This window comes from Microcaecilia unicolor, chromosome 3 (assembly GCF_901765095.1).
Source record: "Microcaecilia unicolor chromosome 3, aMicUni1.1, whole genome shotgun sequence".
NCBI lineage: Eukaryota > Metazoa > Chordata > Amphibia > Gymnophiona > Siphonopidae > Microcaecilia > Microcaecilia unicolor.
In genome coordinates this window covers 498,130,324-498,274,502 of record NC_044033.1, presented here as the reverse complement: position 1 = coordinate 498,274,502, position 144,179 = coordinate 498,130,324, and positions in this window count along the sequence as shown.

Sequence of the window (144,179 nt, the reverse complement as noted above, 5' to 3'; positions counted from 1 at the left end):
ACTCAAGACTGGGAAAGAGGGTTAACTGGATAAGGGACCAGTCAGCCCAAGAAGGAATACAAGTACAAAAAGGGCTCACACAGAGAAGTTTCTCACCCAGTTTAAAGATTCATCTACTTTTAGAGCTCTCAAGAAACGGCATAGAACTAAAATCCCCATAATCTCACAGTAGCCACCACCACCACCACCACTAGCCTATGCACACAGCAAAGTTTTTTCTTTTTCTTCCAGATTAGCGTTTTTTACTACCAGTTTTTTTGGGTAGAGTAATATGGTGGCTGGGGACTGCACTTCAGCCATATATTAGCAGTACAAGGTCAGGGTTTTCTTAGGACTGAAACTAATTTGAATGCTTGAAATGAATGTCTGCTTATATTGATCAACCTGTTATTTATTTTCCTGTAAATACTATTATATCATTTATTGGTTATTTTTGTATAGGGTGCTTAATATTTCGCTTTACGAGGGGATGCTCAAGGCGGTTTACAAACTACAGACTGACCATTTGGGCAGTCGATCTGTGCCTGAGGGCCCAGAGGCTCTGCCCGGATGACCAGATGCATGGCGAGCCACTGATGATCTAGTGGCCTCAGTGGGGTGGTGGTTTGGGGGGGGGGAACATGTTTTTTCCTACCCAGCCCACTGGGATGCTGCTATTCCCCCTGCCCAGCACCACCGTATTTTAAAAATGGTGGCCGAGACTCCCTAGACCCACGAGACTACTGTGGGAAGTCTCGGCCGCCATTTTGACAACACGGTGGCGCCAGCAGGCGGGAGAATAGCAGCAGCGCAGTGAGCAGGAAAGAATATCCTCCCCCCCCCCCACGGAGGCCACCATACCACCAGGACCCCTCAGGTAGGACCGGGGTAGTAGGGGCATTGACTGCGGCAGCAGAGGGGGTGTTGGGTAGCGGCTGGGCGGGGGCCCAGACCACCTTCATTCTACCCTTGGATCCTGCTGCAGAAATACAGCCAGGAATTAGGATGTAAGGCAAGAAATGAAGAAGAAAGGCAGAAAGTAAAGAAATAAATGGAAAGGAAGCCCTGGAACCGGAGTTAAGAGGACAGATAGCAGCAGAATCGGATACTTGGCCAGTATGATCAGAAAAACAAAGTCACCAGACAACAAAGGTAGAAAAGATTATTTTATTTTCATTATAGCGTTTGGAATATGACCACTTTGAGAATCAGGTGCTCAACATTAAAAGTTTATATGTATTTATTAACTTATTTATGGCATTTTATCCCACATTAAACATGAATTAGGGTGTTTTGTGGCTCTACATGAGAATTGTGATATTATGATCCCTTGTTTCATATTGTTGACGGTCTGCATTTTCCGTATGGGTGGTATATTGGTGTATTAGGTTCTGCCCAGTGTAATATTTATGGTACAGTAAGGTTCTGAGTGTGTTTTTGCACAAAGATGTGCATAGTGTTTTGCAGTTGAGCGATTGTGGTTAGTATATGCTTTGAGCAACCACTTTATTTATTTATTTATTTTTTCTGTGTGTTATCAGACAATTATGGATTTAAGCTCCACCCCTGGCCCCACCCATAACCCCGCCCCCTTTAGCCTCCCCAAACAGTTGGGCCACCGACCGCCTATGCATGCTGAATATTGATCCCCCCCCCAATAAATTCTTATTCTTGATCTGAAAAGTTAAAAGTACCCCAACTGGTATCTGTCACACCTCGCAAACCAACATGTTAAGGGCTCTCCTACATTTTGAGGTATACTTTCAAAGTACTTAGACTTACCTAGGAGCCCTTCTACTAAGGCGCACCCAAAGGTGGCCTGCGCTGGAGTAGGCGTGTGTTTTGAATGTGCGCTGGTACATTTCCTGAGCGCACCTGGAAAAAAGGGGATTTTTTAATGTGCCGGAAAATGGACGTGCGGCAAAATGAAAACCAGCGCTCGCCCATTTTCGGCCTGAGACCTTAATGCCACCCATTGACTTAGCGGTAAGGTCTCACACGCTAACCGGGCGGTAAGCATACAGCGAGTGCCAACTGCAGATTACCGCTGGGCAAAGGCCCTGCGGTAGAAAATAGAAAATATTTTCTACCGCGTGTTTTGTGTGCACGCCAAAAATGGAATTACCGCCTGGGGCACACAGTAATTAGGCAGTAGTGCCAATCTGACGCACATTGGATGTGCATAGGGACCTATGTGCCTTTGTAATAGGGCCCCTTAGTAACCTATGGAACTTTGTAAGTCTAAGGGTGTCTTTTACTAAGGTGTGCTCACATTTTTAGCGCGCGCTAAAATTGTGGGTGCGCTATGCATTCCTATGGGCATCTCTAATGTTTAGCACACCCACAATTTTAACGCGTTCTAAAAACGTGAGCACGCCTTAGTAAAAGACGCCCTAAGAGCTTTGAAAATGAGTCCCATTATTGTCATTTAGCTGCAATTATTATTCTGGCTTCCATTAAACAAAATTGACCTACAAGTGAATCCACTCTGCAGCTCCTCAGTACCTCTCCGCTCTCATCTCTCCCTACACTCCTCACCGTGAACTCCGTTCGCTGGGTAAATATCTCCTGTCGTCCCCCTTCTCCCCCACTGCTAACTCCCGGCTCCGTTCCTTCTATCTCGCTGCTCCCTATGCCTGGAATAGACTCCCTGAGCCTGAACGTCAGGCTCAGTCTCTGGCTGTCTTCAAATCTAGGCTTAAAGCCCACCTCTTTGCTACTGCTTTCGACTCCTAACCATGACTCTCTTACTCAGTACCCTCACTTATTGCCCTATCCTTTATCCTCACCTCTTTATTTCCCTACCCTTAATTGTTCTGTCCGTCTTATCTAGATTGTAAGCTCTTTGAGCAGGGACTGACTTTTTTTGTGTATGGTGTGCAGCACTGCGTATGCCTTGTAGCACTATAGAAATGATAGTAGTAGTAGTAGTAGTAGTAGTAGTAGTAGTAGTTTGTTTGCTTTGCCCTGATCAGCAAGGAATTTCATTCTGAGAGGAATTCCATCAAACCAGGAGCTAAAATGACAGCTCATTCCTGTTATACTCCGATATCTAAAACCTCCAAATGCACAGCAGAAGGCAGGAAGAAAGAAGAAAAAGCCTATGACATATCCAAGGAACCAAGGGAGAAGTAGAGGATTACACAATGACTTCCGGTGGGCAGACTTGATGTCAAAACAATCTTTATTAAGCAAACACCAATACAGGACCCGGCACAGGGCCATGTTTTGGCTGATAAAACTGCCTGCCTCAGGGGTCAAGCACTTTAGATGACAACTACACAGTCAATGGTGCGGGACACTGAGAAAGCAGTAACATCAAGTTGGCTGGTGCAGAATCAATAATAATAATAATGTAAAGTGACTGAAAAAGCCAAGGAACACTCCCAGCATTCTATGAGGACAAACAAATCACGGTGCCGACAACTGTATGGCAGCTCATTTCTTCTACACCTGACTAATTCTACCATTTAAATCATAGCTTCCCCAACAACTCTTATGTCAGGCCAACTTCAACATTATTTATCAGTTTATATTTCTCTGTATATTTATATTTGTATATACGATAATGATTTCCCCTTTTTATGAGGATAGAAAACATCTTTTGGTACAAAATTTGTAAGAGCTGGAGAAGAATTTTCATTTTTCCTTAGAGATAAAGCAGACAGTTCTTTGTTCCATGATCTGGGTTCAGACCTGACGTTCTGACTCCAGTTTATTGGTGTTTCACTGGTTGGTGTTTAATCTTGATGCTGTCACTGTAGCTTGGTGAAGTTAATTGTTTTTAAATTATGCCTGCTGTAGTGATAGTTTGCTTTCATAAATCTTGATTGAGTATACTTCTTATCTTTGAAGGGACTTTATCAGAATATTTATTATTTATTTATTTTGTTACATTTGTACCCCGCGCTTTCCCACTCATGGCAGGCTCAATGCAGCAGGCAATGGAGGGTTAAGTGACTTGCCCACAGTCACAAGGAGCTGCCTGTGCTGGGAATTGAACTCAGTTCCTCAGTTCCCCAGGACCAAAGCCCACCACCCTAACCACTAGGCCACTCCTCCTCCACTCCTCCTCCACTATCGGGATAGTTATTTTTGCTGCAGACTGATGAATGGATTCACTTTTGTTAGTGAGGTATTTCCATGGAAATTCAATTTCAAAGGTTCAAACAAACAAACAAAAAAAAAACAACAAAAAAAACTAACAAAACAAAATGTGAAAAACCCTAAATTGAAAAGTGAAACCTTCACCTAAACATATTTATTTTTATTAAAACTAGACTGACTGAGTTTTCAGTTTTGTTTTTAAAATTTCGCTGAGTAAAAGAGTCAATACTGTTGATAATTACTTGCAAATTCAACTTAATTGGACCAACATTCAAAAAACTTTACAATTCAATTGGACACATTGAGAATAATTTTATAACAGCCTGTATAAATTCAGGATGTGTAGAGGGGCACTTTTGATAAAGCATCTAAGTCCGATTTTGGACGTTTTGCTAAAATCATCCAAAAAAACAGAATGGTGAACGTAGCCATTTTCAAACCTGAAAAAATGTCTTATTTTGGTTTGAAAAATCACCTTTCTTTAGATGTTTTGTGCTTAGTGCATTTTTCTATTGAGACCATTTTTCTGGGGGTAAAAGGTCCAACAGAAATGTGCACAAAAACCAGGCGTTGGGATGTCTAGGGGTAATCATTCTTAGTAGACTGGCCACACAAACATCCCAGCAGAACAGTGGGGCAGGCTATACATAAAAGGTCCTAAGAACACATCTCACCATATCCCAGTTATATATATATATTTTTTTTTGTTACATTTGTACCCCGCACTTTCCCACTCATGGCAGGCTCTATGCGGCAGGCAATGGAGGGTTAAGTGACTTGCCCAGAGTTCACAAGAAGCTGCCTGTGCCGGGAATCAAACTCAGTTCCTCAGTTCCAAAGTCCACCACCCTAACCACTAGGCCACTCCTCCAGAAACAGATACAAAATCTATGGTACCTCACTGTATACCACTACAATAGTCCTCAAGCTTGCAGGTGTCCCCTAGATGTGAGTATAGGTATTTAGTGGTTTTTGGAGGGCTCACACGTTCCACCAGAAGTGTACCAGGAAATGGGCCTGAGTTCCCTTCTTTACAGTCCACTGCACCGACCCAAGGCTATTCCTGAGATCTGCCTGCTGTTGTAGAAGAATAGCCATCATATCGGAACCTGTCATGGAGCCTGGTATGTACCGTCACTGTCACATCTTACTGGGGTGGGAGGGGGGGGGGGTCTGAAACCGCTGGAGGAGTAAAGGGGTTATGCCTTAATCCCTCCAGTGATCATTTGGTCATTTAGGGCACCTTTTGGTTACTTTTTCATGATTACATAAAAACGTAATAATAGCCATACTGGGTCAGACCAATGATCCATCTAGCCCAGCATCCTGTTTCCAACCGAAATCATGGAAACATTCGGTGTTACCAATCTCAGGGCAAGCAGTTGCTTCCCCATCTCTGTGTCAATAGCAGACTATGGACTTTTCCTCCAGGAACGTGTCCAAACCTTTTTTTAAACCCAGATACACTAACCACTGTTATTATATCCTCTGGCAAAGAGTTCCAGAGTTTAACTATTCGTTGAGTGAAAAAATATTTCCTCCTATTTGTTTTAAAAGTATTTCCATGTAACTTCCTTGTTTGTCCCCTAGTCTTTGTACTTTTAGAACGAATAAAAAATCGATTCACTTCTACTCGTTGTACACCATTCAGGATTTTGTAGACCTCAATCATATCTCCCCTCATCCGTCTCTTTTCTAAGCTAAAGAGCATTTATATGTTCTGTAATTTTATTCTTTATAATATTTTCCACTATTTTGCCCAGCACTGAAGTCAGGCATACCGGTTTGTAATTTCCCAGATACACCCTGGAACCCTGTTAAAAAATCGGTGTTACATTGGCCACCCTCCAACCTTCAGGTACTACAGATGATTTTAATGACTGAAACTGGTCTAGCCAAAAACATCTTTATTTTGGCCCTAAACATTTCTGGGTTTTTTTCCATTATTGCAGAAAAGCGTCCCATCCAGGTCTCTCCCAAAACATGGCCCTCAACATGCCCCCTTGATATTTAGATGAACCAAGTGTCAAAAATCACAACCTGGACGTTTTTGAGAGCAAATGAAATTTTGAAAATGAACCCCTATGTGTCTAAATTATACCAATTTTCAAACCAAATTTAGCATATAAGCTTGCTTTGAAAATGACCCTAACAAAACTACCCACTAGCTATACACATTTGCAGCTGTGAAAATATGCTGGTGGGTTTTTTTTTGTTTTGGATAAATGTACACACATACTTTTTAACAGAAAAATTATTCATGTCAATGAAAATCTGCATCGACCCTCATCCTCAGGAATGTTTCCATTGACTGCAGGTGAAAGTATATAGACAAGGATTATGCACGTGCATTCTACTGCACATTGGGAGATGAATTTTATAAAAATAAAAATAAAAGCTATTTCTCTGCATAGAATACTGTTTTGTCTGTGGAAATGCCTTCTTTAAAACTGTCCTCTTTGAGACAGGATGAGTCATCCATTTATGCTACCAATGTGAAGGATGTGAGAGCAATGAATATTTCTTGACAGCTGAGAATATTTTATTTCTCAGGAAAGGATTTATTGAGCTTGCACGGCATAGATGTGCAAGTTACATGGTTACTTTGAAACTTTTATAATGGCAGCAACATAGAAAAGGACTATTTCACGGGATGCCACATTTCATCTTTTCACCCACTGACAGCATCAATGCATGCAGCAGAGACTTCTAAATCACCGTGACAGCACCTCCTGCAGGTGGAGAGAAATTTATACACTATGCATTGGCTTGTATGTTTAATTTAAATGGAACGACTGTTTTAAAATATAGGGAAGATTCTATATATGACGCCTAAAAAATCCACGCGGAAAACATTTCCGACAGCGTATTCAATAAGCAACTCCTAGATTTAGGTGCGCTATATAGAATAGGTGTAGTCAATATCCCAGCGCCTAAAACTACATACCTCCATTTACACCAATGAAAACGTGGCGTAAATCTCGGTGCTTAGATTTAGGCTCAGAAGGCCATATTCTATAACTACGCATGTAAATTTCAGAATGCCAATGAAACGCCCAATTCCCTGTCCATAACCACGCACCTTTCTGCCTGCGCACATTAGAAGTTAGGAACAATGCGTTGCAGAATACGCTTAGTGAATTGTGCATATAAATTTTAATGATTGCCAATTAGTGCTCGTTATTACTTAAGTGCTATTATCAATGCTAATTAGCTTGTTAAACCAATTAAGCTATGCATGTTGTTATAGAATATACCTGGGTTTTGGCGCAGATCTCAAGGCGCACTGTATAGAATCTGGGGAATAGCTTACAACTCAGTAGCTTCAGAAGCATCTTTAATTCTATACACAAGCAGTTTTAGGGTATTCTTGGGCCTAATATTTGGTCTGCAAGAGACAACAGTTTTTAAGACGCTGGCAGCCATGAGCTGAATTAATCCCGGATATTCAATGCCGGGCCATTTCCGAGCACAGTCTGATATTCAGACTGGTGCACTTTTAGCTTGGTGGATGGTTAGGGCAGCCTTTTTGCTGTCCTAACTTCATGTGCTGACTTAATTGGTTAGCAGATTGAATATTTGTGCTAACTGGTTAAGTGTTGGCTCCATCCAATCTCCAATCCCCCACCAGGAACTCAGACCCCAACCTGACTCAAATCTGCTCCTGCGGGCTTTTATTGTAAAACTGCTTCACTTGCAAGACGCAGAATATGTCTTCTGGGAAGCTAGACAAGAACAAGTGTCCCATTATGATAATATGGAAGTCTGGATTTTCCCTGATTTAAATTTAAAGACTATGCGTAAGAACAAAGAACTATGGGGTTTTAAAAAAGACCTCCAGGCCATGGGCTTATGGTATCCAGCTCTCTTGATGGTGTTGGTGGATGGTAAAAGGCGCTTCTTATCCACGCCTAAGGAAGTTAAAATCTTTTTGAATACTCTTCCTAAACATGGTTCAATGGTGAACTTGGAGAAAGTCCCCTCGTGAAGGTCTTTCAATTCTGCTAAGGGATGCAGCATGGGAATGCGTCGAGGATCACCTTCCCATCACTCATGGAGTGCACAGGGGTCTGGGCTTTCTGCTGTGGATCCTCAAACATGCAATGTGACTGCTTCACCAGCTTAGAAGTTTGCGCCTGCGGAAATACCGGTGCGCTGCTTATCCTCTAATGAGGAGGAGGTGGATGAACATATGGAGGCAAGTTTGGTTCTTCCAGTGGTGGGGGTATAATCAGTTGACTCTTCTGCTCTGGCTGCACCCTGAGATTCTTTTGTGCAGCCAAGGTGGCTGTTATATGTGTTGGAGTCTCTGCTTACCTGGTGGAACATCTGCTTTGACCCTAATATTAGTGCACCAACCAGGTTTCGAATGACCACAAGGGTCTTCCACTTGTGCGAAGACGGTGATTTCGGAGTGGGACATTTGGCTCCTATTAGCACCTTGCTATCATTGCGTGCAGTATTGTGGATTGTGCTGCAGTTCTTCTAAGCCACAGTTTATTAAAGAATTACTTGTATAATGTACATTAAAGGGAAAATACTACAGTTCTATTATGTGGGTGTTGAATGGGTGGGGGAGGATGGGAGAGTCAGGTTAACGTAGTCAATCTGATTAGTTTGTTTAGGGGGTTGGGAGGTGAGCATGGGGGGTTTGGGGAGGATCTGGTGGAATGGGTGGAGGGCAGGGTTCAGCTGAGTTGGGGGATTTAATGCAGGATGGTTCACAAGAGGGCGATTTCTAATCACATTAGTGCCATTGAGGGGTGTCAAGAGTACAGATTGGTATAGTTCTCAGTTTCAGTGGGTGCCTTGGTGTTCCTTCTCTTTAATTTGGCCTTTTGTCTGTGCAGCCCAGATTTCTTGGGGTTTAAGTATGCCTGTTGACCGCATTAAGTGGAGGAGTGGCCTAGTGGTTAGGGTGGTGGACTTTGATCCCGGGGAACTGGGGAATTGAGTTCAATTCCCACTTCAGGCACAGGCAGCTCCTTGTGACTCTGGGCAAGTCACTTAACCCTCCATTGCCCCAGGTACAAATAAGTACCTGTATATAATATGTAAGCCACATTGAGCCTGCCATGAGTGGGAAAGCGCGGGGTACAAAATGTAACAAAATAAATTAAGTTTGCCTCCTGGAATGTCAGGGGGCTGAACAGTCCTATTAAAATGGAAAAGGATTTTTGCCTGTCTTAGAAAGGAAAACATAGGTGTGGCTTTACTGCAGGAAACAAAACTTACCCCAGTGGAATCACTTAAATTGCAGAGAGGATGGGGGGGGGGGGGGGGAAAGTTTATTAGTTATCCAGGGGGTTGAAGAGGGGGGAGGGGAACCAAGTTTAATTAAATAGATTCTGCCTTTTGTTCTCTATGTTAGTAAATCGGGGAGGGGGAGGTTTATTACTCATCCAGGGGATTGAAGAAGAAGAAGGAGGGAACCAAGTTTGATTAAAAAGATTCTGCCTTCTGTGCTCTATGTTAGTAATTCAGCTGAGGAAGGTCGCATGGTTTGGGTTAAAGGGAGAGTAGATGACTTAGATTTAAATATTTTGGTTTTGTACACCACGGCTGGGACTAAAAAGAAGTTCTTTTAAATTGCCCTTGGACAGATCTCTCCACCAGATCAAAGTGTGCTGTTATTGGCTGGGGATCTCAGCTGTACGCTTGGACCGCTGCACTCCTCAGCGAAGGGTTCTAGAGCATACCCTCAGGATAGTAGGAACTTAAAGTCTATGCTTGATAAGTGGCATCTAGTGGACCTGTGGCAGGAAAAGAATAAAACTTGTAGGGAGTACACATATTTTCCTGCTCGTCATAATTCTTACTCTTGATTGGACTATATGCTGGGTACAGCATCTCAGTTGGCGAACTGGCAAGAATTGGAGGTTGCCCTTATACCTGATTTCTGGAGAAGAGATAGGGGGCGTGGGCCTAACTCCTCTTGGAAAGCCAATGTGCAGTTGTTGGTACAGCCAGAGACTCAGCGCTGGCTTCGGGAGTAACGGGAGACCTATGTAGCGCTAAATGATACTGGGGATGCTTCTCTAAATGCGGTATGGGAGGCAGGTAAAGCTTACATGCGAGGTTTGTTTATCTGAAAAGGGGGCTAGACTGAAGAGAGAGAAAGAGCAGCAGCAAGACTCCTTGTGTAATGAAATAGCCTCACTACAAGCCACTCATATGAGAACAGGAGACCCTGCCACAGATGCCTTACTGACGGGGGGAAACATCAGTTAGACTTGTTGGAGATGCAGCACAAGGAGTTCCTGCTGGCCTGCATCAAACACTCCATGACAATAAACCAGGAAAACTTTTAGCCTGGGAATTAAAAAAACAGAGGGACTTCAAGTGGGTGCGCACTCTGAAAGGGCCTGCCGGTAGTAATATGAGTGGAGGAGTGGCCTAGTGGTTAGGGTGGTGGACTTTGGTCCTGAGGAACTGAGTTCGATTCCCACTTCAGGCACAGGCAGCTCCTTGTGACTCTGGGCAAGTCACTTAACCCTCCATTGCCCCAGGTACAAATGAGTACCTGTATATAATATGTAAACCCCACAGAAAGGCAGCATATCAAGTCCCATTCCCTTTTCCCTATGTCAGATTCTACATGGAATGTTACTACTATTGGAGATTCTACATGGAATGTTGCTACTATTGGAGATTCTAGATGGAATTGGAATGTTGCTACTATTGAGATTCTGGTGCTACTATTTGAGATTCTACATGGAATGTTAATGTTGCTACTCCACTAGCAACATTCCATGTAGAAGCCTGCCCTTGCAGCCGCACAGGCTTCTATTTCTGTGAGTCTGACGTCCTTGCAGGACGTCAGACTCACAGAAACAGAAGCCTGTGCGGCTGCAAGGGTAGACTTCTACATGGAATGTTGCTAGTGGAGGAGTCGCCTAGTGGTTAGTGTGGTGGACTTTGGTCCTGGGGAACTGGGTTCGATTCCCACTGCAGGCATAGGCAGCTCCTTGTGACTCTGGGCAAGTCACTTAACCCTCCATTGCCCCAGGTACAAATAAGTACCTGTATACAATATGTAAGCCGCATTGAGCCTGCCACGAGTGGGAAAGCGCAGGGTACAAATGTAACAAAAAAAAATATTGTAGCTAATCAGGACATCATGGCAGAATTTAGAAACTTTTATGAACGGCTGTATAGGCCTGAAAGTAAGACATTTCAGGCAGATATTACTGTTTATTTGTTGAAACTCTCTTTACCAAGGCTGTCAGAGCAAGATCAGCTCTGGCTCACAGGGATATACAGGCTCAGGAAGTTGAATCGGCCATTACAGGACTTAAATGCGGCAAGTGATGATGATGGATTTCTGGCAGAATATTATAAAGCTCTAGGAGTCCAACTTGTTCTTTTTTTAATAGCCTGATTATTTAATTCTATTCAACAAGGTGGTTCTCTACCCAGTAGTATGTATAAGGCAAAACTGGTGGTTCTACCACAGTCACATCAATTGAAGATGGAAACAAATCTTTATTGGTAAAAACACAAACCAGAATGATGCCCGACACAGGCCGTGTTTCGCCCACATAGGGACTGCGTCAGGGGCTATGTGGTGTGTGCAAAACTCTTGCACCACCATAAATGTACAAAACACCTCTTGAAAGAGGCACCGTTTCAAATAAAGTAACAGCAAAATGGCACAAACTTACACAGGAAGTTTTTTGCCGGGAGAAGGTTTAAGAGACTATTTGCCTCTGACCACTGCTTTATTTGACCCCTCTGAGGAAGAGGTTGGAGGCTTTGGGCTTGCCCAACTGTAAAGACTTGTGTCCGAAGGAGGTGCTTCTGTCACTACAGCACTTGCAAGACTTGAAAGAGCTGAGGTTCCCCTTCTTCTAGTACTTCCAGGTTTGGAACCTCAATCAGGAACAGGATTCTACTCCTCATTTGCACTGGAAGCCAAAGGAGCTTAAGGTTGTCTTGTTTATGGCCAAGAGAAATGCGAAGCTCCTCTCACACATTTACTGAGCATTGTGGGACCTGTGCCCCTTCCATGACTCGCCGCATGAAGCAGCTTGGGAGCGCTGGCTGGGGATTACTCTGGACACGGAGGATTGCTTTCATATTTATGGGTCTATTTGGTGCTGTGTGGTAGTGTCTACTATCAACAAATGCAACTTTATTGGTACCCTGCCAGGATTAAATTCCCAGGAAATGACCTGCTCTGTTGGAGAAACTGTTGAATGGTCAGTACTTTTAAACACTTGTGGTGGGATTGTCCACATAGTCAACGGTTTTGGCACAGTGTTTGGTTGCAGATCCGCAGGTGGCATGGAACAATGTGGAACTTTAAGCCAGAAATCTGTTGGCATTTGTTCCTGCCGCTTTCCCTTGGGCTTCACAGGAAAAATTAGCATTGTCTTTATTTTTGGTTTAAAAACTGACTGTTGCCCATGCTTGGAAGGATCCTAAGGCCCGTCTCTCGTAATTTGGGGCACTATTTATGCTGAGCTGTGAAAGTATGAGAAAATCACAGCTGCATTACAAGGGAAGATGAAGCAGTCCAAGGAAAAATGGCATAATGTACCTTTGCATTATTGCATTATTCTGAGGCTTCCATGTTGGGGACGTTGGTCTTCACTGGCAACTGCCTTTGAGGTTTTTTTTTTGTTTGTTTTTTTATATTTTTGCTACTTTCTTGCTTGTTCACCCACCTATCTATCTATCTACACACACTGTGCCAGTCACACTTTTATGATTTGTATTCTATTTTTCTTGGGACAAGAAGCTCAGTGAAAGCAATACAGTGCTCCATGTCTATGTGTGCACACATCCATCTGTGCTGCTATTTCAACTTGCCCCTAGCTTGCACAGAATGTGAAAAACAGGCTACCACAAAACACATTAAAGTGCTTTGCAGTATTTTGCCTTTGCCTGTTAGCATGTGCTAAGTGTGCAATAACTATTTTAAAACAATTTTGGTAGAAGGAGCCAGTCATGGATAGAGGATGGGCATAGAAGCATTAACCAGCTATCGCTTTTGCATTAGCACACGCTAAGGGGCTAATGCTGAGTTAATACTGGAGCACTTTTAGGGCCCTTTTACCAAGTTGCGGCAAAAGAGGGCCGCAGCTGGTGAAAGGGAAGTCTCGCTTTCCTACAGGAAATGGCCGTGCGGCAAGTAAAGTACTTGCCGCAGGTCCATTTTGGGGGGTGGGGTGGGGTGGGAGAGCCCTTACTGCCACCCATGGAGGTGGCGGTAAGGAATCCTGCATTAACCTGGTGGTAACCGGGCAGCATGCGGCAGTGCCCAATTACTGCCGGGTACACTCCGGCGCTACAAAAATGAATACATTTTTGTAGCGCTGGAAATGATGGCACACTAGGGGTGGGAAGTACCGCTGGGCTGTTGCAGTAGCCCGGCGTTACTTCCTGTGTAGCGCTTACCGCTGCTTAGTAAAAGGAGTGCTGAGTTTCCTAAATTGGAGGTGGTAAGTACTCCCATGTTACTTTTTTGCAAGTCCCACACACTAATGGAAAAATTAGCTCAGGAGCTACAAAATTAAAGAAAAAAGAGACTTAAATACTGCTATGTTGAATCTGGAGTACTCCCCTGACTCTATAAAGGTCTCCAAAAATTGCATGCGGAAATTTAGGCACATTCCCAATGAAATAACATGCCAATTAGTGCTAATAATTGTCTTTTTCACAAGCAATTATTGGCACTAATTAGAGTTAATTGGGACCAACGCATGTAAAGTTAGGCACGGGATCCATACCTAAAATGTATGCATGGTCCAAAAAAGGGGGCACAGAAATGGAAGGGTCATGGGTGTTTCAGGATGGAACAGGGAAGTGGCTTCAAGTTACATGCGCAATTATAGAATAATGGTGCTCCGTGTGTAAATTTACATGCAGGCATTTGTGCCACATTTTCATTGGTGCAAATGACCATGCCTAAATTTACATGCAACTCTCCGCTTAAGTGTGTATTAAATAAACTGCGCCAAGCTTTAGGTTCGACTTATAGAACACCGTTTACATGGGTAGTTTTCAGCACTGATTTTTTAGGGGCTTCTGATGGGGTTTATAGAATACTACCCCTCACCCTTAAGAAAGATCCCTCTTTTATCTTAAGAGCACAGGTCTTGTCGTGGGAGGAAGTGATGTGGGCGGAGCTGAGACTGGGGAGATTAAAAGGGAAGGGCCAGGCAGCGGTTAGGGAGTGCCCAGAGGGGGGAGAGAGAGGAGAGGCCCCAGTGTATGCCTTGACTGAAGACATTCCAATGTTGTGATCGGGCTGAGGTAAGCCCTTACTGCTAATTGTTTGAACTTTACAAGTTTGATGGAGATCTGGCCAGAGCCAGACCTGACAAGTAAAATATAATGGAAAGGCTGTGTTTGGGGCAAAGCAACCCCACATACGAGAACTGTGTTTGAGAATACCGCCAGAGGCGGCTTACTGGGGTTTTCCCGTTCTATGCCTCAGGCTCTGTGAAGAAACAGTCCCAGGAATTTCTGTTCTTGTAAATATATATTTATTTTTGCATTCTACCTTTTTGTCCGGTTGTAATATTTCCTCCGGCCACGCCGAACCCCTGCTCGGGGTCTCACAGGGCCATATATGCAATCTAATCCTTAGCATGTGGGAAAGTCCTGCGTTAAGACACGCTAGGCCCAGATTCTAATGCCCTTTTAGGAAAGGGGACCCTTAATGTGCCATTAATTTTTTGTTACTTGCTTATACTTTCTGTACATTTAATTTCCGTAGATTCTTTTTATAGCCTACTTTCTGAAGAAAGAAAAGTAGACTTATAAGATTACCCTATGTGTGTAGGTGTGTTTTTGTGTCTGACCCACAGAAAATTTTGAGTACATTTCAGAGCATCCAAGAGGGTCATATTTTTTTGATCAACTTACAGTACATGCATGCACATTCCAGAGAACAAGATTCATGAGTCCTGCATGGAACTTCTTGCCTCGCATTTGAAATGTTGATCTGCGAGTGAGAAATGTCTTTTAAAAGAAGGTTTAACAGAGAAGCCTTGTGCTTTCCTGAATTATAAAAGCATGAACTTCAGTTTTCTGTGTTTAATTCGAGCAATGCAACAGACGTTTCATCCTCCTGGTATTCCATTTGCTCCTCTAAATACTGTTACACTTTGTAATTTCGATATAGAAAAATTATTTTCTTGATTAAACAATTGATATGATCATGTACTACTTAATTGTTTTAACTATTTGGGTATACATATAACACTTATTGCATGTTACTAAGCAATATAATAGATTTTCTATCTGGCAGTGTATCTCCATTTTATCTACTAATACATTAATAATATTTAATCAACCAATAATTACCTCAAGGGGAATAGCCTGGTCCTGAACTAGTTATCCCAATAAATGAACTAGATTATGGCCAAGAATAACAGCATTCTGCTCCAAGTGCTGCTATTTTCCCAGTAAAACCAGCCAAGGACATTTGCAGTGTATTAAATAATTGTAAATATTCATACATTTCCAGCCTGTAATGGTCACACAGCTGGGATCGCTCTGCAGTTCTCACCGGTATGTTTGATGGACCAGTTTGTTCCTGATTTCACGGTTAGATGTCCAAATGAAGCATAATGCATCATAAGAACAATATTTCATACTGTGACAATGCTTAGGCTGGTGATTAACTAGTAATGTTTATTTGCTATGGCTTTGGCTTGCTCTGCTGAATTTTTAGCTGTCTGCAAAATATCAGACAATTATATTGATGGGATATCTTTCTGATTTGGATTAGCAGCTAGAGTTACTAATGTGCACTGATGCTATTAATGTGCATTATTAATAATTAGGTCCCGCTGCATAAAATAGGAACTTCAGTGAAATAACGAGTGTTAATGGTATAGGGCAGGATTCAGGAAATGGCACTGAAAATAGGCACCAGGAAAAATCTTCTATCCTATGAAGAACGCTTTGGGCTGAGTGCTCTTTTTGTAAAACAGCACATAGTGCAGATTCCTGTGCCTACCTTTGGGCCTGAGGACTTCCATCATCTGACACCTGGTGTAAATCCTGGCAGAAAACCTGGGCACAGATCCCCGAAATTCTGTAGCATTGCGTGTCAGCAAACGGTTAAAAAAGCCTTCACTGTACTCAAAAAAACTCAGGAGAATACCTCATTGTTTCAGCTGAGACAGTTTTAGACTATTGGTACAATATCTCATTCTTGCACAAATTGATTATTATTGCAACGTATTATATGTAGGCTGTGCAACATCAGTAAGAAAAAAGATACAGACTGATCTTTTCTAAATCAAAATGCGAGAGAGTAACTCCTTTGTACATCACATTACACTGGCTACAGTTTGATGCAAGAGGGATTTTTAAACTCTACACCATGATACGCTCATTTCTACATAGCAAAATGTCAGAATATCTAAACCACTGGATAATACTACCTGAAAGAGACAAAGAAGAATGAAAGTAAATCTTCTGGACCTAGCTTTTCCATCAACAAAAGGTGTTAGATTCAAGACAGTACACTCAACAACCTTATCCTATCTATCGGCAAAATGGTGGAAAGATATACCAGTGACAATAAGATCAATCTCAGAGTATGGAATTTTCCGTAAACAGTTGAAGACTCATTTATTCAGAAAATACGTGTTAGGGAATGAGGGATAATATGTATAGCACCACAATACCCCCCCCCCCCAAAAAAAAAAATATAACTATTATGACCCTAAAATATGTTTTTCTTCTTGGATTGCCAAGGTCACAAAGAACATCAATGGGGAAAAGCATGATTTGAACCCTGATTTCCCTATTTCTCGATCTCCTTCTCTAACCACCAGACTGCAAATGATAAATGCATCTCAGATAGAGGTAATAGAGAACATTCTACACAGGGGCCAAGCAACAGAAAGGGATTGCTAGAGGGACCTTATGAGACTGGGAGTCTAAATGGCAGATGACTTTTAATGTGAACAAGTGCAAAGTGATGCATGTGGGAAAGAAGAAGCCGAACTACAGCTACGTAATGCAAGGTTCCATGTTAGGAGTCATCGACCAAGAATGGAAAACAAAAATCAGGATGTTATAATGCCTTTATATCGGTCCATGGTGCAACTGCACCTCGAATATTGTGTTAATTCTGGTCACTGCATCTCAAAAAAGATATAGTGGAATTAGAAAAGGTACAGAGAAGGGGGACGAAAATGATAAAGGGGATGGGATGACTTTCCTATGAGGAAAGGCTAAAGTAGCTAGGGCTCTTCAGCTTGGAGAAAAGACGGCTGATGGGAGATATAATATAGGTCTTTAAAACAGTGGAGTGGAACGAGTAGATGTGAATCGTTTATTTACTCTTTCCAAAAATGCTAGGACTAGGGGGCATGCGATAGAGCTACGAAGCAGTAAATTTAATACGAATCAGAGAAAAATCTTTCTTCACTCAACGTGTAATTAAACTCTGGAATTTGTTGCCAGAGAATGCAGTAAAGGTGGTTAGCTTAGCGGAGTTTTAAAAAGGCCCGGATGGCTTCCTAAAGGAAAAGTCCGTAGACCATTATTAAATTGACTTGGGGAAAAATCCACTGCTTATTTCTGGGATAAGCAGCATAAAATGCATTGAACTTTCTCAGGATCTTGCCAGGTATTTATGACCTGGATTGGCCACTGTTGGAAACAGGGTACTGGGCTTGATGGACCTTTGGTCTGTCCTAGTGTGGCAATACTTATGTACTTATGATTTCTACTTTTGACTGATGTTGACTGTGCATAAGTACACTGGTTAAATTGCCCCACCTGAAATAAATTAAAAAGACCATAGATACAGGCAATGGAGAAAGTTGACAAGAATAGGAAGTATGTGTGTGTGAGACACTTTGAACACGGAAACAGTTTAAGATGCATTCTCTGTCACAGCAACTTGAGCTCCCATTGGACTCGCAGCTCTCCTTTTTAATTATGTGTTGCCATCACTGCTGTGTGCCCTAATAACATTGTAGTTTTATTACCAAGCTTAGGGGATCAGCACATTGCATGACAAAGGATCAATGCAATAATATGATTAACTACTCTAGGTCTCATCTTTTGTTTCATAAAGAAAAGACCGTGGAGGAGCTGCATGGCTTTGAATAGTCAAAACAACCAGTTGACATGTAGACTGAAAAGTTTCCCCAAGTTCGCTTTATTGTTTTCCCAGGGATTTCATTGTGCAGTTAGTGCTTTTATTTCGGGCCTCTGATCTTCAAGCATATTTGCACAAGAGCCTTTTCATATTTTTGCAGTAGATTTACTTCTCCAGTATATATTGCTGACAAAAGGGGAAACTGGCGATCCATAGAGCCCTGAACTGCGGGATCCTCATTAATCTTCTGATCGTTTTCTTTTCTGTCATCCTTCTTCAAAGTCTCTTCTCTTGTCGAGCGGTTGTAGAAAAAGCAAGGGTGCTCTGGGCCTTCACTTAGTGGTGGCATCCAGTCGGATCTCAACAAAGGCTGGCATTTTTCTTTTACATTGCTTTCTCCTCAGCTGTGCAACCGGCCAGCATTCTCATGCATGTAAAGGAAAGCAGTATTTGTTTAACTGGCCTTTACACACTAGGGCAGGGGGCAGGGGAAACACAACCCACCGAGCATGTTTTTTGTCTTATGTGAAAGAAATGTGTGTTTAGATCATGAAGTTGGTAGAATACATTTGAGTTGTCTCCAGTAAGTTTGTCTGAAATCATTGAGATTTAGCCCTTGAAAGTTGTGATTTTTACACTATGATGTGTGCACTGAAATAATAATAATCTTGCAGAGTTACCTCCATGATTCTTAGGTCCTTAATTAGGACTTGAATCACAGCAGAAAATCTAGTCTGACCGTGCCATTCAAAAGACTGATCTGAATAATAATAACACAACACTAATATTAATAATAATAATGATAAGCTCAAATTCTCCCTGTAATTCGTGCTCTTGGATCAATATTACAAGACCTGAAACAACATCTTAACACGCTGAACGTCGACAAAATCAGCATCTGTCAACTACAGAAGGCTTCGGTGCTTGGAAATGCGCTCATCCTTTGCCAATACTACTACTACTTAACACTTCTATAGCGCTACAAGGCATACGCAGCGCTGAACACCACACACTTAAAGTCTGTCCCTGCTCAAAGAGCTTACAATCTAAATAGGACGGACAAACAGACAGAACAATTAAGAGGTAAGGGAATTAAAGAGGTGGGGATAAAAGGTACAGACAAGTGAGCAGTGATTAGGAGTCAAAAGCAGCGTTAAAGAGGTGCGCTTTTAGCTTGGATTTGAAAATGGGCAAGGACGGGGCTAGACGTACATGTTTGGGAAGTCTATTCCAGGTGTGAGGTGCAGCGAGGTAAAAGGAACGGAGTCTGGAATTAGCAGTAGTGGAGAAGGGGACAGACAAGAGGGATTTATCTACAGAACGGAGTGCCCGAGGGGGGGGAGCGTAGGGAGAGACAAGAGTGGAGAGGTACTGGGGAGTGGAGGAGTGAATGCATTTATAGGTCAGTAAGAGAAGTTTGAATTGAATGCGGAAATGGATAGGGAGCCAGTGAAGTGACTTGAGGAGAGGGCTAATGTGAGCATAGTCACTCTGGCAGAAAATGAGTCACGCAGCAGAGTTTTGGAGCGATTAACGAGGAGAGAGGTGGCTAAGTGGGAGGCCGGTGAGAAGCAGGTTGCAGTATTCTAGGCGAGAGGTGATAAGAGTGTGGATAAGGGTTTTGGTGGCTCGCTCAGAGAGGAATACCTCTGAATATCCTAGTTTCTTGGGAAGGACTGTGACAAGCCATTATAAAAATACAAGAAGTGGAAAGAAGTGCGACTTCAGAGTCAACAAATACCGGTATCACCACCATATAGAAAAAGTAGGAGAAACATCAAGATTTTATGGTACTTTTAAATTCGAACATGCCAATATTTGGAACATACTACATCTGATATAATGGTGATCAAAAATAATAATAATAATGTGACTTTTATCAGCATTGCAATACCAGCATACTCAAGAATTAAAGACAAAGAATTGGAAAAACTAAAGAAATACTGAGACCTGACAATTGAAATGCAAAGAATCTGGAGAAAACCAGGTTGGGTTTATACCTACCACTATAGTAGCCTTGAGCGGAATCACACCAAGGCTGGTCAAATTTTTACAAAACCTTGAAATTTTAGATTGACAATAGCAGACTTCCGCTATATGTTGCGGCAAAACCTAGATAATTCCTAGGCTTCTAGTTGAAGCTCGAATTCTCTGGTGACACCAAAATATCCCAAAAAAGGTCTTGTCCTCCCCCCCCCCCCCTCCGTTTTACTTTACTGGTTATTTTTTTTCTTTCATTTGCATCTTTGTTTTCCTGACTACTTTACCAGCTTCTCTTAGCTTTTCCAGATATTATTACCTGCCTTATTCTTTCTGTGGTCTCTTGTAGTTTTAGAAGGCTAATCTCTTTTTCCTTAATTTTTCAGCTACTACTTTTGAGAACCAAAGCGGCCTTTTTTTTTTCTCTTATTGGTTGCTCTTAAAATAGCTTTTTTTCAGTTTTGTTCACTACTTTTCTACATCCCCCAGCTGTTCTCATCCATATGAGTAAGGTTAGTTTTTTTTTTAATATCCAGAACCTTCATTGTTGAATAAACCTTCTCCACATGTGTCATAATACTGAACCACTGCGCTCAGTGATCACTGGATGCCAACTGATCAACCACTATAACAGAAACATTTTCCTCATTCATAATCACCAAGTCCAGTACAGCCCATTCCATGTGAATTCTGTTACCAACTGCTGAAACAGTACTTGTTGTAGAGTATACAGGGTCTCCCTACTTTTGGATGACTCCACAATAGGGATGCTCCAATCAACATCCAGGATATTGAAATGACCTATTATCTGTACTTCTCTTTTTATTGCTGTATAGTACTACTACTACTACTACTACTACTTATCATTTCTATAGCGCTACTAGACGTACGCAGTGCTGTACACTTGAACATGAAGAGACAGTCCCTGCTCGACAGAGCTTACAATCTAATTAGGACAGACAAACAGGACAAACAAGAGATAAGAAAATATTAAAGTGAGGATGATAAAATAAGGGTTCTGAACAAATGAACAAGGGTTAGGAGTTAAAAGCAGCATCAAAAAAGGTGGGCTTTTAGCTTAGATTTGAAGACGGTCAGAGGTGGAGCTTGACGTACCGGCTCAGGAAGTCTATTCCAGGCATATGGTGCAGCAAGATAAAAGGAATGGAGTCTGGAGTTAGCAGTGTAGGAGAAGGGTGCAGATAAGAGAGATTTACCCAGTGAATGGAGTTCCCGGGGAGGAATGTAGGGAGAGATGAGAGTGGAGAGGTACTGAGAAGCTGCAGAGTGAATGCACTTATAGGTCAATAAGAGGAGTTTGAACTGTATGTGGAAACGAATAGGAAGCCAGTGAAGTGACTTGAGGAGAGGGCTAATATGAGCATAACGACCCTGGCACAATATTAGTCGTGCAGCAGAATTTTGAACAGATTGAAGAGGAGAGAGATGGCTAAGTGGGAGACCTGTGAGAAGCAAGTTGCAATAGTCTAAGCGAGAGGTGATAAGAGCGTGGATGAGGGGTTCTGGTAGTGTGCTCAGAAAGGAAAGGGCGAATTTTGCTGATATTGGAGAGAAAGAATCGACAGGTTTTATCAGTCTGTTGAATATGTGCAGAGAAGGAGAGGGAGGAGTCGAAGATGACCCCAAGGTTGAGACAGGAAGGATGAGAGTATTATCCACAGAAATAGAGAATGGGGGAGGAGGAGAGGTTGGTTTAGGGGGAAAGATAAGAAGCTCAGTCTTGGTCATGTTTAGTTTCAGATGGCGCTGAGACATCCAGGCAGCAATGTCAGACAGGCAGGCTGATACTTTGGCCTGGATTTCGGCTGAGATTTCTGGTGTGGAGAGGTAGATCTGGGAGTCATCACCAACTGACAGTGGGATAGAAGTAGAAGAGGATCCACTAGAGTATACACTAAAGGTACGCTGGGAGAGATAAGAAGAAAACCAGGAAAGAACAGAGCCCTGAAATCCAAGTGAGGACAGCGTATCAAGGAGTAGGCTGTGATCAACAGTGTTAAAAGCAGCAGATAGATCAAGAAGGATGAGGATAGAATAGAGACCTTTGGATCTGGCTAGGAACAGATCATTGGAGACTTTAGCAAGCGCTGTTTCAGTTGAATGAAGGGAGCGAAAGCCAGATTGAAGTGGATCAAGAATAGTTTGAGATGAAAGAAAGTCAAGGCAATGTCTTCAATTAAATCTTTGTCCCCTTCTGCTTGTTAAAGAGGCTTATATATCACACCAATTTAAGCAGATTTTCCATTCTCTGTTTCCAGATTAATCCACAGTGCCTCTGCCTTACCCCATAAGTCCTGAAATTCTGTCATTTTAGTTTTGTCCTTAACATATAATGCCACTCCTCCCTTTCTTCCTTCCTCTCTTTCTAAATAGATTATAGCACTGTATAACTATTTCTTGATCATGGTTCTCCATGAACCACATCTCTGTAATTACTATTAAATCCAAGTCATCATATTCCTTTATAGCATCTAGATCCAGAATTTTATTTCCCATATGATAGAGGTCTATAAAATCCTGAGTGGAGTACAATAGGCAAAAGTGAAAAAAGATATAGTGGAATTAGAAAAGGTTCAAAGAAGAGTAACCAAAATGATAAAAGGAATGGAGCTCCTCCCATATGAGGAAAGAGCACTTCAACTTGGAAAAGAGATGGCTGGGGGCGGGGGGGGGGGGGGGGATATGATTGAGGTCTATAAAAAGCCACACAGGAGCAGAGGGCAGCAAACTGACTTCCAGCCTGGGAATGTTCAAAAGTTCTTTATTAAAAGGCACCAGAGAAATGACCCGACACAGGTCGTGTTTTGGCGGATGCTGTCACCTGCCTCAGAAACACTGTCCCCCTGATATTCAGCCGGGGCGGTAGTCAGTGTTTTTTTAAATGCTAGTTGTTGCCGGCTAAAGTATCCCCTGATATTTAATGCTGGACCATGTCCAGGTACCGGCACTGAATATCGGGGGATAATTTTTGGTGGGCTGGGCGCTGGCACTTATGCGAGTTCAGCCCACCAAATATTCCCACACAAATCCACTCAGTGGATCCTACTGTTTATAGTAAACTTTTTTGCATAGACTCAAAAGGGTAATTCTAAAGGAAGTGCCCATTTTTAGACATCAAAAAAGCACCTATTTGGAGGCCTGTCCTATAAAGGAAAATAAGCACCTACTTTCCTTTATAAAATACTAGCATAGGAGGAATAATACGCATGCATCTATCAGGTGTGACTAAGTCATGAATGGATCCTCAGAAGCTTAGCTGAGATTGGGAGGCGGGGCTGGTGTTTGGGTGGTGGGGCTAGTTCTGGGCAAGACTTCTACGGTCTGTGTCCTGAAAATGGCAGATACAAATCAAGGTAAGGTATAGACAAAAAGTAGCACATATGAGTTTATCTTGTTGGGCAGACTAGATGGACTGTGCAGGTCTTTTTCTGCCGTCATCTACTATGTTACTATCCAGCTTATAATCGAACGAGAATAACGCCCAAGTTCCGACCTAAATCGGGAGATGGGCGTTCTTCTCACAAAAACAAATAAAGCGGCATAATCGAAAGCCGAACTTTGGACGCTTTCAACTGCACTCCGTCGCGGATGCGGACAAAGTTGACGGGGGAGTGTCGGAGGCGTGGTGAAGGCGGAACTGGGGCGTGGTTATCACCCGAACAGAAATGGGCGCCCTTCGCCGATAATGGATGCGTTTGTAGCTAGAATTTGGGGCACTTTTCCTGGACCCTGTTTTTTGACGAATAAGGCCCCAAAAAGTGTCCTAAATGACCAGATGACCCCCAGAGGGAGTCGGGGATGACCTCCCCTGACTCCCCCAGTGGTCACTAACCCCCTCCCACCACAACAAATGATGTTTCACAACTTTTTACTTTCACCCTCAAATGTCATATCCTCCTCCCAAGCAGCAGTATGCAGGTCCCTGGAGCAGTTGTTAGGGGGTGCAGTGGACGTCAGGCAGGTGGACCCAGGCCCATCCCCCCCCCGTACCTGTTACAATTGTGCTGCTTAATGCTACTAGTCGTCCAACCCCCCCAAACCCACTGTACCCACATGTAGGTGCCCCCCTTCACCTCTTAGGGCTATAGTAATGGTGTAGACTTGTGGGCAGTGGGTTTTGAGGGGGATTTGGGGGGCTCAACACCCAAGGGAAGGGTGATATGCACCTGGGAGCTCTTTTACCTTTTTTTTTGTTTTTGTAAAAGTGCCCCCTAGGGTGCCCGGTTGGTGTCCTGGCATGTGAGGGGGACCAGTGCACTATGAATCCTGGCCCCTCCCACGAACAAATGCCTTGCATTTATTCGTTTTTGAGCTGGGCGATTTCATTTTCCATTATCGGTGAAAAGCAAAAACGCCCAGCTCACACCTTGGCGAATAAAACATGGGCGTCTATTTTTTTTAAAAAATACGGTACACTCCGCCCCTTCACGGACCCGTTCTCGGAGATTAACGCCCATGGAGATAGGCGTTTCTGGTCGATTATGCCCCTCCAAGTATGATATTTTTTTTCTTTTTATATGGTTTAGATATAATCTTATCAGTTGATATTCAACATTCAGAGGTCAGCCTTTTTAAAAAAAAAATGCTGACTGCAATGGGCAGAATTAGCCCCAGATCGTTAATGCTGGGCCATGTCTGGGCACCAGCATTGAGTACCTGGGGCTAATATGTACTAGCTGCTGGAGCTTATGTAGGTCCTGGTCAATATTCAACCGGGACCTGCATAAGACATCTAAGGTGGCTGAATATTGGCCGGGACCTACGTAAGTATTTCTGACCACTCCAGCCCCCCCCCCCCCGATTCTGATCCCCTCAGAACATCTTGAACCCTCCATCCTAAAACCCTTCCTTCCTTCCCATCCCCTTGAAAAACATCATGACCCACCCCTCAGGATCTCCCCTCTTTTCCACCCCCCCCTGGAAGAACATCAAGCCCTAACCATAGGATCCTCTCCATCCCTCCCATCTAGTGGGGAAATGGGTAGAAGCAATGCCCACTCACTCCTGCCTGGTGCAGCTGCCTCCTTAAAATGTCTGTTGCGACCTCTAGTGGCAACCTCATGGTACTTCAAGGTATTTGAGTATGGCCCCAGGCTGAATATATGGGTACTAGTAAAAAAGCCCCATTTCTGATGCAAATGAAACGGGGGCTAGCAATGTTTTCTTCTGTGTGCATGTGGGAGTGTGTGTGTCCCTGCCCTCTGGCCTCTCTCCCCTCCCCCCTCTGAGTCCTTCACTGTTACAGAGCCAGCGATTTGATTTCGTGCTCTGCTGTTTTCCTTCACTGACTGTGTTACAGAGAGGGCGGGGCAGACACTCATAGGGAAACCGGATATCTCGCCCCCTTCACACTTCCGGCTGGAGGCTTCATAGAACGTTGGTGTTGCCTTTTATATAGAGAGATAAGTTTATGTTTAAATCATTTTGTATTGATGGGACAAACACAATAAATTACAAATGTAAAGCTTGAACAAACAAAACTTTAAACCATCAGTCATTTTCCATTAAACCCCAACTTTATCCCCCATCCCCTTATGCCTCCCCCCCCCTCTTATGTTGCAGACTTTTAGACGATGATGCCAACAGAGCTTAATACCTATACCATGTTAGAATATTCAATAAATCATAGTATCCAACAACTCACAGCAGCAACTCACAGCAGTCACCATTTACAAAAAACAACCCCCTCTTTTAACTCCACAACCTCCCACCCTAACCCCCTACCCTACCCCTTTTAGAACTATTATGTAAACCTACCCCCCCTCCCAGCCACACCCCCCCCTGCCCCCTACAATTAGCATTTCAAAGGAACGCTGACCGTGGAGTTTAAAAATCAGGGCAAATAATTCCCTCACGTCTATTACAATGGGAAGCTCTGAGGCATCAAGTTCAACAAATTTTCACAGTAAATTAGAATTAAAAAAAAAAAAATCCAACACTGGGGAAAAGAAGTTGTATTTGCTTGTTTGAGTTTGACCTCTCTTTGTATATCTTTACAATTTAGTATTTTGAGTGTTATAGACATCCAGTTCACTTTTGAAATATTACCGCTAATGCCTGGGCAAGCATGGGGTAGAGCAGAGTAAGAGAAAGAAATTGTAGACACGTAAAAATTGAATATACCAACAGATAAAGGGCCCTTTTACTAAGGCACAGTAGGCCTAACAGACCTACCACCCACTAAATGGGCACTGATATGGAACGCGTTGAGGCTCCCCTTGGTAGTTTTCCATTCAGAACGTGCTAATCCCGCACTAGAAAATATTTTAACATTTCCAGCGTGGGAGGCGTGCCCATGGGCAGGGACTAGGCATGTCTGTGTTAATCGTGTAGTACTGGTACACAGTGGCGTAGCTATGCGGGGCCACGGGGGCCTGGGCCCCCGTAGATTTGGCCCTGGACTCCCCTACCGACGACCCTCTTGACCCCCCCTGCTGCTGCCAACCCGCCGTCGCCTACCTTTGCTGGCGGGGGACCCCAACCCTCGCCAGCCGAGGTCCTCTTCTTCCTTCGTTTTGTTTCTGAGTCTGACGTCCTGCACATTTTACGTGCAGGATGTCAGACTCACAGAAACAGAACGAAGCCTTGCAGATCACCCAGCACGTACACCGTGTTCTGTTTCTGAGTCAGACTCACAGAAACAGAATGAAGCCTTGCAGATCAGCCAGCAACCGCTGGCTGATCTGCAAGGCTTCGTTCTGTTTCTGTGAGTCTGACGTCCTGCACGTACAACGTGCAGGACGTCAGAGTCAGAAACAGAATGAAGGAAGAAGAGTACCTCGGCTGACGGGGTTCGGGGTTCCCCGCCAGCAAAGGTAGGCGATGGCGGCGGTGGGGGAGGGTTGGTGGCGGGAGGGGTGCTGAGAGAGTCGTCGTCGGGGGGGGGGGGCTAAAATGTGCCCCCTCACCTCGGGCTCTGGACCCCCCTCCTGCCGAAGTCTGGCTACGCCCCTGCTGGTACATTACCACATGCTACCTGATTAGCACAGGAGTAGCGCAGAAGCCTTTACCACCTCCTAAATAGGTGGCAGTAAGGGCTCCCGTGGTAATGGCCATTCTCTAATGGGGAAATTAGTGCACTAAAAGTGGCCACAGCATGCAGAAAACCCATGTGCAGACACCACTTTTTAGCGCGGCTTGGTAAAAGGACCCCCAAGAGCAGAAGGCCTGGTTAACCTGTTTGTGTACTCTCCAGTTGCAATCCAGCTGACACTCTGAGTCTCCAACTTTTCTTTCATCTCTCTGCTGATTCTGTCTGCTTAGCCCAAGTTTTCTTAAATTCTGATTGACTGGTAGAACTGAATGCAAAGTTTCAAGTTAATGTTAAATTAGTTTTATTGAACTTCTGGCTGAAAATTAATTGCTCCTCTCTCCTTTTCTTGGAACATAGAATATGATGGCAGAAAGTGACCCCAAGGCTCATCAGCTTTGCCCAATTAATTTACTGGTATATTGCCCTAAACCCAAACTGATTTCCAGCTTTTCCTCCACTTCTTGGCAAGTAAATTCCACTGTGTGTATTCCAGGCTTTCTTTATGTTTGCTACTGTTTTTTCTTCATTGCCTCCCTTGCAAGGTCATTGAAGCATCCACAACCCTTTCTATGAAATAAATATTTTCTTCTGTTACTCCTCATTGTACTCTTTCATTAATTCATATTTATTTTTTTTATTTTTATTTACTTATTATGACATTTCTACCCTGCATTTTCCCAAGAATGCTCAGGTTCAATGCGGTTTACATAACAAATTAAGAAGAAGCATTATAAGACAATTAATACAAGAACACAACTATTTAAAAAACAATTCTTTCTATGTTAGCTAAACACAGATCTACTACTACTGGTACTACTACTACTGGTATTACTACTACTGGTACTACTACAATAGTCAGTGCTGTACACATTATATACAGGTACTTTCTCTGTCCCTAGAGGGCTCATAATCTAAGTTTTTGTACTTGGGGCAATGGAGGGTTAAGAGGCCATTTTAATAAGCTGCATAGGTGCCTACGCATGTCCAACGTGGGCCAATTTTGAACTACACTCTGGCTACCTCGTGGCCCGGGCGGTAATTTAATTTTTTATGCGCATCTGATATGCGCGCCGGAAAATATTTTTCTTTTTCCAATGCACTGCGCTAACTAGGCGGTAATTAGCATTGTACGTGCGCTGATGATCACCGCATGGTAAACGCATGGGACCGTACTGCTAAGTCAATGGGTGGTGGTAAGGTCTCAGACCCAAAATGGATGCATGCCAATTTTTATTTTGCCACACATCCATTTTCAACCAAAAAAAGGCATTTTTTTTACAGGGGCACTAAAAAATGGATCTGTGCGTGTCCAATACACGCGCTTACACTAGTGCAGGCCATTTTTCAGCACAACTTAGTAAAAAGATCCCTCAGTGACTTGCCTAAGGTCCAACAGTGGGAGTTAAACCTAGGTTGCCAGCATCAAAGCCTACTGCACTAACCATTAGGCCACTCCCCCACTAAAGAAGTGGTTTGCTTTCGTAGATTAATGTTTCCACTGAAGATGGTTTGCCTTCACATAGTAGATGATGGCAGAGTAAGACCTGTACGGTCAATCCAGTCTGCCCAACAAGATAAAGTCATATGTGCTACTTTATAAGTATACCTGACCTTGATTTGTAACTGCCATTTTCAGGTCACAGATCGTAGAAGTCTGCCCAGCACTAGCCCCGCCTCCCAACTACCAGTTCTGCCACCCAATCTCTGCTAAGCTTCTGAGGATCCATTCCATCTGAACAGGATTCTTTGTAAGCTCTTTGAGCAGGGACTGTCTTTCTTCTATGTTTGTGCAGCGCTGCGTACGCCTTGCAGCGCTATAGAAATGCTAAATAGTAGTAGTAGTAGTTATGTTTATCCCACGCATTTTTGAATTCTCTTACCGTTTTTATCTCCACCACCTCCCGCGGGATGGCATTCCAAGTATCCATCACTCTCTCCGTGAAAAAATACTTCCTGACATTTTTCTTGAGTCTGCCCCCCTTCAACCTCATTTTATATCCTCTAGTTATACCTTTGAGACACATCTCTATCATATCAGTTCTCCCTTTCTTCTCTGTTAGGGCAGGGATTCTTAACCAGGGGTGCAGAAATAGGTCAAACAACACACTTACCAGACGTTTCAGGGCGGATTACAATAAAAACATTTAGGGGAAAAATTTAACCCCAAATTCATAATATTATACTCATTATAGAATAACAAATAAAACATGTTCTAAATAAAAATGCTTTCAACAGCTTTCAAAATCTAAGGTATGACGTTTCCAATCTTACATCTAAAGGCGAGGGGGTTCCACAGTTTTACAGCTTGCTAAAAAAAGGAAACAGTAAAGTATCTTTTGTAACATAATTTTGTTACTGGAGAAAATGAAGTCTCAAACTGTTTCTAACACGAGAACATCTGAAAGAAACTGGAGGAAGAGACAGATGAGATACATAACAGGCAACCAGTGTAATTTTACTAATTGCAGTATTACCAACAGTAGCATTTTGCAGTATTTGTAATCGGGGAAAAGTTTTTCTATGCAACTTATATATAATGTGTTGCAATAATCCAGAGAAGAAAGCATAATGGCTTGAGGAACTAGGACAAAATGATCTACTACTACTACTACTACTATTTAGCATTTCTATAGCGCTACAAAGCGTACGCAGCGCTGCACAAACATATAAGAAAGACAGTCCCTGCTCAAAGAGCTTACAATCTAATAGACAAAATAAAGCAAGCAAAGCAATTAATTTGTAGAGGAAAGAAGAGAGGAGGGTAGGTGGAGGCAAGTGGTTACAAGTCAAAATGATCACATAAAAAACTGCTTTTAACCTACTTTATCATATCAATTTATTCAACTGATCCTTCATAGTTAAGTGGGAATCTAGAATTATCCCTAACACACGTGGAGGGGCATAATCGAATGGGGCGCCCAAGTTTTCCTGAGGGCATCCTCGCAGGACGCCCTCGCGAAGGGGCGGGGAAATCTGTATTATCGAAACAAGATGGGCGTCCATCTTTATTTTCGATAATATGGTCGGGGACGCCCAAATCTCATCATTTAGGTCGACCTTAGAGATGGTCATCCTTGGAGATGGTCATCCCCGGTTTTCAGCGATAATGGAAACCTAGGACGCCCATCTCAGAAACGACCAAATCTAAGCCCTTTGGTCATGGGAGGAGCCTGCATTTGTACTGCACTGGTCCCCCTGTCATGCCAGGACACCAACCGGGCACCCTAGGGGCGCCACTGCAGTGGACTTCAGAAATTGCTCCCAGGTGCATAGCTCCCTTACCTTGGGTACTGAGCCCCCCCCCCCCCAACCCACTCCCCACAACTGTGCAACAGTACCATAGCCCTAAGGGGTGAAGGGGGCACCTAGATGTGGGTACAGTGGGTTTGTGGTGGGTTTTGAAGGGCTCCCATTTACCACCACAAGTGTAACAGGTAGGGGGGGATGGGCCTGGGTCCGCTTGTCTGAAGTGCACTGCACCCATTAAAACTGCTCCAGGGACCTACATACTGCTGTCAAGGAGCTGGGTATGACATTTGAGGCAGGCAAAAAATATTCTAAAAGTTTTTTTTGAGGGTGGGAGGGGGGTTAATGACCACTGGGGGAGTAAGGGGAGGTCATCCCCGATTCCCTCTGGTGGTCATCTGGTCAGTTTGGGCAACTTTTTGAGGCTTGGTCGCAAGAAAAAATGGACCAAGTAAAGTCGGCTAAGTGCTCGTCAGGGACGCCTTTCTTTTTTCCATTATAGACCGAGGACGCCCATGTGTTAAGCACGCCCCAGTCCCGCCTTCGCTATGCTTCCGACACGCCCCCCGTGAACTTTGGTCATCCCTGCGACGGAAAGCAGTTGAGGACGCCCAAAATCGGCTTTCAATTATGCCGATTTGGGCGACCCTGTGAGAAGGGTGCCCATCTTGCGATTTTTGTAAATAAAGGAATGTTTGCCATAGGTCTATAGATGGTTCAGGTTAATTTAGAGTTAAATTCTTTGGAATGGGTGTCAAGACTATCTCCCCTATAGAACCTGGAAATTGCCCTAATCTAAACAATTCTTCTAATGTTGTATACAGCCAAACATTAAATTCAGGAGGAGCAGAGTTGTAGAGATATGAAGAACATACATCCAGAGCACATTGAGATTGAGAGAAATGTTTCAACAATATCAGGACATCTGAGACAAAAAAAGCAGAAAACGTTTCCCAATAATGATCAGCAGAAATAGACTGAGAGTCAGAATTAAGAGGTAATCTGGGAACTCTACCAAGGTTAATTCAAATTTGGGTATGCAATTTAATAATAAAAAAAATCAGTCAGAGTTTGACAGGATAAAGTATCCAGTTACTGTATAATTTGAATCTAAAAGAGAATGAGTTTGGGAAAGCTCCGAAAATTTTTTTTAATTTTTTTTGGTTTAAGTGTTTTTGAACCAATTAAGTCCGAATAGTAAGATTTTTTTGGTTGTTTTGATTAATTGTTTATAGTTATCTGATGACTCATTCCAGGCAAGTTGGATATCTAAATCATTAGTTTTTCTCCAAATTCATTCTGGATGTCTACATTCACATTTTTGACATGAAAGTGCTTCAGTAAACCAAGGACTACAAGATAAGTACATAAGAACATAAGTATTGCCATACTGGGAAAGACCAAAGGTCCATCGAGCCCAGCATCCTGTTTCCAACAGTGGCCAATCCAGGTCACAGATACCCGGCAAGATCCCAAAAATGTACAAAACATTTTATACTGCTTATGCCAGAAATAGTGGATTTTCCCCAAGTCCATTTAATAACGGCCTATGGACTTTTCTTTTAGGAAGCCGTCCAAACCTTTTTTAAACTCCGCTATGTTAACCGCCTTTACCACATTCTCTGGCAACGAATTCCAGAGTTTAATTACATGTTGAGTGAAGAAATATTTATCTGATTCGTTTTAAATTTACTACATTGTAGCTCCATCGCATGCCCCCTAGTCCTAGTATTTTTGGAAAGCATGAACAGACGGTTCACATCTACTCGTTCAACTCCACTCATTATTTTATAGATGTCTTAGAAATGGGCCGTCTAGTCAAAGGAGCTATGTTTTCTAAATGTATATAAACTAAAATTATTCCATCTCAAAAAGAACCAGTATTTTCAAAGGAGAAGGTAGAAAGGTTCAATTCAGACCAAAATAAATCTGGGGATATCGTCCCTCTAGATGTAATAAAGGATTTTTGTCTCTTTGGGGCTCTTTTACAATGCCGCTGTTAGAGGTACCGCAGCAATGTCGCGTGCCAATCTGGCACTAATGCTGGCCTACTGCAGCAGCTGGCAGTAGTGCCGCCTCCAGTGCACGCCGTTTCTGGTGTGCTCATTCATTTTCTAATACTCTAACAGCCAAGGTTCAATGTAGCTGACAAGTACTACTACTACTACTACTACTACTACTTGACATTTCTAAAGGGCTACTAGGGTTACGCAGCGCTGTACAATTTAACATAGAAGGACAGTCCCTGCTCAAAAGAGCTTACAATCTAAAGGAAGATGTTACATTCTTTTGTGATTATCATTACATCACAATCAGTGTTCAACAATAGTATCACGAGTAGTTAGCCATAAAATTTTCTTGAGGAGATAGGGTTTTAGGCCTTTCCTGAACATTAGATACTCATTAATGCTTCTTAAGGCTTTGGGGATCGAGCTCCACCTTTTAGAGGCCAGGTAGCTAAATCCAACCGTGTAGATTGATTTGTAGATTATGTCTTTGCAGTTGGGCAGGTGAAGTAGTAGATAACCTCTAACTTCTGGATGCGCATTTCTCGGTGATAATTCAATCAAGTCTAGCATATAATCACGAGATATTTCAAATAGTATCTTGAAGATGATAGTGCTGGTTAAGCAGTGGTGTAGCGCTTTCATATTTTGATTTTTGAGTATCAGTCTTGCTGCTGTGTTCTGTATGGTCTGCAGTGATCCTAGTAGGTTTTCTGTGCATCCTACATATGCTGTGTTGCAGTAGTCTAGTTGACACAGAATCATTGATTGTACTATTAGACAGAAGGATTGTGTAGGGAAGTATTCTATGATCCTTCTTAATTTCCATAGGGTTTTAAAGCTTTTTGCTGTGACTGCTGAGACTTGATTTCAAGAGATTTTTGTCAAGAATTATTTCTAGTATTTTAAGTTGTGATTCTATTGAGTATATCTTTTGGTCACATGTGAAGTTTAGGTCGGACATGGAATTGTGTTGGCTACATAGAGCTAGGAATTTGGGTTTGTCTCTGTTTAGTTTAAGTTTCAAAGTCATGACTCAGTTTTCAATGAGGTCCAGGACTATTTTAACCTTGTCCGAAATCTCTGTGATGTGTTTGTTGAACGATATGTAGTTACCCCTGAGATGAAGGTTTACTTGTTTTCGCATCTGAAAGAATATAGGGCTGTGCAGGGTCGAGATGGCTTTGAGGGTAGACGTATGATCAGATCCGCTCTTCGTTAGCATTCGCTATCCTACCACTACCACGCCCTTGTGGTGTCTATCATGGACAGGGCTTTTTTGAGAGGGGAATTGGGGGTACTGAGTACCAGCACCTTTTCCATTGTCTGCTAAATGTGACCCATGGACCCCAAGTTTTAATGAAAGAGCTCAGGCTCTACACACCAATTCTGCCTTGTCATAGATTCTGTGACTGGTTGCAGGAAGCCTGGTTATTGTGGAGTGGGTCCCTCACTGATCACCCCACCCCTGAAGGGTGGCCTGGCATTTGAGTACCAGCACCTTTTTTGCTAGAAAAAACACACTGATCATGGGGAAGAGGAAAGGGGTTTCTCAGGCTCAAATTCTGGCTCCAGCTGCTCTGAAAGAAGTGATTCTACATCATGAAGGATTTCTACTGCCAACATTGAGAGGGAAGCCTGATGATTCGGCCGACCTCAGAGCAGATCGGGCTTTGTTGAGCCCAGGTCAAAGACCAATGCCTCCACAACCCAGAAGTAGAATAGAGCAAGGGAAGGCTTAAAGTCTGCTATCCTGAGTGGAGTTCACAGCAGTCAGCCTAGGAGGGATGCCTGGTCAGGACACCCTTGAGGAGGACCTAGAGGTGAATGGAAAATCTGTTACCTGCTCTAAGTGGTGAGAGCTTCCGGACATACTAACTTTGTGTTTGGGGAGATGCAAAAGCCAGCGGTTGTCAATATGGATGCCTTATGGCAGGCTATTTTGTGATCGATAACAACCTCAGATCAGCTTCTTCTATATTGAAAACTGACTGTAAAGCTATTGCTGATAAGGTACAAGAACATTGGGAGTTGCTACAGGTCCATGAAGCTAGAATTGGAAAGCAAGAAGAACAATTGAAGGAGATTAAACAACTTGAATGAGAGTTTATTAAAGAGAGGAATGTTGTTTCTAGGATGTTGGAGCATGTGTGCATGTGGATAGTTAAGAATGATGAATGAATATCCTTAAACTGTTGAACTTTCCAAGATCCCTTATTGTGTCAGCAGTTGAAATGGCACAGAAATATTTATGTGAGATTTTGTTGATGCCATCAGAGACAATGCCCCTATTGTGAGACCCCAATACCTCAATCTAAGAAGAGGCCCGGGAAGTTCTACCCCTAAGGTTATGGGAAGATCATCAGGAGATATGAACTTTGGAAAGCTCTCAAGAGGTCATCAGTGACAGAACAACTCTGCTATTGACTTTTGCCTTAGAACATAATATTTTATATTGTGTGTTTACATTAAAAATATTAATGAGCAGTTCTTGGGCTCTAATGTTTGCTTATTTTCTGATATATCTCAGGCTTCACAGAGGCTTAGAGAGGACTTCTTGACTCTTAAACCAAGAGTCCTTGCCCTAGGAGACACTTTTATTTTGAAATTTCCTGCTAAGTGTTGTATTTCATATTGTTTTAGGAATTTTTTGTTTTTTGAGCCCAAGAAAACCATTGAATTTCTAGTGGCTAGAGATGAAGTTGTTGTTACAATTCATTCTGAGGAACCTGTTTTAAGTTAGCATGTTCTGGAAGTCAGGCAGTTAGAGATATGTTTCTGCTCTGTGGTTTTGTTTATTATTTCCTGAGTTATTTCTTTCTATGACCCCTAAATATTGTGGACTAAATAACGTTCAATTAATTTCTTGAGGGGAATACCCCAGGATGTTTGTTTCCATCTGAGGGCCCTGTTTACTAAATTGTGCTGTAGGTACACTAGAGTTTTTAGCTTGCGATTAAAATTAGCATGTGCTAACCCTAGTGACACCCATATAGTCCTATGGGTGTCTCTAGCGTTAGCACATGCTAATTTTTTGCATGCGCTAAAACCGCTAGCGCACCTTAGTAAAAAGGGCCTTTATTATTTTGGATCTGTTGTCAAGTGACCTTTTACTGGATTTATTATGATAATCTCTTAATTAAAAAAAATGAATGAATATAGGGCTGCAGCTCTTAAAGACAAAACAAGATTATTTCATGGATCATCTAAGGGCCCTTTAGAAAGGCGCATTAGGCTCTACGTGCATGCAGCATGCACCAAAATCAGACTACCACCAGGCTACCGCGCCCCCTGTTGGTAATTTCAGATTTGCTACACGCCCATAATGCCTGGATGATTTATTTATTTCCTCCCATGCTGACCAGTCAACGCCCGTGTAGCGTGTGAGACCTTTCCACTAGATCAATGGGTAGCATAAAAGGCTCAGGCCAGTTTTAGGCATGTGTTGGTTTCAGTTTTACCGCATGCTCTTTTCCCATCCCATTAAAAAAAGCCCTTTTTTGCAGACGCAGTAAAAACAGGCCCAGTGTGCACCCAGAACACATGCCTATACTACTGCAGGCCAATTTGTACCGTGGCTTAGTAAAAGGACCCCCTAGGGTGCTAGTGACTTGACTCATTTGGGGAGGCTGAAGCAGAGAAGTGGGGCACAAGGACAGAGGGTATAGGTAAATAGTCCCTTCCAAGAATGGAAGTTGACAATCCTGAAGGGAAAATATCCTATCACATATACATTTTCTTATTATCACGAAACCACTGGCTCTCATCAACTTTATTATTTCACAAAATTTACATAACAGGAATAAACAAAGTTATATTACTCAAAATCATCTAAGGCGTAGAACCAGGTTACATGATAGACCTAATAGATCTACCAACCAGAAACAGAATCAAATCATCAAGATCATACCTAAACCTACATTACCCAATCTGCAAAAGACTAAAATACAAAACAATCCACGCATCCAACTTCTCCCAACTATGGAACGGACTCCCAAGTACAGTGAGAACAATCCAGGACCACCTAAATTTCAGAAAATCACTCAAGACTCACCTATTCAAAAAAGCCTATTCCAACGATCCAACATAAAACCCCAGCACCCAGCGACACAGCATAACTAATGATCGTACTGGACAATTTAATCTTCACCTCTTTTGACCCCATGATACTTGATCCAAACCCACCTCATCTGTTCACAACATAACTTTGTATCTGTTACCAACCAAACTGGCAACAGCCTATACGGTACTATGTAAGCCACATTGAGCCTGCAAATAGGTGGGAAAATGTAGGGTACAAATGTAACAAATTAATTAATTAATATGGAATTAAAAAATGGTGGATTTCATGCATCACCTAGAAAGGATTTTAGACAATGCAGGAGAGGAGCTGGCTGACTTGCAACATGTGGGTATCAGTGACTTAAGAAAATGCAGGTGGGGGAGGGACTGGTATCTATGAAATCTCATAATGTAAATGAGATGGTGGTGCAAAGAGGAGTGATTTAGATTTCATAGGAGCTGGGAGCCTATTCTGAAAGAATGTGCTTTACCTTAACTAGAGTGGAACTCTGCCCCTGATGCTAACCTTCAAAAAGTACATAAACCAGCTTTTAGACTAGAACCTGGGAGGAAGCCAACAGTCAGGAGGGTTTGATATAGAGTAAAGCATCTTCAGGAGATACTTACAGACCCCTGAATTCTATCAATGGTGCTAAAAATTGCACATTCAAATTTGGGTGCATGTCCAATTTGCGTGCGCAATTTATTTGAATATCGAGCCCAATTGATTATCCAATAGTACAATATAGATATTGGTCATTAAACAAGAGTAGGTAGGATGGTCTTTAAAAATACCTTTAGTAAGATATATTGGTAATATTTTCTAGTGGCTGACTCCCACCTGAAACAAGTCCCCAATCAATAAACTTGTGTTGAGAAGCTTTACATCGTTGTCCTGGTCTCTTGAGTTTATGGTCTGCTTCCCACTGTCCGATACCTTTGTGTCATTTCTTGGGATTCAGTGTTCTTCCACCCTGGTGGATCTTGTCCTTACATTTGAAACTTACCATGGGACACCTCAGCACACTCCATGGTAAGCTTTTTTAAGCTGTGGTAAACACACGTTAGTGATTACTGTAGCTTAGTAAAAGTACCCCTTAGGCTGGTGCCAACCAAAAACTGTTGGGAGAGTGATGGTTGGAACTGAAAGAGTAAGGAGGTGCTGCAGAGAGCTGTGTGTGAAGAGTGTGACAGATTGATAGAAAGGGTGAATATTAATAATCTTAATAGTAAAACAATAAAATAATATGGCTTAATAGTAGTCGCCATTGATAACTTCACTCAGGGGCCCTTTTACTAAGCCGCATAAGTGCCTATGCATGCCCAACACGGGCCAAAATGGAGTTACTGCCCGGTTTCCGCTTGGCTCTTGCGGTAATTTCATTTTTGGAGCACGTACACAAAATAATTTTTATTTTCAGACGTGCGTATCAGACATGCACCAAATGGTATTTGATGCACATAGGTCATTACCGTCCAGTTACCGCATTAGTCTTTACCGCTAGGTCGAAGGCTGGCAGTAAGGTCTCAGACCTAAAATGGACGCGTGGCAATTTTGATTTTGCCGCACGTCCTTTTTCGGCAAAAATTTTAAAAAGGCCTTTTTTACAGGCACGCTGAAAAAAAGATCAGCGCATGCCCAAAACCAGTGCCTACACTACTGCAAGCCATTTTTCAGCGCACCTTAGTAAAAGGACCCCTCAGTATGGTGACTGCATTATCTGTATATTAAGTACCTCTACCCATGCACATAAATCAAAGAAATTCCAAAATTAAAATATGTTTAATTTAAGCACTGGTGTTTAAATTAATGTGGTCATCATGCAATCTCACATTGGTCACGGAGAAGTTAATTAATGTATCTCACCTTATTAAAAATGAAAAGAAACCTACTTAGCAACCTCTGACCCAAAAAGCTTGAGGAGGGAGGGAGAGAAAGAGAAGGGGAAATACAGCAGAGATAGAAACATCCCAATCAAATTATTCAAACAACAGAATAATTAGGACAGGATTAAGGCACAGGGCAGCAAACTAGGCGTATGCCTAGGACCAGGATAATGAGGAGGCACCCTGTCAAATGAGCTAGCTCAATGCTCCCAAAGAAGATTGTTGCCCTGGTAAAAAAGTTGATGGCAGAAAAGAGTGAGGGGACCTGAGGCACCCCTGCTGAGATCTGTCTATTCACCCCACCCTTGTTGGCAGCAGAAATCAGGACGCCCTGGTTCTTACCTGCTGCTTTCCCCCCCCTGCAGTCAGAACCATTCAGGGCCCCATTTGTGAGACTTTTAAAATGTGCCTATGATGGTGTTCAGATCTCAGTGTGTTTGTTTGCCTAATGTCTACCAAAGGGTTAATCCTGCCCTGTGAATAATATTATGTTTCTATTATGCTAACCTTCAAATTATACCGTATATTGTTACAGTATGTATGGCAATAAATAGTCGTAAGAGCTTTACTCAACTGCATGGGAACCAGGGACGCTAATAGAATGAAAACCAGCTCAAAGTGCATCCAAAAGAAATTCACTCAGGATTAAAAATAAGGAAATGTTCCGGCAGCGATCATCAAGAGGAAAAATGTTTCTCGCATTATTTTTATATCTGCTATGCAGGATCTGTGAACGTCTACGGCAATCATAGAGTGTCTATGAAACCTGTGAACATTTCTAAGGCTCGGTGGATTCCTGAATCTGTAGACATTGTTCAGTAATGAATGTCAAGTAAGTGGGCTCAAACATCTTACTTTTTCCAAAACATTGCAGCTATCTGAAGGCGGCTTTGATTAGTAATATAAAAGCTATTCAGCTTGCAGTAGACCTTGACAGCCCAACAAGGCAAGTCTTTACTTCAGGATGAACACTTGAATTTCTGTGATTATATGAGGCAGAACAGGTCTTTGTTCAATATCAAGCATGCATATATTTCAGCAGAGTCAGTGCAAAGGTGTTAGAGCCCTAATCAAACTTTAAGCTTTGCCCCCTCCCATTAACTGTCAGGTCCCTAGCCTCTCCCTCCCCCTAGAGTTTGATAATTACCCCAACATCTGCTTTCCAGATCAATATTGGGCAAAGTGGGCATCATTTATATAAAGAGGGCAATTTCCAAGGTAAATGGCCTATTTGAAAACTGCTCACTCTCCACGCAGGTATATGTACAGTGGTGGAAATAAGTATTTGATCCCTTGCTGATTTTGTAAGTTTGCCCACTGACAAAGACATGAGCAGCCCATAATTGAAGGGTAGGTTATTGGTAACAGTGAGAGATAGCACATCACAAATTAAATCCGGAAAATCACATTGTGGAAAGTATATGAATTTATTTGCATTCTGCAGAGGGAAATAAGTATTTGATCCCCCACCAACCAGTAAGAGATCTGGCCCCTACAGACCAGGTAGATGCTCCAAATCAACTCGTTACCTGCATGACAGACAGCTGTCGGCAATGGTCACCTGTATGAAAGACACCTGTCCACAGACTCAGTGAATCAGTCAGACTCTAACCTCTACAAAATGGCCAACAGCAAGGAGCTGTCTAAGGATGTCAGGGACAAGATCATACACCTGCACAAGGCTGGAATGGGCTACAAAACCATCAGTAAGACGCTGGGCGAGAAGGAGACAACTGTTGGTGCCATAGTAAGAAAATGGAAGAAGTACAAAATGACTGTCAATCGACAAAGATCTGGAGCTCCACGCAAAATCTCACCTCGTGGGGTATCCTTGATCATGAGGAAGGTTAGAAATCAGCCTACAACTACAAGGGGGGAACTTGTCAATGATCTCAAGGCAGCTGGGACCACTGTCACCACGAAAACCATTGGTAACACATTACGACATAACGGATTGCAATCCTGCAGTGCCCGCAAGGTCCCCCTGCTCCGGAAGGCACATGTGACGGCCCGTCTGAAGTTTGCCAGTGAACACCTGGATGATGCCGAGAGTGATTGGGAGAAGGTGCTGTGGTCAGATGAGACAAAAATTGAGCTCTTTGGCATGAACTCAACTCGCCGTGTTTGGAGGAAGAGAAATGCTGCCTATGACCCAAAGAACACCGTCCCCACTGTCAAGCATGGAGGTGGAAATGTTATGTTTTGGGGGTGTTTCTCTGCTAAGGGCACAGGACTACTTCATCGCATCAATGGGAGAATGGATGGGGCCATGTACCGTACAATTCTGAGTGACAACCTCCTTCCCTCCGCCAGGGCCTTAAAAATGGGTCGTGGCTGGGTCTTCTAGCACGACAATGACCCAAAACATACAGCCAAGGCAACAAAGGAGTGGCTCAGGAAGAAGCACATTAGGGTCATGGAGTGGCCTAGCCAGTCACCAGACCTTAATCCCATTGAAAACTTATGGAGGGAGCTGAAGCTGCGAGTTGCCAAGCGACAGCCCAGAACTCTTAATGATTTAGAGATGATCTGCAAAGAGGAGTGGACCAAAATTCCTCCTGACATGTGTGCAAACCTCATCATCAACTACAGAAGACGTCTGACCGCTGTGCTTGCCAACAAGGGTTTTGCCACCAAGTATTAGGTCTTGTTTGCCAGAGGGATTAAATACTTATTTCCCTCTGCAGAATGCAAATAAATTCATATACTTTCCACAATGTGATTTTCCGGATTTAATTTGTGATGTGCTATCTCTCACTGTTACCAATAACCTACCCTTCAATTATGGGCTGCTCATGTCTTTGTCAGTGGGCAAACTTACAAAATCAGCAAGGGATCAAATACTTATTTCCACCACTGTATGTGCTGATAGTTTTTTTTGTCTTTGTGTGACTGTCTTGAATGTACTTGTTCCTTGTGGCCCCCTTCCTCCCCAGAAGCTGCTGCCCTAGGTAACTGCCTAGTTCATGCAAAGGGCAATTCTATAAAGGGACACAGAATTTTAGGTGACAAGAAGGTGCTTATTTGGAGTTGATTTATATCTATATTTGTAGAATACTATCTTAGTAGTGTGAATATCCTATATAATAAAAAGCACCTCCAACATTCTGAAGCTGACTCTGTGGCACTGTGGCAGTGTAGGCTTCGTAAGTCTGTAGTTCAGTGTTTCATTGGCTCTCACTGTCAACGAAGAACCAATCAGACAGAACGGAACTTGGAGGAGGGAAGTGGAGTGGATTGAATCTCTAACAAACAATCATATACAGGGAGGTACGAACATCAGTGGAGGCAAGTGCACAAAATGGAAGGGAAGACAAACATTTAATCACTTTGTCACTCACACACATCACACACACACACACACACAATCACTCTGTGTATCTCTCTCTTACACTGTCTGTAAAACACACTGTCACTCTCAGTCTCTCACATGGGCAACTGTATGTTGCATTCTCATGAGTAAGGAGCTCTTCTGATGTGATTGTTAAACTGATTGAAGGGCCTGAACAAGGAAAACTTCTACCACATTGTAACACAGTTTACACAAAAAATATTGTATATAAAGAAATCTTACACATGTAAACAACAATTATATTCAGAATACAACCGTGGAAACATTAATGGCAGGAACTCATTACATTGCTAGCGCCCGTTTCATTGCGTTAAGAAACGGGCCTTTTTACTAGTATGTATATAAGTTAGGCATGACCATTTACAACATCCATAGAACTGTTGAAAATGCACCTAGAATGTGAACCCCCCCCCCCCCCCCCCACACACACACATTTATTTATTTTTTTATATCAGCATTTATATCCCACATTTTCTAAATAGGTTTGGTTCAATGTGGCTAACAATTAAAGTTTGAAAGGAACGAGGTTACATTACAAGGATTTGATGTTACGTACGATTTGGCTTGGTGAATATACAGCGAGAGGGGGTTGGCATTGGAGACCGATAATAAAATGAGAGGATTAGATCAGAGGGCTTGCAGAGCCATGATATGATGATAAGGTAAGAAACAATATGAGGGCATAAAGGTCAAAGGTGAGACAGTCAATTCTTCAAAGTAGGGTTGGTTGTTGGATCATTGTGGGTGTGTTTTGTTAGCCTTTATCATCTTTGGGGTGGAATTTCTTATACAAGCAGGTACAAACAGGGAGTTATAGAGGTCTATAAAGTATTTGCATAACGGTATGCCCTGCCCACACTCTGCCAATATATACAGCTACGTTCAAACTGCACGTCATCACAATTAGGACCTCTGATCTAATCCTCTCATTATATTACCTGTCTCCAATGCCGTCCCCCTCTCGCTGTATATCCACCAAGCCAAATTGTTTGTAGCGTCAAATCCTTGCAATGTAACCTCGTTCCTTTCAAACTTTAATTATTAGACACATTGAACCAAACCCATTGTTAACCACTATTTTATGAAGAATTGCCCATAACTGGAATATTGGCATTTATGCATGTGCATACCGATATTCTGCTCATTTATTTTTGTAACAATAGGTTAAAAATATTATTTCTAGTTACCTGGGCTCCCTGGGGGTTTAGAGAAGATTCTGGGGGGTGGGGAGGGGTCCCAGGTGTGACCCTGATATGCTGGTGCACTTGATGTAGGGATTGTTTGGCTGGCAGGTGCGATGACACATACATGTGCTGATATGCACATACGTGGAAGGGGAAGAAGTAGGCAAATGGCTCCAGGAAGGTCCCAGAGCTAAAATAAAGCCCAGGAGCTAGTGAAAATTAATTTAAATAAAAGCAGCCACTTTTGGTTGGACCCTAGAGGGGTCCCTTGGTATTTTGGGGTCAAATAAATTGTAAACCATGCAATTTTGCAATTGTGGATGTGCAATCACATTCAGGCAGGTCCTAGAGAATGCTGGGAAGCAAGGAGGGACTATGGAGAGACCAATATGTTGTGAAAATTCACGCGGGCATTTTTAAATGAAGGAGACTGACTTGTTTGGGAATGATGTATAGGGCTTATACAGGTGTCCAGATGTTCCTAAAATGGGTTAAGTTGGTGCTGCAGAAAAAAAAATGCTGTTGAGCATGCATTGAATAAGAATAGTATGTGGTCAAAAGAAAACAAAAAATCAAAACTTTTATCTCCACAGGAAAACAAACTGACTTGTTAAAAATCATTCTTTTGTTTTGTTGTATCCTGACAACTACATAAATTCTGCAACATTACTGAAACAGGAAGACTCCAGGAATCAGCCTGATATTCATCAAATTACATCATTCCATATACCACATGTACAAAAAGGAATTTAGGAGGATTGTGAAAAATTACAAGAGGACCTTCAGAGACTGGGAGACTGGACATCTAAATGGCAGGTGACATTTAATGTGAGCAAGTTCAAAGTGATGCATGTGGGAAAGAGGAACCCGAATTATAGCTACGTTATGCAAAGTACCACGTTAGGAGTCACCGACCAAGAAAGGGAACTAGGTGTCGTCATTGATGATACGTTGAAACCTTCTGCTCAGTGTGCTGCGGCGGCTAAGAAAGCAAATAGAATGTTAGGTATTATTAGGAAAGGAATGGAAAACAAAAATGAGGACATTATAATGCCTTTGTATTGGTTCATGGTGTGACCGCACCTCAAATATTGTGTTCAATTCTGATCACCACATCTCAAAAAAGATATAGTGGAATTAGAAAAGGAGCATTGAAGGGCGACGAAAATGAAAAAGGGGATGGAATGACTTCTTTATGAGGAAAAGCTAAAGAAGCTAGGGTTCTTCAGCTTGGAGAAAAGATGGTTGAGGGGAGATATGATAGAGGTCTATAAAATAATGAGTGGAACGAGTAGATGTGAAGTGTCTATTTACTCTTTCCAAAAATACTAGGACTAGGGGGCATGCAATGAAGCTACAAAGTAGTAAATTTAAAATGAATCGGAGAAAATGTTTATTCACTCAACGTGTAATTAAACTCTAGAATTTGTTGCCAGAGAATGTGATAAAGGCGGTTAGCTTAGCCGGGGTTTTAAAAAGGTTTGGACGGCTTCCTAAAGGAAAAGCCCATAGACTATCATTAAATTGGACTTGGGGAAAATCCACTATTTCTGGAATAAGCAGTATAAAATGTTTTGTACTTTTTGGGGGATCTTACCAGGTATTTGTGATCTGGATTGGCCACTGTTGGAAACAGGATGCTGGGCTTGATGGACCTTTGGTCTGTCCCAGTATGGCAATACTTGTGTACTATGGCGCCCTAGCATTTTTAGAATGCACTAATGATTAGGACGTGCTAAACACTAGAATATATGGGTGTCTCTAGCATTTAGCATGTTTAATTATTAGTGTGCGCTAAAAACTCTAGTGCACCTTAGTAAAAGACCCCTTGGTGAGCTTTTCTTAACAAACCCTTACTTATACATAAGTACATAAGTATTGCCATACTGGGAAAGACCAAAGGTCCATCGAGCCCAGCATCCTGTTTCCAACAGTGGCCAATCCAGGTCACAAATACTCGGCATGATCCCAAAAATGTTCAAAACATTTTATACTGCTTATCCCAGAAATAGTGGATTTTCCCCAAGTCCATTTAATAACGGTCTATGGACTTTTCCTTTAGGAAGCCGTCCAAACCTTTTTAAAACTCTGCTAAGCTAACCGCCTTTTCCACATTCTCTGGCAATGAATTCCAGAGTTTAATTACACGTTGAGTGAAGAAAAATTTTCTCTAATTCGTTTTAGATAAGATCTTCATCTGCTTTTCCCTCCTTCTTCTGAAAAAGAAGGGATATCCCAAGTAAACAGAACTGCAGTGTGCAGATCTCATTTCTACGGTGATGTGGTCACACATAGAAAATTACAAAAAGAGTTTATATTATAATGATATGTCACATCTTTTAGGTATTCATTTATGTTCCCAGGCATGAGAGGTGGCAACATAGCGTTCTCAAAATTGGACTGTAATAAAGTCATGTCAATTCCCAGGTCCATTGTGGTAGTGAGGGGCTAACCACAGACCAATGGTTTGGCTGTTACTAAAAGTTGACCAACAATACAAAAGAAGGTGTGTCAAAAATCAAGTAGGTGTCCACCAATGTGCCAGAATTTATTGCTGGACTGTTATCAAAATATCCTTCTCTCCTCATGTGTTAGTCCTCTAAAAAAAAAAAAATGGAAGAAAGGACTGTTCACTGTCTTAAATTCTGAGGCATGTGTCACCACGTGTGAGAGATTTATTTATTTATCCAAATTTCTATTCCGCACAATCCTACGTTCTTGGTGGATTACAAGAATCACATACACAGGGGTCCTTTTACTAAGGTGTGCCGAAAAGTGGCCTGCACTAGTGTAGACATGTGTATTGGATGCGCGCAGGCTTATTTTTCAGTGCACCTGCAAAAATGGTCTTTTTGTTTTTGGCTGAAAATGGACGTGCGGCAAAATGAAAATTGGCCTGAGACCTTACCGCCACCTATTAACTTAGTGGTAAGGTCCCACACGTTAACTGGGCGTTAATCGTTAGCGTGTGTACAATGCTGATTACCGCCTTGTTAGCGCTGCACACTGTAAATTTTCCAGCACGCGTAGTGGGCACACGTAAAAGATTAAATTACTGCCCGGGCCACGTGGTAGCCAGGTGGCAGTTCCAAATTGGCTTGCATTGGGCTCGCGTAGGCGCCTACACATCTTTGTAAAAGGGACCCATAATCATTAAAACACATCTCCAAGACAACAAAACAACATTTCTAATCAAAGATTCATTGATAACAGTGATTGATCCAAGGTAGCCATGTATCAACCCTTCAACCTTATTTTCCCTTAGAGCCTCCTGCTTCACTAAATGCTTTTAACAATAAAAAGAAAACAGTATTTAAATTTTACGCATTTCAAGACCTAACAAACTCACCAATTGAAATCTTGGAACATCCAACAAATGCTAGTTCTCAGACCTTAAAGAACGTGTAGATTTGTACATTTTAAGAGTAAACGCAAGCAGAGATGGACCTGCATTACTCAATACTTTGAAAATCAATATAAGAACCTTGAATTCAGTCTGTTAAACAATTGGCAGCCAGTCCAAAGGTGCCAATGCAGATGTAGTATGTTCCTTACTCAATTTTCCTGTTCACAATCGTGGCACTGAAGTTTGGGCAACCTGGAGTGCTCGTAGCATATAGCTCAGCAATCCAAACAATAAAACAATTGAATAATCAAAGAGGGGGAAAATAATAGCTTGAAAAATTGCCTGAAAATTCTCCAAAGAAAGCAAATCCTATGCAGCAATCTTAATTTAAAAACAAGTTTTGATTACATATCCAATGTGACTTCATAGACAATATTATTTATTTAGATTTTGCTCACACCTTTTTTAGTAGTAGCTCAAGGTGAGTTACATTTGGGTACTGTGGATATTTCTGTGTTCAAGGAGGGCTCACAATCTAAGTTTGTACCTGAGACAATGGAGGATTAAGTGACTTGCCCAAGATCACAAGGAGCAGCAGTGGGATTTGAACTGGTCATTTCTGGATTGGAAGACCAGAGCTCTAACCACTAGGCCACTCCTCTACTCCATATCCAGCCATACTCCGAGATACCTAATTTCTTGCACAATTGAAATGGCATGTCCATCTGCCTGAAAATCTAAAGGACAATTTGTCCATCCCATTCTTGACAAAAACAAAACTGAAAATTGCTGCACGTCCATTTTGGGTCTGAGACCTTTCCACCAGTCATTGACCTAGCGGTAAAGTCTCACTCGGAAACCGGGCAGTAATGACCTACGCATGTCAAATACCACTTGGCACACGTCCAATACGCACGTCCGAAAATAAAAATTATTTTTCAGACACGCGTATCGGATGTGCGCGAAAAAGGAAATTACCGCAAGATCCACGCAGTAGCCAGGCGGTAACTCCATTTTGGCACACGTTGGGCGCGCATAAACACGTGGCTTAGTAAAAGGGCCCCTAAGTGCTTTAAAAATGAACCCAATATCAACTTTATTAAGCCATTTGTAAAGACTTACCTCCAACATCTCATTAGTGGGAAAAGTCTCTGAGTTAGAGATATCCCTAAACCACATTTTATTCCTCTTTACCCTTCACCATGTATCCACATTTCAAACAATCAGAGTCAATTATGGAGGAGGCAGTTCGAATGCAAGGCTGCCAAAATAGTCACTTTCTACCATTTCTCTTGAGGACTGTGGAATTCTCTAACAGATCAAATTTACTCTCCAACTATAGAGCTGCAGATGTCATCAGCAGTAAGTAATAACAAGGAAATAATACACTTACAGTGACTGAGCCATGCAGCATTAGTTCTTACCATTTTTGTGGAATTGGGAGGTCAGTAAGATATTCAAGTAAGCGCTGGTGTTTTATTCAGGAACAGTAGAAGTTCTTTTCTCCCAGATGGGCTCTGCAGTATTTTGCTGGTTACTAAAGATGCCTGGTGTTATAGCACAGATGAGACACAGATTCCATTCTGCTTCTCCTTCTAGTATCAGCCCAAAGGTAATGAGGAGGATCCCAAATTTCCGGCCTCACACCATAGGCGGGTCAGAGGTCTGTGTGACACTTCTGAGTCCTGTCTGTAAAAGGAAACAGCCTAAATATGTTGACTGGGTTTGTACCACAAGTAACACAGCAAAGATGATACAAAGATAAAGTCTTCAGACTATGTAGAGTAAATTCCAATTTATTGATGGGTCCATATAAATCATGGAATTTACTCTACATCAGAGGCGTAGTCAGACAACAGATTTTGGGTGGGCCTAGGCAAGAAGTGGGTGGGCACCAAGTGTTCTCCCCCCCCCCCTCCACCACCACCAAAAAATATCTCAGATGGCGGGAAAATGTTTCTTTCCGCCTTGGCAGTCTGCAGCAGGGATGCGCTGAAAACTGAGCATGCACAGGTGCCAGTATCGTGGAGAATAGCATTTTCATTACCATCAGGGGGAAGTCTTCAGCTGGTGGAACTTGGGATCCCCACCAGCTACCACTACATGTGTGCTACTGTTGGGTGGGCCTGAGCCCTAAGTGGGTGGGCCCTGGCCCACCCAGGCCCACCTGTGGCTACGCCACTGCTCTACATCATCTGAAGACTATATCTTTGTATCATATTCGCTGTGCTCCTTGTGATTTCAAGTTTGCAAAGACTGTGTTCTTTTGTGTCTACAACGACTGGGGTAGTCCAACACTGCTGTAAGTATTTCTTCTGTGTCTAAAAGGCTGAAGAGATCTTGCTGGAAGGCTCTCCCTATCACATATGTCAGGTTTCAGGAGTAGAGAATGACATGGGGATGGGGACCCACAGTAACTGTGGGGATGGGGACGTGGACAGAGCCCACAGGGACAGGGACAGATCTCATGGGGATAGGGTGGGGATGGGGGTCAGAGCCTGTGGGGACGGGGACAAAGCTTGTCGCCGTGTCATTTTCTACTTTGAAGCCTGTTAATGAACTGGACTGTTGTTTATGTTTGAGTGATACAGACGATGATATTTTGATTTTTTGGAAAAACAAGCAAACATGCTGGCCACAACTACCAGATTTGCATGGGGGATCCCGTACATCCTGCTACCAGCACATCTTCTAAGAAGACATCTTCTGTTGCAGGAAGGACTGTGGAGATTGTCGATGACTTCTTATTCATCAACAGATTAAAAAATCATAACAGGGCATATTTCTCCCCCCGCTAGGACATACAGAGCGGGTTGTGTTTTGCACCCCTGGACATTTTAACAAGGTGGATTAGGATTCCTTGTGGTACTAGAAATCAGCTATTGTTGGGGTTGGAAGGGTAGAGGGTGGTGGTGGAAGGGTTATTATAGTTGCTCCTTGCTATTATTTTCTATTTGTGATTTATAAACAGCAGTTGCACAGCGTATTGTTCCTTTTTATACTTTAATAGAAAGATTTAAATATAAAATTATAAGTGTTGAGGCTTCTGCAGATGAGGACAGAGCCCATGGGGATGGGACGGGGACGAAGACAGGGATGGGGCGGGGAAGGAAACAGGGCCTGTGGGGATGGGATAGGGACAGAGACAAAATATGTGCAGCACTTCACTTCACTTCAAATCACCCTTTTCCTCCTGTGCTACTAGCATAAATGGAATGGAAGATATAAAGGGGGGGGGGGGGGGAGTCTAGGAAGAAATGAACAAACTTCGAGAAAGGCTTCAAATCAGATCCTATAAGTGACTGCCATGGGAGTCACAGCCACCATTTTGAGATTGGAAATGGCATGAGCAGAAGTGACTGGGGATAACTCCTGCCCATGTCAGTTCCAATCCCAAAATAACAGCTGTGAACTCCTGTGGGGATGGGATAGGGACAGAGACAAAATATGTGCAGCACTTCACATCAGGTCATTCAATATTCCTGGTAACCCAAGTGAGTCCCGGACTCCTTATATTCCCTTCCAACTAATCCTACAAAAAGCCCCTTCTGGCCCAAATGGGCCTTCAGACCTCTCACCCCTACCTCCATAGAGCTCTCTGGTGGCCTAAGTGATTTCCTTGCACCTCCTGCCCCTCTGAACCCCACAAAACCCCTGGCAACCCTCAGACCCCCTGACCCTCTCATGCACATCTAAAGTTGGTGCGGCAGGAGCAATGCCACTTGCTCCTGCCTACAGTCCTGCCATTTTCCAGAATAGTGGTAGCTGATGCCAAGCAGTGAGTCAGGATGACCTACTAGACGTCAGTCTGCTAAATAATACAGTGCTTTCCAAATAAGAGAAACACTCTCTTATTTGTCAGACTGACCTCTACCAGTTTGTCCCAATATACTGACCGAGGGATTGAAATTGACCAGCCATGTTTCTCCCATGCTAAAACATGGCTACTGATTTCCAGTGGAACAGCAAGGAATTTTAAAAATTCTGATTATAGTGTTTTTCAGATGGCATGGTACAGGCCCAAGCAAAAAAACAAAAAAACAAAACAGCACAAAGGGCCTTTAAAAACGAAAGGGACACAAAACTTATATTGAAAAACCTTTTAATGATCAAATTTGATCATATGAAAAGTTATTCCATTACTATACTTCCTCTGACCTCTGTGTACATCTTATACGGTCTGTGCCAGAGCCGGTGGTGGGAGGCGGGGCTGGTGGTTGGGAGGCGGGGATAGTGCTGGGCAGACTTTATACGGTCTGTGCCAGAGCTGGTGGTGGGAGACGGGACTGGTGGTTGGGAGGCGGGAATAGTGCTGGGCAGACTTTATACGGTCTGTGCCAGAGCTGGTGGTGGGAGGCAGGGATAGTGCTGGGCAGACTTATATGGTCTGTGCCAGAGCCGGTGTTTGGGAGGCGGGGCTGGTAGTTGAGAGGTGGGGATAGTGCTGGGCAGACTTATACGGTCTGTGCCAGAGCCGGTGGTGGGAGGTGGGACTGGTGGTTGGGAGACGGGGATAGTACTGGGCAGACTTATATGGTCTGTGCCAGAGCCGGTGGTTGGGAGGCGGGGCTGGTAGTTGAGAGGTGGGGATAGTGCTGGGCAGACTTATACAGTCTGTGCCCTGAAGAGCACAGGTACAAATCAAAGTACGGTATAAACAAAAAGTAGCACATATGAGTTTATCTTGTTGGGCAGACTGGATGGACCGTGCAGGTCTTTTTCTGCCGTCATCTACTATGTTACTATGAAAAGGTTTTTCAATATAAGTTTTGTGTCCCTTTCGTTTTTAAAGGCCCTTTGAGCTGTTTTTTTGCTTGGACTTTGTTTTGTGCTTAGTTCCCTCTCTTTGTTACACTATGGTACAGGCCCAAGACATATTTCTGAGTGTTTGGATCCTACTGTTAAGAAGGCCTGGCTACAGGTACCCTTTATTTGAACCAGTTGCCGCAATAGCTTCAGGGGAAAGCCGATGATTTATGTTTTTGCAAGGGAGTTAAAGCTTGGTTATGGAGTTCGGCATATGGTTCTGACTGAGCCAGGAAGTTTGTTTTATTGATGTCCTGTGTTGTTTTATTGCAGTTTAATTGCTTTGTTGTAAATCGCTTCAAAGGTTTTCCTGGAAGCGCTTAATAAATGTATAAATAAAAAAAATAATAAACACATTATGCTTTGAGATTTTGGTATGACTGTTTCTACTGTCTCATTAAGCTACTCCCAAATTAAATGAAGTCAGTGTTTATTTGTGCTTAAGGCCTCTAAACAGTGGCATTTGGGATGGATGTTTTATCAATTGGCTTAAAAAATTACTTTCACTTTAGAGCTAGAAACTTTGATGCATTAAACTGCACGACTTGACAATAAGAGCAGGTGGATGCTGCATTATAATACTGAGGGGTCCTTTTACTAAGTCGTGGGGTCCTTTTCCTAAGCCGTGTAAGTGTCTACACACGCCCAACGCTCGCCAAAATGGAGCTACCGCCCGACCACCGCACGGCTCTTGTGGTAATTTCATTTTTGGTGCGCGTCCGATACGCGAGTCTGAAAAACATTTCTTATTTTTGGGCACGTGTAATGGACGCACGCCAAGTGGCATTCGACACGTGTAGGTCATTACTGCATGGATTCTTTACCGCTAGGTCAATGGCTGGCAGTAAGGTCTCAGACCCAAAATGGAGACACGGCAATTTTGGTTGTGCCGCACGTCCATTTTCAGCAAAAAAAAAAAAAAAAAAAAAGGCCTTTTTTTACAGCATGCTAAAAAATTGATTGGTGCGCGCCCAAAACCTGTGCCTACACTGCCGCAAGCCATTTTTTAGCGCGCCTTTGTAAAAGGAACCCTGTGTTAAAACATTAGCGTGCCTACAGCTCGGCTTAGTAAACAGGGCCCTTGTACTCCCCTACATATACTATGATTTTCTCACAATGACCTCCTATATCTTCCGCCTCTCTCCAGCTTTCATCTGGATATTACCTGAAAAACAGCATTTTGTTTTGTGATGAATAATGTGAATGTTTTCTCGTAAGCCACCTAGGTATAGGCGGTATAGAAATTTCTTAAAACAAATAAATTTGTTACTTGTACAGACCTCCTATATTTCCATTGCAAATAAAAATGTTATTCTTCTGACAGTGCACAGTTGAGTCGTTTAGAAGTTCTCTGCGCACCTGCCTTTCTTTCATCCATATACTGGGTCTGTCATGAAGAAAATATTATGACAATGATACACAGATATGCCGGAAGTTTGTGAAGGGACTTTGCACATCATAACATGTCTCCAAGAAGCATGACACATTTGTATTTACAGAAAGAATATTCTCAAGGCAGGCCACTGTATACACAATTAATAGCCTCAGCTTGGTACACTCTATACCAGGGGTCTTCAACCTTGATTTTAGACAGCTGTGAACAGAGCAAACTGAATATTCGTAATATATGATTTAGGGGCCTAGGCACTTTACATGAGCAAACAATTGTTTTTTAATTTATTGAAATTTTAAATGGAGAAAAGTACATCAAGCACTTCTCAAAGTACACAAACTAGTCCATATCAAGAGAGAAAGAGGAAGTATTAAACAGGTATTTATTAGGATTTATTTACCGCCTTTTTGAAGGAATTCACTCAAGGCAGTGTACAGTAAGAATAGATCAAACATGAACAATAGGCAATTACAGCAGTAAAAATATTCAAATAACAATACAAAGCAATGTCAACACAATACGTAATAGAACATTATAATTGATAGTAAAGGGTAAAGCAAAGATGTAACATATGAAAAGGTAAGAAAGTATGAAGAGTTAGAAAGTAAGGTTACATTTAAAAAGAGTTGCACATGAGGTCAGAGAGATGGTTAAATATTATCTCAGCTAGGGTATGAGTGGATAAACATGTCCCGCTGAAGTATGTGCAGCCTGAGTCAATCCTTGTATGTGTGAGCGAGACTAACAAGTTAGTTGCTTCTTCCTTTAAAGGCCTGGTTGAAGAGCCAAGCTTTCACCTGCTTTCTGAAGTAGAGACAGTCTTGTGTTAAGCAAACATAAGAAATCAGAACCTAAGTCATAAACAACTTGGTTACATTTAAGGTGATCTAACAGAAATCCTTCCAAAGACAACATCTCTTTTTCCCTGTCTAATAGCAGCCTCCCCAACTGGTCTGGTTCAAAGAAAACATGGTTAATATTAGCATCTGGAAAAGTAATGAAACACTTGACAATAAATCGAAGTAGTACCAAGTGCTAAAACTCTTGGGGCCCTGTTTACTAAGACGCGCTAACGTTTTTAGCGTGTCCTACAATTAACGCACGCTAAATGCTAGAAACACCCATAGGCATATATGGGTGTCATTGGGTGCTATATGATTCTTATAGTCCGCTAAGTTCAAAAGAGATTCTAAGTGGATTACAAACAATAAGTCCTTCTTCAGGAGAATTTACAATTGCATATCTAATACATTAAAACTAAAAAAAGAAAAATTCTCATCAATTGCGCATCTAAAACATTAATTACAGTTGTACATCTAATACATTGAAACTAAAAATCATCTTTCTCATCATACAAAAAAGACTTTAATGCTTTCCTAAAGGAATAATATTGTGTTATTGTCCGAATTTCTAAAGGCAGTCTTGTTCCAAAGCCTAATTCTCTGGTGTAAAAAGGAGCGCTCTAACATGGTTTTTTTCCGAACACTCTTCAAAGATGGATAGTTTAATTTCAAACAGTGTTCTGATCTACCTGAAGAAAAAGATGATGGGAAATCCAAATAATTAATCAGTCTACCAGATCCATCACCACACAGCATTTTTGTACATCATACATGCTTGCTTAAACTTCAGTCTTGAAGATACTGGAAGCCAATGTAGCTCCTTCAACAATGGGGATGCACTTTCATACTTTCCTAGGCTGTAAATCAATCTTGCCATTGTATTCTGCAGAAATTGAAGTTTTTGTAACAGTTTTTTTAGTAAGACCCCCAAATAGTGAGTTAAAATAATCTAAGTATGGAATCAGGATTGCCTGTGCCACTGTTCTAAAGTTATTCATGTGTAATTTATATCAAATTGCTCTCAGCTGCCATAATCGGCAACATTTTTTAGATAAAACCTTCACATGTAATTCAAAAGTTAAGCCTGCATCAATTATGACTCCCAACACTTTTGAGTCATCCTCAGTCATTAGTTTCTCACATGTACCCAATTCTAAACACTTAGTTGTCAGCTTCTCATAATCTCCAGACCAAACAACCTTAGGGGTCCTTTTAGAAAGGCGTGCTGAAAAATGGCCTGGGGTACTGTAGGCACAGGTTTTGGGTGCGAGCAGAAACATTTTTCAGTGCACCTGTAAAAAAGGCCCTTTTTTGCCAAAAATGGACACGCAGCAAAATCAAAATTGGCGCTCGTCCATTTTGGGTTTGAGACCTTACCACCAGCTATAGACCTAGCGGTAAAGAATTTGGGCAGTAAGGACCTACGTGCATCAGATGCAACTTGGCACATGTCTGCTATGCGTGTCTGAAAATTAAAAATAGTTTTCAGACCCACGTATCGGACACGCGCCAAAAATGAAATTACTGCAAGAGCCACATGGTAGTCAGGCAGTAACTTTCTTTTGGTGTGTGTTGGGTGCACATAGATGATTATGCGGCTTAGTAAAAGGTTTCCATAATTTTTAGTCTATTCAATTTCAGAAAATTAGCTTTAGCTCAATTATCAGTTTTGATGACAATCTCCCTCAAGAAAGTCATAGTATCTTCACACTTTTCTCGAGCTTCACACAGAAGAAAAATATTGTCTGTATATGAGTAGACCAATACTCCCAAGGTGGACAGCACTGTTCCCATTGTACTTAAATAGATGTTGAACAAGGAAGGTGACAACGGTGACCCATCTGCATTCCACTGCAAAGATACCTTAGAATCCTTTCTTACACTATATATTCTCCTCTGTAAAAACTCACTAAACCATTTCAAAACAGTACCACTCACGCCAATCTGACTAAGCCTATTCAACAGTTGTTCATGGTTCACCGCATCAAATGTGGCTGATATATTGAATTGTGGCAAAATTATTTGCTTTCTGTTACTAAGACCCAGTCTGATTTTAGTTACCATTTCCAGCAACAAAGCGGGCCGAAACCATATTGTGAAATATGAAGAATGTCAAATTTGCTCAAGTAGCCACATAATTGAGTATTCACAACAGATTCAATAAGTTTAGCAAGCCATGGTATGCTTGCCACTAGTCTATAATTTTCAGGCATAGACAAATCAGCTCCCAATGATTTGGGAATAGGAGTCAGCATAATAAATGCCAAATTAAGGGGGTAACTCCCAGTACTCAGATTAGAATTAGCAAACATTGTTGACAACCAGACCACTATGTCAGAGGGAGCTGTCTTAAGTAAATAGGAATGACAAACATCTAAGTAACTAGCTTTCTTGGACATCCTTTTCAGGTAGATATTAATAGTATTTATATCAAGTTCTAAAAATTAATTCCATAGCATGTCTCCTTTCACAGAGTTATCTCCTCTCTCCTCCTGTTGCTCCCACCATTGGCAATCCTGTCTGGTTTCAACAAGACTTTGCCTAATAATATCTATTTTTAGTGCGGAAATAATTTGCCAACTTATCTGCCATAACTTGTATATAATGTGTGAAATCATCTGCACCTTATCAGTTGTTATCAATGAGTTCGAAATTTTGGAAAAGCAGTTTTGATGACTCAACTGTCATTTTTTCATAATATTCCCTTTTTGACAAAACAACATAATTTTTTAAATATATTTTAATCTCTTCTTTCCACTGTCTATAAATACCAGAATCCTTAGCTTTATTCCAAGATCTCTCCAGCCTCCTACAGCCCCTCTTAAGATTTGCCAACTCTTGCGTATACCATCAATTCTGTTTTAAGCAACCATTCCTAAATTTCAGAGATGCTAATTTGTCTAAGGATAAAGACACTGCATTATTCCAAACCTGTAGCTGTTGTTCTGGTTGTTGTGCCTCTGACTTTAGTTCTCCCCCCACTTTCTGCCCAAAAAGTTCTGCATCAATTTTTCCCCGACCAAGACATGGATTAATCTTAGACTTGGATTGAAAGCTCTTAAATGGTCTTTGGAAGAAAATTCAAAACAAAATGGTCGCCCAAGTGTAACCCATGGTTGTTTAAGAACATGATAGAGTGGGCACCCGGGTAGCAGGTCACTGGGGAGTGGCTGGAGGACCCGGGAGGAGCTCAGAGAATATATAAGGGAAGCCCTGAGGAAAGGATCCTGTCTCTGGTTCTGCCTCTTGATAAAGGAACCAGTGCTGGATGTGGGAGTTAGGTGTTACTGTCAGTTCCCCTGCCAGTTGACCCATTAGCAAGAGAAGTCCTGTAGCATTGTAACCAGTGGATTGATTACCTGGAAAGTAAGTTGTTATATTGCACCAGCCATTATAGGAGCCAGAAACTCAGTGGATTGGGGCGTTTGGCCATAACCGGGGCTCGGGTGGAATTGTAGTCTACCCCTGGCTGACAGCGAGACTTTCGGAGTGGCAGCCCAAAAGGGACTATGCAGTTACTGGAAGTCCAGCCCAGTTGGTATTGAAGTACATCTGGAGTGTGAAATCCGCTCTGGGTTCTGACTGAGCTTCAGAACAGGCATGAGGGTTATGCACATGTGTAAACCCAGGAATGTACTATTGCTGTGATCATCTTGAAAGCAATTGTTAATGACAGCTGAACTGTATGAAGATCTATGCAGTGAAAACATCAGTGAAGAAGTTAATAAATGTTCCAGTTCTTTTAATCCTCTGAGTGTTGTGTGGTTCCTGAGTGGATAAGCTGACAGTTCTATTAGTATCCCTGAGCCATTGCTTTTCGTGAAAGCCAAAAAAGTCAAGCGTATGACCATCTTTATGTGCAGGGCCGCCGAGAGGGGGGGACAGTCCCACCCGCCACCGCCACTGCCACCGGGCCCCTTCCACCTGAACCCCCGCCAGCAGAAGTGCTGTCTTCTGACTCTGTCGTGCGCGGCCCACACAGATGCGCTCCTCTCAGCTGATCTTCGCTGTACTCTGCAGGGCTTCTGTGCGTCTGATATCCTGCACGTGCAGGACGTCAGATGCACAGAAGCCCTGCAGAGTACAGTGAAGATCAGCTGAGAGGAGTGCGTCTGTGGGCCGCACATGGTGGAGTCAGAAGACAGCACTTCTGCTGGCGGGGGTTCGGGTGGAAGGAGCCCGGACCGGTGGCGGAGGTGGGTGGGACTATGGCGTCGGGCCCCCCTCGGGGGGGCGGCGACAACCTGGGGGTGGCAGTGGGTGGCGGGGCCCAGGGGGCAGCCTTGACCCGGGCCCGGCACAGTTTCTCGGCGGGCCTGTTTATGTGTCACTTGATCAGTACCAATGCTAAGATCCAAATGCAACAAAAAGTCTAAACACTGCTGTACTGAAACATCACTAATACTTTTCCAAGTGGATATTCATATCTCCTAATATAATTAATTCTACTACTACTACTACTACTAACTAGCATTTCTAAAGCGCTACTAGGGTTACGCAGCGCTGTACAATTTAAACATAGACGGACGGTCCCTGCTCAAAGAGCTTACAATCTAAAAGACAAGAGAACAATCTAAAGACAAGTGAACAATCTAGAGGACGAGTGAACAGTTAATCTGATAGGTGGATAGATTGGGGCATTCTATATATCTCAAGCGGTTAGGCGCCGAAGGCAGCAGTGAAGAGATGAGTTTTAAGCAGAGATTTGAAGATGGGTAGGGAGGGGGCATGGCGTATGGGTAAAGGAAGATTGTTCCAGGCATAGGGTGAGGCAAGGCAGAATGAGCGGAGCCTGGAGTTGGCAGTGGTGGAGAAGGGTACTGAGAGAAGGGCTTTGTCCTGTGAGCGGAGGTTACGGGCGGGAACATAGGGGGAGATGAGGGTGGAGAGGTAGTGAGGAGCCGCAGACTGAGTGCATTTGTAGGTAAGGAGGAGGAGCTTGAATTGTATGCGATATCTGATCGGAAGCCAATGAAGTGATTTGAGGAGAGGGGTGATATGAGTATATCGGTTTTGGCGGAATATAAGACGTGCCGCAGCGTTCTGAACTGATTGAAGGGGGGATAGATGGCTGAGTGGGAGGCCGGTGAGGAGTAAGTTGCAGTAATCAAGGCGAGAGGTAATGAGAGCGTGGACGAGAGTTCTGGTGGTGTGCTCAGAGAGGAAAGGGCGAATTTTGCTGATGTTGAAGAGGAAGAAGCGACAGGTCTTGGCAGTCTGTTGGATATGCGCAGAGAAGGAGAGGGAGGAGTCGAAGATGACTCCGAGGTTGCGGGCAGATGGGACGGGGAGGATGAGGGTGTTATCAACAGAGATAGAGAGTGGAGGAAGAGGAGAAGTGGGTTTAGGAGGAAAGACGAGGAGCTCGGTCTTGGACATGTTCAGCTTCAGGTGGCGGTTGGACATCCATGCCGCAATGTCGGATAAACAGGCCGATACCTGTGGAGAGGTATAGCTGGGTGTCATCAGCATAAAGATGATACTGAAAACCATGAGACGAGATCAGCGAGCCCAAGGAAGAGGTGTAGATGGAGAAGAGAAGGGGTCCAAGGACAGATCCCTGGGGAACTCCAACAGATAGTGGAATGGGAGTGGAGGAAGATCCATGGGAGTGTACCCTGAAGGTGCGGTGGGAGAGATAAGAGGAGAACCAGGAGAGGACAGGGCCTTGGAACCCAAAAGAGGATAGCGTGGCAAGAAGTAAATCATGGTTGACAGTGTCAAACGCGGTGGAAAGATCGAGGAGGATGAGGATGGAGTAATGACCTCTGGATTTGGCCAGGAGCAGGTCATTGCAAACTTTAGAGAGTGCTGTTTCTGTCGAGTGCAGAGGGCGAAAACCGGATTGAAGTGAATTGAGGATGGCATGAGAGGAGAGAAAATCAAGACAGCGGCTGTGAACGGCGCGCTCAAGTATTTTGGAAAGGAAGGGTAAAAGAGAGATGGGGCGGTAGTTGGAGGGGCAGGTAGGGTCAAGTGAGGGTTTTTTGAGGAGAGGTGTGACAACGGCGTGCTTGAAGGTGTCAGGGACAGTTGCAGTGGAGAGAGAGAGGTTGAGGATGCGACAGATGGCGGGGGTGACAGTATGGGAGATGGTGTTGAGTAGGTTGGTGGGGATGGGATCAGAGAAACAGGTGGTGCATTTCGAGGAGGAAAGAAGGCGGGAAGTTTCATCCTCGGTGATCTCAGGAAAAGAGGAGAAGGAGACCTGGGTAGGTTGGTTGAGGGAGAGGGTTAAAGGGTGAAGAAGAGGTGGTGGCTTGGTCGTGAACTCAAGGTTGATCTTTTGCACTTTGTCGCGGAAATAGTCGGCCAGTGATTGAGGAGAGAAAGAAGGGGGAGTAGGAGCGGGGGGCACTTTTAGGAGGGAGTTAAGGGTGGTGAAGAGACGGCGAGGGTTGGAGCTGAGAGAATTGGTCAATTGGGTGTAATAGTCCTGTTTTGCACGGAATAGGGAGGAGTGGAGGGAGGATAGCATGAATTTGTAGTGGAGGAAGTCTGAAAGGGTACGAGATTTCCTGCAGAGGCGCTCAGCGGATCGGGTGCAGGAGCGAAGGTAATGGATGCAAGGAGTCAGCCAGGGCTGGGGATTGGTGCGCTTTGTGGGACGGGAGATGGATGGCGCAAGGGTGTCCAAAGCAGAGGAGAGAGTGGTATTGTAAGCGGAGACCGCTTTGTCGACAGTTTCGAAGGACCTGATGGAGGGGAGGAGATTAGAGATAGTAGCTGATAGGGTGGAGGGGTCAATAGCCTGGAGGTTCCTGGAGGTGGTGGTTAAAGTTGGACGGGGTGGAGGGGGGGGGGTAAAGAAGTGTGAATGTGATCAGGTGATGGTCGGAGAGAGGAAGAGCTGAGATGTGGAAATTGGAGGGTGAGCCGGAGGAGGAGAGGATGAGGTCAAGACAATGGCCGTCACGGTGAGTAGGGGTGGTGGAGCATAGCTGGAGGTTGAAGGAGGATGTTAGGGTGAGGAACTTAGAAGCATGGGGGTTGGATAGGTCATCAGCATGTACGTTAAAGTCTCCGAGAATGAGGGACGGAGATGAGGGGTCAAGAAAGACAGAGAGCCAAGCATCAAAGTCGGTAAGGAAGGAAGGGAAGGATTTATCAGGGGGGCGGTAAATGACTGCCACTCTGAGTGGTAGCGGGTAGAATAGCAGGATGGAATGGGCTTCAAAGGATGAGAAGCAGTGAGACTGCGGTAGGTGGAGGGGTTGGAAACTACAGGAGGGTGATAGTAGTAGCCCAACGCCTCCGCCGCGGCCAATTGGGCGGGGCGTGTGGGAGAAGAGATAGCCTCCATGGCAGAGGGCTGCAATTCCTTAGAAATAAGCGTATACCAAGCTTTGATTTCAAGTATCTACTCACTAATGCCATTCCAGGATCTGGGTGTCCTATAGATTAAAATTATCCCCCGTTTCTTTCTCTTGCTTCATAAAATCAGTAAGTTGGCAAGTCATCACTTCTAAACCCATTTTCATAATGGTTTCTAGCTTTAGGGGGTCTTTTACTAAAGCTTAGCACATGTTATCTGCAGCAGGGCCCATGTTATTCCTATGGGCCCTGCTGCAGATAACTCAAGCTAAGCTTTAGTAAAAGACCCCCTTTGTGCACACTTAAAACACTAGTGCGACCTTAGCACAGCTTAGTAAACAGGAACCATGGTTTCAGTAACAGAATTCCTTCTGTCTAGCATGTGTAGCTCTTGACATATCAGGACAAACTTGAAATTTTCCACCACAACAGAAGAAATCACACTTTTCTAAAGAAAAATTTCAAAACATTAATCTTATCACCTTCTGAAGAGAAGGCAACCAGGAGGGTAGCATGAGATGAAGTATTATCCTGGGTAGTTTCTAAAAAAGCTTTCAACTTCACCACCTCTTCTTCCATTACAGACAATTCATCCAATGCTTCCACACCCTAGCCTACTCTCAGATTCTTCTTAGGTAAATAATAACATTTTATAATAATAATAATTGTGTCAGCATTCGTCAAAGCTAACACTTCCTCGTAACAGTTTCTCAAAAGGATCTCACCAGATAGTAATGCACATACTGGAAAATCAAAAATCTCAAGTTGGTAGCCCTAATCTGATTTACCTTATAGTTAGCATTTATAGGCTACACATGCCAGAAATTACTTTAGTGTGACTTCATACCAAGAGTAGGGCAAACCCTAGATCATACAGAATATTGACACTTTATAATTGAACCTAGTTAATAATATAAAAAATTTGTGAAATAGCGAAGTTTTTAACAATTTTCAAACACTCTTATGCTGCTGCTTGGTATGAAAACAAAAGAGAAAATTCTGACTTAGAAATGATACCCTGAGATGAAGGAAATTGAAGAGACAAATTGTGTCTTGAACTGCTTACATAGTTCTTCCTATGCATGGTAATTAAAATTGCCATGTATTGTGGAACTTGACCATAAATAATTAAAAACACGAAGCAATACAACTTAAAGATTGAGGGGCCCTTTTACTAAGCCACGTAGGCGCCTACGTGTGCCCAATTCACGCCAAATTGAAGTTACTGCCTCGTTACCATGTGGCCCTTGTGGTAATTTCAATTTAGGTGTGCGTCCAAAAAATATATTTTATTTTCTGACGCGCGGCAGCTACATGCATCTAGTGGAATTTGATGCGCTTAGATCATTACCGCCCGGTTACCGCGTGAGACCTTACCACAAGGTCAATGGCTTGCGGTAAGGTCTCAGACCCAAAATGGACGCGCAACAATTTTCATTTTGTCCATTTTCAGCAAAAATAAAAAAGGGCATTTTTTTGTAAGTGCGCTAAAAAATAATTCTGCGCTCACCCAAAACATGCATTTACACTACTGCAGGCCATTTTTCAGCGCACCTTAGTAAAAGGACCCCTGAGCTTTTCCAGCTTGTCCACTTGTCTATGTAAATACAGGCTGTCTTTAATCTCAGACACTTTGTTGCAGCACACCAATTTCAGATTCATAACATAGGCAGATTGCACACATGTCAAGGCTTGCACCACACTCCAGGGACATAGCCAGACTTCGGTGGGAGAGGGGGCCAGAGCCCCCCCCGGCGCCGCGGACCCCCGCCACCTTTGACCCCATTTCCTGCCGCCGCCAACCCGCCCCCGAGTTCCCCGCTGCCATCAGGTACCTGTGCTGGTGGGGGAGGGTTAGTGGCGGCAGGAAGGGGGGGTCGAAAGGGTTGGCGGGGGCCATGGCCAAATCTGGGGGGGGGGGGGCCCCCACATAGCTATGCCCTTGCCACACTCAAATGAGAAAGAGCCAAAAAGGAGGAATAGAAAGAATGAAGGAATGAGAAAGACCCAAAAAGAAGGTATAGAAAAACGAGGGAACGAGAAAAAGCCAAAAAGGAGGAATAGAAAGAACGAGGGAATGAGGAAGTGCCAAAAAGGAGGAATAGAAAGAACGAGGGAATGAGAAAGACCCAAAAAGAAGGTATAGAAAGAACGAGGGAATGAGAAAAAGCCAAAAAGGAGGAATAGAAAGAACGAGGGAATGAGAAAGACCTAAAAAGAAGGGGTAGAAAGAACGAGGGAATGAGGAAGTGCCAAAAAGGAGGAATAGAAAGGATGAGGGAATGAGAAAGACCCAAAAAGAAGGGATAGAAAGAACGAGGGAACGAGAAAAAGCCAAAAAGGAGGAATAGAAAGAATGAGGGAATGAGGAAGTGCCAAAAAGGAGGAATAGAAAGAACGAGGGAATGAGAAAAAGCCAAAAAGGAGGAATAGAAAGAACGAGGGAATGAGAAAGACCTAAAAAGAAGGGGTAGAAAGAACGAGGGAATGAGGAAGTGCCAAAAAGGAGGAATAGAAAGGATGAGGGAATGAGAAAGACCCAAAAAGAAGGGATAGAAAGAACGAGGGAATGAGAAAGACCTAAAAAGAAGGGGTAGAAAGAACGAGGGAATGAGGAAGTGCCAAAAAGGAGGAATAGAAAGGATGAGGGAATGAGAAAGACCCAAAAAGAAGGGATAGAAAGAACGAGGGAACGAGAAAAAGCCAAAAGGAGGAATAGAAAGAATGAGGGAATGAGGAAGTGCCAAAAAGGAGGAATAGAAAGAACGAGGGAATGAGGAAGTGCCAAAAAGGAGGAATAGAAAGAACGAGGGAATGAGAAAGACCCAAAAGAAGGTATAGAAAGAACGAGGGAATGAGAAAAAGCCAAAAAGGAGGAATAGAAAGAACGAGGGAATGAGAAAGACCTAAAAGAAGGGGTAGAAAGAATGAGGGAATGATGAAGTGCCAAAAAGGAGGAATAGAAAGAACGAGGGAATGAGGAAGTGCCAAAAAGGAGGAATAGAAAGAACGAGGGAATGAGAAAGACCCAAAAAGAAGGTATAGAAAGAACGAGGGAATGAGAAAAAGCCAAAAAGGAGGAATAGAAAGAACGAGGGAATGAGAAAGACCTAAAAAGAAGGGGTAGAAAGAACGAGGGAATGAGGAAGTGCCAAAAAGGAGGCATAGAAAGAATGAGGGAATGAAGAAGTGCCAAAAAGGAGGAATAGAAAGTACGAGGGAATGAGAAAGACCCAAAAAGAAGGGGTAGAAAGAACGAGGGAATGAGGAAGTGCCAAAAAGGAGGAAAAGAATGAGGGAACGAGAAAGAACGATCAAAGGAATGAGGAAGAGCCAAAAAGGAATGATAGAAAGAACGAGGGAACAAGAAAGAGCCAAAAAGGAGGGATGGAATGAACAAGGAAACGAGAAAATACCAAAAAGGCCATTTAACTAAGGGATCCTTTTACTAAGTTGTGGCAAAAGTGGTGTTTTTGAAGTGCACTGAGACCCCCTCTTACCACAGTGGGTTAAAAGCTGTTTAAAAAAATGGCCATGTGGCAAGTGAAGCAGTTGCCACGCGGCCATTTCAGGGGGGGGGAGCACTTCCCATCACCCTCTGAGATAGTAGTAAGGGCTCCCGTACTAACCCGGCAGTAACCAGACAGCACACGGCACTGCCAGATTACTGCCGGGTAAACACCAGCGCTACAAAAATAAAACTTTTTTTTGTAGTGCCTGAAATGGTGCGCATTGGGGGTGGGAACTAACCTGGCGGTACTTCCAGTTTAGCGAGCAATAAGCCCGCATTGGGCTTACCAGCGCTTAGTAAAAGACCCCCTAATTCTTCAATAAGGCACACACAAAAAAAAAGCTAATAGCAGCGCACATCAACTCAGGCTGACGTCATTTTGAAACAAAAATGGTTGCCCTGTTGACGTTAATGGAAACAAATTAAATGAATGAAATGAATCATTTGGCATTCAAAAGGAACCAGATGGGTGATTGATCTGAAAACAAACTGAACCAAAAATCTTTCTCAGGCACATCCCTAATGCTTAGTAAATGACACAATGCTTTTTGATGCTATGAGATTTAGTTTCAGTCTTTTTATTTTTTCAGTCTGAACAACCAACCACTCAATTTTGTTAATTGTGACTTCTGACACAAAATAAATGGATCCCAAACAGATTTATTAGAAAAACAAGCTAGGCTCCAGGAACAGTCAATTCATTTTGTAACCCAGAAGCTAAAATAAATCACAGTAACAAAGAGTAGCTAATGCCAGCACAAACTCACACAAGCAAGAAAACCAGGGAAGCTGAAAAAAAGCGAGGTTAATCACTAAGGGGGAAATGGTAATTTTGTATAGATGGCCTACAGTTAGGAGCCAGGATGATGCATGCTAAGAGCAAATTTGATAATGGCAGTTGTGTAAGCAACTGACATAAGAACATAAGCATTGCTATACTGGGACAGACCGAAGGTCCATCAAGCCCAGTATCCTGTTTCTAATAGTGGCCAATCCAGGTCACAAGTAATGGGCAAGATCCCAGAACAGCAAAACAGATTTTATGCTGTTTATCTCAGAATATGCAGTGGATTTTCCCAAGTCCATCTTACTAAAGGCTCATGGACTTTTAGAAAAATTATCCAAACCTTTTTAAACCCTGCTAAGCTATCTGCTTTTACCACATTCTCTGGCAATGAATTCCAGAGTTTAATTATATATTGAGTGAATACTAGTTTAAGATTAAGTCCACATTTGCGCACCTAACTGTAGGTGCGAACACATGCTAAATCAATGGCTGGCTTAAATGCTTGCGTTTAGCTATAGCCAGTTAGGCACATAAATGCTAGTATTCTATAACCTGTGCTTTTAACTACCTGATATGCCTCTAACCTACCCATTCCTCTCCCAGGTCCATGCCCCCTTGAAGTTGCGTGCTCTGATATTTGAGCTCACAATGTATAGTAACTGCTAATTGGTGCCAATTAACAGCAATTAAGGCTGATTGTAGTATATTATTGCTCATTAACACCACCAATTAGTGGTTCATTATTAAATAAATTACACATGCAACTAACCTTATTACTTGCATAAAGTTAGATGTTGGGATGCTGCATGCTAAGTGCAAATTCCATTCTCTTGAGGCTAGAGTAGCAGACTTGGAAGTGCTGAGGGAGACAGAGAGGTACATAGAGGAGACCTACAGGGACATTGTAGAGAAGTCCCACCTCCAGTCTAGCAGCTCCTGTGCTGCCTTGGAGGAGGGAGGTCTCCTAAAAGGATAGCATCAATCTGGTGAAGTAGGAAGCACTTCTGTAGCCAGGACCTGCCCACCAGGGGATGCACTTTCCTCTTGCACTGAGGATATGTCTCTAAGAACTTCTGCCCAAGTGGGAAGGGTTAGGACAGCTATTGTATTTGGTGATTTGATTATTAGACATCTAGATAGTTGGGTTGCTGGTGGATGTGAGGATTGCTTGTTCACTTGCCTGCATGGTGTGAAGGTGGTGGACCTCACGCATCACCAAGGAGCTGTGACAGGAAAATGTGGGAGGGAGGTCCTAGAAGCCAAATTTAGTGGGCTTTTTACAAATGTGTGCTAACATTTTTGGCATGTGCTAAAAATAAGCATGCCTCTTGGATGCACATGAGGCTTGGTCTAAGGAAGAGATATTCTGGAGGATGAAAAAGGACCCTGCCTATCCTATTGAGACAGAGGATCCCCGGATGAGAGGACACATCATTGCACAGTAGGCTGACTTTATTTATTTATTTATTTGTAGCATTTGTATCCCACATTTTCCCACCTATTTGCAGGCTCAATGTGGCTTACATTTGCCGTAATGGCGGGTGCCGTTTCCGGGTAACAGAATTACAAAGGCATTACATTAAGGTGCATACATACATGGAAAAGGAGAATACGTTATAGTATTGTATATTGTTCACGAGTAATAGTAACATATATTAGGTCATCTACTATAGAAAGATCATATTCGACTTAAGGATTAGATTGGTGGCACTTGTTCGTTAATATCAAAAAGGTTAATCAATCAATTGATAGGAGTTTGGTTTTCTGGTTCATGTGCAGTCTTATTATTTATTCTTGAGGGTGAATGTTATTGGTATGCCTTCTTGAACAAATCAGTTTTTAGTAGCCTTCGGAAGATGGTTAGATCTTGCGTTGTTTTTATGGCTTTCGGTAATTCGTTCCATAGTTGCGTGCAGATGTAGGAGAAACTGGTGGCATATGTGGATTTGTATTTTAGTCCTTTACAGTTGGGGTAGTGGAGATTGAGGAATGTGCGTGCTGATCTTTTTGCGTTCCTAGTAGGTAAGTCTATGAGGTCTGACATGTAGGTTGGGGCTTCCCCGTGAATGATTTTGTGGACCAGGGTGCAAACTTTAAACACAATTTGTTCTTTTAATGGGAGCCAGTGTAGTTTTTCTCTTAGGGGTTTGGCGCTTTTGTATTTTGTTTTCCCAAATATTAGTCTGGCTGCTGTGTTTTGAGTGGTTTGAAGCTTTTTAATGATTTGTTCTCTACATCTGGCATAAATGGCATTGCAGTAGTCTAGATGGCTTAGCACCATTGACTGTACTAGGCTGTGGAATACTTCCCTTGGGAAGAAAGGTTTGATCCTTTTAAGTTTCCACATTGAGTAGAACATTTTCTTTGCTGTATTTTTTGCATGGTCTTTGAGTGTAAGATTTCAGTCAATTGTGACTCCCAAAATTTTCAGACTGTCTGAGACCAGAAGGGTGTAGTCTGAAGTGTTTATGGTACTGGTTTTGTTTGTGATTATATCCATAATTCCAGGAATAACATGTATAGAATGTTTGTACATTTGGGAAGCTTGCCAGGTGCCCTTGGCCTGGATTGGCCGCTGTCGTGGACAGGATGCTGGGCTCGATGGACCCTTGGTCTTTTCCCAGTGTGGCATTACTTATGTACTTATATGAGGATAGTATGAGACATTGTGTCTTTTCTGCATTTAGCTTTAGTTGGAATGCGTACTATCTTGAGGTCATGGACGAGTATCAGGGGTGTGCTGGTAAATTGTTAACAGGGGCCAGCAAAGTAAAAGAGAATTCAGGAGGGGCCCAAGCCCACATTTTGGAATCCATTTGTTAAAGTAGCCATGGAGAACCGGCTCCTAAAATTCTTAAAAACTTAACAAACGGCACTCGAGAGCCTGTGAGAGCCTGCTCCAGCACACCACTGAGTATCATGGTCTGAAACACTATGGAATGAATCAACTGCTGGGTGTCCTAGAGTTCCATTGTGGCCAGCAGCACAGGTTCTTGGAATTTGCTGAGACCTGAGCTTCTGTTGGCTTGGTAACAGCAGCTGGCACTTAACAGAGGAAGCTGAGCACTGAGAGGGAGTGGATGTGTTTTGAAGGGTCTGAGAGAGAAACAGGAAAAAGTGGTTAAGTGATTTGGGAATAGATTGGTATATAAGGGAATATTTGGGCTTAGATTGAAAGTGATGTGGAAGGAAGTTTGGCTGTGTTTCTAGACTGTAAGACTTCGAGTGAGAACTAATTGAGTTTAACTGTGTGATGAGTGCTTTTGATTACCAAGGTGAGAGGAGCTGTTGTGCTGTGTGTGAGCAGGTGAAGGGTGATTTTAGTGAAAGAAAGGGAAAAGAAAGATTTTAAAGGAATTTTAATGGTTGGAGGTACTACTGCAGCTATAAGGAGTGTGTGTTTGATTAGAGAGGAGAGGTTTCCTATTAAATTTCAGGGGTTGGAGGGATTGTATTGGAAGACAAGTAAAAGGGTGAGAGATTAAATTAAACTATTGAATGAGGGAGGTTTGGGAAGTCTGTGAGTGAGATGGTGAGGTGTGAAAGTGACATTAGACAGCTGAAAAGGGAAATCAGAACCTTTAGTCTGTGTGTGTGCAGTGAGTACCAAGGTTAGAATATTGGTGAGGGAGCCTGTCAGCGGAATGTTGGAAGCTGCACAGTGTGTCTTAATGGAATCAAGCACTCTGATATAGCTTCGGGAAAAGAAAAATATACAGTGGGGGAAATAAGTATTTGATCCCTTGCTGATTTTGTAAGTTTGCCCACTGACAAAGACATGAGCAGCCCATAATTGAAGGGTAGGTTATTGGTAACAGTGAGAGATAGCACATCACAAATTAAATCCGGAAAATCACATTGTGGAAAGTATATGAATTTATTTGCATTCTGCAGAGGGAAATAAGTATTTGATCCCCCACCAACCAGTAAGAGATCTGGCCCCTACAGACCAGGTAGATGCTCCAAATCAACTCGTTACCTGCATGACAGACAGCTGTCGGCAATGGTCACCTGTATGAAAGACACCTGTCCACAGACTCAGTGAATCAGTCAGACTCTAACCTCTACAAAATGGCCAAGAGCAAGGAGCTGTCTAAGGATGTCAGGGACAAGATCATACACCTGCACAAGGCTGGAATGGGCTACAAAACCATCAGTAAGACGCTGGGCGAGAAGGAGACAACTGTTGGTGCCATAGTAAGAAAATGGAAGAAGTACAAAATGACTGTCAATCGACAAAGATCTGGGGCTCCACGCAAAATCTCACCTCGTGGGGTATCCTTGATCATGAGGAAGGTTAGAAATCAGCCTACAACTACAAGGGGGGAACTTGTCAATGATCTCAAGGCAGCTGGGACCACTGTCACCACGAAAACCATTGGTAACACATTACGACATAACGGATTGCAATCCTGCAGTGCCCGCAAGGTCCCCCTGCTCCGGAATGCACATGTGACGGCCCGTCTGAAGTTTGCCAGTGAACACCTGGATGATGCCGAGAGTGATTGGGAGAAGGTGCTGTGGTCAGATGAGACAAAAATTGAGCTCTTTGGCATGAACTCAACTCGCCGTGTTTGGAGGAAGAGAAATGCTGCCTATGACCCAAAGAACACCGTCCCCACTGTCAAGCATGGAGGTGGAAATGTTATGTTTTGGGGGTGTTTCTCTGCTAAGGGCACAGGACTACTTCACCGCATCAATGGGAGAATGGATGGGGCCATGTACCGTACAATTCTGAGTGACAACCTCCTTCCCTCCGCCAGGGCCTTAAAAATGGGTCGTGGCTGGGTCTTCCAGCACGACAATGACCCAAAACATACAGCCAAGGCAACAAAGGAGTGGCTCAGGAAGAAGCACATTAGGGTCATGGAGTGGCCTAGCCAGTCACCAGACCTTAATCCCATTGAAAACTTATGGAGGGAGCTGAAGCTGCGAGTTGCCAAGCGACAGCCCAGAACTCTTAATGATTTAGAGATGATCTGCAAAGAGGAGTGGACCAAAATTCCTCCTGACATGTGTGCAAACCTCATCATCAACTACAGAAGACGTCTGACTGCTGTGCTTGCCAACAAGGGTTTTGCCACCAAGTATTAGGTCTTGTTTGCCAGAGGGATTAAATACTTATTTCCCTCTGCAGAATGCAAATAAATTCATATACTTTCCACAATGTGATTTTCCGGATTTAATTTGTGATGTGCTATCTCTCACTGTTACCAATAACCTACCCTTCAATTATGGGCTGCTCATGTCTTTGTCAGTGGGCAAACTTACAAAATCAGCAAGGGATCAAATACTTATTTCCCCCACTGTAGCATAGGTCTGAAAAAGAAAGGGATTTTAAATTAATTTTATTTTATTTGAGATAGTGGGCCACAGTTTAATTGTTAAAGATCATTTAGTAGTTGGAATTCCCTATAAAAAAAATAGAAATAGGAAGACAGGGTTTTGTCTCCGGTTATTTTTGTTAAGAGTGAGGTGTAGTGAGAAGATTGAACGGCGGAGAAGAACAACTATTCCGGAGGAACAAAAGGGCCCCATCACAAGAAAAATTCTGTGGACAGATGTTATTTCCGACAGCTAAGTAATACTGTGGGAAAAAGGGAACTGAAGGAATACAAATAAAAAAACTCATTGAGAACATACTTACCTAGAGTCTCCCAGGAGTGAAGATCCTAGAAATACCTGTAAAGGGAAAGAAAAACAAAGAATAAAATTCTTAATAGCAATATTTACATGATACAGATACAAAGAAACTGTTTAAACTGAATGACTACCCTCTTAAGGAAAGTATAGAACACAAAATTCACTTATTATACCGGGCCTTTAGTACAAGTTATTAAGAAATTGAAATCTTAAAGTGTAAGGAAAAGAGACAAATTGAAGCAGAGGGAAAAACTAAGAAACTTTACTTATCTGATTGCTATTGATTTGCTGATTGCAAAGGTGTGTTCTATAGAAGAAAGGAATGATACAATGTTAAAAGTACTACTACTACTATTTAGCATTTCTATAGCGCTACAAGGCCTACGCAGCGCTGCACAAACATAGAAGAAAGACAGTCCCTGCTCAAAGAGCTTACAATCTAATAGACAAATAAAGTAAGCAAATCAAATCAATTAATGTGAACGGGAAGGAAGAGAGGAGGGTAGGTGGAAGCGAGTGGTTACGAGTCAAAAGCAATGTTAAAGAGGTGGGCTTTCAGTCTAGATTTAAAGGTGGCCAAGGATGGGGCAAGACGTAGGGGCTCAGGAAGTTTATTCCAGGTGTAGGGTGCAGCGAGACAGAAGGCGCAAAGTCTGGAGTTGGCAGTAGTGGAGAAGGGAACAGATAAGAAGGATTTATCCATGGAGCGGAGTGCACGGGAAGGGGTGTAGGGAAGGACGAGTGTGGGGAGATACTGGGGAGCAGCAGAGTGAGTACATTTATAGGTTAGTAGAAGAAGTTTGAACAGGATGCGAAAACGGATAGGGAGCCAGTGAAGGGTCTTAAGGAGAGGGGTAGTATGAGTAAAGCGACCCTGGCGGAAGATGAGATGGGCAGCAGAGTTTTGAACCGACTGGAGAGGGGAGAGGTGACTAAGTGGGAGGCCAGCAAGAAGCAGATTGCAGTAGTCTAAACGAGAGGTGACAAGGGTGTGGATGAGGGTTTTGGTAGAGTGCTCGGAAAGAAAGGGGCGGATTTTACGGATGTTGTAAAGAAAGAAACGACAGGTCTTGGCAGTCTGCTGGATATGAGCAGAGAAGGAGAGAGAAGAGTCAAAGATGACCCCAAGGTTTCGAGCTGAGGAGACGGGGAGAATGAGAGAGCCATCAACAGAAATAGAAAACGGGGGGAGCGGGGAGGTGTTTAAAAAAAATGAAGAAAACTGGTACCAGATACAAAACTCTAGTCTTATTTGTTAATTAATGATATTTTAATTAAGATTTACATCTTTATAAAACAATAAGTTCAAATTTTCTTAATTACACCAGCAAGTTTGGTTATTTCCAAAATCAGGATCAATCCAACTTTTAGTTTTTTTTCCCCTTTCATTCCAAGGGAGTGAAAGGTGAGGTTAGTGACCTGTACATCTCCTGACGCTCAGTGGTGTGGAAATTGGGAGTTGGTCACGACTATTTCCATCAAACTCTCAGAGAAGCACCGAATACTGGGCGTGAGCGTAGCTGTTTACACAAGGTGAACTTGTTGTGAAGGCACTGAAAGTGAGACTGAGTTTCCCTTAAAATTGCTCAGGTCCGATGATGCCCAGGTATGCCTCTCCTCTGATGTTCTGACATCAACTCTAGTCTAAGGAACTGCGACACATGCACGCTCCCCAGAGCAAGAGCTTGCAAGAATGGTGACCAGTGGCCCTGAAGTACAGAAGTGCACCGGACCAGGAGCAGTCATGGTACGGCCATGACAATACAAAGACTAGGGGACATTCAATGAAGTTACATGGAAATACTTTTAAAACAAACGGGACAATTTTTTTTTTTACTTAACAAATACTTAAACTCTGAACTCATTGCTGGAGGATACAGTAACAGCGGTTAGCATGTATGGGTTTAAAAAAGGTTTGGACAAGCTCCTGGTGGAAAAGTCCATAGTCTACTATTGAGACAGATATGGGGAAGCCACTGTTTGCCCTGGGATTGGTAGCATAGAATGTTGCTACTATTTGAGTTTCTGCCAGGTACTTGTGACCTGGATTGGCTACTGTTGGAAGGATACTGGGCTAGATGGACCACTGGTCTGACCCAGTATGGCTATTATTATGTTCTTATGAGGGAGTGGGTGGTACAAGACAGGAATCCTTAAGGACACTCTCTCACTGAGGCTGGAACTGAGCTACCTTAAGGCAGGGAATAGCTTAGGAAGCCTGCTGAGTCAGGAGGTCAGGACTCAGAGAGAGTAGGAAGTTAAAAGCCCTCTGGTAGGACAGAACAGAGACCCTAAGGAGAGAAGAGATGTCCTCCACCTTATGCTTCTACCACAGAAGTGCAAGCTACAGAAGCTCCACTAAGGTAGGTCAAGTTTGTCTTGGAATCTTGCTGAAAAGACTAACTTTGGATTTTAGGGCTAAGTTAGGTATGACTATGTTGAATACTAAAAGACAGAACTTTAACTCTGGAACTTCGTGCCAGAGACAAGCTCTTTATGCTATTTTTGAGACATGCTGTGGCCCAGCAGAAGCAGACCACAGGGAGAACTCCTGAGAACAAAGACTGACTTTTTGAGTGTTTATTTCTACTCATCTGTGAAAGGAACAGGTTAACCTACTCTCTGTATATCAATAAACTGTTTTGTCTTACTTTTAACTCTCTGTGCGGCTGTAGTTATTAAGGGCCCAGATCTGTCCACTAGCCACACTGCCACACAATGATTCCTGGACTAACACTGTCTGTTTCTCACTGTTTTTATGCATTTGCCACTTGTTTTTCCTAATTTGCTGATCTAATGGAGTGGAGGAGTGGCCTAGTGGTTAGAGCGCCAGACTTGACATCCTGAGCTGCTCAGTTCACATCCTAATGCATCAGGTACCAACCTAGACAGAAACCCTCCAGGGACAGGGAAATACCCAGTGTACCTGAATGTAACTCACCTTGTGCTACTACTGAAAACGTGTGAGCAAAATCCAAATAAGTTAATAATTTCTTGAGTTTTTCCTCTTCTTTCACAAATTCTGCTGCATCCTTCCTTATTGTTACTGGTGGATTCTCCCTTATTCCTTCTACTCATTACAGCACTGTCCAAGTTTAATGATGGAAATGGATTCTAGATGTTTAATTTCATATTTCAACACTGTTTGTGTATTGGGATCTGATGATACTGTTAAGTAAGTCTGGAGACCTATGATATCAGCTCGGTAGGTATAACTATTTCTGTGAGGCCCATTCCTCCTTCAGCTCAGGTAATGTAAAGTCTTGGCATACACTGATTCTTATAAATGAGAGGCTGCCTATGAATCAGGGATCTTGTTTCACCATTACCTTGGATACTATACTTTCCTAGAATCTGTGAGTAGATTTCATCTCGTGCAGCATATTTTTTGACATTTAGTAAATTTTAGTTTAATGGTTATTTTAAATAACGTAACATGCTTTATTATTATTATGCTGTTTCTACTGACTTCATTGTTTTTAGTACTTTATCCTTTTTTAATTATTTATTGAATTTTAATTTTTACAAACAAATAAAAGTTTGTTAGGCAATACAGAGGAATTAGTATATAAGAAGAAAAAGAAAAATTGCAAGTTGTCACATTATTAACTCTTGCTTAGACCACAAAAGAGACAGTTATCTGGGGGAGTGGTTTAGTAAACATGAGGAGATTAGAAATGAGGAAAAACAAAATAATTAAAGTCCAAATTGGCCTAGTCCTGTTCTTTTTTTCCATTGTCATTCATTTATAGCTGTTTCAGATGTTTCAATTGGTCGGCTAGATGTTTTTTTTGAGTCCAGAAAAATCCATAGTTGATTTGGTTCAAAAAATACGGATTTAATCCTCAGCATACGAATCAAGCATTTACAAGAGTAGACTAATTTATTTATTTATTTTATTTATTTATTGCATTTGTATCCCACATTTTCCCACCTATTTGCCGGTTCAGTGTGGCTTACAATACATTGTGAATGATGGAAATACAATTTGTTACAACTCGGTTATGGATTACATTGTGAGGAGTTATGCGAAGACAAAGTCAGAGTATTGTTGAGGGAATAGAACAATGGAAAAGAACAATGGAACAATGGAAAGAAACAACGGGAAACTGATAGGGCAACAAAACAATAGTAGGAGAACATTCGGTATAACATTTTTCTGTGAGTAAAGGTATAAATGTGGTAAAATTACGGGGGATGGGGATTCAGAAGAGAATGTATTGATGCATTACTAACAGTGTGTGTGGACTTCATGTGTTTTGATCCTTTCAATACATTTTATCAAAGAGATGAGTCTTCAATAATTTGCAGAAGTTGGTTAGTTCGTAGATCGTTTTCAGGTTGCGTGGTAGTTTATTCCAGAATTGCGTGCTCATATAAGAAAAGGTTGATGCGTGCAGCGCTTTGTATTTTATGCCTTTGCAATTAGGGAAGTGGAGGTTGAGGAAAGTTCGGGATGATCTTTTAGCGTTTCTGGGTGGTAGGTCTATTAAGTCAGACATGTAGGCTGTAAACGTTGCTCCTATAGCTCTTGCTTCTTCTCTTAAGGTCAAAAATTGCTTCCTTCTCTGTTGTGTTGTTTTAGTCACATCAGGGTATATCCACATTTTTTTGACCACAAAATAAAGCTGAGGAATATTTGAAGTATAACTTCATAATCATATTTACTACTGTATCCTGTGTGAACTGAAGAGGATCCTTGCTGTATCTTGCCTTTAACCATGTGGTAGAAAGGAGAATAATAAAGCAATGAACAATAATAAACTTTTAATCATGCTTCAGTGGGATGGAAGAGACAAACCCCACATTTTGGCATAGTGACCAGACAGTAACGTGTTACAGAACCAGGACCAGACACTGATGAAATATTTTCTTCCTTAAACAAAAATATCCCCTGTGCCCTCAACCCTGCTGCCCAAAACTCTAGGGGGAAAAAAAGAGGAAAGGAAAAAGTATCTGTTCAGCATGAACTGACATACTGACTATAAATAGACTGTCTTTCCATGCAGAAACATGTGAACATAAAAAGACCACAGAGGAGGACCACAAGGCCAATCTCGTCTTCCCAGTTTCATTTCTGGCGCTGCCGCTTGATGACTGCATTTCATTTATTTCTTTACATCTATGATCATCTGAGCATATATCTGTTTCCTTGAATGGCCTTCCTTTGGAGGCCAGTCCATGTGTCCACTACCCTTCCCATAAAAAACTGTTTTATTGATTATTAACACTTTGCTATCGTTCTAGGCAGCATACAGTCTAAAAAAAAAGAACTTTTCTAATGTTTCTCCTGAGTCTCAGAGCCTCGTACAGTGAATTCTTATTCTTCCAGCCTCATCCTATGATCTCTTATTTATTTCTCCAAGCAAATGTTTGTTTCTTGTATATATTTTATACTCTTTAGATATTTGAGGGGTCCTTTTACTAAGCAGTGGCAAAAAGTGACCTGCGGTAGTGTGGGTGTGTGTTTTTGGCACGTGCCGAGTCAGTTTTTTTTACCGTGTATGGGAAAAATAGCTTTATTTTCAATGGGCTGGGAGAAGGACCTGCGATAAAATTGAAATCAGCACACACCTATTTATGACCTGAGCCCTTAATGCCACCCATTGACTACCGGTACGGGCTCATGCCCTAAATGTGCTGTGACCGGTCAGTGTGCGCCAACTGCCGATTAATGCCGGAAATGCTGCATGTGGTAGGAAATGAACATAAATTACATATAAAATTAAAAAAACATTTTAATAAAAAAATTCTATATAAAAAAGTATTGCAGAAATGCTAGAATCTATCTATCTATCTATCTATCTATATAAAATCCATACATGTAAAAATACATATACTCATACATATATACACATATAGTTTTCAAATATATAACAAATACTTAAATCACCAAAAAACATTAGACTATATACAACATACGACAAAGGTGAAATAAAAAAATAATTTGTTCCAATGGTGTGGGTGCATGCTAAATCCAAAATTACCACCAGGGGGTGCTCTAGGCTGGCGGTAGTCTTGTTTTGGCTAATGCTGCACATGTATAGAGCCTTTGTGCCCTTGTAAAAGGGCCCCTGAATGCCTCTGTCATATTCCTTCATCTCTCCTCTCCACTAAGCTCTACACCAGAGGTTTTCAACCCAGTTCTCGGAATACAACTAGCCAGTTGGGATTTTCAGGATATCCCCAATGGGGATATCCTGAAAACCCTGACTGGCAAGTTGTACCATGAGGACTGGGTTGAAAACCTCTGCTATACGCATTGCATGCATATCTTCTGGTCTCATCTCATATGTTTTACATTAATATTATGGCGTATTAAGAAAATAATTCTTGTGTCTAGGCTAGATAGGCATGCTGTATACTTTATGAGTTAAAATGGTGGTTTGTAAGAAATTAGGGAAGTGCATTTGTTAACCTGCTTTCCATTTGTTTGCAGACCTTAAACCTTGCTGACAGCCAGTAACATCTGGATTACTACAACTCACTATACGCAGGTTGCAAAGAGCAAATACTGAGGAAACTTCAAACAGCCCAGAACACAGCAGCCAGACTCATCTTCGGAAAACCAAAATATGAAAGTGCAAAACCCTTACGAGAGAAGCTACACTGGCTTCCACTCAAGGAACGCATTACTTTTAAAGTATGCACATTAGTCCATAAAATCATTCACGGTGAAGCCCCAGCCTACATGTCTGAGTTAATAGACTTACCACCCAGAAATGCTAAAAGATCATCCCGAACTTTCCTCAACCTCCACTTCCCTAATTGCAAGGGCTTGAAATACAAGACGTTACATGCGTCAACCTTTTCTTACATGAGCACGCAGTTCTGGAATACACTGCCGCGCAACCTGAGAACGATCTACAAGCAAGCCACCTTCCGCAAATTACTGAAGACCCATCTTTTTGAACAAATTTACGGAAAGAACCAAAACACATAACACCACCAAAACACACTCACTGTTCATTAATGCATCAATACATCCACTTCTGAACTCTCATCCCCAGTAATCTCACCTCACCCATACCTTTATTCACAGATTATGTATACCATATGTCTTCGTGTCTTAATATTGCCCTTTTAGCCTCCCGTTGTCTCTTTCCAATGTTTCACGGTTTTGTTCCATTGTTATATTCCTTAACGATACTTTGATTGTCTCGCATAACTCTTCACAATGTATTCCATAACCAAGTTGTAACAAATTGTATTTCCATTATTCATAATATATTGTAAGCCACACTGAGCCCGCAAAAAGGTGGGAAAATGTGGGAAACAAATGCAATAATAAATAAATAAACACATATTAGAATTTCAAGTTTATTGAAACAGCAACTTAGAAAAAACTTATAGGGATCTGATGTTTCGGACCAGGGTGCTTGCCTCAGGGGCAATTTCAAAACAACTCTATCTGGACCATGATCCCACCTGGGAAAACATACAAAGGACGCATTAAAATGTACTAAGGAACTTTTTATTGCAAAATAACAGCCTCAACAGACAAAAGAGTAAAAAAAAGTTAAAAAGAAAGAAAGTAGGATAAAAAGGAAAGTAAAAAGAAAAAAAAAAGAAAGACAAATGTAAACCACATCCACACCAATCTTTAATGTGAAAATGAAACTCCAAAAGTTTGCACATTGCACACTGAAGAAGAAAACTAACTAAAATCGGATAACATATACACCTCCCTGTATCACAGAGAAAATTATTTATATAGACAAAAATATTCTCATATAAGACTGCCAGACTTCTAACATGGATCTTGTAAGCACCGAGTAGTACCACTCTCATGAAAAGCCAGTTGTTAATACATCTATGTAATTAAAAGGGTTTTTCAGCATTGACCATATATAACTGGCATATCTGCAGTAAATCTGGTGCCGGCGACTGGCATTGAATTACTGGGGTTTTTTTGGCCGCTATGAACATAGCTGGTTAAGCCGATATTCCATTGGCTGACTGGCTAAGTTGACCTGGACAAAGATAGACCTGCTATTACTACAGGTCTATCTGGCTGCTAAACGTAGCTAGTCAGCTAGTGAATATTGGTACTAAACGGCAATGTCATGCAACATAGCCAGTGTCCAGGCTAGCCATTAAGTGCTAATATTCAGCCGAGATAGCTGCCTATCTTGCACTTAGTATTAGCGCTTAGCCGACTTGAAATTATTTAACTGGCCAGAAGCCATTCCTGGCCAGTTAAATAGCACCGAATATCAATCAGAAATAATTTTATAGGATCCAAGATGGCGACTGGAGCAGACGTGACCTCGCAAAGCTCCTGAATACCTGAGTGGTTTGATTGGAAAAGGAAAGGGAAACCAAGGATACTAACCTCCTCGAGCCCTGTGGAGACCCCAACCATCCATCAAACTACTCTGGAAAATTTCGGAATTCGGAGGCAAGGAGGCTTCGACGGAATCCGCAACTTCGGAAGCGGACCGTAGCACTGAGGGAGTTTCTCTTAGCCCACCCTCTTACACAGCACCTCCAATGCCGGGTAGTGGATGTATGCCGACGGGGACGCAGTGTGCAGGGGTGCCCGACAGGGATTTGGCTTCTACCACTGATAGAGGAGGACCAATGACTGTGCAAACCCTGAGAGGAGATACTTTAGAGGTGAATCAGGCATTTTGACTTGCTTTTTCTCCCAGCCGGGGTTCTACTCCCAGAAGCAATGGAGAAGTGACAAGACCAGCTGTGGTAACATTAGAACTTCTATGGGATGCGATCCAGGGACTAAATTCTTCTCTCCTTCAGGTATCTAACACTTTTAAAGGACAAATTGTGGAAATGAAACAATCTCTTCAAGCTTTGTCTGACAATGTTGATAATTCCTCTCAGAGAATTGTTTCATTAGAAGGGGAGATAGCTCATCTGCAAAGATTTCTTCATTGGCTATTAAGGACAGAGATGTACAAGCCCGTAAGTTGGAGTGCTTAGAGAACCAAGGAAGGAAAAAGTTTGAGGTTTTTAAATTTTCCTAAGTCACCACTCATCTCAGCTCCTGATTTGCTAAAGAAATATTTTGGGGCGGTATTGGGAATACCGACTGAGGGTTATCCACCCATAGTGAGAGCCCAATACATTACGGGCACTTCCAGACCTACTATAGGACTTCAATCTGATATGAACTTGACTGAATTTCTAGAGAACTCTTTGGAAGTGATAATGGAACGGACTACCCTTCTAGTGACATTTGCATTAAAACCAGATAAAAATAAAATTTTTCAAATTTATTTCTGCCATATGAATGCAGAGTTTTTGGGAGCAAAAATTAAAATTTTTCCTGACCTAGACAGGGAAACGCAAAACAGAATTCCTGGTTTTAAAACCTGGAGTTCTTAATTTAGGTGGTATATTTATGTTAAAATTCCCTTGCAGGTGTTTAATTTCATTTAACTCAAATAATTATGTTTTTTTTTTACCCACAAAAACTGCTGGAGTATATTAATTCAAAGGAGGGAGTTTTAGATACCTTGGCTCCATCTAATAATTGAACTCACTGTATATCGGCTGCAAACATTTAGTTCTCTGCTGCTCTATTGATTAAATAAATTTTCTGTATTTCTTTATTTCTTAGTACTTGGATCTAAAATTGTGGACAAAGTGGAAATAATTATTGCAATTTATGATTAATTTTTTTCTTCCTGTTAATTAATATTACGATTGCTTAAACATTTATGTTAATATATAAATGTAAAATAAATATATTGAAACAAAAAAAAGAAAGAATTTTATAACATTGAATCTTGTCATTTTCACATTAAAGGGCCAATGCGGAAAGTTTTTGCCAACTCATGCATACTGAGGGATATATGTACTCACTACTGACTGAGCTATGTAGTAATAGGACTGAGCATGGGTTTGACTTGTACGGCAAACATGGTCACACATTTCTTTCAAATGAATGCATATGAGGCCATTATGTATTTTGTGGCAATGCAGGAAAGGAAACAGTGGCCTTGAATGCATGGTTACTGCTGGACTTTTTTCGCTAGGTCCAGGGTTGCTTAGCTCAACTTGATCTCCCTTGCCCACTCGTTACTGCCTCTGGCTCTGCCATCTTTGAAAATGGCAGAGAATACCAATTAAGGGCAAAATTCCTTTATATCAGTGGTGTGCTGGAGCAGGCTCTCACAGGCTCGCAAGAGCCGGTTGTTAAGTTTTTAAGTATTTTGGGAGCCGGTTGTTAAAGTAGGGCCCTCCATGACTACTTTAACAACTGGCTCCCAAAATGTGGGCTTGGGCCCCCTGCTGAATTATCTTTTACTTTGCTGGTGGGGATGCTGAGCTCTGCCAGCCAAGTAAATAGATTACTGCTGCTCCCCGCTCCTTGTTTCTAGCTCTGGGCAGCAGGCTGGGACTTCTCGAGCATGTGAGAGAAGTTCCAGCATGCTGCTCAGAGCAAGACGTTGGGAGTGGTGGCAGTCCATTTATTGGCTGCCAGCAAAGGTATGCCTAGCGTGCCTGCATGAAGGGAGGGAAGAGAGAGAGAGGCAAGTGTTGCTCCCCCCCCCCCGGCCACCCCTGGCCCTTCCAACTGCAGAGCTGGCTATGTCCAGAGAAAGAGCCTGTTGTTAAAAATTTACCAGCACACCCCTGCTTTATATGGCAGACTAACTCTGCCTGATGCATCCCAGGATGCACTGGGTGGGGCTGGCTGCTACCGTTTTCCAAGATGGAGGTGTAGGAGGCATGGATGAGTGGCCTTCACTCCTGCCTCCCTAAAAGTACAACCTAGGAAGGGGTTGGCTCAGATGCATGGTTAACGCTGGATGTTGTTTTGCTAGGTACAGGGTAGCATTGCCCAACTTGACCTCTTAGAAAATGGCATAGACTACCAAAAAGGGAAAATCCCCTTATATGGCAGACAAACTCTGTTTGATGCATCCCAGGATGCACTGGGTGGGGTTGGGTGCCACCAAGATGGAGGTGCCAGAGGCATGAGTGAGCAGGTATCACTCCAGTCTCCCTAAAGGTAAAACCTGGAGAGGAGTTGGGTGGCTGGGAGTAGGGTACTATTAGGCACCGTGGAATATATTTTTGTTTTAGTCAGGGGAAGGGTAGGTCATGTGGTGTGGGAGTGCCCTACAGAAATGTATTTTATTAAGCTGGTGGGGTAGGGGATTTGAATCGATAGGGTAGGGGTCTCCTGCTAGACACTAGAGATTGGGGGTTTGGCTCTGGGAGGGAGGGAAGGGGACAGATGCAGATGCTGACAATTTATGTGTATGGTTCTTATAAAATGTCACTCTTCCTATCAGTGCGTGAGCCAAGGGTAACATTTAGCAATGAACTGTGGATCATTGTCATGATTTTTAACATTTTTGTAATTTGCATCCTGATTGCTTACAGCATGCTGTGGACGTTTTGGAGTGCTAATTTCACGGCAAAGCTGAGGGTGTATCGCAAAGCATTCTGTATCAAACCCTAAGTATTGTTGTGGGTGGAGTTTAAATTCTTTCTTTTTGCTTTCTTTTTTCATACCACTTTTTTTCTTTTTTTTTCCCTCTTTGTTTTTTGTCTGTTGAGGTTGTTATTTTGTCAGTAACAAGTTCTTTAGAAAACATTCTCACGCATCCTTTGTATGTTTCCTAGGTGCGATCGTAGTCCTGATAAAATTGTTTGAGTTTGCACCTGATGGAATCATCCTGTGCCAAAACATGTTGAGCATTTGACTGATTGTCCTGAACATTCAGATCCCTATTTGTTTTTTAAACGTTGTTCCGTTAATAAGCTTGAAGTTCTAATACTATTACTGACTGTCGGCAAGGATGCTCTTTGAATTTACTCTACAGTGTGACCACTTTCCCCTTTCCTCTGCTCAGATAAGAATCTTAGTTCCTCTAATTTCAGCTGATCTAACACAATTTTTGTTTTTTGAGGGGGGTTGGAGATACCCCAACAATTTGCTTTCATACTTTCATCACCACTTCTAGCAGATCTTCTATTGCCTGGATTGGTTGTATGCTGACATAATCTAATGCAGTGGCTCTGAAACCTGTTCTGAGGGACCACTAGCCAATCAGATTTTCAGGATATTCCAAATGAATATACATGAGAGAGATTTACATATAATGGAAGTGACAGGCATACAAGTCTGTCATATATATTCATTAGGGATATCCCGAAAACCCGACTGGCTGATGGTCCCCCAGGACAGGTTCGAGAACCACAGATCTAATCTTTATTTTGAGCTGTGATCATCAGTGGAAAGTGCCTGTTACAGTCACTGTGTCTGTCTTTTATTCAATCTGTCTGTCCATTCATGCAAATGCTCCAGGGGCTCACTCCATGGATACACTTAGCTAAAACTTGTCAGGAGATCCTTTTCCTATGGTATTGGCTCTCCTACCAAATTTCATTCAGTTCTCCCTGATAAATGTATTGGGAGAGTGAGGACAAGCCTGACTTTGCAGAAATGGAAATGTGTCTTTGTGCCACCGTGTGCACTTTTAAAACTTGTTTTTAATCCCATTTGCTAACAGCGTTAGGGCATTTGGCAGTAGGCATACAGTTAAGCGTCCTCATTTTGACTCAGGACATCTATCAGCTTGGACTCAGATGGGTTAACTTACTTCCCCCCCCTCCAATACCATTTTATATTTCCGTCTAGAGTTGTCAGACTATTCAATTATAGTTGTCAAATGACACAGTCTTCTTAGTCGGTTTCACCTATCGGTTTACAGAACTGAAGAGCATCACTGGATTGTAGCTGTGCCAGTGCTTCTGACAAGGTATCTGTCAAGGCGAGGTCCTCTGGGAGCTGGTGACTCAGATAAGAAGATGAAATCAAAAGGAAACTGGATTTCTTCTGTTCTCATTCACCAAAGTCCAAAGGAAACAAAGAAAAGAAAAAAGGGAAAATGGAAATTTAAGACTCAAAAGTGCTGGTACAATAAAAAGAGTATGTTTAGATGCTGGACCCGATTTTCAATGTAATTTTTTTTTTTTCACTGCTGGCACAGATGAGACGATGCTTTTTTGAAAAGAGGAACCATTTGTTTTATGTTCTTTAAAAAAAAAAACAACCTGAAGGCTTTCTCTACGTTCCTTTACGGCCACCCCATCAAACCAATAAATAATTATTTACTGCAAAACATAAAAACTAGCTTTGGCCTTTTGGAATGTGCTAAACAATCTAGTTGTTCCAGCGCTTAATTCCTCAAATTGCAAGCTATGTCATGGTTAGTTTATTTTATGTGGTGAAACATTAACTACCCCATCCCAGACTTTCTTTATGTATATTAGAATCTGTTTATTGTTAGTTCTGTGCCACCGTTCCGTCTAGCCCACTGCATCAGCATTTTTGCATGCATCCCAGCTATGCAAAAAGGCTTTTCATGATTCTTTTCTCCAACTCTGATGTTGATACTCTTGCACAGTTGCAAGGTTATACGTTAAGACATAGAGGGCCAGATTCTATCTATGGCACCTAAAATATCCATACGGAAAACATTTCCGCCTAAGTGCATTCTATAAGCGGCGCCTAGATTTAAGTGCAGTATATAGAGTACGCTTAGTTGATATCCCAGCACCTAAAACTTACATGACTCCATTTACACCAACGAAAACATGGCGTGAATCCCGGCATGTAGTTTAGGTGCAGAGGGCCATATTCTATAACAATGTGCATAAATTTTGGAATGCCCATGAAACGCCCATTTCCCCACCTACAACCACACCCCTTTTGCCTGCATGCATTAGAAATTAGGTGCACTGTATTACAGAATACGCTTAGCAAATTGTGTTCATAAATTCTAATTATTGCCAATTAGTGCTCACTATTGCTTGTTAAGTGCTATTAACATTGCTGATTAGCTTGTGAAGTCAATTAAGATACACTTGCTGTTATAGAATAATCCTGGGTTTTTTAGGTGCCATATATAGAATCTGGCCCGTTATGCTCGGAAATGTTTAAATTCTAGCATTAATGTGCCTATCCAGCTCATTTTTGAAAGAGAAGGGTGCTCATCTTCCGACACAAATCGGGAGATGGGCGTTCTTCTCTCAGGGCCACCCAAATCAGCATAATCAAAAGCCGATTTTGGTCGCCCTCAACTGCTTTCCATCGCGGAGACAACCAAAGTTCAAGGGGGCGTGTCAGCAGTGTACCGAAGGCGGGACGGGGGCATGGTTAAGAGATAGCCGTCCTCGGCCGATAATGGAAAAAAGAAGGGCGTCCCTGACAAGCATTTGGCCGACTTTACTTGGTCCCTTTTTGTTCACGACCAAGCCTCGAAAAGGTGCCCGAACTGACCAGATGACCACCGGAAGGAATCGGGGATCACCTCCCCTTACTCCCCCAGTGGTCACCAACCCCCTTCCACCCAAAAAAACAAATTAAAAAGTTTTTTTTCCAGCCTCTATGCCAGCCTCAAATGCCATACCCAGCTCCATCACAGCAGTATACAGGTCCCTGGAGCAGTTACTAGTGGGTACTGCAGTGCACTTCAGGCAGGTGGACCCTGGCCCAGCCCCCCCTACCTGTTACCCATGTGGTGATAAATGGGAGCCCTCCAAAACCCACCCGAAACCCACTGTACCCACATGTAGGTGCCCCCCCATTACCCTTTAAGGGCTATGGTAGTGTTGTACAGTTGTGGGTAGTGGGTTTTGAGGGGGGGTTTGGGGGCTCAGCACCCAAGGTAAGGGAGCTATGCACCTGGGAGCAATTTGTGAAGTCCACTGCAGTGCCCCCTAGGGTGCCCGGTTGGTGTCCCGGGCATGTGAGAGGGGACCAGTGCACTACGAATGCTGGCTCCTCCCATGACCAAATGGCTTGGATTTGTTTGTTTTTGAGATGGCTGTCCTCGGTTTCCATTATCGGCGAAAACCGAGGTCGGCCATCTCTAAGGTCGACCTAAATGTTTATTTTTTTTTTTTTTATATCCTTTATTAATCTTTTAACTTTTCACACAACTATGTGACTATGCAATTCACATTCAAATAACAAGAAAATCACTTTACATGGAGATATGAGGAAACAATGAGAACTATTTTCCGTCCACTATAAAAAGAAAAAAGGATTCCAAGAAAAGGAAAAAAACAAAAATATTAGATTATTATTACACAATTGCTACCTCTAAGTTCAGACTCCAGCCTGCTATGTAGGAGGGCATGTAACAGTCACTTCATAGTAACATAGTAGATGACGGCAGAAAAAGACCTGCACAGTCCATCCAGTCTGCCCAACAAGATAAATTCATATGTGTATCCTTACCTTGATTTGTACCTGCCTTTTTCAGGGCATAGACCGTTCAAGTCTGCCCAGCAGTATTTCCCGCCTCCCAACCACCAGTCCCACCTCCCATCACCGGCTCTGGCACAGACCGTATAAGTCTGCCCTCCTCTATCCTCGCCTCCCAACCACCAACCCCTCTTCCCCCACCTGCTCCGCCACCCAATTTCGGCTAAGCTGCTGAGGATCCAATCCTACTGCACAGGATTCCTTTATGCATATCCCACGCATGTTTGAATTCCGTTACCGTTTTCCTCTCCACCACCTCCCACGGGAGGGCATTCCAAGTCAGTGTGTAGCTAGACACTGAAGGAGAAGGACATACTACAGGAGGCTCTGTGGTTGGAGGAAGGGAGGGGAGCAAGGCCTAGCTCCCTTCCCAGCCATGAGGCAGGGCTCTGGGGAGTGCTCCTCAGGGCAGGGCCCGGCTCGGGAAACGGCCGGGCCCAGCTACCAGGAGAGACGGAGAAGCAGCTCTCAGCCGAGCCTGGCCCCTGGGAGAAGAGAGCGGAGTCCCCTGGACCGTGGAGCCTCGAGGTCCAGGGGGGACAGTGGACCCAGCACCCCTCCCATGACCCAGCGGTTACCGGGTAAGGAGCACGAAGAGCATGGGAGGGGGAGGCAGAGGGTGAGAGTCCCGCAGGCCCAGAAAGTGGCAGAACAGAGGATGGAAGAGGGTCAGCAGCTTCAGCCGGTGCTGGACCCGTTGTACAGTGAGGATGAGTGGTCTGAGGAAGAGGAGGAGGAGGGGGTAGGGCAGCTGGGAAGCAGCAGCCCTGATTCTTCAGCCAGAGGTATCGTGGACAGGGTGAGGAGGATTGAAGCCCTGGGGAAGGAGGTGGAAGTGCTGGGGAAAAAACTAAACAGGGCTAGAACCCTGCAGAAGTTGGCCCCAGCAGCACAGAAGAGTCTGTATGGAAAGGAAGAAACTCGTTTGAGAAAGCAGCTTTGCCTGAAAATAAAGGTGTTGGACTCCCTGAAGAAGGGCTCTGATAACCCTTTAAGGGAACTCTATATTACCAGGGAAAGATTTCAACCCAGGACAGTGCCAAACCAGAATCAGCCAGAGGAAACAGGAGAGTTGGTATCTGAGGATTGTTTTACAAAACACCAGGTTGCAGTAGATAATGTGGTGGGGACAAGCAGTCAAGACACTTTACAATTTATGAAGAATCTAGCAACTCAGAACCCTGCAAACCTTACCTTAGAGGCAGCTGCCAGGAAAGAGAGGGAAGGAGTTGAAGAGACCTCAGGTGGTGCTGCAGAGACTATGGCTGAAAACACAATGGAGTTGGAACTCAGTCAGCCTACACATTCTGCTGTCTTTGAAACTGAGGACGGTGACTTGGGGTTTTGTGTTATTTCACAAAAAGGGCCTGCACTACCCAACACTGATGCAGGCAACAGTTTGACAGGGAAGGTGAACACTGGAAAGCAAGCTGGAAAGCATACTGACATTGGGAGTGTGGACACTAATGAACAGCAGGTCTTAGGGCTGCAGACACAGGTGAGCTTAGTTAGCTCCCTGATTGAGGCACCAGGTTTACAGCCACAAGTGGTGGATTCAGCAGTACAACCAGGCTCAGGGAATCCCCAGCACAGAAGGGAAGATGAGATGAACTCTGGCTCTGTAAAAACTGTAAGCAGCCTCACGCGGGACCTGCTGGTGCAGGGAGAACAGAGCTCTCCTCAGAGTGTATCAGCAGTCTCTCTGACAGAAGATATTGCTGGGGGATCGGCAGCCCAGGCAGAGGGAGCTCACTCCCAGGGAAGCATTGTGAAAGCTAAGGACTGTTCAGAACTGGTTATAGATTCCAGGGGGCTCAGTTCTCTGGGCACTGACTGTGGGCAGGGGGGAGGGGGAGGGGATGATGTTCAGGATATGTTGATTTGTGATGTGAGGGAGGGGGGTAAGGGGGAAGGGGCAGAGGGTTTGGGGAACTGTTCTGTTGGTGAAAAGGTTGAACGGGTTGCTGTTCCAGTTTGTGGAAGGGGGGAGGGGGTTGATGGGGAGATGGTAAGGGAAGGTAAAGGGGGTGGGCAGGATCAGCAGGTGGGGGGGAAGGGATCTTCAGGCAAGGAAGGGATAAGCTCAGGGAGGAGGGGAAGTCAGTGGAGGCAGGGTCAGCCCTCCTTTGCAGATGTGGTTAATAGGGAAGGAGGAAGAGGGAAGGGGCAGTTTTCCTTTAGTAATGACACAGATGCTGGGTTCAGGGGAGGTAGGGGTTATGGGCAACCGCCCAAGAGAAGGAATGTGGTCCAAATCAAGTGGGTGGGGGAGGGGGGAATGCCTTCACGTGATACAGTGTTGAAACTAGTTTTGGGGTTAGGGTTTGTCCCAGAAGACCTCTATGCCTGTATTCATCCAGTTAATCTCCCAGAATACGATGTCAGTTTTCTGACCCAGAGAGGCATGGAGGTCTTCTGGGAAAAGTATGAGGGGGTAAGAGGAAGGGGGGATTGGAAATATTATAGGGTAGTTCCCATCAGTCGGCCAGATCTGGTGCAGGTGACTCTGCTAGTCCGTAACGAGTCCATCTCAGGGGCAGACTTGGCCTTTTGGCTGCACAGGTATGCCGAGTTGAGGACTCCATTGACCAAGCTCCCGGATCCCAGTAGAGTCTGGGCGGGGGGGTGGGGGGCTTTGGTTAAACTTCACCAGGTAGGGCAGGTAGTACAACACATTCCTTCAGCGGCTTTTATTGGAAGGGACAGAATCCTGTGTTTTTACAAGGGACAGCCAAGACAATGTTTTCGGTGTGGGTCTTTCCGCCATTTTAGCATGTCCTGCCCAGTACAGCAATGTGCTAAGTGCGGATCGAAAGATCATCCCACCGAAGAGTGTTCTTCGATCAGGTGCAATCTTTGTGGTGGTCTGGGGCATGCCTTCCGGGACTGCCCTAGGGCGTCGCATAATGGGGGGAGGGAAGAGGAGGTGCAGGAGGAGGGGGTGGGGGGAGGGGGGGCTCAGGGTCGGGATCAGGGGGCAAGGGGGGCACAGAGGGAGGTTGTGGAGGTGGGGGTTCCAGAGGCAGCAGCACAGGTGAGGAAACAGGGGCAAGGGCTGGAAGGGGTAGATGAATGGGCCCAGGTCCCCAAGAAGCAGAAGGGGGTGAAGGGGAAGGGTAGAGGGATTTCAGGGGGGTCAGGAGAGGGGGCTCGGCAAGAGAGGGAGACAGGAAACCGGTTTCAGGTTTTGGCAGAGGAAGAGGAGGTGGTGGAAGAAGAAGGGGAAGGGGTCGGTGGGGTTGTGGGGGGAGGGGAGGAAGGAAAGAGGAAATTAGAGGGGGTGGAGGGAGAGGGGGGTAAGCGTAAGAAGAAGGGGGGGAAGGTTAGGAGGATGGAGATTAGTGTGGAGGGTGGGGGCGGGTTGGACGGGGAGGGGGGAAGAGGGGGGGCAGGAGAGGGGGAGAAGCTTATGAGGCGATCGGATAGAATTCGAGCTCTACAGGGGAAGGATCACGGGAGTGAGAGGGGGAAGGTTCAGGGGGTGGGAGGGGATCAGAGGGGGGAGGGGGGGGCAAATAGAGGAAGGCGGGCGGGGGGGTTTGTCTTTGTCTGAAGAGGAGGGGGGGTTGGATGAGTCTAAGAAGAAGAAGGGAAGGAAGAAGGGCGGGGGGGGGGGGGGTGGGGAAGGAGGGAGGTTTTGAAGCCGGGGTTAGGGATTGGGCGGAGGAAGAAGTGGTTGAAGAAGGGGTCTGGGCTCTAGGTAGGGGTGATGTGAAGGAAGCAGTTCAGCAGGAAGAGGTTGGGAGACAGTCATCTTTCCCTACATAATGGCAGGTATTATATTATTATTTGCCACTCTGAATGTGGCGAGTGTGGCCTCCCAGAGGGCGCAATGTTTGGCCTTTGAGGGCCTCTCCACGATCCAGGCAGACTGTTTCCTAATCCAGGAGACACGCTTGCAAACTATGGAGGCAATCAGGCGTGCGAGGAGGGCCTGGAGATGGGGGCCTTCGGTTTGGGGCTTGGCAGGGGACAGGTATGGGGGGGTAGGGATATTATTTAAAACACATAAGGTACAGATTCAAAGGGTGATGGAATTAGGAGTAGGGAGGTGTTTGGTGGTGGATGTTTTGTGGCACGGGGTGGCTTCCCGGATTATTAATGTTTATGGGCCACAAAGTAAGAGGGAACGTTCACGGTTATTTGGTAAAATTAAACCTTATTTATACACGGCACGTCAGGTGGTTTGGGGGGGGGGATTTTAACACCATTTTGAGGAAATAGGATAGTGGAGGAAGGGCAGCGCAGGTGAGGTATGATGGGATACGGCTAGCTGGGATAATGAAAGGGGCAGGGTTGGTAGATGTGCACCTTGAATTTTCACCAGAGGTGGAGGGTTTCACATTTGCACGGGGACAGTGTAGGAGCAGGATAGACAGATTTTTGGTCCGGGAAGGGGCATGCGTTCGGGGGCCCAGGTTGGTGGACGTGGACTTCTCGGACCATAAACTGGTGTTGGTGGAGGTGGGGGGTTGGGCGGGGCATAGGCCAGGGAGGGGGTTATGGCGGCTTAACCTTAAATGGGTTACCGATGAGAAGGTCAAGGAGGAATATCGGGCCTTTTTGAGTGACCAGCTTTCGATCCAGGGTATTTTTCCCTCCATTGGAGAGTGGTGGGAGTTAGTGAAGAGGCGGACGAGGTTTTTTTTCACCCGTCAAGCTCGGAGAGAAGGAAGGGAGAGAACTCGGCTGGGGACTGCCATTAAGAAACGAAGGGACTATCTACTCTCCAATGGAGGGAGAAAGGAGGATATTCTGGATTTGCAGGAGCAACTTGAAAAGGTCCAGTATGATCGATATGCCTCCTTGGTCTATGAACGGGACTTTGGGAAATTGGTCAGCCCAGACCCATTTATGTGTTGCAAGGAGCGGAGGGAGCATAGGATTGTGGGGGGTTTAAGGGACATGGGAGGGGTAGTTCAGGTGTCGAAGGAGGGGATTCTAAAGGTGGTGGAAGAGCACTTTGCACGATTTTTTTCAGATAAGCAAGTGGATAAGGAAGTGATGGGTCACTATATTGCGGGGACACCGGGGGTGGGAAGGGGGGACCCGTCTCTTCAGGCCCTGTTGCGCCCCTGGTCGCTGGGGGAGGTAGAAGAGGCCATTGGGGCCTTAAGGAGGAAGACAGCACCAGGGCCAGATGGACTCACAGCAGAGTACTATCAGGCATTTAAGCACCTTCTGGCCCCAATCCTGCTGCAAGTCTGGGAGGCTGCACGTCAGCAGGGGGTTTTACCCCAATCCCTGACCGAGGCAGCGTTGATTCTTCTGAGTAAGGGAAAAGATCCAGAGTCCTTGGCCAACTGGCGTCCGATTGCCCTGCTCAATGGTGATCGGAAGATATTCGCGCATATGCTTCTGAATAGGATGAAGGAGGTGGTGGGGGGGGTGTTGGCAAGTTCACAGGCCTGTGGGATTAAGGGGAGGGGGGTTCTGGAGGCAGCGGCTTGGGTAAGGGAAGGGGTGGAACATAGTCGGGGGGAAGGAAGACTAATGGTGGCATTAGATCAGGATAAGGCTTTTGACAGGGTACAGTGGGCGTTTCTTGGGCAGGTTTTAGAGCACTATGGGTTTCCTAGGGAATGGGTGGCTCAATTACGTTTATTGTACACGAGGGCACGGTGTTTTCCCCTGGTGAACGGTTGGAAAGGGAATAGGTTCGGGGTGACAGCAGGGGTGCGGCAGGGATGTCCTTTAAGCCCGGTACTTTATGCTTTTGCAATTGATCCCTTTGTTAGGCGGTTAGAGCAGGGAGGGAAGGAGGGACTTCGGGGGGTGGAGGTGTGTACAGGGTCTCAATTAAGGGTGGTGGCTTACGCTGATGATGTCATGGTGTGGGTGGCGGACACAACAGAGGGGGAGAAATTGAAAGGGGTCATTTCTGGGTACTCACAGGCTACAGGGGCTTTGATAAACTTCCAGAAAAGTCAGAGTCTGTGGGTGGGTCCTCCAGGGGGCTCTTTTGATTTGGGAGGGGAGTTTCCGGAGGCCATTAGCAGACTGCGGGTATTAGGGGTATATTTTGAACAGGGGGATTATGCAACCTTTAATTGGCAGCGGTGCATACAGGGAGCTAAGGAAAAGGTTGACAGATGGAAAGGGTGGAGGATGTCCATGACTGACCGGGTTCAGCTGATTAAATCTCACCTGGTGCCTATGTTTTTGTTTATCAGTTATATTTGTTTGTTGCCAGTGCATTGTTATACCACCCTATATAGTGTTTTTTTTCAGATGTTGTGGGGGAATCGGCTGAACCCGGTCAAGCGTAACATCACATACTTGGCCCGGGAAGAGGGGGGAGTAGGGATGGTAAACCCTGTACTTTTCTTTAGCTCCCTGTTTATTCAGTTTAACCTGGGACGGGCACTGGACAGAGATCCGCCAGGATGGGCAGGTAGCGTTCTGTCTTGGTGGGAGAGATTCTGGCTCCCGTGGAAGTTGGGAAGGAGGGTGGGGGTGGTAAGGAAGGGGGCTCCGGACCAGGTTGGGTACTATAGGCCCTTAGTTCGGCTGGTACGAGTTTGGGGAATTTTGGCAGAGGAAATAAAGACAGGGAGGAGGGAGGTATGGGTGGAACGGGTGAGGTCCCAAACATTCTCATCGCCCCTGGTACTGAAGGATGCACCTGGTCCAGTGCTGAGGCAGGGCTTGCGGTTGGTGGCCTCACGGAGGATCCCGCCGAAATACAGAGACATTGCTTGGCTGTCTTTTCACGGGAAATTGTATGTCAGAGGGAATATTAACTACAGGAATGTGCAGGAACGGGATTGCCCAAGGGGGGAGTGCGTGGGGAGGGAGGAAACGATGGAACATTTTTTACGGGAATGCCCTTTTACACGAATGGTATGTGGCAGGGTAGCAGCATTATTACACATCCCGAGTTTTAACTCATATTCATATGCAGATTGGGTTTACGGGCGGCAGGGGGGAGGTGGGTGGTTAGATCCGGTGACGGAGTTCCTCATCTCGGTGATACTCCGGTTTAGCCTCTGGATGGCTCGGTGTGGGGTCTCCTTGCACCAGGACTACCGATCAGCCGACAGCGTTAGTTGGGAGGTGGTTCGGGCGGTCCAGGGGGTAGCCCAGTGGGAATGGGTGGCGGAGGGGATAGCAAGAACCAATGTTTGGTGGAGGCATGTGCACTTGAAACCTCCATAGAGGGGTTGGACAGTTTATTTTGAATTGGCTTCGAGTTTTATTTGAATTTTATGTTCATTTAATTTCATTTTAGGATGGGTGGGGGTTGACAGTGTATATAGGTAGATAGGTGGATTTAAGGTGGGGGACTTGTTTGTATATATTTGGTTTGGGGTTATATGTTTCTGTATGGCTTTGCGTTTCTTTTTTAATAAAAGAGTTCTCCAAGCGTCCACCACCCTCTCTGTGAAAAAATACTTCCTGACATCTTTCCTGAGTCTGCCCCCCTTCAATCTCATTTCATGTCCTCTCGTTCTACCGCCTTCTCATCTCCGGAAAAGATTTGTTTGCAGATTAATACCTTTCAAATATTTGAACGTCTGTATCATATCACCCCTGTTCCTCCTTTCCTCCAGGGTATACATGTTCAGGTCAGCAAGTCTCTCTTCATATGTCTAGCATTTAGGAAATCTTTAAGCTGTTTAGGGTCTACAAATTGGAATTGTTTGCCCTCAAGCAATACGATACATATACAAGGAAAACGTAAAACAAAATTTGCTTTCAAGGCTTCTACTCTAGGACGCAGTTCCAAAAAGGCCCTACGTCTAACTTGTGTCGGCCTAGAAAGATCAGGAAAGATCCTAACCTTGGAGCCCATAAACAGTTCATCTAAATGCCTCAGGGCAAGTCTTAACACTGCGTTCCGATCCGGTTCCAGCACAAAAGTGACTAACATTGTAGTCCTGTGGGTAATCACGTCCAGTGAACTTTCCAGGAAGGAAGTAAGGTTCATTTCTTCACCCATTTCTCGTCTAGGGGGGTCTCCCAATGTCCTCCTGATATTCCAGATGTAATGGGCCCGAGTTATGGGAGGCAATGAATCTTTGTCCATTCCCAGACTGTCAATCATATATTTTTTCACCATCTCAATTGGAGGAATTAAAGGAGACTTGGGGAAATTAAGGACCCGAAGGTTAAGTCTCCGAGACTGGTTTTCAAGGTATTCCACTCGTTTCTGCAAAAAGTTATTATCTTTAACCAAAGCGGATTCCAAAGACCCCATTTCTTGAATTTTGGTATCCACTTTGTCAATCTTAGAGGACTGCTGTGCTGTCACCTGTGCCTCTATCAAAACTGCTTCTGAAATAATTTTAATATCGTTAGTATTTTCTTTTAACATACTTTGCATGGAGGAGTGAGTGTTATATACCATATCCCACAGTGACTCAAGTGTCACAGTAGAGGGCTTGCTTATTCCACCTGATGGTACAAGGAGGTGTGGTGGGGTCTCAGTACGAGAGAGCTTATTAACAATACCTTGCGGTAGTACCTTTAAGGCCAATTCGGCCAAAAACACAAAGTCCGAGGTCCCACTCAAATTCGCCGCTGGCCTCCCCTCTGTCAGCTCCGAATTTACCCCTTCGGTATCGGATACTGGCCGGGCTGTAGCAAATAATTCAATTCCTGGCTGTGGTGGATCCCTGTGGTCTCCGGGGCTCAGAGAAACCCCGTCTCCGCTTCCTATCGACGTCGGCGCGTCGACAGTTGCAGAAGGAGTCGACGTGCATAGAGGTCCCGGTGGCGTCCCGGGGAACTGTAAAGTCGATTGCTTCAATGCTGACAATGACCCAGGAGCCAAGGGAAGCTCCTTTACCTTCCCCCTCCGTTTTCCCATCGCGAACGACAAGACGAGGGACCCGCAAGAGGCAACAATTCACAGTGTCCCCAGGGAGCTTACTCAGGTGCGTGTGATCAAAGCGCCATCTTGGAATCCGTCGACCTAAATGTTGAGATTTGGCCGTCCCCGACTGTATTATCGAAACGAAAGATGGACCCCCATCTTGTTTCGATAATACGGGATGCCCCGCCCCTTCGCCGGGGCGCCCTTAAAGATGGGCGCCCAGTTCGATTATGCCCCTCCACGTGCACAACTACGTACTTAAGGACTTCCATTGTACATATAAATGCTAATCTGCAAATAGCTTTGTAATTTTACTAAACTGCGGTGCTACTGGAGGTAGCTGTTTCTGCTGCCTGCTGAGGCCCTTTTTACTGCAGCAGGTTAAAAAGGCTGAAAAAAGAAATGGCCACGTGGTAAGACTGAACTTGCCGTGTGGCCATGCGGGGAGCGGTAAGGGCTTTCATGCTATCCTGGTGGTTACCGGGCAGCGCCACCCTGTGGAAATATTTTTCAAATATTTCTGCTAGCGCCACAAATGCTGTGCCCGCTAGTTCCACTTAGTAAAAGGGCCCCATAGTGCTTATTTGCTAGGGGGGACAACACAGGGGTGGAGATTGGGTAGGATTTAGTGGGGCTCCCACTTTTACGTGTAATTTACACAATACTGTAAGTCACGTGTGTTTCTGCTGCATTTACACACGTGCACTTAACACCAGCTTTATGGTTAATTTGGATAAAAGCAAGTCCTTGAGTATCTCTAGTTCAAAGGGGGCTGGTGTAAATGTGAGCACCTAAATGTTTGTTTATTTATTTATTTATAATGACATTCGTATCCCGCATGATCCCAAACAGAGTTCAGGTTCAATGTGGTTTACAATTCAGGCAATTTAGTACATACTACTACTACTACTATACATATTATAGTTATAAGTCTTCTGATAAAAGAAAAATATATCGCCAGAAAAATATCCCGGTTAGCGGCTAGGCACTCACTGGCTATATTGCATGACACAGCCAGTTAGTCATGGATATTCAGCACCAAACCAGCTATGTTGAGCATTCAGAATAGGCCACTTAAAAAGCAGGCCTATCTTTGAGGGCTAAAAATTTAACTGGTTAGTGCTGAATATCAGCATAGCTGGTTAAGGTTTTAGCAGCCAAAATAAACTTGAATATTAAATGCTGATCACTGGATACGGCCTGGCATTGAATATCTGGGTTTAATGTTGGCAGAGGACAGGAAACACATTGCCCGCTGCTGTCTGAATATCATAAGTACATAAGTATTGCCACACTGGTCCATCAAGCCCAGCATTCTGCTTCCAACAGTGGCCAATCCAGGTCACAAATACCTGGCAAGATCCTGAAAAAGTTCAATACATATTATGCTGCTTAACCCAGAAATAAGAAGTGGATTTTCCCCCAAGTCAATTTAATAATGGTCTATGGACTTTTCCTTTAGGAAGCCAGCCAGACCTTTTTTAAACCCCGCTAAGCTAACCGCCTTTACCACATTCTCTAACAACGAATTCCAGAGTTCAATTATACGTTGAGTGACGAAATATTTTCTCCCATGTGTTTTAAATTTACTACTTTGTAGCTTCATCACATGTCCCCTAGTCCTAGTATTTTTTGAAAAAGTAAACAAACGATTCACGTCTAACCGTTCCACTCCACTCATTATTTTATAGACCTCTATCATATCTCCCCTCAGCCATCTTTTCTCCAAGCTGAAAAGCCCTAGCCGCTTCAGCCTTTCCTCATAGGGAAGTTGTCCCATTCCCTTTATCATTTTCTTCGCCCTTCTCTGCACCTTTTCTAATTCCATTATATCTTTTTTGAGATGTGGTGACCAGATTTGAACACAATATTCGAGGTTCGGTCGCACCATGGACCAACACAAAGGCATTATAATGTCCTCACTTTTGTTTTCCATTCCTTTCCTAATAATACCTAACATTCTATTTGCTTTCTTAGCCACCGCCGCACACTGAGCAGAGGGTTTCATCGTATCATCAACAACGACGCTGAGATCCCTTTCTTGGTCGGTGACTCCTAGCGTGGAACCTTGCATTACATAGCTATAGTTCAAGCTCTTTTTTACCACATATCAACCGGCTCAGTTTCATCCACATGATTTTTCACCCCTTCAAAGAAATGTAGTAGATTGGTGAGGCAAGATTTTCCTTCACTAAATCCATGTTGGCTTTGTCTCATTAATTCATGCTTTTGAATATGCTCTGTAATTTTGCTTTTTATAATAGTCTCTACCATTGTGCCTGGCACTGACGTCAGGATCACCGGTCTATAATTTCCCGGATCCCCTCTGGAACCTTTTAAAAATATCGGCGTTATATGAGCTACCCTCCAATCTTCCGGTACCACACTTGATTTTAAAAATAAATTACATATTACTATCAATAGCTCCGCCAGTTCATTTTTCAATTCTGTACTCTGGGATGAATACCATCTGGTCCAGGAGATTTGCTACTCTTCAATTTGTCAGACCCTAAGTACCTGGTTACACTAGTATTCTGTAAAGGAAAGCAGGGGCCAATGTTTCTTTATAGAATAGGCTCCTACCCCATGTCCTCTGAGTGCCTAATTGGAAGTGCCAGTTTATGGGATTGCCCCATATAGAACTGCTGACCACCACTAGTTTTAAACCCAGAAATTCAATACAGGGCATGTTCGGACTCCAGCATTGAATTTCCAGGTATAGGTATCCAGCTAAAATATAGCTGGTTACGTGCAATATTTAGCACTTAACTAGCAATTAAGAAGTGCACAAAGATATGAGTGAGTAACAGGGTACTGGTTGATCATTCATTACCACCATCTATGGCGGAGGCGGGGGTCACAGTGTTGCCAAAACCAGATAAAGATCCCTCCATGTGTGGGGCTTTTAGGCCCATATCTTTCTTAAATGTGGATGCCAAGATATTGGCTAAAGTTTTGGCCAATAGATTTACTGCATTTGGTTCACATCGATCTGTCTGGGTTTATGCCCAGACTACATATGGGGGATAATATACGAAGAACTCTCCATTTGATCTGGGAGATATAGATGTCCCTGATGAGTATAGTCTTTTTAGCCATGGATGCAGAAAAGGCTGTCGATAGGGTTAGTTGGTACTTTATGAGAGGGATGATGGACAGGAGCATCGATCTGTGCGTAGATTGCGATGTTATATGCGACCACTGTTGCCTGCTTCTGCATCAATTGCTCATATCAATTGCCCATATCAGTCAGCCCTCTCGTGAAATCACTTCACTGGCTCCCTATCCGTTTCTGTATACAATTCAAGCTCCTCTTGTTGACCTATAAGTGCATTCACTCTGCAGCCCCTCACTACCTCTCCACCCTCATCTCTCCCTACACTCCTTCCCTAGAACTCCATTCACTAGGCAAATCTCTCCTAATTGCACCCTTCTCCTCCATCGCTAACTCCAGACTCCGCTCCTTCTATCTCGCCGCACCTTATGCCTGGATTAGGCTTCCTGAGCCATTACGTCTAGCTCCATCCCTGGCTGCCTTCAAATTCGGGCTAAAGGCCTACCTGTTTGATGCTGCTTTCGACTCCTGACTTGTAACTTTTATCTTATCCTTATGTGTCCTTCTGTCTGTCTTTCCCTTATCCTTTTTGGTCCTGTCTGTTTGTCCTGATTTAGATTGTAAGCTCTTTTGAGCAGGGACTGTCTTCTTCATGTTCAATTCTAAAGCGCTGTGTACGACTGGTAGCGCTATAGAAGTGATTTACAGTAGTAGTAGTAGTAGTAATATATCCGTTTTTTCCTCTATTGGTCAGGGAACAAGATAGGGCTGCCACCTATTGCCTCTTCTTTTTGCCCTCTATATAAAACCCTTGGCGGTGCGGGTTTGATCTCATCCAGATATTCGGGGGATTCGGGTAGGTGGGGTGGACCATTGTATTGCTCTTTATGCGGATTATGTCCTCCTATATATTAGGGATCTGGGCCTGACTTTTCCTATTGTCCTTGAGGTGTTTTGCAACTTTGAGCAAGTCGCGGGCTTAAAGGTTAATATGGATAAAAGCGAGTTGTTGAGTATTTCTAGTTCAAAGGAGGGACAGTTTACATCACACTTTTTCTTTTCATTGGGCCTCTCATAGCATTCAATATCTTGGTATTTGTGTGCCCTGGGACCTAGAAAGATTGTATGCTCTTAAATAAGCTTTTATCTTGCATCTGTATGGACCTGAATCGATGGGAAGGGTTATGGTTGTCTTGGTGGGGACGTATTGCAGTGGTAAAGATGAATGTATTGCCTACTGCTCTTTTAATTTCAGGAACTACCCATTCAGATTCTACGTAGATTTCTTCACCGCATGCAAGCCCTCATTTCTCAGTTTATTTGGGAGGGGAAGTGCCCATGCCTGGCTTAGCGAGTTCTCTGGCGGGCTTCAGAGCAGGAAGGTAGGGTAGTTCCCAACATTGATTGGTACTATATGGTGACTGAGCTCTGGCTGGTGCTTTATTGGGAGTTGAGGAAGTCTAAGCCTTCAGTGGTGTTGGAATAATCGTACTTTCCCATTAGGGTCTTTTTTGAGGACCTCTGAGGGGACACAAGGACTCTTTTCCAGAGTTCTCAACCTCTTCATATGACATCTGTTTGAGATTTGGTGGGAGACGCATAGATACAGGGGTCAAGTGGATTAGTCATCCTCCCTGGCAGCAGTGCGGTGGGAGCTGGAGTTTGGGGCTGGGAGGGAGGCCAGGGCTTTCCGAGGCAGGAACAGTTAGGCTTGATTAGATTTTGGGATGTTATGGTTGGGGGACATATTATACCTTTTGAAAAGTTGCAATCCCAACATGATTTACCTAAAGGGGAGTGTTTTTTTTTCTTATTTACAACTTCAGCATTTCATGTAGGGGCAAGGTTGGTTATGAGAAGATCCCTGTAAGATGGAGTGTCTGGAAAACATTTGGCTCCTGTTGAGAAAGGCTCCTAGACCCATTTCGGTGATATATAAATTCATTAAATGATGTGATACCCGCAAGCGAGCCTTCTCCGGAGTAACCCCCACACTCTGGAATGCATTGCCTAGAAGGCTCCACTTAACACAAGACTACCTCTACTTTAGGAAGCAGGTGAAAGCTTGGCTCTTCAACCAAGCCTTTAATGGAAGAAGTAACTAACTTGTTAGTCTCACTCACACACAAGGATTGACTCGGGCTGCACATACAACAGCGGACATGTTTATCCACTCCTACCCTAGCTGAGATAATATTTAACCATCTCTCTGACCTCACGTGCAACTTTCTTCAATCACCTTACTTTCTAATTCTTCTTACTTTCTTACTCATCTATATGTTACAACTTTGCCTTACCCTTCACTACCAATTATAATGTTCTAGTACATATTGTGTTATCATTGCAAGTAGTATACCATGCTATACTTTGTATTGTTGTTCGAATATTTTTACTGCTCTAATTACCTATTGCTCATTTTTGATCAATACTTACCGTACACCGCCTTGAGTGAATTCCTTCAAAAAGGCGGTAAATAAATCCTAATAAATAAATAAATTAGGGGGTGGGATTCATGCATTGCTGGGAAGAAGACTTACAATACAGCTTCTCTATTGTAGAATGGGAGACGTGTGCTGAAGTGTTGAGGGTCTCTGTTTGTGTGCTGGTGCAAGAGAATTCTTACCAGATAGTACTATATGCCGGATCACCTAAAGCTTATGTTTACTTCTGTGTCTGATGTATGTTGGAGATATTGGACTGGGATAGGCACTTTTCTGCAAATTTGGTGGAAATGCTCCTTGATAGTCCTCTTTTGGTTAGGGGTGATCCAAGCCCTTTCTGAAGCTCTAAAGACCTCCTTGACTTGTTCTCCTCAGGACTGTTTGTTGGGATTGCATAATGACCGGACTCTTTGGTGGGAGGGCAAGCTGCTATGCTGAGGGGTTTGTTGCTGCAAAGAGCCTCCTTGCTTTCTACTGGGAGAGTGTTGTGCCACCTACCCTTGAGGACTAGAAACAGAGGCTTTGGCAATTACTTTGGATGGAACACCTCACCGCTCAATGCAAGGATTGTTATAGGCCTCATAGACGTGATTGGGAAAGACTTCAAGATTGTTTGGCTCGTATATGAAGTGTGTGTGTGGGGGTGGGGGTGGGGGTTGGTGTCTAGACCTGGTTTGGAGAAGGGAGGGGGTTAGGGAGGGTTGGGAGGGGGAGTGGTATACTCGGAGTGTCTTGAAGAATCTACACCCTGGAAGAGCTAGGAGGTGAATTTTATTGTTGTTAATGGAGGGAGGGAGGGATTGAGAATGTTATAGGAAGGGTTCTGTGTTGTGGAGAGGAGGGGTCTTGTCTGTATGGGGTTTTGATATTTTTCGGGTGGTGTTGGCTGTTTGTTATTCCCTCCTTTGCTTCCTGAAATGCTTACCCCCTTTCCTGAAATGCTTACCCACTCTTTTCTTATTGGGTAAATTGTTGTTCTTATTTGAAAATAAAATTTCATTGAAAAAAATAAAGAATTACAGAGAGATAGGACTGTGTTTTATGCTGTCCTATTTATGCAGTTATCTTAACCAGTTAAGTGCTCACTCTACCCCCTGGAACACCCTCATAATAGCTGGTTTTGGCTTGAGCGCTAACCAAGCATTTTCAGCAGCAGTATCCAGTCACAGTGGCGTTCCTAGCCTGGATGACACCCGGGGCGGATCGCCGATGCGCCCCCCCCCAGGTGCAGCGCCCCCCCCGTGAAATGACACCTCCCCCGGCAAAATGACCCCCCCTGGGTGCACGTCGCTGGGGGGGGGTGCCGCGGCGCGCGCCTGTCGGCTCCGAGTTCGCTAACTTCGCTCATTTACTTCCTGTTCCGGGGCAGAGACAGCTGCAGCGAACGAGTGAAGCTAGCCAACTTGGAGCCGAGAGGGGCGCGCCGTGGCACCCCCCAACGGCGTGCACCCGGGGCGGACCGCCCCCACCGCCCCCCCTTGGTACGCCACTGTCCAGTCAAGTGCGGCTGTAATTGCCCAGTTAGTCCTGGACAGGCGATTTAAATGATCAGGACCTTCTTCTAGCCATTTAAATCATTTTCGAGCCCTATGTGTCCACGAGAAATAAAACTTGATGAGTCTGATTCTCATGAGCATATTTTCCTTCACTTAAAATATTCCAGTTTACACTTAATAACTTTTTAAAGCAACATTTCAACATGATTTGATCAGCTGCAAGCTACATTAAATATACTGAATCTGCTGTGGTGTAGTCATAGGAACAATATTTTAATACTGTGATCTGGGGAAGTGACTGAATTATCCTTGCTTTTTGAATCAGTGTGACGCTAACCAGAGGTTTATCTGTTTGGCTGATAGAAGAAGTGCACTATTTTTAAAGAAAATGATTTAAATCATTGATGCACATTTAAAATGTACTTTATATTGCAAACTGATAGAAATGCACTAGTGCACTTTGCTAGTTGCCATCCATGCCAGGTATAAGAAAATCGACTGGTCGGCCATTTTAAAGATGCCGGGTTAGCGCCGCACTAAAAAATAAGGCCCGATTTTCCCTAGCATGGGAAATGGTGCATACCAGGGCTGCAACTACTGCCGGGGCCCGCATTGGGCCAGTGGTAACTTCAAATTAGCGTGTGGTAAGCGCTTTGGGCTTACCACCACTTTGTAAAAGCGCCCCTAAGTATGGAAAAAGAATAGCGCTTACACCCACGCATTGTGTCTAACTTTAGACATGGCCATTTACACCAACTGAAATGTGGTACAAACCTTTGCACTTAAATTAGGCGTGTATCCCCATTATTATATAACTACCTGCATACATTTTAGGAATGTCCCCGTTCCACCCAAGACCCTCCCATTTCTGTGCCCCCTTTTTGAACTTGCACGTAAAACTTAGGCACGGATCCTGCTCCTAAATTTATGCACATATAGTTTAATTAAATCTAATTACTGCCAATAATTGCTTGTTAACACACCAATTGTCAGTGCTAATTAGCTCGTTATTCAATTAAATTGTGTATGCAAATTGGGCGTGTGCCAAAATTTGCACACACAATTTTCAGCGACTTTTATAGAATCTGGGGGAAAGTGCTTGTGTGATAAAAATAATTTCTTAATTGTCCATTACATATCCATGAAGTCCATTAAACCACTTCACCAATAATGGTAATGTTAATATAATATAATGTAGCAAACACTTATCTGAGAAGTCCAAGGCTGTTTGAAATTAAATTTATGCAAAGGCAAAGGGATGTTCCCTAAATGGCTCTCAAAAATGGATCCTGTAAATGATTGGTGCTAAGCACTATTGTATGAAGGGTGCATGCTCTTTATAGAATAGCACTCGGTGACAATTCCCATGCCCAGTTCTGGGTGCCAGACTTACACCTGCTGAAACCTGATGTAAATCCTGGTGTCCAAGTTAAGCACAGAGACCCATTATTCTATAACACTACGTGGAACCTTTTGGTATGCCCCAGACCTGCCCATACCCTCCCCCTGGCCACATCCCTATTTCAGTTATATGCTGTGGGATTAGATGATAGCATTATAGAGTAGCACAGAGCCAGATGCATGCATTAATCCTACCATATATACTCAAATATAAACCCACTCAAATATAAACTGAGATAATATTTTCCCCCCCAAAAAGGGTGGGAAATTGTTAACTTGAATATAAATCAATGGTTTATATTCAAGTAGTCCTCTCTGTCCTTCATTCCCTCCCTCTCCCATGGCAACTGGCATTTCTGCTGTTCATTCCCTTCCCCAAAATATCCTGTCATGTCCGACTCTGTCCTCACCCCCTCAAGCGGGAAACTCCCACCTACTCATTCCCTCCCTCCCTCCCATTTTAAAGATGAAGTCCTCCTCCATCCTGGACCCAGTGTAAGCCCCCCCCCCCCCTTGGCCTACCTTACAGCCCTGGTGGTCCAATGGTGAGCTGGGGCAGGAGCGCTCTCTCTATGCTCCTGCCCGTGTGGTCTCTGTACCCCAAAATATCATTCTTTTCAGGATTTGGGGTGATTTGTTTTTGAACACATTCCTAAACTCATTAGGGGTGATGATCAAGAATTTAAATTAGCCAAACATGAACAATATTACATATTTGAGGTTCAGTCTCATGCTCCTTTACTTCTCAATGAGGAAATTCAATGGAAGAGAATTTTATAATTCATTTTGTGAAATACTGTGTTTTTTTTTTGTTTTTTTTGTTACATTTGTACCCCGCGCTTTCCCACTCATGGCAGGCTCAATGCGGCTTACATGGGGCAATGGAGGGTTGTGTTGTATTGGGTGAGTTGATTCACCGTATACTAATAAAGTTTTTTCATTCCATTGAAGTTGCTCAGATGGGTGGAGATAAAAAGCTGCTGCCAAGCCACTGAAGACACTGTGGTGCCATTATAAATTTTGTAATGCTCAGATAAGTGTTTACTGCATTATATTATTAGTGAAGTGGTTTAATGGATATCATAGACATGTAATGGATATTTAAGAGATTATTCTTTTATCACACAAGCACTTTGTGTTGTCAGTGACACCAATCATTATTGAGGATACCACTTCCCTGTTTCTAGAAAAGATGTGTTTGTATAATAATACATTTCAAGTATTTAAATGACTGTATCATATCTCCCCACCTTTCCTTTAGAGTATACATATTAAATCCATCCAGTTTCTTCTCATACATCTTTTGATGTAAACCCCACACCATTTTTGTCACTTTTCTGTAGACCACTTTAATTCTTTTAATGTCCTTAACTAGATACGGCCTCCAAAGTTGAACACAGTACTTCAAGTGGCGCCTTACCAATGTCTTGTAATGGGGCTTAACACCTCCTTTCATCTGCTGGTTATACCTCTCTCTGTGCAGCTTAGGATCTCTCTGGCTACTGAAACCACCTTGAGATCCTCAGACATTACCTAAACTAGGTTTATCGTCTCTCAACCCTATTTCATACATCTCCTTTGGATTTCTACATCCCAGGAGCATCATTCTACACTTCTATGCATTACATTTTAACTGCCAGACCATTCTACTTTTTGTAAGAAAAGGACTGGAAGTTGATATGCTGCCTTTCTGTCATTTTTTTTTTTTGCAACTACATTCAAAGTGGTTTACATGGTATATACAGACTTATTTGTACCTGGGCAATTGACGGTTAAGTGACTTGCCCAGAGTCACAAAGAGCTGCAGTGTGGCCCCAGGATCAAAGTTCACCGCACTAACCACTAGGCTATTCCTCGACTCTGTAGATCTCTTCTCATGTTTTCTACTCCCTCTTTGGTGTCCACTCTGTTGGATATCTTCATGCCATTAGCAAAAAGACAAAACTTTTCTTCTAACCCTTCAGCAATGCCATTCAGAAATATATTAAATAGAATTTCTTATGATGCTTTAGAATATTATGGTACTCATTAAATAAGAATTGAAGTGGAAGCAGAGACAAAGAAGGTAGCTGAATTCAAAAGTCACCCAGAAAGAACAAGAGCTGAACAACAATAACAAAACCAGTTTAAAATAGAAACTCTTTTATCAGAGGCATTAACTTGGGGAGACATTCCATAGGTTCCAACAAGATTAAATGTCTTCCAGAATCCTTTGCCAGCAGGAATACCAACCAAATACTCACTGTGATTGGAGAAGAGAGCAAGGATTCTAATACTGATTTTGTAATCCACCTTGGGACAAATGACTTGGATAACAATAGCACATTTGATTGCAGAGAGCTTTCTAGAAGCTGGGGTAAGGGCTCAAGTCTGTGGTTTAGACTGTAGCTTTTTCTGAAGTAATACCTTCCTCTTCAAAGCGGGTTTCACTGGACACCTTATTACAGAAATGATGCCCAAACAAGGACTTGAGTGGACCTAAGCAACTTTTGCATGCCTCAAATGGGGCGCCACATGGTTCTAGCTGTAGAGGAAGTCATCAGAGGAGGAAGCAGCAGATCAGAAGCAATGCTCATCGGGTATGGAGAATAGACAGATATCTTGGTAGCGATAGTTCTGGTCCCCGCACCCATTCTTCATTTTGCCATCAGATGATTTATCAGAATAAAATATGCCTTAGAAACATAAAAAAAATAACAGCAGATAAAGACCATATGGGCTATCAAGTCTTCCTCTCCCTTAGAGATCCTCTGTGCTTGTCCCAAGTTTTATTGAATTCAGATACAGTCTTCATCTTCACCACCTCCACCAGGAGACTGTCCTATGCATCTACCACCCTTTCCATAAAGAAGTAATTCCTTGAGTCTATCCCTTTCACCTTCATCCTATGCTAAAAATAGATTGTCTCCACGACCCCCGCCATTCCACACATCCACCACCCTTTCTGTGAAAGAGTATTTTTTTAGATTCCTCCTAAGCCTATTTCCTCTTAACTTCATTGCATGACCCCTCATTCCTGAGGTTTCCTTCATTTGAAGGAGGCTCACCTCCTGTACATTAACACCACTGAGGTATTTAAACATCTCTATCATATCTCCTCTCGCTCACCCTCGCTCAGGTTCCTAAGCCTGTCCCTATACGTTTTATGAACGAGACTACTTACCAATTTTGTAGCCGCTCTCTGGACTGACTCCATCCTGTTTATATCCTTCAATAGGTGTGGTATCCAGAATTGCACATAGTTCTCTAAGTGGAGCCTCACTAGAGACTTATACAATGGCACTATCATCTCTTTTTTTCCTACTGGTCATTCTTCTCCTTATACACCCAAGCATCCTTCTGGCTTTGACCATCTCTTTTTCTACCTGTTTGGAGATCTTAAGGTCATCAGACACAATCATTCCCAAATCCCACTCTTCTTTCATACACAGAAGCAGTTCATTCCCTATATTTATTTGTTACATTTGTATCCCACATTTTCCCACCCATTTGTAGGCTCAATGTGGCTTACATAGTACCAGAGAGGCCTTTGCAGGCTCCGGTGTGAACAAATACAGGGTGATGTTGTGGTAAGATCAAGTTCATGTGGCATAGCCACATTAGAGAATCGGAGAACGGAAGAGTTGTGTTACATGTCCATTACATGCTTTAGTTTGGTTATGTTGCAGAGATTAGGCATTTAAGTTAGATCTCTGGGGTATGCCTTTTTAAACAGGTTAGTTTTTAGTGATTTCCAGAAGTTTAGGTGGTCGTATGTCGTTTTCAAGGCTTTCGTAGTGCGTTCCACAGTTGTGTGCTTATGTAGGAAAAACTAGATGTGTAAGTTCTTTTGTATTTACTGTAAGTCCTTTGCAGCTTGTGTAGTTCAGATTTAGATATGATCATGTTGATTCGGATGTATTTCTAACTGGTAAGTCGATCAAGTCTGTAATGTAACTCGGGGCTTCTCTGTAGATGATTTTGTGAACCAGGGTGCAGATTTTGAAGGCGATGCATTCTTTGATTGGGAGCCAGTGTAGTTTTTTGCGGAAGGGTTTTGCTCTTTCAAATCGTGTTTTAGCAAATATAAGCCTAGCTGCCATGTTTTGAGCGGTCTGAAGTTTCTTTAAGGTTTGTTCTTTGCATCCCGCATAAATTCCATTGCAGTAATCTAAGTGGCATGGAGGCATATTTTCAAAGCACTTAGACTTACAAAGTTCCATAAATTTTTATGCAACTTTGTAAGTCTAAGTGCTTTGAAAATATGCCTCTTAGTACCATTGTTTGTATCAGGTTGCGAAATGTTTCCCTCGGGAAGAAATGCTTCATGCATTTGAGTTTCCACATTGAGTGGAACATTTTCTTTGTTGTGGATGCCACTTGGCTCTCTAGTGTTAAGTTACGGTCCATTGTAACGTCGAGGATTTTCAAGCTGTCTGAGATAGGAAGGGTGTGATCTGGGGTGTTGATACTTGTGGGGATGTCCGTGCTGTGTTGGGATGAGAGGATGAGGCAATGAGTTTTTTCTTTATTGAGTTTTAGTTGAAATGCATTTGCCCATGAATCCATGATGTTCAGGCCGAGCATGATTTCGTTGGTGATTTCTGACAGTTTGGTTTTGTAAGGAATGTATATTGTGACATCGTCTGCATATATGAAAGGGTTAAGGCCTTGGTTGGATAAGGACTTGGCAAGTGTGGTCATCATTAAGTTGAATAGGGTCGGTGATAGCGGTGATCCTTGCGGTACTCCACAGTCTGCTTTCCACGGTGATGATATGTTTGAATTTGATTTTATTTGATATGTTCTAGTGGTTAGGAAGCCCTTGATCCAGTTAAGTATGTTTCCACCAATCCCAAACTTATCTAGTAATCTTATTAATATATTGTGGTTTACCACATTGAATGCACTAGACATGTCGAATTGGAGAAGGATGTTTTTGCCTGTTGCAATTTCCTGCTTGAATTTGGCAAGAAGAGTGAGTAATACTGTTTCTGTGCTGTGGAGGGGGCGAAAGCCTGACTGCGATTCATGTAATATTGAGAATTTGTTTATGTAATCTGTAAGTTGTTTGGCTACCATGCTTTCCATCAGTTTGACCACCAACGGGATAGATGCTACTGGATGGTAGTTAGTGATTTCGTTTGTGTGTTTCTTGGAATCTTTTGGTATTGGGGTGAGTAGGATATTGCCATTTTCCTTAGGGAAGAGGCCTTGCTGAAGCATGTAATTTAGGTGGGACGTGAGGTCTGCTATGAAGTGGTCAGGGGCGGATTTCATTAGGTAGCTGGGACAGGTATCTAGTTTACAGTGAGTGTTGGAAAACCTACTAATCGCCTGGGTAACTGTTTCGATGGTAAGGAGGGTTCCCCTGGATTCTTGTAACCCAAGTGCATGACCCTACATTTCTTAGCATTAAATTTTAGTTGCCAATTATCGGACTATTCTTCAAGCTTCGTCAGATCCTTCCACATGTCATCCACACCATCCAGGGTTTTTACCCTATTACAGAGTTTGGTATCATCCACTAAAAGACAAAACTTAGCAGACAACTCTTCTGCAATATCACTCACAAAGATGTTAAAAAGAGCTGGCCCGAGGACTGACCACTGGGGAACACCACTGATAACATCCTTTTCCTTTGAGCAAGCTCCATTTACCTCTACCCTCGGTCTCTTTCCATTTAGCCAATTTTTAACAGTCAGTCACTTTAAGTCCTATACTGAGGGCACTCAGTTTATCAGTTGCTTGTGTGGAACCATGTCAAAGGGTTTGCTACAATTCAAGTACACCCCATCTAGTGCACTAAATTTTAATGCGCGCAAGCAAAAAGTGGCGCGGTTATAGGCGGAAAAATGGGTGTTTCATGGGCGTTCCAAAATTTACATGCATTGTTATAGAATATGGCCCTCTGCGCCTAAATCTATGCACCGGAATTTACGCCACATTTTCATTGGTGTAAATGGAGGAGAGTAGTTTTAGGTGCTAGGATATCAGCTAAGCATATTCTATATACTGTGCCCAAACCTAGGTACCTCTTATAGAATACACTTAGGCGGAAATGTTTTCCATGCAGATTTTCTAGGCACCATATATAGAATCTGGCCCATAGAGGCTAACCGGTATATCACACAATTTAAACAGCTAGCCATGAATATTCAGCACTTTGCCGGCTAAGTTTAGCAGCCAAATCAGACTGCCTAAATAGCAGTCCTATATTGGGCCGATATAAACTTAACTGGCCAGTGCTGAATATTAACTTGGCTGGTTAATTTTAAGCTGGCCAACAACAACAACAAAAAGGATATTCAATGTTGGTTGCCGGAAACGGCCCGGCATTGAATATCTAGGCTCAGTGCCGACTGCAACACTTAGCTGGCCCTCCTTCCATGGGCTGAATATCAATGTCAATTTAACTATAATGTCAATTTAACTATTGTCAATAATGTCAATTTAACTATAATTTTCCAGCATATTGAGTTTTCTGTTTAGTTTTGAGAGCAGCTACTCATAAATGAAAATGTTTCCATATCAAAACATTGCTGACAGTTTATATGCACCTGCTTGATGGATAGTATAAGATAAATTCTCCTTCTCTCCTACCTTTTCCCCTAACTGAACACCCAGTCATGGTCTATAAAATTAATCATAGAAACATAGAACCATAGAAAAATGTAGGCAGATAAAGACCATATGGCCTATCCAGTCTGCGCATCCATGCCATCTACTCTATCACTCCCTTAGAGATCCTATGTACTTGTCACACGCTCTTTTGAATTCTAATATGGTTTCATCTCTACTACTTCCACTGGAAGACTGTTCCACAGATTCACCACACTTTCCATGAAGAAGTATTTCCTCAGGTTACTTCTATCCCCTTTCACCTTCATCCTATGCCCTTTTGTTCCAGAGCTTCCTTTCAATTGAAAGAGGCTCGCCTCCTGTGCATTTATGCCGCATAGGTATTTAAATGGCTCTATCATATCTCCCCTCTCCCTCCTTTCTTCTAAAGTATACGTATTGAGATCTTTAAGTCTGTCCTTATATGCTTTATGATGAAGACCATTGACCATTTTAGTAGCTGTCCCCTGAACTGTCTCCATCCTGTTTATATCTCTTTGATGGTGAAATCTTCAGAATTGTACACAATATTCTAAATGAGGTCTCACCAGAGTCTTATACAGGGGCATCATCACCTCCTTTTTTCATATTGGCCATTCCTCTGCTTATGCACCCAAGCATCCTTCTAGCTTTCCATCGCCTTTTCTACCTGTTTGGCCACCTAAAAAATCATCACATACAATCACACCCAAGAGCCCCTCCTCTTCTGTGCATAAAAATTCTTCACCCCCTAAACTGTTCATTGTTGAAGATACATTGAAATGCTCTGCTCAGTGTGCTGCGGCGACTAAGAAAGCAAATAGAATGTTAGGTATTATTAGGAAAGGAATGGAAAACGAAAATGAGGAAGTTATAATGCCTTTGTATCGCTCCATGGTGCGACCGTACCTCGAATATTGTGTTCAATTCTGGTCGCCGCATCTCAAAAAAGATATAGAGGGGCATAATCGAACAGAAACGCCTATCTCCATGGGCGTTTATCTCCGAGAACGGGTCCGTGAAGGGGCGGAGTGAACCTTATGTTCAAAAAAAAAATAGACGCCCATGGTTTATTCGCCAAGGTGTGAGCTGGGCGTTTTTGCTTTTCACCGATAATGGAAAATGAAATCGCCCAGCTCAAAAACGAATACATCCAAGGCATTTGTTCGTGGGAGGGGCCAGGATTCATAGTGCACTGGTCCCCTCACATGCCAGGACACCAACCGGGCACCCTAGGGGGCACTTTTACAAAAACAAAAAAAAAGGTAAAAGAGCTCCCAGGTGCATAGCACCCTTCCCTTGGGTGTTGAGCCCCCCAAATCCCCCTCAAAACCCACTGCCCACAAGTCTACACCAGTACTATAGCCCTAAGGGGTGAAGGGGGGCACCTACATGTGGGTACAGGGGGTTTGGGGGGGTTGGACGACTAGTAGCATTAAGCAGCACAATTGTAACAGGTAGGGGGGGGATGGGCCTGGGTCCACCTGCCTGACGTCCACTGCACCCTCTAACAACTGCTCCAGGGACCTGCATACTGCTGCTTGGGAGGAGGGTATGACATTTGAGGGTGAAAGTAAAAAGTTGTGAAACATCATTTGTTGTGGTGGGAGGGGGTTAGTGACCACTGGGGGAGTCAGGGGAGGTCATCCCCGACTCCCTCTGGGGGTCATCTGGTCATTTAGGGCACTTTTTGGGGCCTTATTCGTCAAAAAACAGGGTCCAGGAAAAGTGCCCTAAATTCTAGCTACAAACGCATCCATTATCGGCGAAGGGCGCCCATCTCTGTTCGGGTGATAACCACGCCCCAGTTCCGCCTTCACCACGCCTCCGACACTCCCCCGTCAACTTTGTCCGCATCCGCGACGGAGTGCAGTTGAAAGCGTCCAAAGGTCGGCTTTCGATTATGCCGCTTTATTTGTTTTTGTGAGAAGAACGCCCATCTCCCGATTTAGGTCGGAACTTGGGCGTTATTCTCGTTCGATTATAAGCTGGATAGTGGACTTAGAAAAGGTACAGAGAAGGGCGACGAAAATGATAAAGGGGATGGGACGACTTCTCTATGAGGAAAGACTGAAGTGTCTAGGGCTCTTCAGCTTGGAGAAGAGATGGTTGAGGGGAGATATGATAGAGGTCTATAAAATAATGAGTGGAGTGGAACGGGTAGACGTGAATCATTTGTTTATGCTTTCCAAAAATACTAGGACTAGGGGGCATGCAACAAAGCTACAAAGTAGTAAATTTAATACGAATTGGAGAAAAATTTTCTTCACTCAACGTGTAATTAAACTCTGGAATTCATTGCCAGAGAATGTGGCAAAGGTGGATAGCTTAGCGGCATTTTAAAAAGGAAAAGTCCTTAGACCATTATTAAATTGACTTGGGAAAATCCACTGCTTATTTCTGGGATAAGCATCATAAAATGTATTGAGCTTTTCTGGGATCTTGACAGGTATTTGTGACCTGGATTGGCCACTGTTGGAAACAGGATACTGGGCTTGATGGACCTTTGGTCTGTCCCAGTATGGCAATACTTATATACTTATGTTTTGTTCCCTTGGGGTTTTGCATCCTGCATTTTTTAGCATTAAATCTTAGCTGCCAAATTTGGCACCTCAATCAGTGAGCATTCCTCCAGGCAAACTCAGGACCAAATGCTTCTCTAGCTATATCTTGCTGAAACTGATTCCTTAAGTCTGTGCATTTTGCTAGTTCGTGTCCTCTAGTTCTACCGCCTTCCCATCTCCAGAAAAGGTTCATTTGCGGATTAATGCTTTTCAAATATTTGAATGTTTGTATCATGTCACCCGTTTCTCCTTTCCTCCAAGGTATACATGTTCATGTCAACAAGTCTCTCCTCGTACAGTTTGCAGCAAAAATCCAATAGCATTTTTGTAGCTTCTCTTTGCACCACTTCCAGTCATTTTATATCTTTAGCAAGATGCAGCCTCCAAAACTGAGCACAGTACTCCAAGTGGGGCCTCACCAACGTGAGCCCTTCAAAACCCACCACAAACCCACTGTACCCACATGTAGGTGGCCCCCTTCACCCCTTAGGGCTATGGTAGTGGTGTACAGTTGTGGGGAGTGGGTTTTTTGGGGGGGTTTGTGGGAGATCAGTGTAATATATGGTAAGATATATTAAATGTTTTTTTTCCTGGGGCTCTGGGGGTGGGGGGGGGGGGCTGTTCCAGGGTTTGGGTGACTGGTGCTGGCTGGAAAACGTTTAAAGTTAGTTTGGGAATTTTTAATGGAGTTAGCTGAAGAAAGTGTGAGATGTTTCTTAAATATGGTTTTATTTTACAAGGAATAACCCATGATTTGGTGGGGATTGTACTATAAAATGTTTCTTGCTGTTTTGGGTACAAGTCAGGTTAAAATTGACTTTTAAATTCTCTATATAGTAAGTTTTGCATTAACTTTTATGGGGGGAAGGGAGTTAGAACAGCCAAGATTCTAATACAGATAGAAAAAAAAACAGTCTTTAGCTGACAAGCTGATTGGTTGAGTGATGTCAGATGTTCCTCAAGGGGGGGGGGTGAGTTGCTAGGGAGACTGGTGAGCAGCAGTGTTGCCAGGTGGGCGGTTTTCCGCGACCCGCCGCGGGCAATTTTTGCCCGTGGCGGGTTGCGGTTTTTTGTGCTTGTTTTGTGTCTTTTGGGTGGTTTTTTAAGCATTTTTTTCAGCCACGGGGGGCGGGGTTAGTGACATTTTGGGCGGGGTTAGTGACTTTTTGGGTGGGGTTAGTGATGTTCTGGGCGGGGCCAATGACGGGGGAGGCGGAGCCGATGACGGCGGGGGCGGGGGTGGGGGTGTCAGGGGTGGGGTTTGAGTTTGGGCGGGTTTTGGGCTGCATTTGGGCTCCTTTGGGTGGGAAAAAATTTTTCCACCTGGCAACCCTGGTGAGCAGAGAGAGCAGGGAAGGACTGGGAAAGAAAAATGTATGGTGTGTGTCTGTGTAATGTAAGAGAAAACAGTATATTTTCTGAAATGCTACCTGTGCCACGCGCAGGGCCCAAGAGACAGGCAGAGCTCCAGAGTCTCAATGCGTGGATGAGACGATGGTGCAGGGAGGAGGGCTTTAGATTTGTTAGGAACTGGGCAACATTCTGGGGAAGGGGGAGCCTATTCCGAAAGGATGGGCTCCATCTTAACCAGAGTGGGACCAGGCTGCTGGCATCGGCATTTAAGAAGGAGATAGAGCAGCTTTTAAACTAGAAATGGGGGGAAGGCCGACAGTCGCTCAAAAGAGCATGGTTCGGGATAAGGTATCTTTCAAAGATATCACCATAACAGGGAAGATAGAGTATCCTGATAGTGAGGTTGCAAAAGAGATTGTAGTAGATCAGGTATCTTTAAATAACAATAAAAATCAGACAAAAGATTGCCAATTAATACTGTCAAGTACTAAGCATGATGTACTTAGGAACAACAAACATAGTTTGAAATGTCTATACGCGAATGCCAGGAGCCTAAGAAATAAGATGGGGGAGTTAGAATATATTGCACTAAATGAAAAATTAGATATAATAGGCATCTCTGAGACCTGGTGGAAGGAGGATAACCAGTGGGACACTGTCATACCGGGGTACAAATTATATCGTAGTGATAGGGTGAATCGGATTGGTGGAGGGGTAGCATTGTATATTAACGAGAGCCTTGAATCAAATAGATTGAAAATTCTGCAGGAAACAAAACACTCCTTGGAATCACTGTGGATTGAAATTCCATGTGCAAAGGGGAAAAGGATAGTGATAGGAGTGTACTACCGTCCGCCTGGCCAGGACGAACAGACGGATGCGGAAATGTTAAAGGAAATCAGGGACGCAAACAAACTGGGCAACACAATAATAATGGGGGATTTCAATTACCCGCATATAGACTGGGTTAATGTAACATCTGTACACGCAAGGGACATAAGATTTCTTGATGAAATCAAGGACAGCTTCATGGAACAGCTAGTTCAGGAGCCGACAAGAGAAGGAAAAATACTAGACTTAGTCCTTAGTGGTGCTCATGATCTAGTGCAGGGGGTAACGATACGAGGGCCGCTTGATAACAGTGATCATAATATGATCGGTTTTGATATTGGCATTGAAGGAAGTGAAACTAGGAAATCAAGTACGCTAGCGTTTAACTATAGAAAAGGTGATTACGACAAAATGAGAAAAATGGTGAAAAAAAGACTGAAAGGAGCAGCTCGCAGAGTAAAAAACTTGCATCAGGCGTGGATGCTGTTTAAAAACACCATCCTGGAGGTTCAGGACAAATATATTCCACGTATTAGAAAAAAGGGAAAAAAGACTAAACGTCAGCCGGCGTGGCTAAACAGTAAGATAAAGGAAATCATTAGAGCCAAAAAACAATCCTTCAGAAAGTGGAGAAGAGAACCAACTGAAAGTAACAGGATAGATCATAAGGAATGCCAAGCCAAATGCAAAGCGGAGATAAGGAGGGCAAAAAAGGACTTTGAGAAGAAATTAGCGTTGGAAGCAAAAATACATAGTAAAAATTTTTTTAGATACATTAAAAGCAGGAAACCGGCCAAAGAGTCGGTTGGGCCGCTGGACGAAAATGGTGTTAAAGGGGCGATCAAGGAGGACAAAGCCGTAGCGGAGAAATTAAATGAATTCTTTGCTTCGGTCTTCACCGAGGAGGATTTGGGGGGGACACCGGTGCCGGAAAGAATATTTGAAGCGGGGGAGTCAGAGAAACTAAACAAATTCTCTGTAACCTTGGAGGATGTAATGGGTCAGTTCAGCAAGCTGAAGAGTAGTAAATCACCGGGACCTGATGGTATTCATCCCAGAGTATTAATAGAACTAAAAAATGAACTTGCGGAGCTACTGTTAGAAATATGCAATCTGTCCCTAAAATCGAGTGTAATACCGGAAGACTGGAGGGTAGCCAATGTTACTCCGATTTTTAAGAAGGGTTCCAGAGGAGATCCGGGAAATTATAGACCGGTGAGTCTGACGTCGGTGCCGGGCAAGATGGTGGAGGCTATTATTAAGAATAAAATTGCAGAGCATATACAAAAACATGGACTGATGAGACAAAGTCAGCACGGATTTAGTGAAGGGAGTCTTGCCTCACCAATCTAATGCATTTTTTTGAGGGGGTAAGCAAACATGTGGACAATGGGGAGCCGGTTGATATTGTATATCTGGATTTTCAGAAGGCGTTTGACAAAGTGCCGCACGAAAGACTCCTGAAGAAATTGCAGAGTCATGGAATCGGAGGTAGGGTACTATTATGGATTAAGAACTGGTTGAAAGATAGGAAGCAGAGAGTAGGATTGCGTGGCCAGTATTCTCAGTGGAGGAGGGTAGTTAGTGGGGTCCCGCAGGGGTCTGTGCTGGGTCCGTTGCTTTTTAATGTATTTATAAATGACCTAGAGATGGGAATAACTAGTGAGGTAATTAAATTCGCCGATGACACAAAATTATTCAGGGTCGTCAAGTCGCAGGAGGAATGTGAACGATTACAGGAGGACCTTGCGAGACTGGGAGAATGGGCATGCAAGTGGCAGATGAAGTTCAATGTTGACAAGTGCAAAGTGATGCATGTGGGTAAGAGGAACCCGAATTATAGCTACGTCTTGCAAGGTTCCACGTTAGGAGTTACGGATCAAGAAAGGGATCTGGGTGTCGTCGTTGATGATACGCTGAAACCTTCTGCTCAGTGTGCTGCTGCGGCTAGGAAAGCGAATAGAATGTTGGGTGTTATTAGGAAGGGTATGGAGTCCAGGTGTGCGGATGTTATAATGCCGTTGTATCGCTCCATGGTGCGACCGCACCTGGAGTATTGTGTTCAATACTGGTCTCCGTATCTCAAAAAAGATATAGTAGAATTGGAAAAGGTACAGCGAAGGGCGACGAAAATGATAGTGGGGATGGGACGACTTTCCTATGAAGAGAGGCTGAGAAGGCTAGGGCTTTTCAGCTTGGAGAAGAGACGGCTGAGGGGAGATATGATAGAAGTGTATAAAATAATGAGTGGAATGGATCGGGTGGATGTGAAGCGACTGTTCACGCTATCCAAAAATACTAGGACTAGAGGGCATGAGTTGAAGCTACAGTGTGGTAAATTTAAAACGAATCGGAGAAAATTTTTCTTCACCCAACGTGTAATTAGACTCTGGAATTCGTTGCCGGAGAACGTGGTACGGGCGGTTAGCTTGACGGAGTTTAAAAAGGGGTTAGATAGATTCCTAAAGGACAAGTCCATAGACCGCTATTAAATGGACTTAGAAAAATTCCGCATTTTTAGGTATAACTTGTCTGGAATGTTTTTACGTTTAGGGAGCGTGCCAGGTGCCCTTGACCTGGATTGGCCACTGTCGGTGACAGGATGCTGGGCTAGATGGACCTTTGGTCTTTCCCAGTATGGCACTACTTATGTACTTATGTACTAAAGTGAAAATGTGACATTGAAAAAGGGTACTTTGATATTGAAAGTGAGTTGAGGTGAGTGTGAAGGGTGTTTCAGAGATAGAACTGGGCTCCAAGAGATAAAAAGTGAGTTACAATTTTGTGGAATGAGAGTCTGTATGCTAAGGTATTAAGTAGACACATGGCTGCCTATTCTTTTTAGAATAGGGAAAACAGTTGAGACACAGGAGTGTGGGAGACTGTGATTTCTGCTGGTAGTTATACTAAGTGAGAGAAACTATAAGGGTGTCAGGGAAAGAAATGTGCTAGAATTTAAAGGGGGGTTAAGGGGAAATTGAAGGTGAATCTGTTATTTGGAGAAAGAAGCTATTAGGCTGGGTCTGTGTGGAAAAGGTGTGTTGTTTGTGAGTGCTCTGAGTTCAGTGCAAGCTTTGTCAGGTGGCAGATTAAGCACTGCTTTTGTATGAGTGTGCTGTATTCTCCAGATTGATCTGATAGCGGTGCAGGGAAATGTGATGTTTCTATGTGACGTCTGTGAGATGGCATGTTGTATTACTATTTGAATATGGAATGTGTTACTGTGTGAGATCCCTGAATGGAGTGTAAAAGCCTCCGGCCGCCTTATAGAATAGGGAAACAACAGTGAGAAATAGGTTTTGTAGTGAGAAAACCTTTAACTTATTTTATTTCAATTAGAGAGTGTGGCCACAGTATTGAGAACTGATTAATTGTCACCAGAGTGGAGTCAGTTCCTGAACAAGCACAGGGAGTTTAAGATTTTGCTTCCCTGATTATTTTCTTTATAAGTAAGGTTTAGGAAAAAGAGCTCGATGAATTATTGTAGATCCCCTATGGGTGAGGTTTAGAGCAGATGGTAAAAGTATGTAATCACGGTGTAAAGGCCCCACACTCAACCCTCACCAATTGGGGAAATACAGAGAAAAATAAGGAAATTCTCTATTTGGTATAGTGTGCAATTCAAGATGTTAGTAAATGAATTTCCCTTGGTGATGGTTCAAATTTTACAAAGTGATGACAATATTGCACACTAGACTTGAAATTAAAATAATTTATTGTGCTAAGGGTTTCTTTTAAAATTCAATATATAATTGTAATAAATTCATTAATAAAACAGCTGTTCAATTGTATTAAAATATCAAATGTAAAAGATTTGTTTTCACTTCAGAACAAACAGTAGGCATTTATAACCTGCAACATTTTTTCTAACTTTCAGAAAATGTGTACACCTTCAATAAATAGACTCCCATCTACTGACATCTTTCACAAAACAAGTCAGATAAGTAGTACAATTGTTTATGTTCTCTATTCTTCAAAATTTACTTTAACCAGAAAATCTTAATGAAGAAATTGATTCTTTATCTCAATTTTTCTCTTTAAGGATCAAACCTCCTCCACTTGAATATGAAAACACTTCGCTACCTTCAGGTAAGTATTTTGAGTCTCTGAACCCCTGTAGATGTTTGTACTTAGCTGTTTTGTAGACCTTTCTTGTATAGTGTTAACTTTGGTCTTTCTTTAACATTGGTGCACTTGTTACTTTGATGTTGCCAGTACTGTGGTTCAACGCTGCCAGGGAGCAGGAACCCGGAACTTGAGTACCTACTACTCTATGCTTTGAAGAAAATCAAAAAGGCAAAACCCTATCCCTGTCTAATTCATCAAATCAATTCCTCTTTTGCTATAATTTTAAACTCATTTCCCTATATGATTTTTCAACTTATTTTCCTAACTAGCTTTCCCAAGTAAAGAAAAATATAATTAATTATCCCTGTTCTACTCCCTCCCATCAACAATGCTCCCAGATTTTTTTGTTTTTTTTAAATGACCCAGCAAAACAATTTCCCCTTAGAATCACCACTAACAACATCAGAGTTTTTTCAAAACCTCCGTTTCAAACTCCTTTAGTGATCCTGTCTTCACTGAAACTTTTAAATTGTAGATTTATTTTTTAACCCTCCCAGAATAATCTACCCTAGCATATACAGAGGCTTAATGGACGTTTACTGTGATGTGAGCTTTCAAACTGCTATAATGTTAAAGCTTCCGCTTAAGCCCAGTATCAGTCATCCCTCTAAAGCCAATAAACGGAAGCAAGTGGCTTTTAAACTTTGCTCCTAATGCAGTCACTCATCTCTAAGTACCTTAAACACTTTACCAACCCCACCAATACAAAGTTTTAACCCAGCTGATCAGAGACCTCTTATACCGGACCTGTCAGCTCTGCACCTACCTCCCAACTGCCAACTGCCAGGCTTAGAACCCTACACAACTCTCCCCCCCAGCTCGAGCCATAAGCACTAGCTTAACACATTCCAAAACCCTTTGCACACAAACACAGCATTTTTGAATAAATATAAACATTCCTTACACATATACAACTAAACAGCTGTTCAAATTAATATAAATTTCAGTACCTTAGTGTCTTGAAAAACCTCAAAATCTTCTTTGTCCCTCCTGCACGAGCCTCTTGCCAGCTCTGTGCACGAGCTAACAGCTGGCTCGTGTCCTCTCCTGCACCCGGCTCTCTGCACTTCCCGGCGCGTGCAGCACCGCCTTCATGGCTGGCCGCTTTAAAAAAATAAAATCAAAACGTTGGGAGAGTGCACCGGAGCACTTCCCCACTGCCTCCGGTCCCACTCCAGTCTTCTTTTTGCCTTCGGAACCGGCTCTGCAGTTAAAAAGAGCCGGTTCCCTTTAAGATTAGGGATTCCCTGGGCCCTGCGTTAAAAATGAGCGTCTGACGCCGGCACCGGACCAATCGGAGCCCCAACACACTTGCAGGCTTCCCCGGACTCTCCCTTCCTCTGCCCAACGATCGTGGTGGCGCGCCACTAACGCCTACCGCGCTTTCAGTCACTCCTTCTCCTTCTCTTCCCCAGACCTTGCTCCGGTCCCAAAACAGGACTTAAAACACTCGAGCAAGCCTGGGGAAGCCCCGAATTATGCCAGCCACCATTCCAGATGGCCACAACCGGCCCGAAAACATCGGACCCGCAAAAGGGTCAAAGGAATCAGTCGGGGCACCTCAAAACCAGCCCCGAAGTGCCCAACAAAACCCCGGAGCCTAAGGTAAACCCCTTAAAGGGGCGCACTTTAATTTTATATATATATATTTTTTAAATCCTTTACACATCTCCGCCCCCACATAAATGTCGTCCCGACATTTGTCACCATCTGCAATAACATATTGCACTATACAAATTCATGGTGAGGTTTGACATCTAATACAAATAAAAATTTTCTCTCAAGTATTGTGGTGGTACTCCCCTGTTTTCCCGGAGAAATCGATGCGAGCCAGGAACCACTTGTTGATTCTCAGGACCAGGAACCGATATGTCCTCTGTATCAGGTTCCACTGTTTCAGAATCCAGAACTTGATTTTCTTGTTCTCCAACTAGCAAGTATAGACAGTCGGGTTGTTCCTCTGCCTGTTTCCCTACTTTTCCCTCACAATCGAAATCTGATTCCTCCGAGAAACTTTAAATGGGTAAAAGTAATTTTTTAAGTTGATCTCTGTGCACTCTCTTAACACTGGCCTTACGTTCACTCTTTATTTCAATTATGTTTCCATCTAACCCTGTCACTTCATAAATTTCATCTTCCCACTTATCTTGGATCTTGTGTCTTCCTGCGTACTTCCGGATTTTCAACAGGACTCTGTCGCTCAACCGTAGCTGAGGCCCCACTGCCCGCTTGTCATAGTATTGCTTTCTCGTTTCTCCGCTTTTGACCATGAACTTCGCAGCTATTTGACATGCTTTTTCCAATTTCAGGTAATGGATATTAACCCAATCACTAACTGAACTAGGCAAATCTTCCTGGGGCTCTAGATATAAGTCGGACGGCAACTTCAGTTCTCTTCCAAACATTAAAAAGAATGGGGAGTACTTGGTCAAAGAATGCACGCAGCTGTTATAAATCATGCAAATTTCCATCAAGTACTCAGCCCAGTTCTCCTTCCTTTCTCTAGACAGAGTCCGTAGCATCTCATGCAGAGTTCTGTTAAAACACTCGCACTGCCCATTTCCCTGCGGATGATATGGTACAGTGTGTGTTTTCTTGATTCCGTATAATTTGCACAGTTCTCTAATGATCTCTGCCTCAAAAGCTCGACCCTGGTCGGAGTGTAATCGACCAGGGGCCCCATAACAGGCTATCTAATATTTTAACAGCACTACTGCAATTGTCCTTGCCGTTTGATCAAAAGTTGGGATTGCTATGGTGTATTTAGTGAATAGATCAGTCATAACCAACACATTTTCTTCTCCATTTGTACTCGGTTCAAGTACTGTAAAATCTATGGCCACTGTTTCCAAAGGTCGGGTGGCAAAGCAACATGTTAACGTGGTTCTATCTCTCTGGTCTCTTGCTAATAAACACCTTTTACATTGTTTGGTCCAATTTGTCACATCTTGTTGCATGCTCACCCAATAGAATCGGCGTCGGAGTAATGTGATCATACTGTCTTTTCCTACATGACCAAGCCGATCATGCTTTGCCAGAAGTACTTCAGATTTTAATTCTTGAGGAACTACAAATTGCAGGATTTCTTCTCCATCTCTCGGGCTCACTATCTTCCGATATAAGATACTTTGCTCCAAAACTAATCTGGCCCGTTGTTTCCATAGTTTCCAGCTTTCGGCATTGGTAGATTGAATCTCTGTACTTCCAAGAAGTAATGCCTCTATAATCGGACTTAAAATTTCATCTCTCCGCTGTAGTTGCTTTAAAGCTGTTATGGACAGAGTAAATTCCTCTTCTATAGAAGAGATTCCATTACTAGCATGAATAACCGCTACGTGCCCCCTATTAGTCATTTCAAACCGTTTTTTTAACTTCTTCCATTTCCACTGGAAAGGCAGCTTTATTTTTGTCCTCAATGTTTTCCAATCGTGATAGAATATCCGTGTTCGAATTGATTCTTCCCGCTTTGTATTGCACTACAAAATCAAAGCTTGCCAGCTGGGCCAACCACCGTTGAACTACAGCCTCCACATTAGCTGTTTGAATATATTTTAACGGATTATGATCCGTCTTCACAATAAATCTTTTGTATAACAAGTACTCTCTGAATTTTTCAGTAATGGCCCATTTAAGGGCTAACAGTTCCAATTTAAACGGGCTATAGTTTTGATCATTCCACTCCGTTTTTCGTAAACCACGACTGGCGTATGCAATTACCCGTTCTCGTCCCTCCTGTTCCTGGCTTAATATTGCACCGAGGCCTTGGAAACTCGCATCTGTAGTAAGTATAAATGGTAAGCTGAAATCAGGGTATGCCAATACCGGAGGACTCATCAGCTTCCCTCTCAAAGTGTCGAAAGCCACTTGACACTCTTCAGTCCACACTATCTTAGACGAATTGCTTTTCCCTTTTTTCCCAGTTAGAAGAGTATGCAGTGGGCGAGCCATTTGAGCGAATTGCTGGATGAATTTTCTGTAATAACTTCTCAGACCCCAGTTCCAGCTTCAGGCCCCTTCTCCCATCTGAGCCCCCCCCAACCCAGTCCCCTTCTCCTATCTGAGCCCCCTCTGACCCAGTCCCCACCTGCCTACCCTCAGCTCCCTCGACAGCCCTCTTGTCTCTGCCACCCGGCCCCTGCATTTTAAAAAATCTCTGAATCGGAGGTTCAGCATCTCGTGTCTGCCAGTAAAAGAAGCGGATCGCCTTGTCGGGCCTTCCCTCACTGTATCCCATCCTCCTCTGATGGTGGGACATAGTGAGGGAAGGCCCAATGAGGCTATCCGCTTCTTTTACAGGCAGACGCGAGGCGCTGCATCGCCGATTCAGAGATTTTTTTAAAATGCAGGGAGCCGGGTGGCAGAGAGAAGAGAGCTGTCGAGGGAGCTGAGGGTAGGCAGGTGGGGACTGGGGACTGCGGCGCCAGCAGCCTTTGGGTCGGGAGCAGCGGGAGTGGAGCACCTCCTCCTCGTTCTTACACCCGGGATGGACCGCCCCCACCGCCCCGCCCTTGGTACGCCACTGGGCCTTGCAGTACCACTTCCTTTATAAAGCTCTTTTGCTCATCAAGAAATTGATTCTGGAAGATTCATCACCACTATCTGCAGCTATGGTTTGTTAATATAAGAGAAATGGCCTGTTTTGAACTTAGGATCTAACAGCACAGCAGTCCCACTGTCTCCCATAGCTGATGATAAGAAATTCAGTGGTACAAGTTTTTACACTTGTACCCTGCAACTACTTAGACAGTAGACTCATTCATTTTCGATTTGGTATTGCTCTGTTGTTATTGTTTTAGCTGACTTGCAATAAAATATATAACAAAACAAAAGAAAGGTGAATGTAGTCTAAGACTATTTTTTTTTGGCGGTGTCAGGTGGTGGTGGGGGATATTGGGTTGCGTTCATTCAGCACCCCCAATCGTTTTGAAAAGTTGGCTCTTATGTGTCTGGACTATGACTTCTCTCCTTCTGCAAACCCACAGGTTGCCAGTTCTTAACCAGGGACTCCTTTTTACTCCACACTGGTCTGCGGCAGGGGAATTCTGAACAGCCAAAAGACCATGTGCAAACACATGGTAATACTTTTTATCACCCAATATGCCACTCATCCCTTTGCTGCACCATCTTGCTTCATTTTGTTTCCCTGTGACCTCCAGGACCACTCCCCCCAGTGACCTTCTCTCAGGGCTCTATCCTCTCAGTAACCCCCATACAGCGGGGGGGGGGGGGGGGGTGTTACATTTAGGTGAGAACAATATATGTTTCATGAATTCTTTTATAGTGAAATATTTTGGAAAAAAAACCACATTCTGTGCTATGACAGACCCTGTGAAGACAGCTGCGCAGCTGGAGAAAAGGGGACAGTGGATATAGAAGGGTCAAATCCATTTCTAAAAAGTTGAGCCTATTAAGAGGGTTTCTGTCTCAGGGCCAATGCTTACAACCCCTGCGCTAAAGCCAACAGCACTGGAACAACGCAGAAAACTAGCTCTCTAATGCTCAAAGGAAATGGTATTTAAATTATATGCATGCTATAAAAGCAAAAGAATGGGACGGGGGGGGGGGGGGGGAATACGCTTGGCGCATATACAGTGGGGGAAATAAGTATTTGATCCCTTGCTGATTTTGTAAGTGTGCCCACTGACAAAGACATGAGCAGCCCATAATTGAAGGGTAGGTTATTGGTAACAGTGAGAGATAGCACATCACAAATTAAATCCGGAAAATCACATTGTGGAAAGTATATGAATTTATTTGCATTCTGCAGAGGGAAATAAGTATTTGATCCCCCACCAACCAGTAAGAGATCTGGCCCCTACAGACCAGGTAGATGCTCCAAATCAACTCGTTACCTGCATGACAGACAGCTGTCGGCAATGGTCACCTGTATGAAAGACACCTGTCCACAGACTCAGTGAATCAGTCAGACTCTAACCTCTACAAAATGGCCAAGAGCAAGGAGCTGTCTAAGGATGTCAGGGACAAGATCATACACCTGCACAAGGCTGGAATGGGCTACAAAACCATCAGTAAGACGCTGGGCGAGAAGGAGACAACTGTTGGTGCCATAGTAAGAAAATGGAAGAAGTACAAAATGACTGTCAATCGACAAAGATCTGGGGCTCCACGCAAAATCTCACCTCGTGGGGTATCCTTGATCATGAGGAAGGTTAGAAATCAGCCTACAACTACAAGGGGGGAACTTGTCAATGATCTCAAGGCAGCTGGGACCACTGTCACCACGAAAACCATTGGTAACACATTACGACATAACGGATTGCAATCCTGCAGTGCCCGCAAGGTCCCCCTGCTCCGCAAGGCACATGTGACGGCCCGTCTGAAGTTTGCCAGTGAACACCTGGATGATGCCGAGAGTGATTGGGAGAAGGTGCTGTGGTCAGATGAGACAAAAATTGAGCTCTTTGGCATGAACTCAACTCGCCGTGTTTGGAGGAAGAGAAATGCTGCCTATGACCCAAAGAACACCGTCCCCACTGTCAAGCATGGAGGTGGAAATGTTATGTTTTGGGGGTGTTTCTCTGCTAAGGGCACAGGACTACTTCACCGCATCAATGGGAGAATGGATGGGGCCATGTACCGTACAATTCTGAGTGACAACCTCCTTCCCTCCGCCAGGGCCTTAAAAATGGGTCGTGGCTGGGTCTTCCAGCACGACAATGACCCAAAACATACAGCCAAGGCAACAAAGGAGTGGCTCAGGAAGAAGCACATTAGGGTCATGGAGTGGCCTAGCCAGTCACCAGACCTTAATCCCATTGAAAACTTATGGAGGGAGCTGAAGCTGCGAGTTGCCAAGCGACAGCCCAGAACTCTTAATGATTTAGAGATGATCTGCAAAGAGGAGTGGACCAAAATTCCTCCTGACATGTGTGCAAACCTCATCATCAACTACAGAAGACGTCTGACCGCTGTGCTTGCCAACAAGGGTTTTGCCACCAAGTATTAGGTCTTGTTTGCCAGAGGGATCAAATACTTATTTCCCTCTGCAGAATGCAAATAAATTCATATACTTTCCACAATGTGATTTTCCGGATTTAATTTGTGATGTGCTATCTCTCACTGTTACCAATAACCTACCCTTCAATTATGGGCTGCTCATGTCTTTGTCAGTGGGCACACTTACAAAATCAGCAAGGGATCAAATACTTATTTCCCCCACTGTAAGCGCAGCTCTTGTTCAGATGTGCCAGGCAAACCCAAAAGTGAAGCAGACATTAGCATCTCTCTCCTGTGCCTTTAAATGTCAAATTTATTTTTATTTGGAAGGCTTATATTAAGTACAGAAAACAGGTGCCATTGTGTGCTTACACTTTCAGGTTTACCTCTGACTCGTGCACACTTCTTTCTCAGTACTGGCACTTGTACGCTTCCACGGGCTTTCTTCCGCTTCAAAAAGAAATAAAAAATGGCAGATTTTAAACTGAAAATCAAGAGATACTCTTCAAACTCCCCCGCTCCCAGCAGTAAGACTGGAGTTTGTGCCTTGTTCGCCAATCATTACAAGGGTACAGCTAATCACCTCATTAACATCCGTCTGACTATATTTAAAATACAATTTGTGGCCCTCTCTGGCACACATGTTGATTCCTGCATTAAAGCTCTCTGTATATTCTGTGAGATAAAAAATATGGTAGGATGGTGCTGACTTATGAGGAAGGGTTGGCGCAATATGAAGTTTGGAGCTTCGGCTCTGGATAAAGGAATTGTAGCCATTTTTGACCCGCTATATTTCTGAGGTCCGCCATAGTGAAAAAAATAAGTAAAAGAAAAAGGAGTACAATGGATAAGACATATGGAATTTAGAATTATTTTATTATCAGTGACAGAAGTTGAATGGGATTTATAACTGACATTTGAGTGCGCTGGGCAGTCTACGTTATAGTGACATTTTCAACTCTGCAGCATGGAGCTTTCTTCTCCAAATGTACAGCAGAGAATTTTGGGAGGGGTGCTCAGCTACCCACAGAGCGGGTGCCTAGGGTCAAACAGTGGACAGAATTGAGGTGGAGTCCGTTAATGAGAGTATAAGTGTTCCACTTCCTGCATGGCCTGAAAACATTAAAACACAGCAAATAGCGGCCAGGTATCTCCTTTTACAACAGTGTTTGTGAAAACTTGATCTGGGGTCAGTCTGTCTCTTGGAAGCTAAAGTTCAAGGTGAATAGACCCTTTAGGGATGGTTCCCTAGACACAGAATGGGACACATGCCTTAAAGAGATTTCACTGCGAAATTCATCTTACAGATTAAAAAAAAAATCAGAAAAGCTGAGGGCTAGGTCTAGAGTAATGATGGCACAGAGGCAGCATTCTGACCTAGAACCTATGAGGTCATAGCTGTTGTCCAGGGAGACTCAGCTTGTCCTGCTGCTCATTCCATTTACTGGTTTCAGAGTGAGAGTAGGATCTGTATCTTTCTCTAGCTATAGTCGGCATTGAGTGCCTGTGATTTTTTACCTTTTAGTCCAGCAGAGGTAGTTCTCTGAGGACACCCTGGAAAGGGAATATTACCATATATAAGACCTGAATTCAATTGAATCTCTCTGGGTAAGTGAACGTTTGCTCTGTTCTTTGGCGACTTAAAACATTGGGATAGAAGATAATTTGTACGTTTATTGATAAAAAACAGTTTGAATTTCTTAAAAAAACAAACTTTATTAACTTGTTTAAATAATGTAAACCTCTTTTCCCCATAGTTTTAAACCTAAGACTTTCTTTCTTCCAGAGGCTTGTGTTCTGTCCTCTGACAGCCTCGCACTAGTTTATAACATGATCCTAAAATGTGTGTAATGCTTTTACTGTTATTCTCATTTCTAAGGACAATCATTGCTGCAGTTCTCACTCTGCAAAGATACGTGAGCAAGGCATTGTGTGTAATGTAGTTCACAAGCAATACAACCACACTTGCTTGGCTGTATAAGAACTGTTACCACTGGGCTGCCCAGACCTCCTCTCTCTCTCTCTCCCAAGCTTGGCTTTTTTGTCTTCCTGCTATCATTTCCTGGTCATTCTTACTATCTCTGTCCTGGTAATCAATAGAAATCAAACAAAATAAAACATGGAAAAGAAAATAAGATGATACCTTTTTTATTGGACATAACTTAATACATTTCTTGATTAGCTTTCGAAGGTTGCCCTTCTTTGTCAGATCGGAAATAAGCAAATGTGCTAGCTGACAGTATATATAAGTGAAGCATCCAAGCCTTTCATTGATAGTCTAACAAGGTGGGTAGGAGGTATGCATGGGGACATCAAAGCATTCAATTGATAGTCTAACTGGATGGGTGTGGGTAGGTAAGGGGAGGGTAATAAACAGAGAAATACAACTTTATGGTTTATAATGGGCTAGAAAACCCTGATCCTTGTTAAGTCCTGTCTGTTGGGTGTCAAAATACTCAATCATTCTGACTTCAAAGGTCTTACGTTTCTGCATTGTTTTAAAGTTACGTTTCAGGATTCTTACTATGAAATCACTGGTACAGTGTTCTGGTCCTGTAAAGTGCTGACCAACAGGGGTGGGAACCCTACTGGCACCAGTATTGTTCATGTTATGTCTATGTAAATTAAATTCTGTCTTAAGCATCTGGCCTGTTTCTCCAATATAGCATCCTTCATTACATTTTTTACACTGAATGATATATACCACATTGGAAGATGAGCAAGTGAAAGATTCCTTTATGTTGAATATCTTTCCTTTGTGAATGACTGTGGGGTCCTGTGAAATGTTTTGGCATAGCTTGCAGCTGGATATATTACAGGGAAGTGTGCCCTTCTGTTCCTTTTCAGTCTGTGTTGGGAGTTTACTTCTGATTAGCTTGTGTTTTAAGTTGGGTGGCTGTTGGAAGGCCAGTACTGGTGGGGATGGGAATATCTCTTTCAGTAATTCATCCTCCTGGAGTAGAGGTTGTAGATCTCTTATGATTTTCCTCAGTTTTTCCAGCTCTGGGTTGTGTGTCACTACAAGGGGGATTCTGTCTGTGGCTTTTTTCTCCTTGTACTGTAGCAGATTTTCCCTGGGTGTTTTGAGGGAGGAGGCAATATTCTTGGAAATTATTTTGGGGTTGTAGCCTTTCTGTTTGAAGGATGCAGTCAGGCTTTTAAGGTGTCTGTCTCTGTCCCCTGGGTCAGAGCAGATACGGTGGTATCTTGTGGCTTGGCTGTAAATGATGGATCTCTTTGTATGTGAAGGGTGGAAGCTGGAGTTGTGGAGGTAGCTGCATCTGTCTGTGGGTTTCTTGTATATAGATGTTTGTATACAGCCATCACTGATTGAGACTGTGGTGTCCAAAAAATTGACTTTTTCTGGGGAGTAGTCAATTTTGAATCTGATTGTAGGATGGTATGTATTGAAGGAAGAGTAAAATTGTTTCAGAGTTTCTTCACCCTCCGTCCAAATCATAAAAATGTCATCGATGTACCGATAGTATTTTAGAGGTTTGGTCTGGTGTATTATTCAGAAATGTCTCTTCCAGCTCAGCCATAAAAAGGTTGGCATACTAGGGTGCTGTCCTGGTGCCCATCGCAGTGCCCATTATTTATAGATAGATATCATTGCTAAAGCGGAAGTAGTTGTGAGTTAAAATAAATTTTATTAATTTTGTAATAGTTTCTGGTGAGTATTGATGGTCCAGTGTGGATGTTTTTAGGAGTCTCCCACATGCAGCTATGCCATCCGCATGTGGAATGTTGCTGTATAGTGATTCTACATCCATCGTGACCAGAAGGGTGTTAGGTGGTAGTTGCTTGATATTTTTCAATTTATTCAGAAAGTCTGTGGTGTCTTGTATGAAGACAGTATGAAGCTGTTAGTTTTGTGCACAAGAGGTTTCAGAATTCTCTCTATGAGTCCAGATATTTCCTCTGTGAGTGTGCCAATACCTGATATGATTGGCCTGTGCAGGTTTCCAGGTTTGTGGATTTTGGGTAGCATGTAGAATGTGCCCACAGACAGTTGGTTTGGTATGAGTTTCTTCAGGTGTGGCTGTACTTGTTTAGGAAATGTTCTGATAAGGTCTTTTAGCTGCTTTGTATAATCCTGTGTGGGGTCCTCAGTTAGTTTCCTGTAATTTGTATTGTCTGAGAGCTGTCTATACCCTTCTTCAATGTATTTTTGTGTGTCCATAATTACCACTGCACCTCCTTTGTCTGCGGGTTTGATGGTAATGCGTTCATTAGTTTGTCTCTGTCCTGAAAGGTCAGCCAGGTATGACCTTTCCCTCCAATCGAGAGCTGTCCTCTCGCACCTTACTTGCCACCCGGTGGCAGGCTCTGTCCCTATTGGTCTTTACCTGCCCCTCCCTGAGCCTGTATGAGTCTTCAAGTCCTCTTTGTTTCCCACCATAAAGCATTTCACCATCTTTTTAGAGACATGGGGCATGCACCATCTTGGCCCAGATAGCTATGTCCTGCTGAAACTCCCTGCAACGAACTTGTTTTTTTACCTTGAAAATATCTCCTCCTTAATGAGATATCGCACATTCCAGTCACCCAGCTTTGAACCATTTCTACCTGTTCAACTATCTTTCTCCACTGCAATAAAGCTACCTCTCTTCAGATCTCCACCTCCAACAGCTCCCAGAACTGAGGCAGCACTTATGACCATCTCACTGTGAGTAAATTATCTGTGACTTATTCAAATAAAAGAGGCTTCATAAAAATAATAGAGACTCCAGGTGTGACTGGTGTGCCAAGGTTATACTCTAAGACATCATGACTTTACAGTATGAGGCTATGAGAGTCTTAACAGCTTACAGTCACTGGTCAGTTATCAACAATCAATCTTCCACTATGGACTCACAGGTCACATTAGGAACAGAGATTCCAGAAACTTCCATATTATATCAAATAGGGCAAGGGTTTGGTGTTCTACTATCTAATACTTTCAGGTTCTGGGAGAATATATAAGCATAAATAAATACAATTATATCAATTATAGAAGATCAGGTATCTTATGTGATTTATTTAGCATTTGCTTCTCAGCAACTATAAAATTGTTAAAGCCAATCATTAACAACTCCCTCTGGTTTTCTTAATTGGATTAATTTGCTACAAATTAAGTGTTTTGCAGACAAGTCCTAAACTTCTCTTTCCTTTTCAGGAGCAGAGGAAGCATAAGGCGTGGGTAATTATAATACATTTTTAAATTACCGGAAAAGTTTTTTTTTAAACTGTGAGACTACTGCTAGGGGTTATCACAGGCATTTTTGAACCCCAAGCCAGAAGGGGGCAGGAGCCTAGGGGGACAGCTCTTACCATAGCCCACTAGATGCTAGGAATCACCTCTTCGGGGGGTTGGGAAACAGAGTGGGGGGGATAGCATCAGGGATCCAGGAGGATTAGAACTGGGGAGGCTGCAGCAGCAGGTACCCGCAGAGATAAATCAGCCTTCTGTATAGTTCTATCTGGACACAAAGGTGCCAGCTTCTCCTCGACTCAGCTTGCACAATCTGAGCCGATATTCTGTAGCACTGCCCGGTTAACTGCTGCTAAATATCAGCAGCCAACCTGCTCAGTGGAGTGTAAGTGAGTGTAAAATACATTTAACTGCTATATAAACTCTCTTTAATATTTTATCCAGCAATATATATTTCTAACAAACATTTCATTTCCTGGGCTATATGTGACCATTTCTGGGAAAACATGATGAAAGACTGGTGACTTTACTCATTCATGTTATCCCAGAAGAGGTCACATATTTCATTTTAAAAGATGTAAGTACTTAAGGCTTCATCTACATCTATTTACCCGAAAATGCTTGAAATAATGTTTGTAATCTGTTTTTTTATATACAGAATAAGAAGATTATGCAGAGAAATACGCTCCTGCTTTAGATGTTGTTCTAGCGAGACTGCCACTTAATGAGCCCTGCACCATCTGTTCCATCAAGACATCCTCTTCATAAGTCCTGCACCATCTGTTTCATTGAGACATCATGAGCCCTGCACAACCTGTTCCTTCAAGACATCCTATTTGTTAGCCCTGCACCATCTGTTCCATCGAGACATCACGAGCCCTGCACCATCTGTTCCATCGAGACATCATAAGCCCTGCACCATCTGTTCCATCAACACATCCTCTTCATGAGCCCTCCACCATCTGTTTCATTGAGACATCATGAGCCCTGCACAACCTGTTCCTTCAAGACATCCTCTTCATGAGCCCTGCACCACCTGTTCCATTGAGACATCATGAGCCCTGCACCATCTGTTCCATCGAGACATCATAAGCCCTGCACCATCTGTTCTATTGAGATATCATGACCCCTGCACCATCTGTTCTATTGAGATATCATGACCCCTGCACCATCTGTTCCATCAAGACTTCTTCTTCATAAGTCCTGCACCATCTGTTTCATTGAGACATCATGAGCCCTGCACAACCTGTTCCTTCAAGACATCCTATTTGTTAGCCCTGCACCATCTGTTCCATCGAGACATCACGAGCCCTGCACCATCTGTTCCATCGAGACATCATAAGCCCTGCACCATCTGTTCCATCAACACATCCTCTTCATGAGCCCTCCACCATCTGTTTCATTGAGACATCATGAGCCCTGCACAACCTGTTCCTTCAAGACATCCTCTTCATGAGCCCTGCACCACCTGTTCCATTGAGACATCATGAGCCCTGCACCATCTGTTCCATCGAGACATCATAAGCCCTGCACCATCTGTTCTATTGAGATATCATGACCCCTGCACCATCTGTTCTATTGAGATATCATGACCCCTGCACCATCTGTTCCATCAAGACATCTTCTTCATAAGTCCTGCACCATCTGTTTCATTGAGACATCATGAGCCCTGCACAACCTGTTCCTTCAAGACATCCTATTTGTTAGCCCTGCACCATCTGTTCCATCGAGACATCACGAGCCCTGCACCATCTGTTCCATCGAGACATCATAAGCCCTGCACCATCTGTTCCATCAACACATCCTCTTCATGAGCCCTGCACCATCTGTTCCATTGAGACATCATGAGCCCTGCACCATCTGTTCCATCGAGACATCATAAGCCCTGCACCATCTGTTCTATTGAGATATCATGACCCCTGCACCATCTGTTCCATCAAGACATCCTCTTCATGAGCCCTGCACCATCTGTTCCATCGAGACATGGTCAGGGTTAGGGTTAGGGTTAGGGTTAGGGTTAGGGTTAGGGTTAGGGTTAGGGTTAGGGTTAGGGTTAGGGTTAGGGTTAGGGTTAGGGTTAGGGTTAGGGTTAGGGTTAGGGTTAGGGTTAGGGTTAGGGTTAGGGTTAGGGTTAGGGTTAGGGTTAGGGTTAGGGTTAGGGTTAGGGTTAGGGTTAGGGTTAGGGTTAGGGTTAGGGTTAGGGTTAGGGTTAGGGTTAGGGTTAGGGTTAGGGTTAGGGTTAGGGTTAGGGTTAGGGTTAGGGTTAGGGTTAGGGTTAGGGTTAGGGTTAGGGTTAGGGTTAGGGTTAGGGTTAGGGTTAGGGTTAGGGTTAGGGTTAGGGTTAGGGTTAGGGTTAGGGTTAGGGTTAGGGTTAGGGTTAGGGTTAGGGTTAGGGTTAGGGTTAGGGTTAGGGTTAGGGTTAGGGTTAGGGTTAGGGTTAGGGTTAGGGTTAGGGTTAGGGTTAGGGTTAGGGTTAGGGTTAGGGTTAGGGTTAGGGTTAGGGTTAGGGTTAGGGTTAGGGTTAGGGTTAGGGTTAGGGTTAGGGTTAGGGTTAGGGTTAGGGTTAGGGTTAGGGTTAGGGTTAGGGTTAGGGTTAGGGTTAGGGTTAGGGTTAGGGTTAGGGTTAGGGTTAGGGTTAGGGTTAGGGTTAGGGTTAGGGTTAGGGTTAGGGTTAGGGTTAGGGTTAGGGTTAGGGTTAGGGTTAGGGTTAGGGTTAGGGTTAGGGTTAGGGTTAGGGTTAGGGTTAGGGTTAGGGTTAGGGTTAGGGTTAGGGTTAGGGTTAGGGTTAGGGTTAGGGTTAGGGTTAGGGTTAGGGTTAGGGTTAGGGTTAGGGTTAGGGTTAGGGTTAGGGTTAGGGTTAGGGTTAGGGTTAGGGTTAGGGTTAGGGTTAGGGTTAGGGTTAGGGTTAGGGTTAGGGTTAGGGTTAGGGTTAGGGTTAGGGTTAGGGTTAGGGTTAGGGTTAGGGTTAGGGTTAGGGTTAGGGTTAGGGTTAGGGTTAGGGTTAGGGTTAGGGTTAGGGTTAGGGGTTATTGGATTAGGTTTACGGGTTAGGGTTAGGGGTTAGTGTTAGGGGTAGGGGTTAGGGATAGGGGTAGGCATTAGGGTTAGGGTTAGGTTGGTTAGGGTTAAGGGTTAGGGTGAGGGTTAGGGGTTAGGGTAAGGGTTAGGGTTAGGGTTTGGGGGTTAGGGGATAGGGTTAGGTTTAAGGGGTAGGGGTTAGGGTTAGGGTTAGTGGTAGGGTTAGAGGTAGGGTTAGTTGTAGAGTTAGGGTTAGGGGTAGGCTTAGGGTTAGGGTCAGGGTTAGGGTCAGGGTCAAGGTTAGGGTCAGGGTCAGGGTCAGGGTTAAGCCCCGGTCCCCCTCTGCGGCCCCCCCGTCCCCCTCTGTGCCCCCCCCCCCCAAAAAAAAATTGCAGTGCTGGCTATAGCCGGGGAGAGAGCCTGGTGGGGGTGGTGGCAATGCATTACTCCAGGAAAAAAAAATTAAATGATCCCAGTTTCCAATCTCATTCATGTTTAATGTGCGATAAAATGGCATAAATAAGTAAATAAATATAAACTTTTAATGTTGAGCACCTGATTCTCAAAGTGAACATATTCCAAACACTATAATTAAAATAAAATGGTTTTTTTCTACATTTGTTGTCTGGTGACTGTTTTTCTGATCATGCTGGCCTAGTGTACGATTCTGCTGCTATCTGTCCTCTTAACTCCGTTTCTAGGGCTTCCTTTCCATTTATTTCTTTCCTTTCCTCCTTTCTTCTTCATTTCTGGTCCTCAGCTTCTGCCTATTTTCTTCATCCATGTGCAGTTTTTCTCCTCTCTTCCTTTTCCCTAATCTCATCTCCTTTCTCACTCTTCCCTCCCCTCCATCCATGTCCAGCATTTCTTCTCTCTCTCCTCCTCTCCACTGCACTCCATCCACCCATGTCCAGTGACCCTTCTCTCCCCCCACCCTCCATCCACCCATGTCCAGCGACCCTTCTCTCCCCCTGCCCTGCATGCACCCATACCCAGCGACCGTCCTTTCCCCTGCCCTCCTTGCACCCATCCCGTTTATCATTTTCGTCGCCCTTCTATGCACCTTTTCTAATTCCACTATATCTTTTTTAAGATGTGATGACCAGAATTGAACACAATATTCGAGGTGCGGTCACACCATGGAGTAATACAAAGGCATTATAACGTCCTCATTTTTGTTTTCCATTCCTTTCCTAATAATACCTAACATTCTATTTGCTTTCTTAGCTGCCGCAGCACACCGAGGAAAAGGTTTTAATGTATCATCAACGACGACACCTAGATCTCTTTCTTGGTCATGACTCCTAATGTGGAACCTTGCATTACGTAGGTATAATTCGGGTTCCTGTTTCCCACATGCATCACTTTGCACTTGCTCACATTAAACGCCATCTGCCATTTAGATGCCCAGTCTCCCAGTCTCGTAAGGTCCTCTTGTAATTTTTCACAAACCTCTTGTGGTTTAACAACTTTGAATAACTTTGTGTCATCAGCAAACTTAATTAGCTCACTAGTTACTCCCATCTCTAGGTCATTTATAAATATGTTTAGGTCATAAAATTTAGGTGTGACAATTTACACCAAGTCAATGGCAAGTGAAAATGGATGCATCTAAATTCACTACGCCCATGCCCCTTCCATACTCTGGATATGTATATACTCTCATGAAGGTACATTCTATAGCAAGCAGTGCACATATGTACATAAGCCTGCAGATTTTGAAAGTATATCACCTAGCTCATGTACTGCAATCTATGGATTCGAAGTGCTTGAAAGTTGTGCATCTGGGGAAGGTACATCACGCTGACATAAGGGTGGCAGCCTTTTCTCTTGCAGGTCTGCTCTTGTGAAATCACCTGCCCGAATATCTAGGTTTAAGAACTTTTAGTTCAGTTTAAGAAACTTAAATGAATTTCAAATTAGCAATCAAGCATATAATCTTATACAGAAAAGTAACACATGCACTTAAGTTCAAAGAAAGGCATTTTTTTCTTACAAACAGAATAGAGCATATCATTACTGAAGTCCTCAATAATGGAGATCCAAGACTGAAAAAGGAGGATTTTAGAATAATACATGATTAAAAAGTCAGGAAAAAAAGGACGTAATTAATCTCAGACTTTACTCTTCATGCAACATAATATAACACATCTCTCAAGCCAGGAGCAATCTGCTCAGTAGCCAAAAAAGCAGTAAGTTGAGCAGGTTCAAAAAATACATACTTACAACTCTGGAAATGGACAATACACTTACAAGGGTATTGAAGAAAAAATCGAATCCCAATTGAATCACACCTCCTATGTCACTGGGTGTCCTGAGACCGTCAGGAAATACCCTAACCTTTATTTCAAGAAACAGTTCCTCCCTATGTCTAAAAAATAGATTTAACAACCATTGTTTATCTGGAGATAAAGCCAGAGTGGAGATATGGGTATAACTGACCAAAGGCTCAACACCTGATGTGTCCAAAATAACTGAGACATCCAGAGGAGTGCATCTCTTGTGGACTTCCAGCTTCCTTTTCAGAGGTCTTAGGCAAGGATAAACATAGACCTGAATATATGGCAGAATCTTGTCCTCTGCCACTTGCAGCACTTCTTTCAAATATTTTTTCAACATATCTTTAGGAGCCATCAATGTTGAGCAAGGAAAATTAAGAAAACGCAAATTGTCACTATGTGCAAAATTTTCCAAAGCTTCATTTTTCCTCCTTAAATTAGGAATGACTGTTGGAAAGACAGCCTGAGTTGCCTTCAAACTCTTAATCTCAGCTTCTGCATTATCCAATCTGTTGTTCCAGTTTTTGAACTCGCTGTTGAATAGAAGGGTTCTGCATTATCATCATCATTTTCCCCAGCTCCACTAATATTTTCCATGTAAGTTCCAAGTTGATTTCAGTGGGGGTAACTGTTAAAAACGCAGGCATATCCATTTTCGGTTCTAAAGAATCAGTGGCAAAAGAATGCTCACCCGACAAACTCTGAGTTGACACATCAGGCCGCAGTGCTTCCCCAAACGGATGACCAGAGCCAACTACAGGCAACGCCAAGTCTCCTGGAAGTTGAACAGTCTGCTCACGTGAAGCGGCGCCTATGTTTCAAACGGTGCTAGGCGTCTGTTTCTGCCGGTCTTGCGAGACCCCAAATGGTGGCGGAGAGGGAGGCTGTCTAGCATCCGGGCTGAGGATGACATCCAGCCAAAGGAGGGAACTCAAATAAATAAATAAATAAATAAATAAATGGTGCTTTTTCTGTGCACTTATACATGTATAACCTGGATCTTGCTGCTACTAGCTCAGATCCAAAACCCTGACCCGGTTCACAGGGATAAATCACACACTTTTCTCTCTATAAGCAGTGCCACATGGGTTTACATACACACATCACACTCATCCCAGTTCGCCTGCAATCGAGCTTGGGAGTGGCCAGTTGTCTGGAATAGAGGCTTAATAGTGATACATTTCTCAGTCTAGGAGCAAACGCTTTCTCTCACATGCCAGAAAAGCCACTCCACTCCAATGGTTTTCATTTAATGTAAAATAACTTTACTGGAACTTCTGCAACTGGCAGTTGAACGCTTCAGAACTCTTTATATACACTGTTCAATCTGAGATCTTTCTGGTTGACCTTAACCACTCTTCTGCTCTCTTTGAAGGTTCCACTACTGTACATATTTACACAAAGTCCTGTCCGTTACCCATGCTGTTGTGCCAACATTAACCCCAAAGCTGCTCTTCCAGCATTTGTTAACCCAACTCCTTCAGGCACAGACCCTACAGTCTGTCCTCCTTCCAGCAGTGCACTTCACTTGGCTGCACTCTGGTCTTGGACAGGCTTTCCCTGTCCTGGTCCCTCTTCCAGGCTGGGCTCCCCTTATGCCCCTGAAGCTCTGACTCCTTTCCAGTTGTCGCTTATAGGGGCAGCAGCTACACCTTTATTCAGCCTGCAGTTATCTCTTACACTCCAGGATCCACCAATGCTCCCAAGGGTCCTGGCGGGGGTACAGGCAACCAAAGACCTCATGAACCTCACTCCAGTCTCTTTTATTATTTCTCAAACTCCACCCCTGTTGTCACTCACCACAGGGAAACCACTTTATCTTTGCAACTTTTCTGGCAACTCCTGCTCTGGGCAGGCCTCCCAACTTTCTCTCCAGCCCACTGCAGGGACCTCCCCCCCCAGGCCCTCTGGAAAAATGTATCACTGCTGTTTTAGTAATACCCATACCATGGGGTATTACACATGTGTTATCCCCTGGCAAATTGAGTTTAGGAATTTCCTCAAGGGATTACTAGACTGGTGTAGAACTTTCCAGATTCACTGGGGGTGGGAGAGGGGAGGGAGGGAGAACAGCATGAGTGGGAGGGTGAAGAGCCTAGCCCAGAGGGAGGATTAACAGAGACAATAGGTGTCATAGTTGGAGTGGAGTTGGAAGGTGATAAAAGTGATAGGATTAGTAAGCATGTGTTCTTTGGTTGCCTTCATCCCTGCCAGGACCCATGAGGAGAGGGGGTATCCTGGTCAGGCCCAATAACCTACAGCTGAATAAAGAAGATGTTTTTGCTCCAGATGGGTAGAAAGGGTTAATCTAGCCTAGGAACAGAACAGGAAGAGCCTGTTCGGTGCCAGAGGTAGTGTCAGGTTCTCAGGTTCAGAGCCCGCAGGGCCGGGCTCTGGAGCAAACGTGAGCCCTTGGGCTGCTGACAAGGAGCAACAGCAGCAGGCAAAACTCACCAACCAACGCTGGGCAAGCACACCGGCACCGGCAGGGACTGCAGGCACCGTCCAGCGAGCCAGAACACACGGACTAGAATCCCCCGGACTGGAGGACACAGGACTGGAACACTGGACTGCAATCCCCTGGACTGGAGGACACAGGACTGGAACACACACCGGACCGGAACCACACTGGACTGGAGCGCACCAGACTGGAACACACACCGGACCGGAACACACTGGACTGGAGTACACTGGACTGGTCCGTACAGCTTCACCTGCGCTTGGCCACTACCCCCCCAAGGGTTGAGCCCTTGGGTTCGAGTGGCCGGCAGGACTTACCGGATACCGGATGACACAGGGACCAGGACTGGAAACAGAAGTACTCCTAAACTGACCTAAGTGCTCCCAAGCCCTAAACCAGCAGAAGTGTTCCTAACAGTAAACTGACAAAACGACTTCCTAAGCCCTATACTAAACAGGAGCTCCTAAGCCCTGCTCAACAAAGGGTCTTCCTAAGCCCTAAACTAACAGAGCAGGGAACTAAATACACAAGCTAGCAAAGGAGCTTCCTAAGCCCCCACGCTACAGCAGTGCACCACCACACTAACCTAACCCAGGTGCCACTAAGCACCAAGCTACTGGAGTACTTCTCTTCAGCGAACTGAAGTGCCTCTAACAGCACCAAACCCAGAAGTACTTCTAACAGCAAACGGAAGTGCTTCCTACAGCACCCAAAACCAGAAGAACTTCTAACAGCAAACTAGCAGTGCTTCCTACAGCACCAAAATCAGAAGTACTTCTAACAGCAAACTGCAGTGTTCCTAACAACACCAAACCCAGAAGTACTTCTAACAGCAACAGAGCTTCCAAAACCCTATACACAGCAATGCTTCTAAAACCAAGATGGAAAAGCAGGGGAACCACAAAGGAAAAGCAGGAAAGCTAAACACACAGACAACAGTGCACACTGCACTAACACTAACCTGGACCTTAGCAAAAGCAAGCAGGGAAACTAGACACAAAGTCAGAAGTGCACACTGCACCACCCTACCTAAAGCAAACACCACCGTTGCAAAGGCCCTGAAGGAAAGAACACCACTTCCTTATCAAGGCCCTCCCTGATGATGTCACACTCCCTAGGCCCATGCAACAGCACACTGACCCAGAGAACACACTGAAACCCATAGAGGCCCAACCCACACCAATGCAGCACCGTGAAGCACTTGAAGCCAGTACACCTAAAGAGAGGTAGAGCTAACTCAGTCCACACACACAGCTGTAGTAAAGTGAAACAATTAGAGTCATGCTGCTGGAAGCTGCCAGCACAGAGAGAGAGAGACAGCTCAGAAAGGACAGACAAAAGAAACAGAAGCCAGTAAGCTGACCACCAGGAAAAAGGTAAGTTTGAGAGGGGTTATGACCACAATCATAACAGGTAGCAGCTTGTGGAAGTGTACCTCTGGAGGTAAAGGACAGACAGGGAGGTCTGGTCCTCAGTGAGTCCAGCAACTGGGTAATAGCCTGCTGGGACAGCTTGCCACAGAAAGCGTGGGAAGCACAGCCGTGGATTGTTCTGCCAGGGAGTATGGGTATTGGAGGATTGGTTAGATGCTGTAAATATGTAACTACCCTATGATTTATAGAGACTATTAATTAGTAATTGGAACTGTTATACCAAAAGTGATGGACTGACACAAAAACCTCTTTCAGCAAATTGAACAGTTTGATACAAAATGAACTGTTTATTAAAGAAATGTATAAGTTTGGATATCTGCCTGTTGCAGCATTCCAGTAAAGTTGTTGAATTTTGTTATAAAACCTGGAGTGGAGAGTTTCTTTGGAGTGCGAGTAAACTTATTTTACTCCCAGACTGATAAAGAAAAATAATAATTAAGTGTGGCTTAAAACCCTTCGACAGTGGTTCCCAAACCTGGTCCTGGAGGCACCCCAGCCAGTCAGGTTTTCAGGATACCCATAATGAATATTCATAAGAGAAATGTGCATGCATTGCTTTCACTGCAAGCAAATCTATCTCATGAATATTCATTGCGGATCTACTGAAAACCTGACTGGCTTGGGTGCCTCCAGGACTGGGTTTTGGAACCACTGTCATATGGCCTACTGGGATCAAGCTCAGCCCCGGCCTGCATACAGCACAGTGAAATAAAACTTTTGTTTGTGGCCCTGGTTCAGGTACTGACCCAAAGACTTAGCTGGTGCCTAGAACTTTGTTGTGAGATGAGGGTTACACACGCAGGATGCATGTAACTGTTCGCATCTGGTTATAGAATTGCATTTTCAAACTTTGTTTAAAGACTGAACTTTTTTTGGTTGATGCATGAAATAACCCGGTGGATCTGGTGATGTCAAAAACAGTAACAGGAACTGAGAAAGCCTGGGATATGCATAGGTGAACCCTAGTTCTGAAGAAATAAAGTTAAAATTTGAGTCATGTGGCACTGCATGAGAGGAGTTGAGCTTTACCTGCTGTGTCCCCCTCCCCTCCCTGTTTCTCTGTTTCTACAAATCTTCCTAAGCATGAATTAAGCAGCAGAAGGAAGCTATAAACCAAATGTGAAGTTTGGAATCTGATTATGTATGCACTGGTAATAAACAGTAATTTTACAGTGGCAGAGGGTAAGCTACTTACTTTAGAAAGTTACATCAAATAGGAACTGGGTGATTAACAAAATGTTAATTGCCAAATGTGGTAAGTAATTGAAAATGTGATAATTGCCTTCGACTGTAATTTCAGTCATTAGCACACCGCACACTCTTTCTAGCATGGATATAGTTTTCTTTCCAGCAGTTCATGCCTGTAAACGAGCAGTGGTGCTGTATTTTCTAACTGCAGAAAAAAAAAAAAGGCAAAGCAACCCTATTGGTAAAAGTGCAGCACAAAAGAATACAGATGGACATGATAGCCTTCCAGAAAAGGTTCCAAAGGACACTTACATATAGGATCAACTTTATTGATATCACCAATTGTGGCAGGATTCCGCATGCAAATTGACTCAACACGGATCCGTGTTTTAGCGCCTAAGCGCCCGCATCAAGAGACGTTCGATCTTCTAAAACTCCTACTGTTCCACTGTCTATTGTTAAAAAAACCCCATGGATTAAGAAGGTCCAGTCACAACAATGGAGAATTTCAGCAACTGTATCCTCAGAACCCGTGCTGGCAGTTCACAGCGCAGACATACTGCGAGGTTCTTTATTTTTTTTATTTTATTTTTTTTATTAGTTTTAAGTAAAACATCCATCCAAAGTCATTACAAAATATAATGTAACTTCCATTCCACAAGAAGAACTATATGATAACAAACATATAACCAATTAAAATTAACTAATTCGAATTAAGTAGAAACAGCAGGTATACAAAAATGGAAGTTGTATAAAAATAAATAATAACTTGGAATAATAACTTGGAGGGAAAAAACGAAGGACAGAGGGTAAAATTAAGAAAGGGAAGAAAGGGGAAAAAGGGATCATAATAGTGTGCTCACATGGCTAACTAGTGGGGTTTGATTCCAAATATTGCTGCAATGTTAACCAAACTTTGTGATTAGACATCTGGAAATGACCAGTATTGGCTGTACAATATTTATGAATTTGTAAAACATTATTCCACCAAAAATGAATGTTAAGTTGTGAATTATTCTTCCAGTTGGATACAGTATATTTGAGCGTTATTGCGAGGCTCTGAGGATTTTTATAAGATTGAACGACTCCTGATGTAGGCGCTTAGGCGCCAAAAGACAGGTCCGCATCGAGTTTGTTTGCATGTAGAATCCTGACACAATTGGTAACATCAATAAAGTTGAACCTATATCTACTTCTAAGTGTGTGATTTGGGTCCTTTACTGGAAGGCTATTTGTCCATCCCTTCTCTCTTGTTTTGCTGTATTTTCCAAACCTAGGGTCCCTTTTTCTAAACCATGTTAAGCACTAATGTGTGCTTAATCTGGGAAAAAAAGGCTTACTGCAAAACACGTTAAAGAGTTTTGTGGTAAATTGCCTGTCAGTACATACTAATCGTGCATTTTTGAAGTACTTTTTTCAGGAAGGGGTACGTCATGGGTGAGGAATGAGCATGGAAGCATTATCCAGCTAGCGCATTCTGATTAGCATGCACTAACTGGATAATGTGGATTTAAGATTGGGTGAGCTACATAGAATCTGGACACAAGCGATCCCAAGTTGGGTTCCCAAATTTGAGCATTGGATCCAGATGTGCACATAAACTAATTAGTCAATTGGGTGCTGTCAACCCATTTTTGAGGTTAATTGGAGTTAATTTGGATTTACGAATGCATCTGCCTACGCCCTATTCTATAATGCTGCATGCCCTTACTGTACCTTGTGCAACCCAAAATGGGGTGTGGCCATGGGAGGGGCATGGGCTGGTCAGGGGTGTTTCAAATATTATTACCGTGGTTACGTGCCCAACTTGCCTACCAGGCTTTATACCAGGTTTCAGCTGGCGTATGTCCTTGCATATAAAGTTGGGCATGGGAATCTGTTCTAAGTGCTATCCTTTAAAGGGTTCTCTGCTTTGAGCGCCCTTTAGAGAATAGTGCTTAGTGGAAATTGTTCCTGGTACCTAAATTTGACCGTCATTTACTGAATCTGGCCCTTAGCGCCTCTGAAATATGAATGTGGTGAAGGCGGTTAGCTTGGCAGAGTTTAAAAAGGGGTTAGACGGTTTCCTAAAGGACAAGTCCATAAACCACTACTAAATGGACTTGGGAAAAATCCACAATTCCAGGAATAACATGTATAGAATGTTTGTACGTTTGGGAAGCTCGCCAGGTGCCCTTGGCCTGGATTGGCCGCTGTCGTGGACAGGATGCTGGGCTCGATGGACCCTTGGTCTTTTCCCAGTGTGGCATTACTTATGTACATTAAAATGTGCTAAGCCCATATTAGTGCATTTTAGTAAAGGGGCCCTCTAGGGAATAGTTTTGCTTTAAGTAGTCACAGATGCACAGGGAACGTGGGCCGCCATTGATGCAAGCCACTGTGGAAACCAGATTTGCCTTTCACATACAGGCATGCATGAGTTATGAGTTAGAAACACAAGCTTGGTTTACTCCAAATCCTTTTGTGAACCTTGAGCATAGATAGAGGAGGGAAAAAAAGTTGTTAAAGAAGATACTCAGGAGATATTAGATCAAAAGAATATTTTTCTGGTCTAAAAAAAAAAAGTGTAGGATCAGGAACCAACTTGCTACTACTGCAAATTTCCACCTTGCTGCTAGATATACAGTATTCTACTTTAGTGCTCTTCACTCTATCCACAAACATGCCCTCAAGCATTCATTCACCCAATGACATAAACACTTTATAGTCACCTCTGGGAGATCTTAGACTCAAATGTACTTCCTGAAGCATGACTGGAGTAACATTGGACCGGAGTGCTGCAATAGCCACTTAGTTCTCATTACTTCCTATGGGAGTGATTTTGACACATACAGTAATTTAGGCTTCTGCAAAAATGAGGCACCCAGAATAAAAGAAAATGCTTGACGACACACTCTTCCCAAATTTTAACAACATATCTTTATTCGTAAGCACGCCAAAAGTTCCCATAAGGTGCTTTTAGAAAAGCCAATGACATTTCCCCTAAAACCCCTTTCCCCGGCATGATGGCCATAGTCCTTTATGAAACATTTTAGTCACTCTGAGGTCTAAGCATTGTATTGCATTGTCTATGATGTTTATAATACATCTCTTAATCATATTCCTGGGGGAAGGAGTTCTTTTATCAGAAACCCTGCTTTTCTTACAGCTATTC